Source organism: Dipteris shenzhenensis, chromosome 10 (genome assembly GCF_047967505.1).
Source record: "Dipteris shenzhenensis isolate YYH24624 ecotype China chromosome 10, Dip_SZ_1.0, whole genome shotgun sequence".
Lineage (NCBI taxonomy): Eukaryota > Viridiplantae > Streptophyta > Polypodiopsida > Gleicheniales > Dipteridaceae > Dipteris > Dipteris shenzhenensis.
Window position 1 is genome coordinate 43,091,538 of NC_141605.1, and position 144,179 is coordinate 43,235,716.

Sequence of the window (144,179 nt, forward strand, 5' to 3'; positions counted from 1 at the left end):
TTTTTACTAAAAATGGTTGAATCTACATGACACTATTACAGATTGTTTTTAATTATCTTTTGTATGATTCTTGGCAACTTACAAAGATTAAACTTACTATTGGATAACTCATAAATCCATGCAAGTTAGCAATCATTAAATGAACACCAAAGGGAAAATTCTTGGCAACATACAAAGAGAAAACCTATTATTCGATAAATAATAAATACATGCAAGTTAGCAATCATTCAATAGATACAAAAGGGGAAATGCTACAATGTCTACACCTCGAGGCGATCATTCAAAATTATGTAAGGTAGTATGTGAGTTGAAGGGGTTTCTTTATTTTATAGAGTAAATACATGGCAACAATAGTCCTACCGATGATATAGAAGCTCCTCCTAGCAAAATCCCTCACAAACAGCTATTTGTAGCTCATCGATTTTTATGCTACCGACATGATTTGATCCATTTTGTACACAAAATGATCACATGAATAAAATGTTTAAACTATGGAACTAATAAATTATTGATCACCTTATGACCATGATGATGCTAACTAAATATGGATCACCTTCATATGTCCTTGACCATGTATACACCTCTAGGATGGAGGGAGGAAACCAAGGACCCAAACTCTAAATGAGAAAAATCCATGGTCATAATTAAATATAGAGTTTGATAAGGTCCGGCTCTCATGAAACAAGGATAAGTATAAACTTTCTAAATATCTAGAATTTTGACACTTAAACATGATAAATGTATTCATTCATATCATTCCGATCGTTTTGACTACAAACATGACCATATTTGGAGTCCGATTGACTAAGTTATGACCCAAATAAAATTGGCAAGAGGAGCCTCCCAAGAGGCCGTGATATCGCGGCCTCTAGGGAGAATCCTCCTCCCATTATTTTTTTGCCTTGAAAATGGAAATTGCACAAGAAAAACACATACTTTGACCCCTTTCTTCCACCCCTCCGTCATTGACCCTTGAAAAACATTGCCAAACATTTTCAGAAATTGTTGTTTGTCTATAAGACAATTGATTACTCACACAATATTATGGGTAGGACAACAATCGTAAAAATAAGCAATGCATGCTACTTTTTGAACATAAAACATCACACTGAATGTTAAAATTTATGAAATTCCTCGCTCGAACCGTCGCCTCGCTCGAATTCTGGTAATCCTCTTTCTGATGCTAATCTCTATGTAATGAAGCAAGATGGAAAACAAGTTGTTATAGTCTTGTATGTGGATGATCTTGTCATCACACCATGAGAAGATTATCCAGTAAACACGCCAGCTATTGAGCTATGAATTTGAAATGACAGATTAGGGGCTCATTCACTATTGTTTGGGGATTGGGATCTAGCAAGAGCCATATAAAATATTCATCTCTCAACAAAAGTATGCTCGAGAGATTCTGCAAGCATTCAGCATGACTGAGTGCAAGCATGTGGTCACACCCTTCCCACTGATTCCATGGACACAGACAACAAAAACTTCAAGGGGGGTACTCGTGTTTCCATATAATCTTTGAACTTGCTTCCTTCCTTCGTTCCTCCGTAACTTATTCTTGCATGAATTATGTGCATGTACAGAACTAGAGAAGCTATGCGAGATGGCAGATATAGTATCGCCACGTCCGAATGGAGGACTCATAATCGGTATGATGTGTTTTAAAAGAGGTCCAATCCCCTACAACAACAACGAACCCGCCGTCGTGGTATTCTAACAAATTTTCTTATGTTTGCTAGCATGTGATGTAAGCCCATGCAAGATCAAAGAAAAGGTAGACACCTCAGACTCTTTCATGCCAGACTTTGATCAGGCCAATGCTCCTCAGACCACATCAAGCAGGGGAAAAAATATATGTGACGATATCGCACCTCTGGTACCTTACAATCTTTATAGTTCTGGATGTTGTATTTTTCATGTCCACTCCATTGTGTTGACGGAGTTACTAATGTACTTTGAAACGATCGTCAGAAGAGCGCAAAAGGGGGTTGAAGGGAAGCTGAGCCCTTGAAATTTGGTTGGGCAAACGCATAATTAAGGACGAACCTGAAACGTACACTTCGGTTTGTTTGCATTTTGTTGACACTGTGCAATTGTCTTTAATGACAGCTTCTAATCAGCGTCTCTATTGGCAGGCTCCTCCATTGGAATTGGTAGTAGGGCGCCACAGCCTGCTGTTGCTACTGCGTCTGGAAATGCAGCCGGATGCTCACAAACTACGAGAAGAAGTCCATCGTCAAAGGGTCATGCAACGCAGAAAGGTGACAGAAAATCACTGAAGAGAGCGTTCCAAGACGTAGCAAAGTTTGTATACAAAGAAGGTAAGCCCCGTTCAGTTTTGTTGTAGAAGTTTTCTATCACATTGGTCAACATCTGTAGTGAAAGCAAACTTCATTACCACTCTTTCTGCAACGTATTTTTTTCAAGAATCGCTAGTTACATTCGTACTGCACTACGTATGAAGGGTGTTGTCATACTGTTAACATAATCACATAGATTCTAAGTCGCTTAGTTTCAGCATAGGTTCTTTATTATTATTTATTCATCCACGAAAACATTGTAGTCCATCGGCCATTGGGTCATTGGTAATACAAAGGAGAGTTTTTTTCTGATTGCAGAAATGTTGGCATTCATGTTTGAAGTTTGTGGAGTGCTTTTGTCAGTTGTATTTGGCTTTAATCTTTGTTTCCAAAATTACAGATGTTGTGCTTCATAGTGCACTAGAAGGACATAAATTTCATATTGATGTTGCTGTTTCAAATCTTTCTGAACTTCAAACTCATATGTTGTGTTTCTACAATGTCACATTACTTTGTTTGGGTGTGTTTCTTTACATTATAATAGCAAATGCAATGTGTAGTAGGCGATACTATATTTCTTTTTTGAAAGCGTGTTAAAAATAGTGTTCTCACTATCGTCATTGCCTCAATTTTCAGCAACAAAGTGCTCTTCCAGCAAAATACATTCTGAATATGATGTAACATCAAACACATCACTAAGAGAACGACATAGTGACACACCACCTCTACACATCCCAATTACACTGTAGGACCTATTATGGCCGAGAGTTTCGTTGGGGGGGGAGCTCATTGCCCACACGATCCATTGACATTCTCTCAGAGTTCATACGCCATCTCTTCACTTTAGAGTGCAAGCTATTAGCAAAATATGGAACATTCCATGCCTGCAATCTTAACTATCCTGTCTGCATTCGTGCGGACGTAACTGATTGGCGCAATTGTGACACAATCACTGTGGTTGTACCACATGCATTTATGGAACAGTAAAAGGACTACTTGGAGGTGGACTGCTTCTATCATATTGAGGGAGCCACTGTTGTCCCCAAAGCAACTGGTAAGGGTGGTACAGCGAGTTATTCACTCCATGTTAATGCCACGACTGCTGTCATACGTGGTGAGCCATTTGATGGTACTATTTGCTTTCTACCAAAAACAACCATTGCGTTGTACTTTCCTTGGGCTTCATCGACCATCAAGTCAGCAGGCCTTGGCAACATTTCCACTGTTGCTAGCACAATTTCTTTCGTCGTCATCAAAGTTGACTCTAAAATTGGATTGAATGACCAAGTTATCATTGTGGATCGACCACGCAATGAAGATCGTGCTACGGTGAGTTTACCTAAACTCTGTGTATTTGTAGCATGACTAAGACAGTTCTTGTTCACTAACATTGTTGCACTGAACAGTTGACATTTGTGAACGATTGGAAGAGTGTCCAAGCACAATTGATACAAGAGTTTAATGACCATGGGATAGTGATGCATACTCTTTGAAATGTCTCTTACATGTGTGCACGTGATTCACTATGCGTCTTTGATTTCACAATACTAGGGGATGTTCCAGAGGGTACGCAAAGGGAGGAGTTGAAGCAAGTCTTCATTGATCAAGTATTCGACTTGGGTTATGGAAGAAAGGTAACCAGAAGTTGCAAAGTCTACCGTTTTGCCATACCAGCTTTATGAGACTAAACCAACTTTGTGCTTTGGTAGGTTCATGGTATTCTTCATTTCACAAGGTTGAATAGCCACCTCCTTGACTACACATGCTCCATTTGCTCTAGGAGTAGAGTCAACCGCGATCCTACTAGACCGTACTATTTTACTTGCGACGCACCACACGCAGTTATTGCTATACCATCTTTGAAATGGCAGCTTCTAATGTAGGATGGGTTACAGATCAGTGTGCAGATTGTAGGACATCATGTAGATGATGTTCTTTCCTTGCAAACACCTTTCTTGGCACTCCACAATGACAACATTTTATGAGTTCGCGGAATGCTGTTGGAGCTAAAGCTTGGTCATATAATTGCATTCGATGCAGTGTTTGGTTTGCATAGTATTAGAGTGGCATGAGAGCGGGCAGTTTGTCCTACACATAGAGACATAGTTTATTTTGGTTTGGATAGTGAATGAGTAGTAGGATGGTGACATTATTTCAAGCTTTTTTGTTTGTAAAAGAGGTGCTGCAAACCTCATTTTGGATTGTGAGTCATTTCCATTTATGAAAGAGGTGTTCCATCCCTCATTTTGGATTCTCTTAAATTTTGCTCCATCTTTAAAGAAATCTATGATTTACATGCATCTCCTCTCCACAAGATTTTCAATTAACCTTTCTTTGCTTAAGTGAGACGTGTTCTTTATCCCTTTTTTGGATTTTGCTTAAGTTCTACTCCAACCTAGGAAAAGTATTTGGCTCATACACATTTGTTACATGCATGAACACTAAACAATGTAAGTACATCGTATCATTTGTAATTGAATATTTGCACAAGTAAAGGCATACGGATTTTGAAACTAAGAAGTGAGTCGTTGCGGAAAAGCTTATTCGCAACTCTTTGAGAGCATGACATTGTGAAATTTTCCACTGTTCATAAACAACCATTTCTTCCCACAGTGTCATTATCCACAATCAGATCAGATAACAATGGACCATGTCGCATTGTTGTTGCGTACTGCATTGTCATCTAGGTTGGTTGTTTTCGAAGTGTTATTGTGCTTCTCCAATTCATTCCACATTGCATACAAAGTGTTCGTCCATAATGGAACCACACTCAAACCAGTCTTTCAAGTGGGAATGGAGACTTACAACAGCCACTACCATCACTTACTAATAGATGAAAGCAGAAGTCCTCCAACTATTTTGCCACTATAGCAAAGGAAGAAGAAGAAAGAATATGTTACTTGGAGTAAAGAGGATGAGCAGTCACTAAAAAACATGATGCATTCAAAGAAAGATTCTTCTACCAAGGAAATCACAGAAACTTTTGCATGCAACCAAAGAACTAGCATATATACAGTGCAAGGAATCACAAAGAAAATATATAGAATGCAAAAACAATACCATAAATACGAAAGCACAGTTGGACATTAAAGTAACAAAACTTACATTGAGGATGAAGGCATGAACACATGTATCAAGGAACATCATAGCAGTAGTGACCTTAAAAAACAATCAAGGAAAAGAAAAAGAGGAGATAATTATGCACAAGAAGAATATCAACAAAAAATTAAAGACTCCCCAAAATATGCTTGCATTTGTTGCGGAACGCTTACATTTAACACGTTACTAGACCATTGAAGCACAGCTAATCTCCATTAGAATGCCTTTTTCACACATAAAAGAGCTCTCCCACGCCGGTCAATTCGGAATGCGAGGAAGTATAGTCAATGTATTTGCAGACACTGATAGGGCCCAATGTGTCCTTCCTCGCTTCATAGACAATGCCGCAATAGTGGATGTGTCCATAAAGAGGAAGTTGGAGTACAGACATAGTTACTTAAGCGGTCTTGTAAGACCAACTTTGACGATGCATGCTCTCCAGGAACTTCTACAAACAATGTTGTACAAAGAAGCAACCGTCCAACTCAATGACCTTGGATTGACCACATTGCATCATTGTAATGAGAGCAGAAACACAGTCGCAAGGCATGCAGTCAAAGGTGGAGTCCCTCAGTGATGACGACAATTAAACATACATCTTAGTCCATGGCATTTACATAGGCCAGCATGTTGTGGATTACCAAGATAAAACAATTTGTGCTTGCACCCTCAGAGGGATTCTCCCCATGAAGCATCTTCAAGGACAAGTACTATGAGGAGCTTGCATTCCCTACTCTCTTTCATGGCTTCCCTAGGAAATATGTGATACCAAAAGCAACCTCATACCAGAAGATAACAAAGTGGGAGTTATTGAACAAGGATAGGAGGTTTGCAATGTCTATTCAGAACCTCTTCTTTAAGACTATGAAAATAATGGTGCGACAAGTGACTTCATCGACTTGGGTGAGAATGCACAAAGGGAAACTACGTGGAAAGTAGCAGTTGATAGCAGCACAATCTTTCACAGACACTAACATCAAAAATATTTTGCAATCAAACATTGGCTACATGGATTTTGCATGCCTTGAACATCGATGGACTACAAGAGTAGATTGAAAAAATTTGCAATGCTCCGTCAACTATAACCACCTACGTTCTTCATAATGCTATCTTCTATAGAAAGGCTCTAGGAACCAATTGTACAATGCCTGCACGACTTATGAAAACCTTCCTGTACGCTTGAGTAAAATACAAACGGCGTGCAACTATGAGAATTTATCTGTTTAGACACTATCACAACTGCACGATACTATGTCCACAAATTTAAGACATTGAAAACTCTTTTGCAAAAAGATCCATCCATTCTTGGAAGAGTGGAGGACTACTTCTTTGTCACATAATTCCAAAACAGAGGAAGCCAACATGACCACGGCCTGCTTTGGATTACAAGTGCGCCCACACTTCAAAATGCAACAAGAGATGCCATCACAACGTTCATTGATCAATACATATCGACAAACATATCTTTGTTTGACATCACAGAAAAGGAAATACAAACTCATAGGCACAGGAAAAACCACAACAAAAAAAGGAAGGGTTGTAGCTTCAGCTTCCCAAGACCACCTATGAAAAAAATAGAAATGTTGGAACCGCTAGACCATGATGTTGATAACAGCACACTTGCGTAACACAAAGCTTATCTACAACACAATGGAACAAGCTCGGAACAAGAAAGCACCACAACAATGGACTTCCAAGGTTTCTAAACTATGTAGGCCTAACTGAGGATCATATGTTTTGGCGCGTAGATAAAAAAAATAGAACCAACTATTTTCTTAAAGAGAAATCCAAAAGACATATACACCAACAACTTCAATCCAACACTCTCTAGGTTATGGGAGGCAAACCGCGACATTCAATTTATTTTAAACCCCCATGGAGCGGTAGCGTATTGCACATCGTACATTGCAAAAGAAGACAAGGCCACAACTGAGGCTATGAAAACAACATTAAATGAAGCGATAAAAAACAAAGACGCTGCAAATGAATGTATAGGAAAAGTTGAAAATGCAACACTAAACACACAACACATTAGCACACAACAAGCAGTTTGCCTAGCGAGCTCTTTACCTCTGACGAGTAGCACTCGAGAGTTCATATACATAAACACAAGCAAAGCATAGGAACACACACTGCTACTCAAAAGACGCTACCAACTTGCCCCCAATTGGAAACACTCCATCCCGCTGGCAAAGATGTTTTCTTCGATGACATTATCACGAAGTATCAAAGGCCACAAGAAATAAATGACATTTGCCTAGCAGAATATGCAAGCACATGTAAAAAAATGAGACAACAGAAAGGCAAAAGAAAGAGGCCAAAAGTAATATGATTTAATAACTACAATGAAACAAAGGACCTAGAGAATTACTACAGGGAAATGTGCTTACTGTACTTGCCATTTCAAGGTGAAGAGGGGTTGATGAACAGGCACAACATATCATGGCATGACATATACATCGACAACAAAAAAAACTATAGATAAAAGCATTTCAACACCGCAATAGTACCGCTATATGAACAACGAAAAATATCTTCAGAAAGTAGCATAACGTCAGCTGACAGCGACAAGCAACAAACGCACGAGCAATACGATATAGGTCTAGACATGCAAACTCCAACCAAACGTATAAAGTTCCCTAAGCAACCTATCAAAACATATGACAGGATGTGCAATGAGGAGTACACAAACTATTCAAAAAACTAAATAACAAACAAAGAATCATTATCGATGACGTCATGTGCAAAAAAGGAACGATAACACAATGAGGATACATTTGTTTCTATTGGGTAATGTTGGCACTGGGAAACATTCACACTCATATTGCTTGTGCAAGCATTGCTAAGGCATTACTACCACAACGGAACAACTAACGTCGACAAGGCGAAGGCGCTGCTCTTGGCATACACAAGTAGAGCAACATTCAACATAGGTGGACTGACTATACACTCAGCATTGCATTTGCCACTAATAACTACAACATACACACAGCTTGCGGCAGAGAAACTGCATGAATTATCAATGTTATATGACAATCTAGAATTGCTTGTGATCATTGAGATATCATTGGTAGGGTAGAACACTTTCGCTGCAGCGGATATGCGAATGCTTGAAATTAAGCATAACCACTTAGAACCATTTGGAGGGGTAGATGTCATCCTATGTGGAGACATTTTCCAAGCAAGTCCAATAAAAGACCATTGGATATTCTCATAGAAGTATGACAAAATGTCATGTGCAAAACAAATTTGGGCAGAATGTTTCAGAACTATGAGCTAATACATCCAATGAGGCAAGACAACATTGAATTCTTAGAAATATTGAATAACATTAGAGTCTGCACACATTCTAAAAAACACTCACACATTCTCAACTCAAAGTATGTAAGACAACCACCAGAAAGTGAAAAAATCCCACATCTTTTCTACACAAACGCACAGAAAGACAAACACAACAACTATGTGTTTCAAAAATTAGGTGGAATGCCACATATGCTAACATCAAAGGATAGGAGGCACCATCAATGTAACAAAAAATTACGAATACCAGATGACCCCAAGTTTAGTACAATAGGGCTACACGTCCACCTCAACCTGAAAGTAGGAATGATTGTTGAAATATGCTCGAGGAATCTAGATGTCCAATGACGGTTTAGTAAACGTAGCTGATGGTATATGTCTGGATATTTTTCGATGACCAAAAGGTAGGAAGAAAATCAAGATACGACAACAAAAACTTGTATTGATCAACATAACACACCAACAAATTGGACACCCATACTTCAAATACAAAGGGCATTTCAAATCGGGAAAAACTAGCTCAACACAATAACAAGATCGCAATTCCCAATCCAACCTGCAACTACAAGGACAATTCATAGTTCACAAGGACTATCAATGGACTCCCTAGCATTTGATCCATTGCACATCAAAGCACGGGGACTAGTGTACTTAGCACTCTCAAGAATAAGGGACCCTAGCAACTTCTTCCTATTAAACAATGTTGAAAACAAGCACATAAAGGTGGACGATATTGTCATACAAGAAATCATGGAGTAAAGGGACCTAACAACAACTCCTGAAAATAAAATTATTATCCAATCGTTCAACACAGCACACCTACCCTCACATTAAAAAGACATACTAGCAAGAAGTAACATCATGGCATCAATAATTATATGCCTACAAGAAACACATACACATACAAACCACGACATCGAAATTAAAGGATTCCAATCGGTAGTTAAACACGAAGGACTAGGATTAGCAACTTATTACAAAAAAAACATCAATCTTAAACAGACAATGTACATAGATAAATAGGGGCACAATGCTTACTAACAGTATTTGAAACAACCACCTCAAAAACTTTCAACTTGATTAATATTTACAAACCACCACGAAGCAAAACTAACTCAAAACTAACTCATTAACTCATTCATTAATAGAAATCTTTAAATCAAAATTTGGGCAAAACAAACATAGAACAAGAAACATACACTCTTGGAGACTTCAACATTAACTTCAACGCAAAAACAAAAGACTTAACTGATCTAAAACTGTTCATGGCAAATCATAACATGCACCAGAGAATCAAAACACCAACAACAATATAAATACTGAAAGCAATCAACATACATACGAGACAAACTTTGCGTACTGGACAGATCACTCAATTTTGTACACTATATTTGAAGAAATTCCTTAATTGATCAAAGAGAGAGGGCAAGACCGATGAATAAAATTCGTCCTTGTTTTACCCGTACTTTGGGTGTAAGCCAGCGAGGACACCTGAGAGAGTGATACGGCGTGAGGATAGTACGACGAGTCAGCGAATGTCGTCAAATCTGGCGGCTAATTGCCTCTTTTGGGGAAAACGCCAAATTTGGCAACTCAAAAATTCTTCGCCTCTTCTTCTTCTTCTTCTTCTTCTTCCTCTTCCGTGCCCCTCCCTCTCCGCCATAGCCACGCCTTGCTCCCTCAAATTTCCCCCTCCCTCCCATGGGTGCCTTCACCTCCTCCGTCGCTGCCAAATTCGCCTTCTTCCCCCCCTCCCCCCCTTCCTACCGTATCCTCAAGGACCTCTCCGGTAAATTGTCCCTCTCCGATGTCCCTCCCCGCGACAACGTCGACATCATGTGGCTCCGCACTAAACGCGGCCACGACATCGTCGCCCTCTACGTCAGAAATGCCTCCGCCCGCCTCACCATGCTTTATTCTCACGGCAATGCAGCTGATCTCGGCCAGATGTACGAGCTCTTCGTCGAGCTGAGCGCCCACCTGCGTGTCAATTTGATGGGGTACTTTTGTCTCTTTCTGTACCGAATCTGCAGTTTGTGAAGTTGTGCGTCCGCTGACACAGAAGAAACGTTTTTTTTTCAATTTCCTTCCACCAATTACCTTGAGCCGTTTTGGATCTTTAAAGAGAATTTATACATAAGTGTTTTGTTTTGTAAGGCCCTCCCAACCTAGACTATGTGCCATCGCAATTAGGTCCAAGCAAAGTAGTTTACGTTAGTACCCAGAATACGGCTGCCCTTAGCTTAGGGACACCCTTTGGTGAGTCTAAATACATGGGATCCCTTCTCTTTTAAAGGGATCTGTTCTCTTGAGATGGATTCCTTGGGATATTGTCTGGCCTAACACCTGGATTGGTGGACTCTTGTGCTATGGGACACAAGGGTTGTAATGGACGTTGGCTACACCGAAGTCGGAGGGTGATCCTTTAGATTGGATCTACGACTGGATGGTGGGCTCGCTAGCTCCCCAAATCTATCCTCGCTAACACTTGGTGATTTTGCAGGTCATGCCTTTAGAGTTAGATCTTGGTGCTCTAATTGGTATTAAAGCCACTTCGACATCAAAACTTGAGCGAAATTCCGCATATGTATGAGGATGGGTCTTGTGAAATTTATGAGCCTATTTGGCTTCCTCCCAAATGCTGAACTTTAGGGATATGGGAATGCTTGAGGGGACCAATTCTCCCATATGGAAGGTCAAGCTGTCGAGCCACCTCGTAGGAAGGAAACTCTGAAAGGTGGCAATGCGAACGGACCTCAAGTTGAGGATGCTAAGGATGCTTTGGGGAAGGTGACTATGGTAGTGAGATGAAGTCGAAGAGTGGGAATACAAAGATGCCAAAGTATTACCCACGATCATTGGGACTAGACAATGAGACGGATCTCAAGCCTAGATACAAATGAACTCGAAGAGTGGGAACACAAGATGCCACAGTATTACCCACCATCATTGGGACTAGGGTGGACTCAGTCATTTCACACATCTAGAATGTAGATGCATCAGCCATGGATCATTTTGAAGGTCCTGTATGAGATGAGCAATTCATCAAAGATCATGAGACGAGCAATTCGTTGAAGATCCTATTTGAGTTTCAAAGGGTTGTCAGGCCATGGATCATTCTGAAGGACCTGTATGAGACGAAAAGATCCCATCCCTCTAGAATAATATGTTCACAATAAGGATGGCCTAGGAATTTCAAAGGGTTCGCCACAATGGTGACCATTGGAGAGAGGACCAAGCCACTTACGTTTGTAGATCTTCGGCCCTTATATTGCTACAAGAAGAATCCAGGGAGAAGCTCATGAGAGCAATATCAACAAGGCCTTTTTGGCAAAAGAAAGGACAAGGTTGCACTCGTCAAGGGTAGGTCCAAATATGATTCTAAGGGCGAGAAGTCAGAAGACTGGAGACAAAAAGGAAGAAATATTCCAACCTCACACGCACCAAATTGGAAAGGAGAGAGAGAGATGAGAGAACTGCAAGTGATCTCAGTAAAAACCCCCAAAGCGGTGGCGAAAATCTCTGCTATAGATAGGCCAAAACTGCTCCACACTGAGATGAACAACAAGTGAGGGAGGTGGCCTATAAATAGGCTCCCACCCCCTCATCATCGGTTGGCATATGTGGGCCGACCCACTACCCTACAAGGGCCGACTGCTTCTGCTAGGGGGCCGTTCGCTTCAGCCCTCTATAAGGGTTGGCAAACAGCTCTATAAGGGGCTGGTCCCTTGTCTCAAGGGCCGACTATAGCCGACCAGCCTCCTGTCCCCATATAGGGGCTGCCACGCAGACATATGGAGGGCTACCCCCCCTGCATAGAACCCCACCAATAGGTCTAGGTGGCGGATCAATAGGTCGGCCCACATCAACCTATAAAGGGCTCATAGGGGCTGGTCTCCTCCTTACAGAGTGGCCACCATAGTGGCCCCATTGGGTCCCGAGCCTCCTCCACATGAGCAGATTTGGCTCTATCCTCACAGGGGGCGGGCACACCACAACACAGGCCCTCACTCAACCTCACCTAGCCTCACACTAGGTGGGCACACCCACAAGCAAGGCCCTCTCTCTTAAGAGTGAGTGACATCAGGAGATGTTGACCTTCAACACCCAGGCTGCCATGGAGGTGGAGACTCAAGCCATTAGTCCGTGTTGGAGTAGGAGTTTCCAAGGCTGTGCCCAAAGTGAGACCTTTAACGTTGAGCTTGCCCAAGTGGGCTCTACTTTGCATCTTTTGCTCTATGGGGGAGGATCAACGTCTACTAGACGACTCGTGCTCAAGAAGTCTATGTGCCACTTAAGCCTGCCAAAGGAAGTTTTGGACCAACCTCTCGAGTGGCCTCATAAAGTCCTTGTGGAAACACAAATGTACCAAGCTCTGGCCAAAAGAACCTGGTTCCCTACAATTGCTTGACCTATGATGAAAGCCTAGCAGAGTTCCAATGCAGTAGCTTCTTGCTCACACTCTCTAGGTTTGGGGCTATCTACTGATCCGTCAAAACATCCAATCCCAGCTGGCATCCTAGATTGTGTGCTGTCTTGCCCCACAGTATCCATCTGAAGCTAATATCAAGTGAGTGCTTCCTAGGATGTCGTGAGGAAGCCTACTGATATATTTTAGTTGATCAAGCCAATATCAAGTGAGTGCTTCCTAGGATGTTGTGAGGAAGCCTACTGATATATTTTAGTTGATCTTAGCTCCGAAAGCTCTGCAATAGACCTCTAGGAGGTGCGACACTCTCTTTAGGCTATGAGCCGTGTCCTCCACACACGAGGCCGTGTCATTTGTGAACTCTGAATCCCAAGCACTCGTTGTATAGAGCTGCATACTTTGCTAGTGCGTCCTATATGCTAGGGACCATATCTCAAGACCACGTCTTGGAGAAGGTGACTGCGTCTCCTTATGTCCATTGCTGAGAATATATCCTTCTGGATATTGTGCACACTGCCATTCCTGTCTCAAGAGCAATCGTTGGGGCTGCTGACACACCCAGTTGTGAAAACCGTGCATGTTCCAGCTCACTATTGTCCAACTCATGGGGAGGTTGAGGGGAGGAGAAAAAAGCCCTCCTAGAGCTATATGCTTGCGACAAATGCCTTAAGTGGTTCAGTGGTTTTGAGGGTGAGTAATCCCAATCCGTTTGATGCCTTGGGCATCCACTACTACCACGCCAAATCCAAGGGACCAAGTCAACAACTCGTGGTATGCTACTTCCAAATGAGTAGCCTACAAATGCCAACAATTGCCTTTGTGGAGAGGCTTGGGGGAGGGCACTGGCCACTTTTTGGGAGGCTTGGGGGAGACCACTTTGAGGGCAACCAACAATTGCCTGTGCCAGGCATGTTTGGGAAAAAGTTTAGTCCACATTTTGCCTTTTTCTTATGCATGATCCACATGGCCCGTCCCGTTGCTCCTAGCCGATGCCCCATAAAGGACAGCATCTAGTCCTTGAAAATCCCACTGAAGGTTTGTGGGGACCACACCTCGTCATCTGTAGCCACGAAGATGAAGCCCCAACCTGGGTGAGCTTTGCTGCCCAAAGCCCTCCTTCCTTTTTTTGAGGTGGACACACGATTGAAACCTCCAGACTCTGGGGTAGTTGGGGGAACATCCATGTAATTTCACGGTCCCACCCTCCAAAAATCCTTGTACAAGTGGTGCGCTGCTATGGGGCTCTACATCAGCAAGGATGCTGAGGATGGGGTGCTTTGGGGCACAGCAGTGTTGTGCCTTCCCTCTGAGGTCGAAGATGAGGAGGACCCATTGGAAAAAACCTGGGTGGCAGGAAAGATTGGGAATTGGGAGGGATAGGGGGAGGGACAAGGCTAGAGGGAGGAGGGGGAGGGGGTGAAGGCTAAGGGGTGGAAGGGGGGAGGGAGGTAGAGAGGAGGTTTCGATGGGATCCCAAAAAGGAAGGGGGGGGGGGATTTGGAAAAGGAATGGGAGTCGGAAGAAGGGGAGGTAGAGAAGCTAGAGGAGCAGTGGGAGCTATGAAAGAAGTAATAGATGTGGGCCTCGGCTCACTTGGGGGAGCAGGAGAGGGAGAGGGGATATCATGCTAGAGGAGTTATTGGCTCGTCTAGCGGCCTTGCTAGGATACTGCCGATGAAGAAGACGCCTGTGCCCCTCCTCCCTCTCGGCTCTGCCTTGCCTTCCCCGCTCCACCTCCGCCCCTCGCCTTGCCTTCTCCCGCTCCGCCCCGCGCCGCCTCCCCTTGCTGCTCCCCCACCCCCGCTCCACCCCTCCTTCCGCCTCCTTGCCTCCCATTCCCCTCCTTGCTGCCTCGCACCTCCTCTCACCCTTCTGCCCTCCCACCAGTGCGTCCCCCTCGCCATTCCGCCTCCCCCCCACCTTCTTCTTCTCTTCTTCTCCCGCCTGTCCCACCCTCCTTCCTCTTCTTCATTCCTTCCTCCTCCTCCCCTTGCTCCCTCCTTCTTTCATCCCCTCTACTTTCCCTGCCGCCCTCTCCTTCTCTCTCCTCCGCCTTGCCGTCCTTCTTTCTTTTCCTTTTTTCATTTGCCTCCTTGCAGCGGGAGTCGTGTTTGTTATGGTGGAAGAAAATCTTGGTGGTGACCTTTGGTCTGGCCAGAGGGGCTCTATGGCAGCACCCTTGACTAAGGTTCTTCTTTCCCGAGCCGACAAGCAACAGGTACAGCAGGCAGTTCAGTCCCTCCAGGGCAAGGTGCTTGTGGGCATAATTGTGGGCCTCACGCCTACATGGAGACAGGTATGAGAGTGGATCCAGGCGAGCTTGACATCAGAGGGCGACCACTTCTAGGAGGTCACCATCTATGGACGAGGCGTTTTCCTCATCTAGCTGAGCTCCCTTGACACCGCCTCGACACTTGTGGAGCAGAGCCCATACTCCTTGGCCCGCACCTTGTCTACCTATTTCCTTGGTATCATGGGTTCATAGTGGAGGACATGGATACGACACACCTTGTTCCACGGTTTTCGGTTACACTTTGCTTCCCAAGGCTCCCGAAGGAGTATCGAGCCATCCTCCCTTCCATTGGTCGGGCATTTGGCACAGTGCTTGAGTCCTCGCCAGAGACGACCGCCTCCGTTCTAGCAGATGATGGAGTCCCCAGGATCAGACTGGTGGTGGAGAGCCCGGAGTCCCTCCCAAAGTTGATCCTTCTCGAGATCCTGGAAGGGGGCACACTTCGCCAGAGAGGGAGATCTCCGGGTTACCAGGCCAGTGTCTATGATGCAGACAGATGGGTTACCTCGCCAGAGATTGCCCTCGTTGCCTCCCTCGTGCACCTCCCCCCCTCCTCCACAGAGTAGGTAGAGTTAGTTGGCCCGAGTTCAGCGCCCTCTCAGGCAGGAGCAGCAGGAGTCTTAGACCCCATGGGTTACCCCCTCGGAAGGGAATTGGACACAGGTTAAAAAGAAAAAGCAACCAAGCAAGCAGGCCCACAAACGTTGCAGGCAGAGGGCCAACCGCAGGGAGAGGGACAGGGTTGATCGAGAGGCCTTGAAAGAGGAATAGCAGGAGCCACCACCCCCACCAGCATGGGCCACTGCCCATCCAGCCGATCCTACAGCTTCGGAAGTTCAGCCTCTGTACCCACCCTTGCAGCAACAGAGAGCCCCAGGAGCTCCAGATGCGGCGATGGTAGAAGCCGCAGACGCTAGCTCGATGAGGGCTGTGGAGGAGCCGATTCAGAGCCCCGACGAGCCTGATTAGCAGGGGGGGCTTGAGGTCGCCCTTTTCCCTCCTTCTCCCCCTCCCCCCCCCCCCGAGACCCCTCCTCCTCTTCACTTCCCCCTCCCTCTAGGGTTCCCACCGCCCCCTCCCCCCCCCCCCCGCAGCCCCCCCTTCTATGGTCACTCTCACCACCCGTCCCCCGCCCTTTGTCCCTCGCGTCCCTGTCTCTCCCTCTCCCGCCGCCCCCCTCTCTGCTTCAGTAGCAGCTTCTTCCGCTTCGACACCCCTGCCATCAGGCAAGGGAATGACGATGTCTCCTTTTGCTTCCTCATCGTAGCAGTAGGTCCGCTGAGAGAGGGATCCTGAGGGACGAGGCTCGTCCTCCCAGCCAGCAGCTCCCAACCTCCAGCCTGGGTGTCCCTTACTGTGGGACTTCTGGAGGTTAGGACCCTGAAACTATCTAGAGATTCCGGACTCATACCCTCTACCATTGGAGGTCATGCTCATGGTCCTTCAGCCCTGAAAGGGGGGTTTGATCAGTGCAGTGGGATCTCAGACACACCCCGTTTGGAGATTTCCGTTTGCCTCCATAGGGTTGGAGAAGTGGTCCATGGAGGTGTTTGATGCTATTTTGGGTAATCAGATTATGCCCATGATGGATGAGTGGATGGGACCATAGGGACTAGATCTTTGGTACGCCCATGGTGTGGAGGTGAACTTCTAGCTGAGCTTCACGCATGAGGAGCCGGTGTGTGGTTTGGCGATGGGAGTTATCAGATTGCCGATGGAGGCAAAGGTGGAGCAGGCACACTTCTGGCCTCTCCAGACGTCTCTCCAGACGTGCGCAGAGTTGTTCGGGGTGGAAGCCTCCTTCATGATGAAGTGGGCACGGAAGATCGGTATTGATCCGATATCCACCGTAGTATGACGCCGCACAGACACTGACTACTCGCCCTTCAAACCCGTGGCAAAATTACACAAGACAGTCTTTCTAGGACAGGCACCCACTCACAGGAGAGCCTTGTTCCCGACTCCCCCGTCCTCATGAGCTGGACCATAGTGAGTTGGAACGTACATGGGCTCCATGACCGTGTTCGTAGCCAGCCGCAGTACCTGATGCTTCGGCAGGAGTTGCAGAGGGCAGTGGACATCCTTATGATCTCTGCAGTGGACATCCTAATGATTTAGGAGCACATGTTTTCAGCACTAGACATCAGACGACTCCATCACCTTCTTCCAGGGAGAGGTCCAGAGGAGTGGTCTCCCGCAGTAGGACGGAGCGGAGGGGTCTGCATCTCAGTCTCACAGACTTTGGCTTCAGAGGTCTACGATCAGGGCGAGCTCATTCCAGGACGGGCAGTTTGGATGGGAGTTCGGACGAGAGAGTCTAGGATTGGAATCCTGACCGTGTATGCCCGAGCGTGTAGACAGCACCGCCCGGCCTTTTGGAGGAGGCTGTCAGAGTGTCTTCCGGATGTCGACTCTTGGATTGTTGGAGGAGACTTCAACAACCTAGAGTTTGGGGAAGACAAGCAGGGCGGCGCCTCGTTCTTTGAGATGCCAGCAGTAGAGCGTAGTACCTGGGAGTAGTTCATTTTCATGATCAGTGGCAAAGACCCGTGGAGAGAGCCAGAGTTCAGTAGGACTCCTGGCAGCCTTCTCTTCTTTTTTGGACAGAGGAGACACGATGGATTGCTCGAGAGATTAGACCGCTTCTATGTTGGGGACTGGGCATTACATAGAGGCGGCGCTATCGGGATTCTGGCAGGTACCACGATGTCCAACCACTCTCCAGTGGTACTTCACTTGGATCAGCCCCGCTGAGGTCTCCCCCAGAAGGGGGTCCGCATTCCAGAGGACCTCTTGCAGGACGAGGAGATTCAATAGGTTATGGCAGAGATCTGGGAGAACTCAGAGATGGCACCGAGTGAGGGTTGGGCTGCGTGGGTTGTCGATGCGATTCAAAGGAGCAGTGTGGAGTTGCAGGCTCACGCCCTTGGGTGGAGGACCCTTCAGGAGCGCGAGCGGCGGGCTTTGAGGAGAGACCTCGCCTCCATCAAGAGGCTCAGGGAGCAGGACCCAGTGTCTCAGTGGCTTAGTGACAGATTGGAGAGCGCTCGTCTCGAGCTTCAGGACACGGAGCTGCAGCGGGCTGAGTTATCCTACCATTCCTCTCGGGCCCAATGGGTACAGCAAGGGGACAAGATGACGAAGCAGTTTTTTCAGACCACTGGCCCCTGATCGACCGGCACACAGCTACAGCATCTCGGACTCGCAGGGCATCATGCACACTGACCCGCAATAGATTCTTGACATGACCATCGGATTTTATAGCCAGCTCTTTCAGACAGAGAGGATGACCCCAGCTGGTCTTGTGGCCCGAGAGCTAGTTTGGGATCACGTTCTGACAGTAGTCTCGTGGGACTTACGCAGCAGACTTGAGGAGCCTTTCACAGATGAGGAGCTCTGGGAAGCCCTCAAGGCTCTCTCGACCCAGAAGTGCCTAGGGGAGGATGGCTTGACTCCGGCCTTCTTCCAAAACTTCTGGGAGATTATCTCCACCCCTTTTCGTTTAGCTTGCTAGGAGATTTTCGACACAGGCCTTCTGCATCAGTCCTTGTGCAGGGGGTGGATCTGTTTGATCCCGAAAGGGGGAGATAGGTCAGATATCCGACAGTGGAGACCGATCACTCTGCTCGATACTGCATACACGATCCTTGCCAAGGTCTTGAGTTTGCAGTTACGGCCTCATCTTACCGACATCATCCATGACACACAGACTGGGTTTGTCTAGGAGCACAGCATCCTGGACAATATCTTCACATTCTGGGAGGCAGTGGATTGGTCTAGGGAGGAGTCACAGCCGCTGGCCATCCTTCTCTTGGACTTTGAGAAGGCCTACAACAGGGTGGAGTGGTCTTTCCTAGAGGGCACTATGAGGAGATTGGGTTTCTCAGACAGATGGGCCAGAGGAGTTTCAGCGCTATACGCAGAGAGCTCTAGTGAGATGATTATTGGAGGACACACAAGCGAGGCCTTTCCCCTCTCTCGCTTGGCCCGCCAGGGCTGCCCACTAGCTCCCTTCCTCTTCTTGTTTGTAGCGGAGGCTTTGGGCTACTATTTGAGATCACAGGGGGCGGGTCTCAAAGGGTTGAGGCTCCCAATCAAATAGGAGGAGGAGCTCCTTGACTCGGAGTTAGCAGATGACACAGCCTTGTATGTTGAGGGCACCACAGCGAGTCTAGAGAGAGTCAGAGGCGCCTTGGCTATCTATTGTGAGGCCTCGGGGGCACGGATCAACTGGACGAAATCCATAGGCTTCTTCACGGGCTTTGAGGAGACACAGGAGATCCATGAGTGGGGGAGTGACTTTGGTTTCAGATGGATACCGTGGGGCCAGACAGCGAGATACCTTGGATGCCAGGTGGATATTGACAGCAGATTCCCCGGTTCTCAAGAGTGTTCGGCGCAAGCTTCTCTATTGGAGCTCGGCCAAACTCTCTGCGCCTTAGTGGCAAACCAGGTCCTTCTTGCCACTGCTTGGTATATTGCCTCCGGTTGGTGCTTTCACAGAGGATGCATTGGGCAGCTCCGACGGTTGGTACGGAACTTCCTCTGGGTAGGTTCAGACGGCATGAGGAACACTAGGGCCTGAGTAGCTTGGCAAACGGTGATCATGCCGCCTCACCCCAGGTGCTGAGTCTTGGAAGCTCCTCTTACAGAGAGGGCTTCTGAGGAACATCCCACGCACTGGGGGACAGTGGCAGCCTTCACATAGATGGATCTTCTCAGAGGCCCCCCTTACGGGGAAGGGCTCCCCTCTAATGAGGAGTCTTCACAGGGTTTGGCAGAGACTAGTAGGGGGTCTCATCCGTGCTTCGCCCAGATGTAGAGAGGAGTTTGAGCGCCAGCCCCTTATGTGGCACCCAGAGGTCAGAGATCGGGAGGGACGTATGCTTGGGCAGCGGACTCACATTGCCTGGGCACAGTGGGACACTGGTCCAGTAGGGTCTTTTGGTCGCTGGAGCAGAGTACCTATGGAGGCAGAGGCGAGGCTTGACGCCCTGGCGCATCTGAGAGGGGCAGGGCAACGGATGGGCGAGATCGACTTAACCATTCTCGAGTCTTGGTGGGAAGGACTTCACATTTGGAGAGACAACAGATGGTTGGGGCAATTTTCCCGTACTGGTGTTCCCTTGAGGATTTTGATGCAGCGCGGCAGCACACACCCCGGCTTCTTCCGTGTAGGACGTGGAGGCCTACTTCAGCCCCTCACTGGGAGTGACCCTGAGATGGATGGGAGTCTTGATGGGATACACTGGCAGATGATCAGAGTGGTAGGACGCTTGGGGAAGGAGTGGCACATTGATCCTCCCAGTATCTCAGAGCAGGACGCCTCTAGATGGTGCCTTTGGCTACGGGAGGGTAGACCCCTGAGGGAGGTCCAGTGGGACTCGGGGGAGTGGCTCTGGCTCTCCAGGGGCGGCCTAGCTGAGACGATAGATGAGGCGCCTTTCTTTTCTAACACCACACGGATTGGCAGGAGACTTCAGATGGACTCATCGAGGTGGACTTCCTCGAGGGAGAGACACCGGGTGACCCAGAGAGTGCCCTGGGAGGCTCGCTCTAGGTTTTGGACGCGGTTGTGGTCCAGCTTGCGACCGAGGAAGATTTCATACTTCCTCTGGCTGGCAGCCCACGGAGGCTTGCCCATCGGCCCATGGTTGGAGCAGATGCGAGTGGAGGGGTAGTGCCATTGCTGCTCAGATGGTGTCCTAGAGACTATCCCGCACTGCCTATGGAGCTGTCGTAGCGCAACGAGGATCTGGATGAGTGCCCTCAGGATCATGACACATATGCAGAGTCTCCACAGAGACTACACTTGGGGGATGGTGGTTTGGTTGACAGAGGGAGGACACACGTTTCAGATTGATGAGATCTCCCCAGCCTACCGGATACAGGGTCAGAGCATTCAGAGGATTGCACTCCACGAGGCAGTCCCCCCTGACACCCTAGCTCCTCCTCCTAGGGAGGACAGTGTTAGGGAGGTGGTAGCCAGCATCACGTCTTGGAACATTTGGGTGGCGCGCTGCAGTCTTGTTATGGGAGAGCACCCGGTTCCACCCTCGGCTACCTTGGTTGCCATCTGGCAGGATATCATTTACACTCTACAGTCCACCTGGGAGCGTGGGACTCCAGGCTCCAGGGCGACTATCGAGAGGAGTGCTCGTTTCTGCAAGGCTTGGCCTGCAGGTGTTTTCTACATCTTCACTCCGCAGGGATTTGCTGGCTGTACAGTCCCCCCACTTGGCTGTTAGCCCCAGTTCCAGAGATCCCCTAGGCAGTGAGCTGGGCTTCTCTGGAACAGGCCGGTTTTCTTTCTTTCAGCCTTTTCCGGTTTTTCATACTCAGCACCTTCGGGGCTGTTGTCTTGTATGAAATCTTTCAAGCATTAATAGAAGGTTCCTTTCTTTGAAAAAAAAAAAAGAAAAAAAAGAAAAGAGAAGAAGACGACGACTACTCAACCACAGAGGGGGAGGTAGCTCCGCTTGCCTCCTCCCCCACCAGCGAGTGATCCTGCAATGAGGACATGATCCTGCTTACCTCGGAACCTCCACCCGAACCAACCCTCCTGAGAGAGTCTCCAAAGGATTGCTAGAGGGGGTCCATGACTACCAATCATACTCTTGTCGTCCATGAAAAAGCCCACAAACTGCAAGTCGACTTAGGTACCTCAGGATATGATACCGTGTCTCCACGTCCTCTAATTATGAAGCTATGTTACCAAGCTATAATGAAACTAGGTGAGGTCCCAGGTAGATGGGGAGCTCTGAACAAGTGATTGGGCTGTCCTTGGTGAGGACAATTGAATCAAGAAAACCCACGTCCATGTATGGTCACATCCTGAATGTGATCCCCTTCTAGAGCAAGGCTTGCTAGTACCCAGTCTCAGACTTGGTGTCTAGTGGGAGTCAGATCCACCAATCACACAGTCGCTGCTGCAGGAGGAGCAGAAGGTACTGTTGTAGAGGCTGCTGCACGAGGCGCAGAAGGTACTATTGCAAAGGCTGCTGCAGGGGTGGAAGGGGGCTGCTGCAGGAGGCTGGAGGAGAGTTTTGCACCATCAAGCCATCTTGGCATGGGGGGCTGGCTCCCTTGGATTTTGGTGGGCTGCATGGGGGCTGGAGTTCCTGCAGAGTGACAAGTGGTGCCATGGTTCATGCATGGCCCTCCACATGTCCCCACAGGCTACCATGTGCCATCTCATGGGCTGCCATGTGTCCCATGCCACATGTCATGGTTTCCACATCAACATGTTGCATCATTATGCCACGCCAGCATGCCGCATCCACAGCATGCAGCATGCCATGTCACACTGCCATGCCAGCATGCTATGTGTTAGCTGTAGACTTAAGTTATTTTAACCACTCTTTATTTGCTTGACTAAAAATTCAGTTTGGGTGATCAGTATTACTCCGATTTTACTTCTGTTTTCACCCTTAGGATTCTGATAGCTAGCTCTATTCAAAGGGCTGGTGTATTGTTAGTGTGAGTTTGGTTGGCTTTTTCACGTAACCTATTAGGCCTATTAGTTTGTCGTTTTGTCTCGTATCTCACAGCCCCACACCCAAGGCGACTGCAAGCATTCTCTTTAATTGTTGCTGGGTCGGTTGGTTAGAATTATAGATATAATTCAGCAGTGACCAATGTAATTTAATAAGCTAGTTAGGGGCACTTTTCCCTCTTTAAGAGGTTTTTCCCCCTAACCGCAGTTAGTCCACTAACTATGGTTAGTGACTACTAAGGTTTTGTCACTAGGACAAAACCTTATCTCACTCCTTCAGTTGTATCTCTTACACTCTTCTATTGCAACTAAGCTTTCATGCTCTCAGCTCACTCTCTTGCTCTCTCTCCACTCACACTCACATTTGGTATCAGAGCAGGTTTAAGAGCTCCGTGTTCCCTGCTCCCTTCAGCTCCTGCTCTCAGCCTCGTTGAGCGCCCGCAAGCTCCTGCTCCATTGCCATCGTTGTCCGTATAGATCGTCCGTACAATCTGTACGGACTGATTCCGTACAGTCCCGCATTGTACATGCGCTGCTCGTCCGTACCTGCGCTGCTTGTCCATATTTGCGTTGCCTTCCGTACTATTCCGTACAGCTCGTCGCCGTACAGCTACCCGCGAAGAATTCTCGTAGCACTCCTGTACTGCATTCCGTACAGCTCCTGCAACTAGCCTGTACGTTCGCCGTACATTTGTGACAGCAACGGCGTACACATTGTCCGTATCGCACGTGTGTCTCCGTACGACCGTACAGTCCACAATCGTACAGTCCCGTGACAAAAACCGTACCTGCAGATCCGTACCTGCTACCTCGATCTGTACATTCTGCCATACTGCAAATCCGTACATACTCGCCATCCAGCCTCCTTGGTAGGCATTCTTGCAGTTCTTATGCAACATTTGCATATCTGGTGGTATCTGTGCAGACATTTGCAGTCTTTTGCAGTCATTTGGGTATTTTCGGGTTCGTAGTTGCTTGTGAAGTAGACATTGCAGGCAGATTCAGAGGTTTAGCCTAAAAATTTGGGGCTTCTGCTGAAATTGCAAAATTTGGGGCTTTTTGTGCTTTTGCCCCTTTCTGGTTGCAATTTCAAGCTTGAAATTTGGGGCTTTCAGTTTTGCAGTACAATTTCTTGCAGAAATTTGGGGATTTTGTGATTACACTACAATTTCGCAGCGAAATTTGGGGCTTTTGCAAGCAGAGCGCAATTTTTGCAACATTTGGGGCTTTTGATCAATTTGTCCCTTTCTGGTTGCAATTTCAGGCCTATTTTGGGGCTTTTGTGTTGGGAGAGCAATTTTGGAGATTTCAGTTCATACTGCCTTTCTTGAAGTGTTTTGCAGCACTTTTGGCAGATTCTGGAGAGTTTTTGATGCTTGGACAGATTTCTGACAGTGCAAGTGCAGAAATCTGAGTTGCATTTACAGCCAGTGCTTGGCTGTGTTTTTTTGGGAGTTGTGCATTTCATTCCCAGTAAGGGAATTCAGTTTTGTATCTGCTAAAATCTCTTTCTCAGATATGGCCCAGCAAAATCAGAATGATTTCTAGTTCGGTGGTCTTTCTCAGGAAGACAAGTTGGATGGTACCAACTACTCCCTTTGGAGTTTTATGGTATGCAATATTCTGATTTCTCGTAATTTGTGGGATTATGTGAATGGGGATGAGATCCGACCAGCAGGTATGGCACCTAATACCCCTCCCCAGCAAGGAGGAGGAAGAGGTCGTGCACAGGGTGCAGTTGCAGGACAGGTTGGTGGTGTTGTTGTAGCCACCACTCCAGAGCAGAAGAGATGGGATTCACGGGATGCCTTAGCTTTGTCATGCATCTCTCTTTCAGTGAAAATATTTATCATTCCGCATATCCGGTCGTGTAAGACCTCGAAGGCAGCGTGGGATATCTTAGAAAGCATGTATGCAGCCCGGAATGATGCAAGGGTATCTTTCTTGAAAAGAGAGTTAAGTAATACACATATGGAAGAGGGTGACTCCATGTCAGTCCACCTCACAAAGCTACAGGATCTCAGAGAGCAATTATTGAACATTGATGAGATTATTCCTGATTCAGAGATGATTACCACCACTCTGAATTCTCTTCCCGAGACTTATCTCAGCTTTCATACCTCGCTGAACTTATCAGCTTTCATACCTCGCTGAACTTATCATTGAGGGGGGGTGCAAATCCTCTCACTTTTCATGAGTTGATAGGACTTCTACTTCAGGAAGAGGAGACCAGGAAAAACTTGGCTTCACGTGCAGGTGAACAAGCTATGCTCTCAAAGTTCAAGTCAAAAACAAAGGGACAGGCAAAGACATCAGTAAATCAGCCTTCCAGTGGGTCAGGACAGCCTTCACAAAAGGCTAAGAATGATGCAAGTAAGCCCAAGAAGAAGGGTTTTTGTCATTATTGCAAAAAGCCAGGTCATCACATTGCAGAATGCAGGAAAAGGCTTGCAAAAGAGAAGAAAAACAGCTCCGGTATGGTTGTTTCAGATTCAACTCCTCATGCATCTGACAGTGGGGATGCTGCAGCCAACTTTGTTGGACAGGATTATGCCTTTTTATCTTGCATTTCAGATTCTAGGCTGGCTGCTCCAGATGCTCGGGATAGTACAGCCACTTGTAATGATGATACATATGCCTTTTTGACTTGCAGTTATGATCCTTCCACGGATGCATCAGCTTTCAGTGTCAATGAAACACTGAATACTTGGTATTTTGACAGCGGTGCATCCAAGCATATCACTTCTAGGAAGTGTCTCTTTACTTCCTTGCATCCACCTCCCGTTGGTAAGAAAGTCACTTGTGCCAACAACTCGTCATATTCAATACGTGGTACAGGAGAAGTTGAGCTTACCGCCATTGATGGCTCAGTTTTCAGACTTTCAGATGTCTTGTATGTGCCTGGTATCACCAAGAATCTCCTTTCAGTATCCACTCTTAACAGGGCTGGATTTGAGGTCATCTTTGAGGATGACAAATGTGTTGTCCGGGATAGAGAAAATGATTATGCCTTGAGATTATCTGGTACTTTGCTGTGTGGGCTTTTTCAGCTTGATCTTTTTGAGAAAAGAGCAGTCCATGCTCTTGCAGTTTCTACTCCTACTTGTGCCATGCAGAATGCAGAGTTATGGCATGCCAGATATGGCCACATGCATTACAACAGCTTGATGACACTTCAGAAGTACTCTATGGTTGATGCATTGCCACCTCTTGAGATACCTCCTTCACATGCCTGTGAAGGGTGCATTTTAGGCAAGATGCATAGATTCCCCTTCAAAAAGGATGGTTCAGTTAAAGCTGTCCGAAAATTACAGCTTATACACAGTGATGTCTGTGGTCCCATGAGGACTCCATCATTGGGTGGTCATCTCTACTTTGTTACTTTTATTGATGATTACTCCAATTTCACTTGGGTCTTTGGGCTGAAGCGCAGATTAGAAGTGTTCATGGTGTTTAAACACTTTTCAGCCATGGTTGAAAATGAAACTGGACTCAAGATACAGACATTACGCACAGATAGAGGTGGGGAATACTTGTCTGCAGATTTTGATGCTTTTCTAAAAGGCAAGGGTATTGTGCATCAGATCACAGTGAGGTTTACCCCTTAGCAAAATGGCAAAGCTGAGAGGAAAAATAGAACTCTTATGGAGATGGACAGATGTATGCTGAAAAGCAAACACATGCCTCACAAATTCTGGCTTGAAGGTCTAATGTGTGCAAACTATATCTTAAATCGGTCTCCCACTAAGGCTTTGAAAACAAAAACTCCCTATGAAGTCTGGAATGGGAGAAAGCCTTCAGTGGATCATTTTCGTGTCTTTGGATGCCTTGCATATGCTCATGTGCCAGTTGATTTCGGCATAAGTTGTCAGATAAGGCAATTAAGTGCATTTTTGTTGGGTACAGTGTAGAAAGCAAGGGGTACCGTCTCTACAATCTTGCTACACGCAAGATCATTGTCAGTAGAGATGTGATATTTGCAGAAAATTCAGCTCACACTCAGGTTGAATTGCATATGCCTTCTTCTTTAGAGGATGTTTTTGAGGGGTTGCTACCCATTGCCTTGGGTTCCCGTGCTGATATTTCTGATGCAAATCAAAATTTACAGCCACCTTCCAATGCTCCAGTTCAGCCACAGGATGTCTTGCCACCTCCACAGGCAATGGAATAGGTGGTTCAGCAAGAAATTGCAGACATACATGCAGCAAAAACAGTCCCAAACTGGCTGTTACAGACTCTCAGGGAGAGTAAAATTGATGCTCCATTACTTGGCAGGACTCGCAGTGCAGTAAGGCACATGGAAGGTGCTAATTCAGTGGAATCAGCATATGCAGGTACTCTTCTCGATGATGAGGAGCCTGCAACATTCGAAGAAGCCAAGGACAATGTGCATTGGATGAATGCCATGCACGATGAATTGTAGTCCATTAAGAAAAATCAGACTTGGGATGTCGTAGACTTGCCACCAGGTAAACATGCCATTGGTACACAATGGGTTTTCAAGGTGAAACGGAAGCCAGATGGCTCCATTGACAGATACAAGGCAAGGCTGGTTGCCAAAGGCTATGCTCAGAAAAAGGGCATAGATTATGAGGAGACTTTTGCTCCTACATCCCGGATGACCACCATCCGATCTGTTATTGCAATGACTGCACATTTTGAGTGGAATGTTCATCAGTTGGACATTAAAACAGCCTTCCTAAATGGAGACTTGTTGGAAGAGGTTTATGTTAAACAACCTCCAGGCTTTGAAATTTCAGAAAATGAACTTTAGGTATGCAAGCTAAATAAAGCTTTGTATGGGCTGAAACAGGCCCCTCGTGCATGGTATGCCAAGATTCATGCCTTTTTGACCAGCAAGGGGCTGCACAATAGTCCTACTGAGAGCACCCTCTACATCAAGAAGGATGGGGGGGAAATTTTAGTCATCATTCTTTATGTCGATGACTTACTGCTCACAGGGTCCAATGAAGATAATATTGCAGATTTCAAAGCTGATTTGTAGACCAACTTTGAGATGTCAGATTTGGGGCTGCTTCACTTTTATTTGGCGATCGAGTTCTCTCAAGAGAGATGTGGCACTGTTATGTCTCAGTCCAAGTATGTGCAGAAACTCTTGGACAGATTTAACATGCATGATTGTAAGCCCATAGCCACTCCCATGGAGCCGGGGCTGAAACTCACAATGCATGATGCAGGAGAATCACTTGATGCCACATTTTACAGTCAGGCTGTTGGATGCCTCATTTATCTCTGCAACACTAGACCTGATATTCAGTTTGCAGTATCTCAGGTGAGTAGGTATATGCACAGCCCAAAAACTATGCATTGGCAGGCAGTTAAGCGCATCTTCCGTTATTTGCAGGGCACGAAGTCTTTTGGCTTGTTATTTCCCAGGGGGGGTGACTTGCAGATGCATGCCTACAGTGATTCATATTGGGCTGGTGATTATGACACTAGGCAGTCCACTAGTGGCAATTGTTTCTTTCTGGGTAAAGCTTGCATTTCCTGGTTGAGCAAGAAACAATCTACAGTGGCTACCTCATCATGTGAAGCTGAGTACAGGGCAGCTTTCACAGCAACAGTTGAATGTGTCTGGCTGCGTCGTCTATTTGCTAATCTTCATCTGTCATTGGAGGGTCCTTCTCCAATTCTCACTGATAGTCAGAGTGCCATTGCAGTGTCAAAGAATCTAGTGTTTCATGCTCGCACGAAGCACATTGAGGTTCACTATCACTACGTCAGAGAGAAGTTGCATGCAGGAGAGATCGGTATGATCTTTGTGTCCACACATGACAATGTTGCAGATATTTTCACCAAAGCACTTCCACATGAAAAGTTTGAGGCATTTCGTAGTGCCCTGAACTTATATCCGTTTGGTGATTAATCATCCTTGTACATGACATTGGCACTACAGGGGGGTGTTAGAATTATAGATATAATTCAGCAGTGACCAATGTAATTTAATAAGCTAGTTAGGGGCACTTTTCCCTCTTTAAGAGGTTTTTCCCCCTAACCGCAGTTAGTCCACTAACTATGGTTAGTGACTACTAAGGTTTTGTCACTAGGACAAAACCTTATCTCACTCCTTCAGTTGTATCTCTTACACTCTTCTATCGCAACTAAGCTTTCAAGCTTTCAAGCTCTCAGCTCACTCTCTTGCTCTCTCTCCACTCACACTCACACGGTTTGCATTCTATGCATTTGATTGGTCCCATGTTTGGGTACTTGGGTGGGGTATGGTCTTTAAGTTTTTCATAAAGATATCTGCTCATACCCCTTTCAATGTAGGTCCATCCTCAAATGCTAACCCTAGCCAACTAGTACCTAACTGATTATAGGCATGCTTTTGGCAAACATCCTAATTTAAAGAATTTGAAATTAAAAATAAATAAATATATGCAATAATTGAATTTATCAAGCAAGTGGAAATGTGTTTTGTGAAGAGAAGGAAAAAAAACGGAAAGAGAAGGAAGGAGGTAAAAAAGAAAGAAATGAGAGGCTGAGACTGAAGAGGCAGGGGAGGAGGGAGAGAAGGAAAGAAGGCACAGGGAAGGGAGTGGCTGCATGGATACCCGTGCGTGGGACCGTTTAGGCCAGCATCCCCAATGCCAGCCTCCGCGTCTAAAACGTGCACCACTTCTGCCCTAACACCTTGCTGCTTGTAATGGCAGTTCCAAGAAAGGAGTCGCTTAACCTACGCTTCTACACAGGTCTCATTGAGGCTAAGGGGGTTGGTAAACACACGGCAGGAGGCTGGAAAGTGTAGCAGGCTGCAGAGGCATGGAGGGGCAGATGTTAACAGCCCGAAGCAACCCAAGACTGCCCGCAATGGGTGGGTCTTCTTCTAGGTATGACAGTACCTCACACCCCCGGCTGGCTATTTTCTGCAAATCATGTGAACATGGTTATTTAAAGTTTCAGAGGTTACCTCTTATCATGGCTGATTACCGTGCATGCTATCTTCAGTGTTTGTCATAGTAGCTAGTCCCTACTATGCGTGATGGAGTTAATGGTTTTCAATCTTATGAGTGACTATCGTGAGATTGAATCTGCACTATGTTGTGTTTTTAGAGGATGAGTTTGGGAATGTTCCTGGATTCATCTAGGTATATGCTATCTTCAGTGTTTGTCACCTTCAGTGTGATTTTTGTCATCTTTAGTATGCTATCTTTACAGCTTAGAGGTTACCTCTTATCATGGCTGATCACCATGCATGCTATCTTCAGTGTTTGTCACCTTCAGTGTGATTTTGGTAATCTTTAGTATGGCTTTACCATCTTTAGCATGGTCTATTCCTTACCGTCTTGTTTTATGCCATCTATAGTATGGTGATGGATCTTTAGTATCCATGACAGGATGTTGGAAGCTATTGCATAGGGTGGACTTCGCGCCAGGACTATTTTCTACCAGGTCACTCTCCACCTGATATTGAATTATCAACATGCCGTATGAGACTGATGATGGTTCACACATCCATAAGGGTTTCCTAACACTCGTTGGGTATACATTGCCCAGGATTTCAATGCAGATGTGGAGGTAGCCAGATATGATTGGTGGAGTTCATCAAGAACATGTGAGCCCGATTCTTGCCACGATAGGATATGAGCAGTTTCAAGCCTAATTTATGAGGTTACCGAGGTGCCCACAAGCTTGGTCAACTACTATGCAAACTGATACATGCAAGGGCCATACGGTTGTAGACAATAGATGAAGATAGAGTCGCCATGGTTTTTGATCCAAAGGACTACAACACAATGTATAAACTTGTGCATAATTTGTTAAGATGGCATATATAAATTTGTAAGATCATGAGCAACATGGAGCTAGAGGCGCCTTTAGAAAAGGGTAACATGACTCTACGTGCCAAGGGGTTCCAAGCTCAAGTCACAACAAGAAGCATTGTGCTCAACTTCTTCCTTCAGATAGCACAACCAGCACAGCCTGATGTCCAGTAGGATCTTTAGCTCAAGTGGGTAGGCTATGCAGTCAGGACAGCAGCAAAAACTCAGCAGAAAAGAGGGCAGTCAGGCGCCCATTCAGTCTGGCACTTTTTCCATCACGACCCCATTTTCTACACAGTGTTGTTTTCAATGACAATAGACGTAGACTTAGCAAATCAATTTTCTATCAGCGCAGACTTTCAGTATGGTTTAGTTTGGTTTATTTTTGTACTGACCCATGATCTCTTTACTGAATGTGAAATAGACTTTGTTCATGTGTTTTGTTGAAAAAAGATGTGCTGAATGCAGGTACTGGCGCTTGATTTTGCAGGTATGATTACAGTGGCTATGGGCAATCCACAGGGAAGGTCAGCACACCCCTCAACCCCCCTTGATCCCTTCCTTCCCCCCTTCTGCCCTCTCAACCCCCGTCATGTGTGCCTGAATTACCTCAATTTTAGCTCTGGGTTCTAAGTTATTTCACTTCTCTCTGATAATGGTTCTGATTTGATTTTCTTATCATCACAAATAGCCGAGTGAATACGACACATATGCAGATATCGATGCTGCATATGAATGCCTGGGGCGTGATTATGGCATTAGCCAGGAGGACATCATTCTATATGGACAATCTGTTGGCAGTGGGCCAACATTAGAATTGGCCACTCGTTTGCCTCATCTACGTGCTGTAGTACTGCATAGTCCTATACTATCAGGGTTACGAGTTATGTATCCTGTGAAGCACACTTATTGGTTTGACATATACAAGGTAAACATATTCGTCTGACAGTTTCAGCTGTGCATATGCAAGCAAAAGTTATGCATATTTGGTTAAATAAAGCACATTTCTCTTTTTATATATGCAACATCATTCAATCGTCAGTTGATGTTTTTTTGTGTGTTGTGGCTCTTTCACTCTGCAGAATATTGATAAGATTGGGAAAGTCAATTGTCCGGTTCTTGTTATACATGTGAGTCTCTATTACTTTGTTTTTGTGCTTTTTTCCAACAGTATAAGTTATTGAAGTAACAAATTTCTGTGTTTTGTCTTTGGGGTTTTTCCATGGAGTTAAAGATGTGAGTGCATGGATAGCAGGTTTGCAATTATATTTCTTTACTTGTCTTGGGAGAATGGCTGTCAAAACCCAGCCATTGCAACGAACAAATTCAGTGAAAACAGACATACATATCAAATCCGAGAGGAATACTGGAATACAGGAGGACCTTGCACTAGGAATGAATTCGGTTGCATAGGCATCTATTGCAGCCATTACAGCTCAATGGTCATGACTGGATTGATGAATGTGAGAAAGGATTACAGTTTTAGAGAGAGGCCATCTCATCGGTGAAGATTGTGGAGGTAGAGGGATAGGTGGAGAAGGAGAGGTCAAGATCAAGGTTGAGGTGGTGGAAGGACGAGTGGTGAATCGTTGGTCACACATGGAGTTCTGTGGGGACACATAGACCTAGAGTTTGGCCACATGTCAACACTGGGAGCAGTGGATGTGGAGGTTCCCATGCCTCCGCCTCATAGCCATGCAAGCCTTCCACACAATCCAAAAAGAACCGGCTGGATAGCTGAGGGCTTCAATCAACCCATATATTTAAGGATCATCAGTGTAACATGCAACGGTTAATGATTGTGTAATCACAAATAAACCTTTAGTGAGTCGTCTTTACTTATGCACCACAGAGAGGGGAGAGAGAAAGAAAGAAAGAAAGTTTATTATAAGTCTTTGGAAGATCAGAGGGTCCAAGAAACTGATACAATGAGCTGAGGGGTTGAACCACTAAGCAGGCATCAACACCATGACGAATACAAAAGAAAACCCAGAATCGTGATCATAAGGGCATCGATACATAGGGAGAAAACTCTCTGAGCTCATGGAGTAGTTGGCAGGGGCGTCAGCTCTAGGAAGGGGACGTCAATGTGTGAGGCTGTTGTGGTGGCATAAAACCTGTGCTGGAGCGCTGGCAACTATCGACATGTGTAGTCCGCTGTGCTCCCTGGCTATAGCTTTATGGCGAACTAGTCCCACTGTCACTCCTGTGGGTCGTCCCTCCAGTTTGATGAGCATGTGTGCTTCAATCTGTTCTCAAGTTTGACGTATCTTTGGCTTTGGCTCAGGTACTCGTGGTGGCCATCTCTGTAAGGCCTGCTGGTCGGTGCTGTCTGGCAGGAAAAACTCTGTGATCATGCTCTGAGTGGACTCTAGCTATGTGTTGTGATCTCCCCTAAGTGCTTTGAGCAATCACTCCTTGTGTCGGATGGCCCCATGGATGTCTAGGTAGGACGAGACTAGATGGTCTAAAACCATCCCTAAAAAGGCAATGATAGGGGACCTTTGATCTCAGAGTACACAGTACATCTGAATGTGTAGTGCTCCTTTGACTCAATCTCCTGGTGATTGCATAAGGTGTAGATGGGACCCTCTCTGGGTATGCTGCCCGTCTGACCACTCTCAATACGGGGGTGGTGTGATAAGGTGCAGAACTGCTTGATCGATATCCTCAGGGAGTGGGGGAGGTGTATCCTGGTGGATCGAGGAAGCACTCTGCTGAAATCCGTAACCTGTAGAAGTTGAGCTTCACAAGGAGGTCACGAGGTGTGTGTAATCGTAAGAAATCCTCTTGGATGACCTAGTTTACCTCGTGATATGTGAGCGGGTGGAGGGGGCCTCAACGTTGTACTGGAGTGAAGGTAGCTTGTCTATGTGTAGCCCTAGGCTCCCAAACCAGCTGCATGTACGTGCATACCAACACCTCTAGTCACCCTTTGCCACTAGTGCCATGGAGGAGGATAAAGCCAACCAAGGATGTCTAATGTGCATTGAGCTGTAGTAGGGATGCCCCGAACTCAGCCAAGACTATTTGATGTGGGACTGAAGGCTTAGTGCGAATCATCCGTGAAAGCATAAGAATCTGAAGCCTCTCAATTCGAGCCCAATCTGTCTCTGATAGGTCAGCCCCCCATCAAGGGCTTCCATACATATTTGCTGGTTGGACCAAAGAATCAAAGAGGAGTCTTGGTCCGAGTGTCTTGGAAGTGAGAGTGAAAGCAATGTCGCCCTGCTCACTCGGGCCTGTAATGCTGGTCACATCGTAAAGATCGGGCTGGAGAAAACGACCCTGAGGTATGTGTAGGATGCAACTACCTCCTAGGTATGTGTAGCTATGTCAAAACCCTGTTGTTCTGGTGCGTGTAGGTGCTCCACAAAACATGATCTGGTTGGAGGGAATTGGAGCTGGTCCTTCGAACTGGCACAGAATAGGGCGGGAGCTTAGGCTAGAGGGAGGTTGGTATTGACTTGGAACAAGAAGTAGGCTTGAATGACCGATTGACCAGCCAGGGTTGACCGACTTGCTGGTTCAGGCAACTGATGGAGCTTGATTCAACCCTAACAATTCAGTTTTTTCAAAAATAGAATGCAAGGGCATGTAAAAATATACATGCATAGTCAAGGTGTAAATAAATTCAAGGGCATTCAAATGTACATGCATAGATTACTAATCAAGGTATAAACAATGGAAATATTAAGAGCTCAGCTGTATCTCAAGTCACAAAAAGGGATCTTAAGTCATAGCTTAAGTTACTTGCCAAAAAATCCTTCAAAGTGTTGGGAACCGTGCAAATGAGCATTTGAGCGCTCTCCCATTGACATACATTCACCTTGATGCAGCCACTCCTAATAACACTTCTTGAGCTAAAATCCTATCGTTTAAGGTTGAGGAAAAAGTGAGGAAAAACACCCAAAACCATTTGCACTAGCGATTTGATGCCCTAGTTCCTATCCATGAGTCCCATACAACTACTAGAGTGCATATTTAGCACACTAGAGTGCACCCATTCCCATATTTGTCTGGTCCAGTCAACTGACCTGACTTGGCCAACCTTTATTGCTGACCTTGGGCGACCCACTTGGCCGTTGGAAGGCTCGTTAGGTGCCTTTTGGCCTAGACTAGTTCTCCAGTGGGTACTAGAGGATTTTCATTGAACCTTGGGCTCGGAGAGGGGCTCACAATGAAGCCATGGCATACGACAAAAAGCCTACTGTAGGGATTTATTGATGTACAATATGCACTTGATGGTGAGTCGAATGTGTCACAATGCACCTGAGTGCAGGGGTGCATGTTGCATTCCCTCCTCCTTAACCTCGATCGCGGAACAACTTTGTATTGAACTCCTAGATGCGGGGTCCTGACCTATGTTTGCTGTGGCTCAATGACTTCTGTGTCGTCAATCACTTTGGGCAATTGTTTGTATCTTCAACTTCTGGAGACATCGTTGATCCTCTTAATGGTAGGGAATGGTTCAAAAATCTTGAAAGAGAGCTTGGAGCATCGCTTGCTGACCCGCTTCAATCTCTGCTTGATGATATGTAAATGAACACATTAACCTTCTTTGAATGTGACGTTTCTTTGGGACTTCCTTGCCTGGCGGGTGTACGCTTCTTGTGCCTTGGCTAGGCGATCCTTGACTGACTCTATAATCTCTGTGCCTTCAACGGATGGAGAAATCACTCTAGTTAAGAGAGATGAGAACGGCTTGCCGAATGCAACTTCTTACGGTGTGCGACCAATACTTGATAAATGAGTATCATTTATGGCCTGCACTAGCAAATATATTGTTCCCACTTGGGCTGTGTATCCTGACAAGAACTGTTTGCCTGTTTGTTTGTAGGTTGTGCTAAAATTATCTAACGAGGCTTGCTGAAAACGAGATGTAAATTTGGTGTCCCTATTTGATATAATGGTCCAAGGTAAACCGGCAATGGTGTACTAGTATTGGATGAGCATGCACGCTACATGTTCTATGTTGGCCGTCTGCTTACAAGGAACGATCAACAATAGTTAAGCATTGCATATTTCGTGTACCTATTGATGCGGGAATCCCATGAAGTCATGGCTATGTCCGATAAAGGGACCTTCGGGAATAGGCAACGGCTTTGAGTAAACTAGCCGCCTTCTGTTGGGAAGCCTTTACTTTTGGTCGTATGCGACAGCTTTAAACCTAGCTGTAAGCATCCTTTTCCAATAAAATAGGTGCTCTAACTTCTTCAATGTATTGTTGATGCAACGATGGCCACCTACAAGGGAGTCATGGGCATCATGAAGAAGTTCATGGCTTTTTTTTTTGAGCACACAAAGCCTGTTTTTGTAGAAGAGCCACCCACCCTGTGCCAAATAGTGGTTAGGATCTAGACTGGTGGCCAAATAAAATTGAGTGCCAAAGTTTGTAGAGTTTGCATACAATGCCTTCATACTGTCAAGGTTCTTTCCTTGTATTTCTAGCACAAGTGTGCCCTGAAGTGTCTAGATGGGGGTCTTCTGACTAAGACAGGTTGTTCCTTCCAGGGGCATACTCAATCATGCCCCCAAATGGCTGCAATATCTGACTCCATCGTGCTTGCCGATCACTCTACTGTTGTAAACTAGGTATTGTCTAAAGCCACTTAAGTGCTTGGTGATCAGTCTTAAGTGTAAAAGTCCGACTGTGTAGGAAAGGCTTCGAATGCTTCAATGCCTAAGTTACCCCAAGTAACTCTTTGTCATGTACTGATTAGTTCTTCTCGGTGGCGTTCAACTTATGACTGCAATAAGCCGTGGGTCTTGTACTGCCCCAATGGCTTGGGTGTCGTCCCACGATGCTAATACTGGTACTATGGTAGCCAACCGCTGTAAGTTGTGGAAGGCTTGTAAGGCCGGACCGGTAATTGAAATCTTCTTTCACCCCTTCCAATAAATCCGTGAGAGCTGCTGTGTATGTGGAGAACCTGTTCATGCACACACTACTCTACACTAGCCGAAAATATGAGAGTATCATCGAGAAAGATGAATAGGCACATTCCTTTATATCACGCAAACACACTCAGCATCATTTTGTTGAACGTTGGCGGTGCATTCTTGAGTCTGAATGGCATGACCACAGACTCATAATGAGCTCGTTCTGTTCTGAACGCCGTTTTTGGAATGTTGGTGTCACCTGGTGGTAGCAACTTTTTAGTCAATTAAAAAAAAATACTTGCCACCATTGAGTCTCTCCAAACGTACTCAATGCGAGGCATGGAAAACTTATCGCTCATTGTTAACTTATTGAGTGTCCTAGTCCTTTTTTTGAACGAAAAGTACTCAGGGCTAAAAATGGCGAAGATCACGGTCTGCATGCAGTAATTGCGACAACTGCTACTCCAATTCTCCCTCCAGAAACTTGAAAAGTCAGTAGACAAACTTACTGGGTGGAGTGGAACCTGGAATCAAGTCAATACAATGATCCTCAGCTCTATTGGGCGGAAGCTGCCATGGAAGATGATCTCAGAGCATAATATTGTGGAATTCGGTGAGTAGATCACCCAGGTGATGGAACTAGCTGAACTGCAGCCTACTGGTAGCGGACATAGATAAGTGCACACACTGTGCCCTTGTAGATGGCACGACGAGCTTGGATATGTGAAATCAATGGGATCCTTGGAATGCTCGTATGTAAATGCCTAAAAAACATGTCGCAACAAAGCAAAGGTGTAATGATAAAATCCCGTTGAAATGAGGCCTTTTGAATGAAATTGAGAATTGAGTGGCCTTGTGTGCCTAAACCTGTTGTGAACCCACCCACGGCGAGCTGATGAGGTACGAGATTGGAGCCCATCTTCTTGGCCAGCTGCGGAGACATGGCATCTTTGGAACTCTCCATACCAAAAAGGACAATCAATTGCTGCCCTTTAGTTGTACTATATGTGTAACCGGCCTTCAGTTTCCTAAAGGGAAGTAGACCATAACTTGCATTGCATATTCATTATTCACAGCCACATTGTAATTTGCATTATTTCCAACCACTTAACTTTAACAATACCACTTAGAAACAATTTGAGGAATAACTGAATGGAGGCTAGAGTGCCCCTGCTCAATGAAACCAACATTGGCCCCAAACTCTTGGCGCCCCTTCCGGTATTTATTTATTTCTTTAAGAATGAGATTTGGTACATACAACAAGGGCTCACCCTTGTGCTCTACCCCACGGGCTATTTCCATTGTCCAAACCAAACTCTGGTACAACTTGCATTCCATCCTAGTGCACACACTAGTACCCAAGTGCCAAGGCAAGGCTAAGGCATTCACCATTGTCCATGACCAACTGTAAAGGTGTCCAAGCATTCCACAAAGACTGTAATCAACTGTTAGTGACAAGGCATCCATACACTTCCCAATGATCAAGCAGCCCCAAGGCATCCAAATGCAATACACTACCCCTCTGGCACTCTCCCAGGCACACCCTCTGTAATTGAGTGTCTACTTAAGCCTGTAGGGTCCAGAGGAAGCTCCAAACAACAAATGCAATCAACGAAAAAGGGATAGTGACAAGAGAACTCAAACCAGCTTCAAATAACTTCAACCCAGCTCCAGATCAGCTCCAAGGAACTCCAATCCAATCCAGAAAACCTCCATGGGCAACATATCGAGTGTGGAGGCTAGTAGGAGGAAATGGCAGCTTGGAGAGGGGAAGGAAGAGAGATAACGGGCTGGAATCAGAGAGAGACAGAGCAGGAGGATCACGGGCAGGAGAGAGGAGCTGAGCAGGCTGTACAGTAGGAAAAAGGGGGTGCATAACAGCTTTGAAGGAATCTCGGGAAGCGCGCCAACAGAAGAAAACAGCCGTACAGCCAGCAAAATCACCCGTACCAGCAGGAAAATTGTCCGTACAGTCTGCCTTGGATCCCGTACAGCAGCGCTGAAAAGACCGTACAGCAGGTACATACACTTTAAATGCAGTTCATGCAGTCTGTACAGCCGTACGGGCTGCCTCGAGATGCGTGCAGGCAAAAAATGCAAGGAGTCAAGTCTTGGAATGTGTCCTTGGAATTCGTACGGCGTGCTTGCTTCAACTTGGGATTTGTGAAAAATGAACCACCAAAAGAAAACCGTACAATAGCCTTGGAAGGAGAGGAAGAGGGTAGGTATGCATGAGGGGCTGCCTCGTGGCCCCCTCATTAATGCTCTAACCCACACAAACCAATGAAACATTGACTAACTTTGGCTTAGGGGGCTAGCCCAGGGGAAGTGACACTTCCCAGAAGTCTCTAGGTGCACACACTAGGTCTACTTGCTAGGGGCAAGGCAAGGTTTAGAGGGGTCTTAAAGTTAGGCCCAAGGACACCAATGTTTCATTGGTTAGAAGGGTTAGGACTTAAGTGTGAGGGGCAAACCACGGTTCATATCTTCACATCCCTGTGACAATATGCCTTGATAAGATCCTTCTTTAGGCCTTTGAGGTTGCCCTCCTTACCTTCGAACACCATTGAAGGTATTGGGTTCAAAGAAAGCAAGGGCTGAATTTGTAGCTAAAGTTGGAGGAGCTGGAGCGGCCATCGTAGAAGTGACGGTTGAAGCCGGTAGGCAATGTTCTCTGCTAACCACTTTGGACAATCCTTCCCGTGTCTTGCAATTTGATGGCAAAAGAAACAACGGTGTTCGGATTGGTACTGTTTCTGTCCGTTGCATAGTTGCCAGACGTTTGGAAACGTTTGGAAATTTTTCCAAACGTGTTTCGACCCGAAATTTTCCCCAGGGGTATATTTTACCAAAAAATATATGCCTACTATATAAATACACATTCCTAGGACCTAAAATGCATGATTTCATGCACTAATGGCACCCAAAACACCGAGGAACATAGAGCAACAATTATGAACTGGAATTGTGAGCCCAGGAATTTGAAAAGCAACAATTATGAACTGGAAAGCAAGTTTGGTAACTGCCAACAATGTGTAACATCATACATGTAACAAGATACTACCTTGATTCCTACTTACAAGTTACATATACACATGACAATATAGAACTTAGAAGGTTCAAGGTGAAACTTGAAAGCCTAAAAGCAATTTAGTAAAACATAATTCAAGTTTGAGTCAAAACAACTTATATAAAAGTTTGAAAACAAGCCAAACTCCAATGCCCGTAGCTCAAGGCTAAAGCCATGAGTCATGGGTCATGACTTATTAAAGTTTTAAGTTTGAAATACCAAGTTCAAGCATTGATAAAATGACCACAATAGTTATAGAACTTCAGAGTTTCAACTTGCTACTCACTAAACTCTAGAGGCTACACTTAAGCTACATCTACATTGAACATTCTATGATCTAAATCTAAGTCTATGTAGCTGCTAGCACTAAGTGTAGATTCTAGGTCTGCACTCCATGATGCCTCAGGTGTCTGTAGCAATGTCTTCAACAGCCTCCTCGTCATCCACCTCGTCCTCCGATGAAGCCTTGCTTTCGCTGGAACCATCCTCATCACTGCCATTAGGAGCTGCAGCCCCACTCCCTCCAACCCCACCTTCTGAAGTTGCAGCCCCACTCTGTACCCTGTTGCGTGCTCTTGTGTGTGGGCCATGCTGCAATATCTCCTCGTACAACTGGGCATAGATGTCCAGCTCCTCTTGTGGAATGTCAGGTATAGTGGGGGCCTTGTTTATGTCCGCCGTATCAGGATCAACCTACAAATGCAAGCGTCCGGAGGTGATTTTTGATGAAAAGTTAACCCAAGACTGATTACTCATTGCTTAAAATACAAAATTAAGAATATAACAAATTGCATGCAGCATACTACATACCTGCATTGGCTCTTTCAAGCCTTTAAACTTGCTCAAGAGACGCAAGTTGCTACCTGCATTGGCTCTTTCAAGCCTTTAAACTTGCTCAAGAGACGCAAGTTGCTATTAGCAAAAACTAGCCTTTCCAATTGAGCTGAGGAAAGGCGGTTTCTCTTTTTGGTGTGAAACAATGCCCACGTACTCCAATTTCTCTCACAAGCTGCAGCAGTGCAATCTTGTGAAAGAACCCTCATAGCAATACACCTCAAATAGGAGTCGATCCTCCATACTTCTCTCACCAAGACACAGGATGAAGCTGCGTGTCTCGAACCCTCGCAGTGGCTCTCCCAAAAGTCAAGCTAGAATTGCGAAACACGAACAACTCATCCTCTAGTTTCCTGACAAGCTCAGTGTTCCCCTTAGAAATAAGATCTATGTAGGTATTAAAACCTGAATTCAGCTCCTCATCAATGTATGGCTCCTCAGACCTCCACAATGGATGCAATACATTGGCAACTGCATGTATTGGTTTGTGAAACCAATTCCACCTGCTCTCCCAAATGTCTCTAATCTGCTCAATCCTGAAATATTCAGATTTGACAAGCCCAAATGGTCATGAGTCATTCTATGATTCTAGAATCTGAATTCTGAGTTCTAAGACCTGACAAGTTATATCATAGGGCAGAAAATAAAGTTTGTAGCTGAAGGTTGGAGCCTAAGAGAGAAGACATTCCACACTTACCTTTCAGGGGATAAGGTCTTGTTGTTGTTGATGCTTCTCCCAATTCTGTCCATGAATTCATACATACAAGCCCAAAGTTGAGCCCTCTCGATCTGTCAATCGAAGGACACAAAAACTTGGCTTCAAAGCAACCACAAGTGCAGCAGCATCATCCCAAAAGCTCTGTCCCATCACTATGCGTGTAAATGCAAGAGCCTTGGGTTTATCATGATCCTCCCAAGCCATCCACTCTCTAGATACAACAGTGCAGAGCAAGCCATCATGCACTCTAATCAGCCTCTCTAATACAATGCACATATAGGCAAAGCGTGTTTGTGGAGGCTTCAATAACTCAAGGTCACTGTTAGCTCTATACATAGCCAACACCTTAGGCTTCTTTGTGACAACTCGGACCAAGGCACGAGCTGTGTCCATAAGCCCTGTCACCCAATCCAACTTACCCACATCCTCAATCAGCAAATCCAAGCAATGGGCTGCACATGGGCTCCATACGATATGTGGGAACTCCTCTGCAATCATTCTGCCCATTGACACACAATTACTTGCATTATCTGTTATTACTTGTATCACATTATTCTCGCCAACATCCAAGATTGCCTGCTTTATGTGACGGAAGATAAACTCCCCCGTGATACTTACACCTGGCCCTGAAGCATCAACATCACGCAAGAAAGTAGTGCCCTTGCAGCATGACACCAAGATGTTAATAACATGTCTCTTCCTCACATCACTCCACCCATCAGATAGGATGCTGCAACCATACTTTGCCCAAGCCTCCTTTATGGGCTGCAATTCTGCATGCTCAAGATCTACCTCCTCCTTCAATTCCTCAGTGCGCAAGGCCTCGCACGTAGGGCCCTCCCACTCCTCACCAATGCAAGAGATGGCTCTCACCATGCGCCTCCATTGTGGAGTTTTGGCAACATGAAAAGGCAAATTGCATTGATAAAATGTCATCCGTATCTCCCGACGAGCTTGCTTCTTGTAGACACCTCTCATTGACTTCTTAATGTTCAGCTGTCCAATTTTTCCTCCTACAAGATGTGCTGGTTGTGCATCAGTACCCTGAACAGCACCCTGAAAAGAGGAGCTTCCATGCTCCTGCCTTGCCCTCTTCTGAGTACCACCTACTGCTTCAATTTCTTCTCTTGAGCTTCATTGGCATGGACTGCAGCTTGAAGTTTAAAGCTATGTGCCACTTCTGGTGGCACTTGCTTGCAAACTTCAACTCCCTTTGCTTTTGTACCTCCCAAATGTGCCTTGATACGCTGCACACCTCCACCAAATTCCAGCCCACAATAGTTGCAAACCATGCGCTTTATCCCTGAAGTGCCACAGGAGCCCACAACAGTCACGTGGCTCCAAGTTGCATCACGTTGTCTGCCCATTGCACAAGGGGAAGAGACTCTGAGAGCGAGAGCGAGAGCGAGAGAGAGAGAGAGAGAGAGAGAGAGAGAGAGAGAGAGAGAGAGAACAAGAGCTCTCAGCTAGCACAGACAAGTCCTCGAAAAATGGTCGTACAATTGCCCATACGGTAAACGTACGGCCTGTATTTGGCTGCAATCAATGAGCCCCGAAATAGATTAGCTGCTACCATAAGCAACCTGCAAAGCATGAATGAGAGGAGTCAAGGCGGCGTGCTTGCGTAGGCTGTACGGACGTACGGACGGGGGATATCCAACAACGCTTGATGGCAACACCTGCTTCGATTGTTTTGATGCAAATAGGGCCGAAATATGACCTTAGGGCCTTTTGCCCCAAAAACCACAATTAAAAAACACATTTTTTATTTCCAAACGTTTGGCAACATTTCAAAAAATAAAAAACGCGTTTTGTTGCAACTTTGGTCCGTTGGGTTGTAGGGAACCTCCCATAATGCCCTCCTTGCTCTCTTTTCTAGGGTCTTCTGTCTTGTGCACACTAGGGACAGGCAGACAGATGATGGGCTAGAGTGCTTCCGTGGGAACATGGGTTACTAGGACTTCTTTTTCGCTTTTCTTGATGAGCGCTCTTCCCGGAAGCTATATAGGGAGAGCTAGGGCCATAGGTGCACACACCAGCCACCACTGAGGGAGCAGAGCATGAGCTACTATAGCAACTGTTCACCAGGTGGTATGGAATGCCAATGACTTGCAGTTTCCATGAGCCTCTCTAGCCTGGAATTTGTGGGGCTGATCGAGTTAGGATCAACATGGTTGGATTGCGAGTTTGTTAGAAATCGACCAACAGAGGGTACGCACAACGGAAGACTGATAGAATAGCATAGAAGCTCACAAAGTGTGTGTGTGGAGGGGAATCACAAACTTCTTAAACTTATGGGCATCAAATAGATGTGTAGACTCATCAATAGACAATGAACCAGCCAGATATAGAAGCTACTAAAACAATATATTTCCGTCCAAAACTATGGACACAACAAAAGAGAGAGAGATCCAAAGGCCCACTGGAGTGTGGTTCTTTGATCTTACCACAAGGTACTTCTACTATCTGCCGGATATCTCTAGACATGAGCCCGTGTGCTCCACCTCAAGCGTATGTAGACTCTCCGTCCAGATCTCAGCTTCTTGCTGCCCTTGTAGACAGCCAAGTCCCAGCCTTGAGGAGAGCTCAGTCTGCAGCCTCTATTGCACTCTTCTGCCTCCTGGAAATAGGCCTGAAGATGTGTGCACTACTGCTCCTGCTGCTCACAAAACTGCTGGTGTGCTGGATGAATTGTGAGGCACAATGGCCCCTGTATATAGCCCCCAAGGGGCTGGAAATACCACCGACCAGCATCGTCATTCTGGCTGACTTTCTGCCCCCCCCCCCTCCCTTGGCCGACTTTATGCAGGAAGCCCTATATAAGGGCCCTTTGCTGGCCCTCTTGTACTGCTGCCAGGCCCCAAGGGCAGCCCCAATTAGGCCCCACCCTTGGGCGCATCTATGGCCAGGTGGTTGGCCCACCATAGCCTCTACCTCTGCCCCTTTGCTGCGCCTCTTTGCAGGGTCTCCTTCGCGCCATAGAACTGCTCTCCCAACAGCCGTACGGCCTGCGTATCTCTGCTGATGTCGTCGCCACATGGCAGCCCTGTTTCTCCTGCGCAATCAGGTCCTCTTTCCATGTGGACAGCCTCTGGATCTTCTTTTGGCAGATCTGCCCTCCAAGAAGCCCTTCCATTGCCAGCTATCTCTTCATATGTGCTGCCCACATGTAAAACAAAGGAGAACGTGCCTTTTTTTTTCCCCCCTCTCTATGGAAATTACTGCAAACACTCTTTCTTGTTCTCTCTCTCTCTCTCTCCCTCTCTCTACAAACACACTACGGCCCAGGTCAATCGTCGGGCTGGACCCCACCGAAGGTTTTCATTCATGAAGAGAGAATCTCAGTACATAGTTCAGCGTACATGGAGATGTCACTAAGAACAGCTCTTCGATTACCACATTAGCTTTGCCTTTTGTGTTACCCTCTGAATCTGAGTTGGAATCCTTCTTGTTTTGCTGGTCCACCTTCTTCTTTGTGCAATCCTTCGCAAAATTGCCTGGCGTGTCACAATAGAAGCACTTCTTCTTCTGCTTGCTCTTCTGGGAAGTGCCCTCGTCATCAGAGTCATCCTTCTTGGACTTGCCACCATTAGGCTTGCCCTTTCCTTAGCCTCCTTAGCCAGCGTAATTCTTTTCCAGTCGTCGTCGTTCAACCAGCATTTTCATTTTGGCCAACTTTCTGCCCCCCCCCCTCTGGCTGACTTTATGCAGGCAGCCCTATATAAGGGCCCTTTGCTGGCCGTCTTGTACTGCTGCCAGGTCCCAAGGGCAGCCCCCATTGGGCTCCACCCTTGCGCACATCTATGGACAGGTGGCTGGCCCACCATAGCCTCCACCCCTGCCCCTTTGCTGCGCCTCTTTGCAGGGTCTCCTTTATCTTCTGCTGATGTCATCGCCACGTGGCAGCCCTGTTTCTCCCGCACAATCAGGTCCTCTCTCCGTGTGGACAGCCTCTGGATCTTCTTCTGCAAGATCTGCCCTCCAGGAAGCCCTCCCATTACCAGGTATCTCTTCATATGTGCTGCCCACATTGCTGTCCATGTGGCAGCCCCTTCTTTTGGCTCTTTTCTCTGGGCAAATGCCCTAGGTCTCCCTCCCCCATGCTCTCCTCATATGGGGGCTTATAGATGGGGAGGTGACCTTTCCAACAGAGTTGCTTGCACATGATTTTGGTGTTCTTGGCCATGCTTTCGATAGGGTTAAATCCTTTGAGTGCGTGATGGATGGTATCAGAGCAACCCTATCGTAGATGATTTCGATCGTGGTTGAATTGGTCACGAGGTATGCTGGAGTGGTGAAATACAGGTATGTTTCACAAATTTTGATTGCTTCTCTGGCTAGTCGGTGGAAGGGTAGTTATGGATGCAAGTTGAGGCTAGGAGGATGTAGATAGGCATGGAAGTAGCAAGTGAAGGTATGTATGAAGTAGGAACGATTCACTGTCATTTCCTCTTTGTGGGTTTCCACCTCTATGCCTAGGAAGGATTTTTGCTGGGGCACATAGGAGCTTTCCAGCTCATACGCATGGGGCTGGATTGACTGTAAAGGAGGCTGCTTATTGCGCTCTCTATCTTTAACTCACTTCACAGCATCAATTTAACAATCTATCACGGGGCAGGCACATAAATTTCCTCCCAACCAACCTCGGTGGTAGCAAAAACTCAGAACCGCCAACTACATGAGGGCTTCAGCTTGCAGATTCCACCAAGCCCCAATTCCCTAGATGGATCTAGTATGCCACATGTCTACATTTGAGGGCATCTCCTCAACGCATCATTTACCCCTCTCTTGGGTTATCATTGAAATCATTAGCCCCTGGGCACATTTAATGCATTTAGACCCCTTAGCCTTAGATCCACCTAGTCTTGTGCCATGTCACCCTCACCAAGGACCTTGACCTTGATTCCTTTTTGATCATTTACGTGAAATCCAAACAGATATAATACAAACATTGATCCTTTAAAGGAAAATGTCGACTGACCCTTCCGAGCTCATGTTGCCTCAACTTGAGGGTAACATTCCTTCCCTCTTCAGGCATCAACGTCCTTGATGATAAAGTTTGGGAACACTCTCCGTAACTGGTATACGGATTCCCAGGTTGCTTCTGATAGAGGTAAACCATGCCATGCAACCAACACCGTGGGTATCTTCTGATTGCATACTTGCATTGTTCCTCGGTCCAGAATTCTTGTTGGTTTGCGTCCTGTATTATCCTCTATCTTTTGAAACAAAACAACACCCTCGATTAGTGAGTCACCTATATGCAAAAATTTCTTTAAAGGAGAAACATGAAACACTGGGTGCACCTTACAACCCTGTGGTAATTCTAATTTATAGGCTACCTTGCCTATTCTTTTTAGAATTAACTATGGCCCACAATATTGGGGTGATAACTTAGCACACTCTCCTGCAGTCAAAGACTTGAGAGTGTGAAGGAACTCTAAGACAAACTTTTTCTTCTTACTTAAATTCTCTAACGGATCGGTTTTCATCCGGTTTTCATCCGGTTTTCATCCGCCTTAGCTCTATCCATAGCTTGGCGGATGTTAGCTCTCGCAAGTGCTAGCATCTCCCGCATCTGAACCCCAAAGTTCGCGGCACTAGGTATTTTCTGAGGTACTCCAACTGTAGTTGGGTTTGCTGGTCTATAACCATAGTTCAGCTCAAACGGACTGAACCCTGTAGAGGAATGCTTTCTATCATTGTAGGCAAATTCTAACAATGGCAACCATTTTTCCCACGTTTGTTGCCTCAATGAAACGTATGCTCTAAGCATATCCTCTAAAATTTGGTTGATTCTTTCTGTCTGGCCATCCATTTCTGGACGATCCCCACTACTCATTTCCAACTCAGTCCTTAGTATCTCAAACACTGCAGTCCAAAAATGAGTCCAAAAATGACTGGTAAATTTGACATCCCTTTCTGACACTATGGATTTGGGTAATCCATGCAAACAAAAAATATGTTTAATAAACAAATCTGTCACTTGCGGGGCACTAACAGACTCTCTAGTTGGAATGAAGTGAGCCATCTTGGTAAGACGATCAACTATCACAAGGATAGAATAATATCCACCTTGTGTCGTAGGCAGACCTATAATAAAGTCCATGGAAATGCTCTCCCACCTACCTAGTGGTATTTCCAAAGGTTGTAAAAGTCCGGGTGGATTCACCCGCTCTGCCTTACTTACTTGACACGAAAAACGTCGTGTCGCATATTCATGAATATCTTTTTTTATTTTCGGCCAAAAGAAATCTCGCTTCACGAGATCATACGTTTTCTCGACTCCTGGATGTCCTGCACATGGGCTATTATGGCATTGTTGAATGACTCTCTGCCTGAGATCATTCTGATTAGGTAGTGCCATTTCTTTTTAGCATACCATCTCTTATGGTATATCTTGCATAAGTTTGGTTTTTTTTGGATGCCAGGTCACCCTTTTTCCCGGGTTTGAATACATGAGCCTTAGGCCAAAGGCTCTGGACGAACTCGTCCACCTTTTGAGTTTCTCTAATCTTGGTCATTAGAGCACTTTCTAATACCGTGAAACTCATATTATGCATAATGCGTGACAACGCATTAGCAACTTTATTATCCTTCCCTCTTTGGTACCGAATCGTCAAGTTAAACTCCTGCATGAGTTCTGCCCACCTAGCTTGGCGGCCTCTCAAGTCAGGTTGTTTACAAAAATGTTTCAGAGTATCATGATCAACATCAACATAAAACTCTGATCCATATAAATAATGTCTCCATGTTCTCAGAGCATGGATAATAGCATACAACTCTAATTCATGAGTTGGCCAATTTCGTGGAGAGGGAGAAAGCTTCTTGCTTTCAAAGGCTACTGGCCTTCCCTCTTGGAGGAGAACTGCTCCTACCACAATGCCACTTGCATCGGTTTCAAGGAAAAACGATTTTTGGGGATCAACTATTTTTAACACCGGTCCTGAGACTACAGCTTGTTTTATGGTGTTAAAACTCTCGTGTTGATTCTGTCCCCATATAAAAGGTACTTTATCTGAGGTCAGATCAGTCAATGGTGATACTATTTCGGAATATCCTTTGATATGGCTTCGATAAAATTGGACAAATCCCAAGAATGATCACAAAGCGGTCAAATTTTGAGGGATAGGCCAAGTCAGTATTGCAGCCACTTTCTTTGGATCCATTTCTATCCCTTCAGGAGTAATAATGAATCCTAAATATTCAAGTCTTACCATACATAGTACTGTTTTCTTTTTATTTACATAAAGACTGGCTTTCCTCAAAGTATTGAACACTATTCTTAAGTGTTCATAATGCTCAGCAATATTTTTACTGAACACAAGAATATCGTTAATAAAATGTACTACAAACTTCCCGATATACGGACGTAGTAAATCGGTCAAAATTTCTACAAATTTTTTAGCTATTGGGGTGCGTAAGATATTTCACTATAGCTGATCATCTCTTGGAAAAAGTTTTAAAGAATTTGCATGTCCGCTAAGGTGATAGAAAAATATACCTTTATAAGACTAGAATATATCCAACCATACAAATTCAGAATTTCGTTGTTCTAAAGCCCAAATTTCTACATAATTTTTAGTTGTTGGGGCTTCTCCACCCACGATGCTCATAATGGGGCCATAGCATACAACAAAAAGCCTATTGTAGGAATGTACTGATGTACAATATGCACTTGATGGTGTGTATAGTGTGTCACAATGCACCTTAGTTTAAGGTGCATGTCACAACAGGCCAATAACATCAAAATTTTGACTATCCAAACGAGCTTTAAATTTGGCCAACCACATCGGGCCAGGCAGACACAACACACAGAGTAGCGCATAATAGTCACAAAAAATCCAGGCACCTGTGAGTAGTTACATCCCACAAGTGAAGTTGTAGTTGACATTGCCAATGTCGCAGTGAGTTCATGCCATACAACAGCCGCCGCTGTGGAACTCCCAGTGCATAGTCCCGTCTCCAATTCACAAGCTTTTTACCTGCTCTGATACCATGTAAGCAACCCAGAGTGAGCTACGTGTCAATACTGGAGCACCAAGTATGGAGGGCTCTACACCTCTGCCCCATAGCCGTGCAAGCTTTCTTCACACCCCAAAAAGAGCAGGTTGGGATTAGAGGAGGGGCTTAAGTCAACTCATATATTCAAAGATCAATTTACAGCTTTGCATATGCACACTTCTTCAAGAACTGTCAACTGTTGCACATTACTGAAAATGGAGGGGCCTCTTTGTTGTGAGGCCTGCTACCTTTAGTGCTTGAGGTTTATTACAAGAGTCGCAGATGAGGCTTTGATACCATGTCTGTGGCAAAAAACAAACACGAACTCTTTCCAAAACACACCCAATATACTCTATAAATGAACCTACAGTAACACATATATGTAGGAGATATAACAATAGAAAGAACTTTATAAAATATCGAGTCTATTGATGTGGGAAAACAATAGCTCAAGGACAAAACCTCCAACCGGGTTCTAGGTAAAACATAGCTAGGAGTGGTTGACAGAATTCTGAGGGAAGTGAAAGGCCATTGCTGCTTGTGTATGCTTCTGCTTGCCTTGGTGAAGAGTGCTTCAGCTGGATGCACATATTGAGGCAAAAGCCTGTGGAATTAGAATATCTGACCATGTACTTCTAGCTCAAGTTCTAGCTTCTAGCACCATGTTAGAACACACAACAGAAAATGAAGTGCCCACGAGATGACACCTGAGAAACTATAGAACTCAGGATTCTACCACCAATCTTCCACAAAGACATTGAAATAATCGCTTTCCACATCAGTCTTCTCAGTATCTTAACTAAAAAACGTTAGATCTAGTTAGAAATCACTGTATAAATTTCAAACAACATTCAAACATTGGCACACTCCAATCAATGTCCAAACAGCCTCAAACTGTCATAAAGTCAAATAGATGTTGCTAGAAGAAGCCAAAGAGTGAGAAGCTTGCATAGGTGCTTTCAGGTCACAAAATAGGTGAATTGAAACTCAGGATAGGTGAATTGGGAAGTCAAAAGAAGCGAATCTCGAACCTTGAACGAGTGAACTTGGGACTGGAACCCAGAGCAAGTGAAGTCGGAATCCAAATCCGGAAGAGGTGAATCCAGATTAAGAACTTAGAATAGGTAAATATATATCAAGAATTTGGAACCCGAAATAGATGGTCTCGGAAGCCGGGAGATGGAATATGTTAGTTTGGAACCTAGAACAAGGATTCAGCACTTGAAAGAAGTGGATCCAGAACCGAGAAGCTGAAATAGGTGGATAGTAACTCCGGAATCTGGAACAAGCGCAGCACATGAACAAGATTGAGAGATGGTTATAGCTGAGAAATAAAAGTGCCTTAGTTCTCACGAAGAGCATATAAGAATGGAAAACGAAATCAGTTTTACTCTATAATTGGAAAGCAACTGTAAGCTTTAAAAAGTTTTTTGTTTTTCAACTACTTCATGTGCTTTTGATAAGTAATCTAGCCTAAGGTATAAATAGATAGTTCAACTAAATAGCTTTTAACTTTCACATTTAATATTGACCTTGAAACCTCTCTATACCATGCATGCATTATTAATACATTATGGGCCTACCATAAATATCTACCCTTGGCTTTCTATGATCATAACACACACTAGACTTCTCATAACTAAAACCAATGGTTAGGGTTCGTCGTGAGTGGTCTTGTAAGAAATGCAATAGGCTCAAAGATGATTGGTTCCAAAGATTACATCCACCTTACTATTAACTCTTATGTAAGTCTTGTTCTGTCCTCATGAAAATCCAACATTATAGTATGAAGGTACTAGGAATTGAGGGTGTAAGAAACCTATAGGTGAGCACGGAAACTCAGTGGATGTCGGTGCATCCTAGTCTCATGAGGCCCGATAAATAATGTCAAGTCATGTGGACTTGGACAACCCTGCGGATTGTGTACTAACTTCATATATATAGCGGGGTGATCCCATGCACTGGCTCCCTACGGTTCACCCAAATTGTTCGCTTCACGAACAATGGGATTTTGCTTGCGGTTCAAAGAGGGTCTATAGAGCCCTTAAGCCTTGCAAGTTGCCTCCCTTATAGAAAACTGATATATCCCATGTACATGTGTATGTATTACTGAATGCGTGTTGGACTAGCTTGCACACGTGGTGTATTTGAAGCTGGAGTATTGGTTGGGGGCCCCAACAAGCTTTCTCGCATCCAACGCCTGGCGTTTAATTCTCCGAAAGCGCTTCACATTCTCTTAGGGCCTTCGCCCGAGAGGTGGCTGAAAGATGTCTTGCTTTAAGCGGGAGTCCCAATATGACGGATATATTACAAATCACATGCGTGAATATTTTGTGTGAGTTTCCTATCACAAGACTTTATATATTCCATCAAATCCAATGCATTCGTTATTTAAAGTTTCTGTGATCACTTTCCATGGTTTATACACCATGAGTGTGCGACTTTCACAAAGAGGGTATGTCATGTGCATGGTGTACCTAGGGTTGGGTAGCAGGCGTGGGTTACGGGATAGCATAGGGCTGGATGGCTATTTTTAGCCGAGATTGCTATATATAGAGATTGATTCATATATAGTGCTCGCTTTATATGGAGGAAGCTATTCATAGCATTGTGCTATCTATAGCGGGTTTCCTTCTATATAGAGGGAGGGCCAGTGCTATTGTGTAGATCAGTTGAGTGCTCCTCAACTGATGGATGGGGCTTAAACCCAGGCCGGGACTTTGGCCTTCTACATGGCGGATCATAGGTGGTGTATCGAAGGTCCTCTGGACGGGCTCAGGTGGTATGGGACACCTGGGTTAGATACGGGCCTATGGATGAGTCGAGCTGTAGCCCACGTGCTCGGGGGTGGTCGGGAGGATCGAGGCACCTGCGCTATGATTCTGGTTGTATCGAGGACGAGATTCTAGGTCAGTGATAGGGTCAGATCTTGCAGGGTCGTGTCATATGGTATCAGAGCCGTCCTATCACAATTGAATTCAACGCGAGGTATGCAGAAAAGATGTCTTCCAGGTACGCTTTTTGAGATTGCTTTTGCAAATCTGAATTTTCGCTCTGTATGGGCTGAATCGTTGGCTGATGATGTGCGCTCATGATTGGGAGAGTTGTGGAAGAAATAGAAGTCCATAGGCTGTGTGCTCTCTCTCGGTTGCTACGTGTTTGGAAATCGTGATTCCCTGAGAAGGGTAGGCGATGAGAAGACTTGATGCTTTCAGCAAGAGATATGAGGATGGATCGTTTCTGACCTATAACTACCCACGCTTAGGTTGTTGATGTGGTTGGCTGTGTGGGGACACGTGACAGTAGGCTGGTTAGGGAAATAATTCGCTCTAGGTTCTCAAGGATGAGATTCCTACCCTAGAGACCTAGATTTGCTGCAGTTGAGAAGTAGGAGGAAAGAGAGAGCATTCATAAGCCTAGAAAGCGGCTTGTCTAGGAGATACGGGCATAGAGACAAGGGTGATATGATTTGGGGCAGGCGCTTGGCTTTGGGAAGGAGCGTATGGCCTGATCTTAGCGCGTTTTAGCTATTTTTGGTTGGCTGGAGAAAAACGGGACAGGATCTATTAAAAGCGAGACTGTTTTTTGGTTAAAAAGCAGGTTGCTTTTTTGTTTTTCTCTAGCAAGGAAAGCACTTGCTCTAAATCTAGCGCGTTTCGGCTATTTTTGGCTGGCTGGAGAAAAGCGGGACCAGATCTATTAAAAACAAGACTGTTTTTTGGTTAAAAAGCAGGTTGCTTTTTTGTTTTTCTCTAGCAAGGAAAGCAGTTGCTCTAAATCAAGCACCCACCCTAAATTCGCCTAGCTTTTGATGGCCCTTCCTGGCTGTTTATATACCCGGGATTTCTATCTCTTTCTCACTTCAGCACTTCAGCGTGTGAAGGCGAATTTCCCACCCTCTTTCTGTCTGAGATCAGCCTATCAGATTCTGCCATCTTTCTTACCGTCCTTTACTCGCCTTCTTCCTTGATTCCACACAGCCCCAGATTCTCTTTTTGTTAGTGTGAAGAGCACGCGTTTGGACGTAGTTGTTTTTCTTCTAGTCCCTCTCCCATGTGAGATATTTTCCAGCCATGGAAGGACAAAGTGTGTAATGAAACACCTACATTGGATTACTGTTTTATTGAGATGGAGGATGAGGCTACATCGGAGATTAATCCTTGTAGACCTCATGACCTGCTACGAGAGATGGATTCCTTGATGGATGAACTCTAGGCAGCTCTTCACTACTATAAAACCCCTCAGTACCAAAAATATATTGAAGAAGGCTCATGCTGTTCTAAATGTAGACAGCTTGTTTTAGAGTCTTTATACCGCTTCCGAGTTATTGAGAAGCGATGAAGAGGTTGAAATCCTCAATTTTGACCAACACCTAACTATTTTTGGGCTCGATTGGATCTTTTGAACCACATTTGGTTCAAGAAGCTCCCCAATTTTGTATGAATTATGTTCTAAATTGTCTTGTTACCAAATTGACAGAGTTTTGGTTAATTTGGTTATGATTTGTAACTAGTGGCATCTATAATTTGATGGGTTTTTTTTCAAATTATATAACGTGTACTTTTGTTTCATATATCTTGAAGTTTTTTGGATATATGGTACATTGAGGATGCCTAAGACTTTGTTATATCTTAAACTGGACTTAACTAAGACAATTGGATTTCCCTTTCTTGAATCTTGGTGCGTAGATTCCTGTTTGGTTTCTATTTGAAGTTTTGATCTCGATGTGATTGTGAGTTATGGCGTTTCTTCGAGTTACTGTTTGGACATATGAAGGTTCTTATTGATTAGACCAGGATGAGTCTTGTTGGATACCTTCTTTGAATCATGTCCAAAGGCGGGGTCATTCTGATTCTCACTCTTTTAGCCCGAGGTCATGCATAGTCAAGATTCAAGAGTTGTTAGGGATACTACCTATTGGGTTTTCTTCTTTGACCTATTGGTTGGGGTATTGTAACACAAGGGGGTGATATAATCACATTAAGAAAAGGATTGAGAACGGATTTGCCACCCTGACTCAATCTGGGATCATTTGAGTTGAAGAGGGATTGGCTACCTGATTTACTCATATTGTCCACCGAGTTTTTTATTTGCAGTATACTTTGGTGGTATGGGACACTAAGGTATGTTACATTTAAGATTCTCTGATGTGGTGGTATAATCCAGCGTGAAATAATACCCAAGGACCTCTAGGGTGAAGTACAAGTAGGCTGAACTAAATTGGGGGCAACCTGATTAGATTTTTTTTTTTCAAACGAGGGCTGACTAAGATTCTTTACCGTGAGAGAAGCCATGTATTTTTTGGGTTCAACCCTAGAGCTCCATAGTCTAGACACAATCTCAAGGAGGGTTACCGCATATCTTCTGATGATGGTATGTCAGTGCCTTGTTTGGAACTTGATGTTCCTAGATAAGAGATCCTAAGAACTGGATGATCCTGTGATCGGAGCGGTTGATTGTGCACAAGTTTATACAGAATATTCGGTAGTGGATCTTATTTTAAGAGATTTCGGTTTGTATGTTTCCGTAGTCTTTGGATCACATAGGATGCTATTCCTATGATGGTTGACTATATACATGTCTAGAATAGTACCATTGACTGGATATAGCCAACTGAATTTTTACTGATTATCCTCATGTAGGGGCATTTCGAGGATAGATCAAGGGGACCATATCTTTGGTTAGGATTTTGCTATTGATACTTCCATGAAGATTCTTCCATCATGAGTTATGAACGGATACCTAGTTGTTCTGCGATGGAAAGTCTGCCATGTATTTCAACCCAAGAATTTGAATTACAAGGGTATTTTGTTGAGGGATTTTCCGAATACTAAGTAATTCAAGAATTAGGGTTGATAGAAATTGCAACCCAAAAATTGGCCTCGAGGTGTTCAATTAATGGGGGTTGTTCGAACAATGATTCCTCGATCTCAACCTAAGATTTTGAGTTCAAGGATACTCAATAGATAAGGTTGATAGAATCATTTACCTTCAGGTACGGATTTTACCATGCTTGTGTACGGATATGTCAATGGAATTAACTCTGTCGATTCAGGCGTTATTGGATTTCTTGAGGAGAATACTCGATGATACGTAACCTTGTTTAGACTGAGAGATTTACTTTCCTTGGGTTGGTTATCAAAGATTGTGGCTTTCGCCTTAGATTCTCTTTGATTGGAATCTCATGGAAAGTATAGCACACTCAAACTGATAGTCAGAGTATAGTTATTGGCATGGACTCATCTTCACAGAGAGTTTTCGGACTTTCTGGTGAACTCAGGAGTGAGTTCTTAGAGGAAGGGGAGTATGTCATGTGCATGGTGTACCTAGGGTTGGATAGCAGGTTAACGTGGGTTACGGGATAGCATAGGGCTGGATGGCTATTTTTAGCCGAGATCACTATATATAGAGATTGATTCATATATAGTGCTCACTTTATATGGAGGGAGCTATTCATAGCATTGTGCTATCTATAGCGAGTTTCCTTCTATATAGAGGGAGGGCCAGTGCTATTGTGTAGATCAGTTGAGTGCTCCTCAACTGATGGATGGGGCTTGGACCCAGGCTGGGACTCTCGCCTTCTACATGGCGGTGGCGGATCATAGGTGGTGTATCGAAGGTCCTCTAGACAGGCTCAGGTTGTATGGGACGCCTGGGTTAGATACGGGCCTATGGATGAGTCGAGCTGTAGCCCACGTGCTCGGGGGTGGTCGGGAGGATCGAGGAACCTGCGCTATGATTCTGGTTGTATCGAGGACGAGATTCTAGGTCAGTGAGAGGGTCAGATCTTGCGGGGTCGTGTCAGGGTAAGCCACAGCTCACACCGTGTTAGTGTGTATAAAACCGGCCTGTAGCAAGCTAAAGGGCAGTAATCAATAACTAACTTGATATCCACATTAATCACAGCCACAGTGCATCACTTTCAGCCACTTCCATTTGTTAAATACCGCTGGGAAATAAATTTTGAGACTCTGGAAGGGAGGCTAGAGTGCCCTTGCTCATAAACCATACATAAGAGCCGTAGATTGGCCCCAAATGCTTTGGTGCCCCTTTTGGTATTTATTTATTTCTTCTGGCAATGGAATATGCTTTTACAACAAGGGCTCACCCTTGCACTTTAGACGTCCAAATCCAAGCACAAACTAGCACCCAATTGCCAAGGTAAGGCTAAGGCATCCCCCAGTGTCTGTGACCAATTGAAAGCCGACAATGCATTCCACAAGGCATCAGCTGGCTAAAGAGTGTTTGGCAGTCCCATAGACCAATGTCCAGCCTCTCAGGGAAACAATGCAACAACACAAACCCCGGAATGCACAAGTGACCTTAAGGCAGGATGAAATTCCCACCACTGTCCCTCTGGCACCAATCTAAGCACACCCTCTGTGTCTGGAATTGGCCAGAGGAAGAATTTGAACCACAATAAAGCAACAATGAACTTAAAAAATGACCAAAAGAATCCAAATGAAGGTCATAATGACTGCACTTGCTGTCCATGGAAGAGGGCGATCTCTGGTCTCGCACCTATCCTCAGTCTAGGTCCCCAGCAGTGCACAAATAACCTTTAGTCGCAAAGGAGTCTAGAAACAGCAGCGAGCCAGCTCTAGATGGAAATGGACCAGCTCCTAGGGACTCAATTCCAAGCTGGAACACCTTCGGGAGGCAACAGATCTACAAAGCAAGAGTCCAGCAGGAGAAAGCAGCAAGATTTAAAATATTTGATAAGTGCTTTTCCGTCTCTATAGACAGCCCATTTCCCTTCTTTGCGAGCGTCCTTCACTTTTTTCATTTCTACGGACTTCATCTTGAGCTGAATTAGGGTGAGCTCCTCTGATATCCATACCTTGGTGCCTCTCAACTTATTTATTTACATGAGAATCTTGATTTTTGCTTTCTTGTCATTGAGTACCACTTTAGCTTGTGTCCCAATAGGAGCCACAATGGTTATATCCTTTAGGTCCCATTCAATCTGAGGGGTTGCTGCTATGATATTGTCAATTTTTTCTGCTAGGCTCCCTTCATGCCAATCTTCAGGTAACCCTCCAATGCGTAGACATCGAGCATTAGCCGCCCTCTTTTCTTGTTCTTGCAACTCTCCATACACTTCACTTTTGTTGATTTTGCTGTCCATTGTTGCTGATATTTCCTCTTTGATCGATTTGACCTCATTGGTAACCATGTCATGGACTTTGGTTACTAACTGTGGTGCAAGTTCTGCTTCCATATGTATTTGTAGTACTTCCTGTATGATGTCTTGTTTGCCATTGTTCTCACTTTTTTGCCGAGAGCTGCAACCATAAGTCTAAGCTCCCTTACTTCCTGCTGTAGAAAATATATCTGCTCCTGTGGGTATGAGCCTACCCTCCGCTTGTAATGCAATGTGTATGGGCTGGGTGTTGCTGCGATGTCGGAGTAGGAGGGTTTTCTGATAGGCATTGAAACAAAGGTCTTCACCTTTGGGGGCTCCATGATGGCCTGTGAATAACTGGGGGCCCTCTTGCTATCTTTAACACCCTAGACTGAGCCCAGGGCTCAGGTCAGCCTGGGGGCTAAAGATAGGTTGCTTTTGTACTTCTCGTAGGCTGATGATGTGCGAAAAGAAGGCTGCCCCCTCCTACGTGACATGGGTTTGGGACGAGTTGCTGTTGCTGACGCTTCTACTGCTGCTGATGCAAGCTGGTACTGCGGGCTGCTAGGCGGGAGCGGGAGAGGAGACGGGAGGAGCTAGACGCTAGCTAGGCACTAGGCGGGAGGGGAGGCGTAGGTGTAGGCAAGCGACGGCGGGAGGGGAGGCGCCGGCGCAGGCCGGAGGGGAGGCGTGGGTGCAGGCCGACGACGATAGGAGAAAGAGAGAGAGAGAAAGAGAGAGAGAGAGAGAGAGAGAGAGAGAGAGAGAGAGAGAGAGAGAGAGAGGTAGAAGTAGAAGTAGGATTTATTATCGTCCTCGGGGGGCCAAAAATGACCCATGGGACCTAATCCTCAGTACAAAAAATCTCCTCCGATGTGGAGGGGTCAAGAGTTTTCAAGTTCTTGACGGTACGAAAAAAGATGAGTGACAAAAGACCCCAACGCTGCCGGAGAGGCAGTGGAGAAAACTAATGAGAGCTGTGTGGTGTCTACCAGAGAGAGAGAGAGAGAAAATAAAGAAAGAAAGATATATTAATGTCTGCAAGAGGCCTTGCGGACCTATGAGACAAAGTGCGAATCCAAGAAGTACCTCATACAAGCCACTGAGGGCTGAAAGCTGAAGCAAAGGGTTCACTAAGACCCTTGCTAAGAACTAAAGCTGAAAAACTGACTGAAAACAAAAGATAAAACACTAACATGCTCATGCTCAGCTAGTGAACAAAATACTAGAGTAGCAAACTAACAGGAGCGTGTCAGGCACTCATGGCTAGCACTCCTAGTATGTGCTCATGTTCCATATATCCAGGTAACCTGGTGGCACTTTGATGAGATGTGAGAAGATCTTGTATTTGTGTTGGTCGAGCTGTCTCGCGATGTGGGGGAGGGCGTGGTCTCCTCGATCTTTGGATCCGGTGTGCTATGTCAAGGGTGATGCCTCCTCTCTGGCGGTCGCCTCTAAGAAGGGATGAGATAGACCGGACCTCGATCATGCATACTCTGGGCTCTATCCGCATCGCACGTGGAGTGTGTGACCCTCATGCACCCCTACCGCTGATCCATGATGCTCTCATCTCATCAAGCTCCTCTCCCTTGGCTACGCTGGCAGCTGACTCAGATGCATAGAAATCTGTGACACAAGTTTGTGATCTGTCGATGGTGACCTGATCGGCCCATGCTGCTCTCTGGCTTGTCGCATCAGTGTGTCTCTCTGTTAGCGCATCTCAAGCAGGTAGAGCCCAACACAGACTTGATCGTGAAAATGTATCAATCGTGTGAGTGGGCCAAAGCCCTGTCCCTCCTGAAAGAGGCAATGGTATCGTCCTCGAATCTCATAGTAGATTGGGCAAACACATAGAAAGTGTTCCTCTGTCTCGATCTCCCCCAACTGGCATAGTGTGCAAGTCCTTTGCTCTATAGGTATGCCTGTAGCTCTCCTTACCTCGATCTGTAGCTGATGTGATGAGACTCGTAGCTGACCAATGGCGATCCTCAGTGCATGTGAAACTCTCCTTTCCTCAAGATATTGAGGTCTGATGACAAGATCGTGCTCTGAGATCCTCAGGAAGTGATCACGGCAGAAATGGATCTTGGTGGAGAGCTCCTCTCTCCCCCAAGCCCTAGATGTATGGAGTTGGAGGAGGTCCACGCGTATGATACGGTTGATCTCATCTCGTGGGATCATCTCAGGTGGTGCGTCAAGGCTGTACTGAAAGGGAGGAAGTCTGTCCATTTGAATGCCGTGGCTATCAAACCATGTGGATACCCGTGCATACCATGCTGTATCGACACCACTGTCCGCTAGTCGCTTGGAGGACTCTAATGCTAGTCTCAGTAGTCTCCATTGGGTAAAAGGACCAAACTCTGTGGAGAAACGTCACCGTCTGGAAGATGGCATCAACTTGGAGGGGGGTCATGGCGAACTCTGCCTGTATAATCTGATGAGGGACTAAGGGTTTACTCTGAATCATCCTGGATCCCATGGTCACCTGCAATCTCTCAAATCTCTTTCATTTCGTCTCTGAAAAGTCACTCCCCTAGAAAGGTGCTACGTACATGGCAGTCGGTCTCACCAGTGTATCAAAGAGCCAGCCCAGTCACATACAGGTGGCAGGATGTTAAACACACCGAGATATCCGTGCCAATTGAATAAAGTTTGAGGCTGAAGGAGGGCAGAAACAGTTGTCAGGGGGGAATGACAACGGCTGGCTCATCAACTATCTCAAGATGGAGCTTATGATGCGACAGTATCACGTACAGTTCTTTTGTATAATAAAATATATAAATCACTTGGAAAAGAAGAAAATGTGCTACTAGTGTCCATTGAAAAGTGAGAAAGGTGTCGGCATGTCCTTTGCCATCAATAGATCTTCAAAGCCATCCTCATATCTAGCCAATTCTGTCACTACTTTGGCTAGGTGTTAGTAGTAAAAACTCATCCCTTTTCTCTTACACATACTACCCTAGTCTACTGCCCTTATATCCTCCTCATATGGGGGCTCATAGGTAGGGCATAACATGTGGTCCTCTAGATCCTAAGGTCTACCTACCATTCTTGCCACAATAACAGCCTAGTTCTAATGCTCAAGTGATAGTTAAAATATCTTTTTGATATCCAACCCTATTGATGTAACGTAACATATGTAAAGATATGTAAAGATATGTGCAGTCTGGTGGTTCTTAGACATATGTAGCATCAACAACCTGCCTGTATAGGGGCCCATCTACTGCAAGGCTATCTCACTTTTTTGATAGTTCATCAAATGAATACATTGGTGAAGTCATTGTTTTTAATCTTTCGTTCTTTTAAGGATTTCTTTTGCATAGTTTGTTTGGGTTAGAAACATTTTGTCGTGGTCTCTGAAGACCTCGTATATCCAAATAATAATGCAATCCAAACCCAAGGTTTTGTCTTTCGCTTGATTCTTAAGTATCTCATTGTTTCCTAATATGATTTAATCATTTTTGTTAAATCCATTCTGTTAGAAATATTAATATAGGCAAATGAACTTCAGTATAGTAAGATGGGCTTTTGTCAAATATAGTTCTTCGAAATGTTAAGGCATCTTATGACAAGCGGTGCTTCCTTTAATCCATGTAAATCCATTCTCAGCGCACAGACCTTGTTCTTATTGCCTTGTTCATACCCTTTCCCTCTTCCTTTTCACCCCTCTTCTCTTCCCAACAACTAATTAATGGGGATTTCCCATTTTCAATGTATGGGGGGACATACAGCCTTCAACCTCAAACCCATGAGGCTGATTTATGAAATACTCCATCTTTTAAATCAATAATCAATTTGACTGTATTGTGCTTGGCTACAAAAAGGTTTTATTATAGTTTGTCTTTTTTCTAGCATAAGTCTTACATTCATGTTAATATAGTCCTTTAATGCCAAATATGGGTGTAGAGGTTTCATGCCTTTCTTTTGGGCATATTTCTTGCAAACCATTTGAGCTTATAGTTTTAAATATTTACACTTGGTAGAAAGGGGTGCACAATTTGATTGTATACTGTTTTTCAAGGTTTCGTCATAGTCTATGCCTTGTTTCTAGCATAAGTCTTTGTTACCCATATTGCATAGTTTCACTTTAATATAGTAGATCCTTTCATTGCCAATAAAGGTTTCATCATCGTTTGTTACCCATATTGCATAGTTTCACTTTAATATAGTATATCCTTTCATTGCCAATAAAGGTTTCATCATCGTTTATGCCTTTCTTTTGGAAAGCTTGCTCTCGAGACGTCACGCATGAAAATATTCCTTCTATAACAACAATTCAACATGCTCATGAAATGTGCCACGCAATGCAATAACACACATGATTCATTTTTGAGATGGTACATATTGGCCGAGAAGCCTCTTTTTGCAAGTGTGTATGACTTAAAGTTTTTTATAATGTGTCTCTTCAGTGCAAGAGCAATAAGAGACAAATCCTATGTATTGAACCTGTCAAACACTCTTTGCTCATCTGTGAGAGAAGAAGGAAAAAACCCTGTAGAAGAAGCATGACTATTTGCCATGCTGACAATAGTTTCATCAAGAGGCCTCAAAACCAATATCCCACAAATCCTTGTCAACCAAAATGTTCTCTTACATGAAAAATAAAGTCTTGGGCTGTGTGCCCTCTTGAAAAATAGCCTCCTCTGGGTTGGAAACTGAGATGGACTGCTTATTTACTGCATATACACAGTAATAATGTTGAAATTGGCATAAAATTCAAAAGTTTCTATGCAGGAGGATAGTGTTGAAATTTCAAGTTGCCCAATGTGCACGAAAACAGCTCTGCATGCTCAAATGCAGCGATAGCTCTGCAATGCACAGACAATTTGCTAAAATCTTCAATCAAAATGTGCTGTAGGAAGCATAAAAAAAGTCACAAAAGGCGTACTCATTTGTTGCCAATGAAAGTTTTACTGGGTGGTAGATCTACTAGCTCTCAAGCCTTGTATGATTACTAACTTGCTCTTCTTTTATGGCTTCTTAGCCCGTGGGATTATCTCTGGCCTTTTCATAGGCAAATGTTTGACATCACACCACAACTAAGGTTGAGCTTGTCAAGAGGTTGTCTTGCCACTATTAGAACTCCTAAGTTTTACCTCATTTTGTCCTGCCAACACATCACACAATTTAGGTTGAACTTGTCAAGAGATTGTCTTGCCGTAGTAGACCTCCTAAGTGTTGGGGTAAAGGCACATTGCCACCCCTTTATTAAAGATATGACACCTATGACTGTCTTAAGACAGTCATAGGGTAAAAACCTAATCCTAATAAAACATAAGAGTTTGTGGTGTGGCTCATCACTTCACACCCGCATCTTGAGTGTCACTCTCTCTCTCTCTCTCTCACCTTCTCTCCGTTGCTCTTCTCCCTCTGTCCTTCCCCTTCAACTGGTATCAGAGCCTCTCTTCCCCCTCTACCCCTGCCTACCATACCCTCTACCTCCCTCGGGACTTGTGCCCCCTTGACATAGAGCAAGCAGCTAGTGCTGCAGCGCGGCACAGCTAGCGGGGCGACGAGGCAACAGCGCGGGCAGCGTGCAGGCAGCATCGCGGGTAGCGTGCAGGCAGGGCATGGGCGTAGGCATCGCGTGCGTGGGCGCAGGGAGCGCGCGGGCATCAGCTGGGCTTCGAGCCCATTCGCCGTACAGTTGCGTACGGACGTACGGTCGTCCGTACAGCCGTACTGTTGACCGTACTGTACGGACCGCCGTACAGACTGCGACAGTAAGGTGTCCTCTTTCGATTGGGAGCAGCGTTAGGGATCTGCGTCAAGGAAGGCTTGTTTTTCGAAATTTTTTTTTTGGGTACCCTGCACAAGTACACAGGTACAGCAGGTACTACAGTGCTGCCAGTACAAAGGTACAAAAGTACAGCAGGTACATCAGTTTTTTTTCTGGGAGAAAAAGAGAAGGAGAGAGAGCACTCTGCTCTTCATTCAGGATTATTTTTCAGTTCTCAAAACTGTGTTTTTTCTGAAAGTACAGCAAGTACCTTCGTCTCCCTCGTGCTTGAGGTGATCAGAACCACAGTGTGTGGTTGATTGCACAGTTATCTTGTTTTGGGAAGGTAATGCCTTGATTTTGCAGAGGACTTTTATGCCTTTGCTGAGTGCAAATCTCAGCTTTTGGGTGACATTTTCAAAGGGCTTTTGCCTGGAAGCTTATGCAGTGTATGCCTTGAGACAGTGTGGAGCCAAGGAGCCCACATTAGTCTTGTTTCCGCAGTGTACTCAGTGACATTTCTTGCAGGTCACATTTTGTGTACCACACTTTTTTTTGAAAATCTCAGTTGAGCCACGCTTGGCCAGGGCGCATCGAGTTTACTCGGTCCCTAACTGTCCATCGTTGACAGTGCTCAAAAGATTTTCTCTTCAGTGTCTGTACGTTGGGATCTGTGTTGTTATTGTGTACACAGGGCTGTTTATGCATTGCATTGTCAGGTGAAAGTGCCAGGAGAGCGCTACATTTTGTATGCTACCTCAGTGTTGAGGTGTTCTTCACTTGGTACAGGTTTCAAATCAAGGGGCTTTTGCCTAGACTTTAATTGAGAGCACTTGGGTTACTGTCAGAGACCTTCAGATGCCTTTTATCCCCTTGGCAGAAGGGTGATTGCTTGGGATTTGTCCCATTTTCTGTTGCAGGTTTGTGACAGGCTGAAGAGTCTGGAACTTTTTTTTGGTGAACAAAACAGTGTATGACAAGTGGTTTATGCATATAAAATCAGTGCAATACCTCATCTGAGGTGGGAGAAGTGATCAGAACAGCAGTGTTTTGTGCTTTGTCAGCTGATGATGCACTGTTAAAGCACTTGTGGAACAGCGGCAGCATTCTGAAATTACTGTTTTATGCCTATTTGAGCACGGTACAGTGTGTCAGAAGGTACAGTAACTGGAGGGAAATTTTTTTTTTTTTCTGTTTTGCTGCAGATTTCTTGACAGTAAAAACAGCACTATTGTGAGTGCTCCTGGCTCTTGATAGAGCAGTTTTTTTTTCTGAGAAATCAGAATTCTATTCAGTCTTTTTTTGACTTACAGGGAGTCAGGTACTTTCCTTATCTGATATGGCATCAGGGGGAAGTGAATCATCAATTCTGAACATAAAGAAATTGGAAGGAGCACACAATTATGCATTATGGGCAGAACAATGTTTGAATGTACTTCTGTTAAAGAAGATTTCTAAGCCCATAAGGGTGAAGGGTGTCAAGCCATCTGACATGGCAGATGATGAATGGGAAGAGCTTGATTTGTTCGCAAGGGCAGCTATCATGCTTACTATTTCTGATACTCTTGTGTTCAATGTTCAGGCTGAAAAGACCTCTTATGGCCTATGGCAGAGGCTAGCAGAGTTGTATGCCCAAAAGAGTTCAGCCAGTAAGGTTTATTGGTTGAAGAAGCTGGTTGATGACAGTGGTTACCACACCACATTTGGGGATTCCAAATGGGTGATTACTGATGGCCAGGTTGTAGTGGCTGAGGGTTATAAGAGTGATACCTTGTACCCTCTTTATGTTTCCAGTGTGGGTAATCATGTTGTTGCCATAACCGAGCTGCCAAAGGCTTCATTGTGGCATAGCCGGTTGGGACACATGTCTGTTAAAGGAATGCAAGAACTGTCAGGTTATCTGCCGTCTCTTTCATTTTCAGATTTGCCTACTTGTGATCATTGCATATTTGGTAAGCATTCTATGACTCCTCATAAGAGGAGAACTCCCCAAAATAGAGCACCGCTTGATCTAGTGCACACTGATTTGTGTGAGATGCCACAGCTATCACTAGGGGGTGCAAAGTATTTCATTACTTTTATTGATGATGCCACACGTAAAGTGTGGGTCTATTTCTTGAAGCATAAGAGCGATGCCTTAGATGCTTTCAGGAAGTTTGTCGCTCAGGTTGAGAATCGGACAGGTCGTAGGCTGAAATGCCTCAGATCCGATAATGGGGGTGAGTATGTGTCACATGCTTTTGTACAGTTTTGTGAAGCTAAGGGCATTAAACAGGAACTCACAGCCCCTCATAATGCATCTCAAAATGGTGTAAGTGAGCGGATGAATCGAACTATTCAGGAGAAGGTTCGATGTATGTTGTCTTATGCTGCATTACCCCATGGCTTTTGGGCAGAAGCCGTGCAAACAGTAGTTCACATTATTAACAGGTCGCCAAACAAGGCTTTGGAGTTGAAAGTGCCAGAGGAGGTGTGGTCTGGCAAGCCACCTTCATATAAGCACTTACGTGTGTTTGGCTGCGAGTGCTTTGCTTATATACGCAAAGAACTGCGCACCAAACTGGAGCCAAAGTCTTTCAGATGCATCTTCATGGGTTATGGTGACGAAGGTGAAATGGGGTACAGGTTATGGGATCCCGTTAAACGGAAGATTATACGCAGCAATGATGTCATCTTTAAAGAGGATAGTGTACACAAGGAACTCGTGCAACCTGTGGAATACAGGAGGGTTATTTATGATGATGATGGACAGCAAAGAATGCCCTTTTATATGCAGCAGCAGGCTGCTGCAGATAACCCTGTTCAAGAGGGTATACAGGCTGAAAATCAGCCAGATAATTTTGCCAATGATGCACCACTGGATATGCCAGCAGATGGGGCTGTAGAACAGCCAGATATGGTGGTACAGCCACCCGTCATGCATGACGAACAGGCTGGACAGCAGCCTAATCCGGAACATTTTGTTAGGAGGAGCACCCGTGTACAACGGCCTCCTGCCAGGTTTGTTCCAGGAGCCAATAATGTGGCTGATTTTTTCATGCTGACAGATTGTGGTGAGCCTCCCAGCTTCAAGGAAGCTATGGGAAGAACAGAGAAAAGGAAGTGGGAGAAAGCCATGCAGTCAGAAATGGACTCCCTACTTCAAAATGATACATGGGACTTGGTGCAGCTACCTGCAGGCAGAAAGGTTTTGCCATGCAAGTGGGTTTACAAAGTCAAAGTGGATTCCAATGCTTTACCGAGGTATAAGGCCAGATTGGTTGCCAAGGGATTTAAGCAGGAGAAGGGCATTGACTTTGATGAGATTTTTTCCCCTGTAGTCAAGATGACTACTTTGAGAGCAGTGTTAGCTCTTGTTGCTCATGAGGACATGGATTTATGTCAGATGGATGTGAAGACTGCTTTTCTTCACGGAGATCTCCATGATGAGATCTACATGAGTCAGCCAGAGGGATATGCTGTTAAAGGGAAAGAGCAGCTTGTGTGTAAGCTCAAGAGGAGCTTGTATGGACTCAAGCAGGCGCCAAGAGAATGGTACAAGAAGTTTGATGCCTTCATGCAGTCCCAAGGGTATCATAGGTGTGAGACCGATCATTGCTTGTACACCAAATGGACAAAGGATGGCAGTTTGATGCTACTCATTCTATATGTGGATGACATGCTTATTGCCAGTAAATCTCAGCATGAGATTAGTGCTTTAAAGAAACAACTGCATAAGTCTTTTGACATGAAAGACTTGGGTGATGCAAACCATATTCTTGGCATGCGGATTACTCGTGACAGGTCCAAGGGACTTTTGTTTCTGTCACAGAAGGAGTACATTGACAAAGTACTGCAGAGGTTTAAAATGGAGGGGGGGAAGTCTATTAGTACCCCGTTGCCTCCACATTTAAAACTCAGCAGTAAGGACAGCCCCAGATCAGATGATGATAAGGCTGAAATGGTCAAAGTTCCGTATGCATCTGCAGTTGGTTCTTTGATGTATGCCATGGTTGCCACTCGTCCGGATATTGCTTTTGCGGTGGGAGTCATCAGCAGGTATATGGCAAATCCAGGCAAGCGGCACTGGGAAGCAGTGAAAGGTGTCTTGAGGTATCTCAAGGGTACCAAAGACTTGTGCATATGCTATGGTAGGCAGGATGCATTGGTGCATGGTTTTACAGATTCAGACTATGCAGGGAATGCATATAACCGGAAGTCTACTACCGGTTATATTTTCACATTTGCAGGAGGTGCTATATCATGGGTGTCTCGGTTGCAGAAATGCGTTGCACTATCAACTACTGAAGCTGAATATGTTGCAGCCACTGAGGCTTGCAAGGAAGCAATATGGCTTACTCGGCTGGTGGGAGATTTGGGCATTACAGGAGATATGCCAGTTTTGCATTGTGATAGTCAGAGTGCTATCATGTTAGCAAAGAATCCGGTCTTTCATCAAAAGACCAAGCACATAGATGTGAAATATCATTTCATCAAGGAGGTACTGGAAGACAAGCGACTTGAGCTTGTGAAAGTGCATACTGATGATAATCCTGCAGATTTGCTCACTAAGAGCTTGCCTACAGAGCGGTTTGCACATTGCCGCCACATCATGGGATTGGATGAGACCATTCTTATTTTATGGTCTTGTATACAGTAACTGTATATTGCTGTAATTTTTATTCTTTTCTCCCCTTTAGGCACATTGGCCTTTAGGTGGGAGGTTGTTGGGGTAAAGGCACATTGCCACCCCTTTATTAAAGAAATGACACCTATGACTGTCTTAAGACAGTCATAGGGTAAAAACCTAATCCTAATAAAACATAAGAGTTTGTGGTGTGGCTCATCACTTCACACCCGCATCTTGAGTGTCACTCTCTCTCTCTCTCTCACCTTCTCTCCGTTGCTCTTCTCCCTCTATCCTTCCCCTTCACTAAGTTTGGCCTCACTTTGTCCTGCCAAGTTTCCTCCTAAAGTCGGGCCTGGAGATTGCAGCAGAGCTGGAGCAGGAGCCAGCAGCAAGAACCTGCAGAAAGGGACTTACGAAGGCCTGACCAGATCAGCAGAAGCACCAACTGGGTCGGCGGAGTCGATGGCTGATTGGCTGATTTACAGACTGGCTGGCCAGTCTGCTGATCAGCTTGTCCAGTCTGGAGGGCCTAAAGCCCTATAAATAGGCCCATTCGTGGGCACAACTATCAGTTCAGATTGGAGGTGCTTTCACCTGATCTGGAGCGATTTGGTGTGCACCTACAGCTAGTAGGGGAGCACATGTTTGCTGGAAGGTGCTGTGCAAGGAACACACTATAGATGGTGACGGAAGCTCACCGAGGAGCGCACAACCTGATTAGTGCAAGGACGGAAGTAGGAGCAGTACTTGTGCTCACCATAGAGCATCCAGGGTAGTGGATTGCTGCATATTTTGGGATCTCTGGTGGATCTCTGTAAGGAGCATTTGGCTCAGTTTTGTGCAATTTACTCGGAGATACTGTGGATTGTTCTAATGTTGTCTACTCTTCTGAATTCGATGCTTATGAGTTTTCGCTTATGGACATAGAAAGTTTAAAGTTTGAATCAAAGCATTCCCTTCTCTTCTCTCGAGATTCTTCCAGTGCATATGCCATATCCATTTGTATTTCCGCTGCATGGAGAAGCTTGACAAGTGTATAAGTTTTTCTAACATGGTATTAGAGCCGAACTGCCTGGTGTGCTTAGAATAGAGATTTGAGAGATGGGCTTGAGAAGAGGGTGAGATCTGTACCTGTGAGTTTTAGTCCAAAGGGAATTCACATGTACCAACCTTCTTGTCACACCTCTACTGATCAAAAGTGCCATTCTCTTTCAGTTGTCTAAGTCGATCTCTTACCAATGCGTACACCTAGCTAGCTTCAGAAAAGAAGATGCTGATGCCTTGGCAATGACCGTTGGGACAATGGTGGATATAGTGCTTCTGCACATTCAACTGGCGGAGACTACACTTAAGGCATGCATGATCCTGACAGACTTTTATGAATACCGGTTGCGTCATAATGCTCCAAAATCAGCAGTTCGTGCTGATGATGGAAGAAGGTTGTCATGTGCACGCTAGGGACAGGCAGGCGGATGACGTGCTAGAGTGCTATCCATGGGAACATGGGTCAGCAGGATTGTTTTTTCGCTTTTCTTGGTGCTTGTGTGCTTTTCTTGGCTTTTGTTGGCGACGAGCACTCTTCACTGAGGTTATATAGGGAGTGCTAGGGCCATAGTTGCACAGCGCATGCATTCACCAGGCGGTATGGGACGCCAAGGGTGAGGTTTGGCTTGCAGGGCTGGCAGTTTCCACGAGGCTCGCAAGCCTGGTGTCACGATCTGTGACGTATTCCTTTCTGTTTCTAGACTTATGGATGGTTTGATGAATGGACACTTGTGGAAGGGTATGCCCTTTCGACGGGACACTTCTTAATGAGGCACAACCCTTCACAAGAGACATTCTAATGAAGAGACATTCCTATTGTAATGTACCCTCTCATCAAGGGTCACACCCTTCACAAGGGGTACACACCTCTTCATGCACATACCCTTTGGAGTACACACCTTTTCATGTGTGACTCTTCACTCTCTATATAAGAGAGGCCAAATTGTATGGATGACAATCACATCCACCCTACAGACATTCAAGCAATACAGTTATTCCTTGTTCTCTGCTATCTCAGTCTCCTTTCTGTTCCTTAGCACAGTTCTAAATATAGTAAATCTAGGATTTCTTACAGTGGTATCAGAGCAAAATTCGCTCCTGCCTGTAGGAAATGCCCCCCACCTTCTAGCGCTGATTTGATACATTTTTGCCGCTAGAAGGACACCCGTGCACATTGTGCATGGAAGAGATGGAGAGGATGAGTGTAAAATTTTTTAACGCCTACCCGGCCTAAAGTCATCCTGGCCTCTCCATCTCCCTCACATCACAAGTTGATGTGAATGGACACGACCAAAATCGTGTCCTTTCAGGTGCTTGGGCTGTCCCAAAACCAAGGGACGCACCTTTTCCACCATGGGACACACCTTTTGGTGACGAGTCTCGACTCCTCACTCATGGGACATACCCCATCGTGGGCAAAGGGACATACCTATTCATGCAGGGTCGCACCCCTTTTAACAATAGGGACATATCCCCTCATGAACAGGTGCACCTATTCCAAGGGTCACACCCCTTCGAATAGGCACACCTCCTAGGCCCCAAGTACCTACAAAAGGGTACCTAGAGGGGTAAAAAGGGACAAAAAATTAAACCCATCCCCTACCCCTAGGTTTACCCTAGCTACCCTAGGGTTAAACTAAACCCCCATTTAAATTTTTGGGGCAAATAACCCTTTAGGCAGCCAAAGCGAAAAGTCGCAGCCTCTCTTTCAACCCAAAAAAAAAAAAACTGTACGGACTTCCGTACCCTCCTGCGCCATCTTTCCGTACTTTCCTGCGCAGCCAGCCTGCACCGTACGGAATTCCTGGCACCAGCCCTGCGCAACACCAGCCCTGCACCGTACGGATCTTGAGCAAATCCTTGCGCAACCAGCCGTACAGCCCTGCGCCATCTTTCCGTACCCCGCCTGTGCAGTCATTCCGTACAACCCTGCGCGTACCTTCGCTGCCCTGCCGTACAGCCTGCGCAAGCCAGCTGTACAGCCGTACAGCCGTACAGCCGTCCAGCCTGCGCTGTCAGTTCCTGGTTTGCCATTCCCTGCGCTGCCAGTCCCTGTTTCGCTGCCAGTCCCTGACTACTGCCAGCCCTTGCCTCGCCATTTTCACTGACAGTCCACTCCCTATTTGCAGCCCTGGATACCACTTTTCCTGACAGTCTGCTGCCCTCTCCTTGTTTCGCCATTTTCACCCTGCCAATTCAGCACCAGTTGGCACTATTCGCGCGATGAAGACAGCCCGTTGACAGCCCGGACCAGACAAGCCTCGAGCACTCCTCGCAAAACACTGCAACATGGACCTCCGGACAACGATTTGCAGCCTTCTTCTACGCAATCACTTGGCAGATTAAAGTATTGCCAGGTGGAGTCTTTCCAATCTGCTTTTTAAGGATTCTTTTTAACAAGTTACAGCAAATGAAAGAATCCACATTAAAGCATGGAAACCCCTGGTAATTCACCCGGCCATTCAAGGACACCTCAGGCACCTGCTACTACACAATATCGTGTTCAAATTGCACAGCCAGCCCATTTTGGAGCCTTTGCATCTTGGGTCTTCTTTGTCACGTGCCCTCCGAGTGACTTGGATCACATCCTCTACCTTCTGCGTGAGGCACCTCAGTTACATTATTTCCTCAGCACAGTACAGGTTGTGTTACACGAGACACGAAGATATCCGGAACACGATATTCCTCAGGAGTTTGCTGTTCATTTTTGGAGAGAGTTTTACCCTTCACCTTCGGCATCCCCAGGGTACTCTCCACCTCCTTCAGCTCCCCGATATCCTCCTCTACAGGGTGTACCTTCTCCAAGTCAGTATTTACATCCTGAAGGCACTCCCTCCCCTGGATATCCTCCTCTTCCGACAGCAGCTCCTTACCCTTTTTCAGATCCGTGGACTCTGCTCCCTACCCCTGTCTTATCACGAGCAGTAACACCATTTTCAGAATCTCCAGTGTTACCTCCGACAGGACCTCCCTTACCAGATTTCCACGGGTGGTTCCATCCTGCCTCGCCTGCCCCCTCCAATATGAGCAACCTCAGGGAGCAGCCCGAATCCTCTTTCAGGGATGGTACAAACTAGAGCGCAAGTTCGCGCTTTTCTTCCAGGGATTTCCGACATGTCGCACCGCTCGCGTGAAGCCTCTCCCGAGATTAAAGAATCAAGTCCCAAAAAGACCCCTGAAGGCAACGTCCAAAGTGAATCTCTATTGCAACTTCAAATATCTCAGCTTCAGGACAGCATCTCCGACCTGGTTCAAAAAGTTCAACAACTCCAAGATTCTCGAAGTCCAGCACATACAGAGGACGACGTGACGCAACCCGACGACGATGCGGACTCTTTCCCACCAGAGGTAGAAAACACTGAACTGCGTACTCTCTACCGATTACTTCAAGCTTCCAAAACAAAACGACTTGACGTCAAACTTCCGGAAGCCTACACTGGTCAACGCAATCGCCGAACAGTTGACCAATGGCTCGCTAAAATGCGCATGTATTTTGACACTGTTGACCTCACGGAAGGCAAAAAGATCGCCTTGGCAGCCTCCCTCCTGAAGGATACAGCATTTCTATGGTGGCAAAGACGCTTAAAGGACGGAAAAAGTGTGTTAACTTGGGAACGTTTTGAACACGTGCTCCGTAAGCAGTTTGTACCTGCCAATGCGGACTTCCAAGCACGATCAAAACTTCGACAGTTGGAGCAAACGGGTTCCCTGTCTTCTTATATCTCTCAGTTCACCACATTGGTGCTGGAGATTGATGGTTTAACTGAGGATGATCGCCTTCATGCTTTCATCTCAGGCCTAAATCCCTCGTTACGCATTGATGTTCTTAAAGCAAACATCACCACCACAGATGGCGCTATTGCTTATGCAGAGCGCATTACAGATTTCCTAAACACAGGGAAGCAGAGTGCTAATCGCACACAGAACTCTCCTATGGCCAAAGGTGCTCGCCCTCAAGATAACACCAGGTTTCGCAAGAACTTCGGTAATCAAGGTCAGCGACAGTCTCAAGATCCCCAGAAGCCTCAGAAATCATTTGCTGGATTCCAACAGAAGCACTCCCCCAAGGATCGTGTTTTTTCTTCTTCACAAAGTCATTACCGACAGCCCCAACATAAAGGTACGGTCACTGACAAGAAGAACAACTCCAGCTCAAAAGGACTTTGTACCATCTGTACCGGCGACCATAGATGGTTCGATTGTCCCAAGCGACCAAAGCAAAATTCTAATATGGAACCTAGCACTTCCCCAAAAGAAGATGCTACCTCAGCACAAGACAAGAAAGGCAAAGCTGTTCGAATGGCAAATACCATCCACCTGAGCCTTGCCAGCAACCCGGAACCTTCCCTGGCTACTCAAGTACTTTGTGTTCAAGGATCGATTCGTGGAACAACGGTCACCATCCTCATCGACAGTGGCTGTTCTCATACTTTCCTAGCCAGTTTTGTGGTCGATAAACTTCGGTTGACCACTAGTCCTAGTCTCGTGGACTATCAGATTGAACTCGCAAATGGAACAACTTTCTTGTGCAACACCAGGATCAAAAACTTGTCTTTTCGCATCCAACATTATACGGACAAGTTGAACTTCGACATCATGCCTCTTTCTCGGTACGATGTCATACTCGGACAACAGTGGCTATACGATTATGATCCATCAATCAGCTTTCGCAGCCATACTATCCAGTTTGTCCACCAGGGAAAACTTATTGAGCTAACTGGTTCTAGGGATTCTCCTTCAACCCCAGTTGCCTCTGCCCTACAAGTAAAGAAGTGGGTTCGTAAACGCCAAGCAAAGACTTCACTTCTGTTGGTTACGGCAGTAGAGGAGACACCAACAAACGATCCTCCTGAATACCTCAACCAACCTTTTTTCCAGCCCTACCTGGATCTTTTTCCACAGGAATTGCCAAAGCAGTTACCACCTCGACGACCAGTGGATCACCCAATCGAACTTATTCCCGGCAGTAATCCACTGTCGAAACCTCCTTATCGGGTTTCTCACACTCAAAATGAAGAAATCCAAAGACAGGTCACCGAGCTACTCGACAAAGGTCACATTCGGCCCAGTCGCAGTCCTTTCGGATCTCCTGTATTACTTGTGGAAAAAAAGAACAAGTCTATGCGCCTCTGCATCGACTACCGAGCCCTCAACAAGCTCACTATCAAAAACAAGTATCCATTGCCTCGCATTGATGACCTTTTCGATCAACTTCTACATGCAACACACTTCTCCAAGATTGATCTTCGTTCAGGTTATCATCAAATTCGTATACGAGAAGGCGATGAGTACAAGACAGCTTTTCGAACAAAGTATGGACACTATGAATGTTTGGTCATGCCTTTTGGGTTAAACAATGCCCCGGCCACATTCATGACATTAATGAACGACATCTTCAGGCCTTTCCTCGATAAGTTCGTCATCGTTTACCTCGATGACATCCTCGTTTTCAGCAGATCCCTACTTAAGCATAAACAACATCTTCACCAAGTTTTTGAAGTTCTCTGCGCAAATTCTCTCTACATCAACATTGAGAAGAGTGAGTTCTTCAAGACCCAACTCGAATATTTGGGACATGTTATTTCAGCTCAAGGTATCTCTGTGGATCCCAAGAAGGTCGAGGTAATCCGAAACTGGCCTACTCCTAAGAATGTTCATGATGTCCGCTCTTTTCTCGGATTGGCAAACTTATACCATACAAAGGTCTATCAGTTTTCCGAAATCGCAGCTCCTATGTCCGAATTATTGAAAAGCACAGCAATTTTTCAATGGCTTTCCGAAACCGAGTATAGTTTCCAACAACTCAAGCAAGCACTCACTACCACACCAGTTATGGCTATTGCTGACCCAACTCTTCCATTTGAGGTCATGACCGACGCTTCCGACATCGCTACAGGAGCAGTCTTGATGCAAGAAGGCAGAGTTATTGCTTTTGACAGCCATAAACATTCTGATATCCAAACCCGATATCCAGTCTATGATAAGGAGTTTCTTGCTGTTGTACATGCTTATCGCTCTTGGAAACATTATCTCATGGGAGCCGACTCTGTGGTCAAGACAGACCATCACTCTTTAAAGTATATCTTTACTCAGCCAGTCATGAACGCTCGAGATCTGGACGACTCCGACGCTACTTGGCAGTCTGATGAAGACTTACAGCAGTACCCTGATCTTTTACAGCAGTATTTTCAGAATCTACCATGATATTTTCTACATCAGTTCATTATCTCCACCAGGGTCTTCTTTTGAGTGGGAGGGGATGTCACGATCTGTGACGTATTCCTTTCTGTTTCTAGACTTATGGATGGTTTGATGAATGGACACTTGTGGAAGGGTATGCCCTTTCGACGGGACACTTCTTAATGAGGCACAACCCTTCACAAGAGACATTCTAATGAAGAGACATTCCTATTGTAATGTACCCTCTCATCAAGGGTCACACCCTTCACAAGGGGTACACACCTCTTCATGCACATACCCTTTGGAGTACACACCTTTTCATGTGTGACTCTTCACTCTCTATATAAGAGAGGCCAAATTGTATGGATGACAATCACATCCACCCTACAGACATTCAAGCAATACAGTTATTCCTTGTTCTCTGCTATCTCAGTCTCCTTTCTGTTCCTTAGCACAGTTCTAAATATAGTAAATCTAGGATTTCTTACACCTGGGCTCGGTGGGGCTGATCGAGTCTGGATCAGCATGATTGGGTGGCAAGTTTAATCTGATCCAGACCCTATTCTTTGAATCTTGGAAATTGGATTGTGAAATCTGGACAGAGGTTTTGGAATTATTATGGTTCATGATGACCTGTGATGTGGTTTCCGAAATTCTAGAAGCTGTTAATTATAATTTGTACAGGTTGGTCAGTATGTAGTCAAAGGTATCATAGATCATAGTTTGGGATCTTAACAGCCTTGAGGACGTATTCTGATTGTTTGTGCACACGAGGGGCATGTCTGCTATCCAAGTGTTTCCCACAAGGCAAAAATGTTTCCGTGGAAACGTACTTCAGATGTTTTACATCCAGAAATATAACCAATTTAGAACTCAAAAATAATTACAAACAAAGGTTGATTTGTGACTCGTCATGTTTTGGTTGCTTGGATATGTTTATAATTATGAAGGAAAGTATTCCAAAGGTGTGAAACTCCCAAAATCAAGTCGTTTCACAGTATGGCTTTAAATGACGTGTGATAGATTCTGATTGGTTGGAAGAATTACTTGCAGTATATATTGCTCTTTCAACACCTTATCAGTCATGTTGGTTGGAAGAATTTCTGGCAACTTACTCTTATATATTGCTATATTCAACACTGTATCAGTCATGTATGCTTTCAGAGGTAATAGAAGGACCATAAAAACCGGCTCTATTATATGGTTCTAAGTGCTAGGAATGAGTTAGAGACTAGAGTATCAATGCTTAGGAAGTCTTAGGTCCATCTGTAAGGAAAGGGTCTTGTACACCTCTAAATTTGGACTGCCTCCACAGCATATCTTGTGAGAAGAAAGTTATGAACAACTGTACCTTGAAACACAATCAATGATGCATTTTGATTAGTTGTGTAGAGTTCTAATATTTGAAGAAGATAAGTTTGATTTTTACAAGCACACCGCCAAAATTCATATTATTGTCTCTGTTGGCAGGGTACTGCAGATGAAGTCGTCGATTGTTCTCACGGAAGGGAACTCTGGAACTCGAGTAAAGAAAAATATGAGCCTCTTTGGGTAAAAGGAGGTGGACACTGTAATCTGGAAGTATACCCTGAGTATCTGCGTCACCTAAGGAAGTTTATATCATTGATGGAGAAATCTTCTCCTCATAGAAATGGATTGAGGCTAAGTAATGAGCATTCAGAGCAGTCTAGAAAAAGTGTGGACAGATGAGAGCAGTGAAGGCAGAATTGAACATTGATGGAAAGGCAATTTGTATCATGTATTGTAGCTTGGAGTCGTATCCTGTATGTACAAGACCTTCAGTGTATTTGAAGGGGATTTAGAAAGGGACTTGGATAGTTCTCACCACCATCGTGCATGACTGTGGTTGTGACATACCAGTTGGGAGGGGAATATGTAATGTAGAAACTCCTGAGTGCTTTATCACACTGATTGAGAATAGACATCATTTGTTTTGACAAGAAGATGGAGACCAGAGGAAAAGGCGTGTGGTTGTGCTAAAGCTTCAAGCCTTGCCATTTATCTTAGTAGAGTCACTCACCTCTGATCTGGGAATGGATGTACACATGCAGCGTAGCAAACCTCTTTTTCATGTAAAGGTTTTGATGTCTCTACATCTATCTGGCCAAAATTTGTGTATCCGTATCCTGTTAATTGCAAGCTCAAGCTTTGAAGTTTGTAAAGGGCCTTTTGGCCAATATATTTTTGTTCTCTGCGATGCAGAGGGGTTTCAAGAATTTTATTGCTCTAGATGTGAAACTACAGAACTGTGTTTAGGCGCATCCAATAGCAAAAATGCTTCCCCTTATTTAATGCAACCCCTTCCTTCTCTCCATACCCCTCAGTAAACAAAGAATTGGCATCCCTCCCGTGTGCGCCCTGTCCCCCCCTTGTTTCAGACTTCCTTTTAGGTCCCCTCCTTCCATTGATACATCCTCCCCTCCCCCAATGATTAATATTTACAGTCTCCCTTTTCACCCTCGACTGATTAATATAGGCCATTAGAAATTACAAATCTCACATATTTTCCCCTTGTCATAGCCGGTGCTTGAGACATCTATTGTCATGTCATTGTCGGAAAATGTGATCAAACACTAGGTGCAGGTGAAAATTATTTACTGGAGGGTATTGATCTCGAAAGATACCTGAGGTGCAACATTCAACCAGTATTGCTAGAAGAAAAAACTATGTTGATAACTACTGAGAAAGACATCTGCATGTGTGATACCACCAGTGGGCAAGGAGGGGCCATGCATATAGCCCCCCTGTTGGTCAGTAGATTGATTGACCGACGTGTTGGGTGATGGAACCCGACCAAGAGGGCTTGGGTTTCGTTCCCTCTATTTGACTAGTTAGGTTAGGCTTACCTGACCTGATTGGGTGGCCAAACCTGGCCCCCAACCCCGACTAGTGAGGTGACCAAATGTGGCCCTATCCAGCCTCCAAATCTAGCCTGGCAAAGCTTGAACTTTAGTAGGTAGCCAGCCTCCAAATCCATCTTGGTGAAACTTGAACTTCAGCAGGAAACCTTGGTGTAAGTGCCCTAGTTGGTCTCCCTCCTAATTGTGTATATACATTGAGAAAGGATGCGTATTCTATGTCTCTCTTTGGGTGGGCACACCCACAAAGCCTCCCTCACTCATTGTTGTGCATGCAAGAGATGACTAATTATAACACCCCCTCTCCGCTCCTAGATGTTGAGTCAACCCCCCACGAGCTGGAATGCTGATCGAGTAGCTATTGTGGTAGAGGCTTGTTAGACAGTGCGTTGTCCTTTGTTGAATAGAAGGCTAGTAAGATATTGCCATCAAGGATCTTTTCACAAATAAAGTGTTACTGTATCTCAATGTGCTTGTTCGAGCATGGAACACCAGATTCCTCGCAGTTGCTATATAACTTTGATTGTCACGCTTGACGATGTTTCGATCTCTCTGGAAGGCCAGAAAAGAGAGAAGGTGGAGTGGATACCACATGACGGTGTCTCCCCCCCAAGGACGGGGGTGGAGAATAGCTTGAAAATGGCAATATGGAATTGCAATGGCACCCTTTGGTATGACCCAGGAGGTTTCTCAGAAACATACACTGTCAGAGATGAGATTTTCTACATCGAAACACATGAGAGCCTAGAGAGAGGATTGCCCATAGCGACAGGATAAGCCTGGGAGTCAGTCCATAGGAAGGAGATGAGAGAACGGGGTACACGGGTTTGGGGGGGTGACCACTCATATTTGGAGAGGAGCACATTCAACACGTGGGTACGAATCCAGCCGCCAGATACACGATCGATCTTCATTGCGGTGTGCTATTTCCCTTGGCTAGGCTTACTATCTGTCACTTGTTCACTACACCACATAATGTATGGGTTGTACTTCGTCGGCTCCACAATCGAAAAGCACAAGATCACGAGGGCCTACGGACTGAGCATTTCGCACATGGGAAGGAGGTCTTAGCTCCGGGTCTTGCACAGATGTTCAACCATGCGGTATGCCGCGGCTTACCATTGGCTTGGAGCACCACGACTACGTACGGATACTCAAAGCAGGAGACCCCATGGATATTCGGAACTATCGCACCGTCATGATCAGCCACACACTTGCCAAGATTTATGGATTGATACTAGAGAGAGAGATCAGCAATCATATAGACGCAGGAGGGTAGTGGGCATTAGGGTAGGCAGGATTCACGAGGCATCACTACTCTAGATACATCTTCACCCCTTGAGGGCTATCATTGAGGAGGTGAAATCCAAATACCAGAAAGTCTACACATGCTTTGCTTTGTAGACTTTCGGAAGTCCTTCGACACTGTCCCACGATCTTGCATGATTTGTAGACTACAGATGCAGATTCTACTAATCTAGGGTGTGATGAGCCTATATGAGACAGTTAGAGGTAGAGACAATGCCCCGGGTGGATCTATCAGATTGGGTCGAGAGCACGATTGGGGTGAAGCAGGGTTGCCCCCTCTCACCGACTCTCTTCGGACCTTATATTGATGAGATCACATCCTTCATAGATTGCCTAGGGGGCGAGGGATGGGCGACCTCATGATACAGAATTGCTATACGTTGATGACATAGTTCTTATATCATCCTCAACAAAAGGGCTGCAGAGACATCTGGAGGCCTAAGAGGTGTGCAGTAGAGAGAGAGACCTAATAGTCAACGTTGGGAAGGCGAAGGTTATGTTCTTCAACACCTCACGTGTAGTGCTCCGTCGACTTAGCTTCACTTCACCTATCGCGGGGCGAGCCAGTGGAGATAGTGTAGTCCTACACCTATTAGGGGGCAGTTTTCATAGGACCCATTTTTACGATGCAGCCCAGTCACGACTCACGTGGGCATAGTGCTTTGGCTCGACTAGAGCGATAGTGCTTCTAGGCGCACTTCTAGGATTCACTGGGGAAGGGCTGGCTTTTAGATATGATAGTGCGATCGACTTCCATGTATGCTGCACCCTTTTGGGGATGTGATCTTCTGAGGACAGACTGGAAGAAATTTGAGAGGTCATAGGTGATTATGGGGTCCAGGATGATTTGGTGTAAGACCTTAGTCCCGCATGAGATAGTGCAGGCAGAGTTTACCATGACACCCCTTCAGGTTGATGCCATCTTTCAGATAGTGACTTTCATCCAAAGAGTTTGGGACTTCTGCTGGAGACTTTCGAGGCTGGCCCTAGAGTCATCCAGACGATTAGCAGAGGACGGTGCTGACACATGGTATGCATGCATATCCACATGGCTTGCCAGACACGGTATCTAGACGGATAGGCTCCCCTCCTTTCAGTACAGCATGGACGTGCCTCCTTAGTCGAGCCCTTGAGATGAGATCAACCGTAACATACGGTTAGATCTCCTCCAACTCCATACATCTTGGACTTGGGAGGGAGGGAACCAGGATCTCCCCACCAAGGCCCAATTCAATTGCGACCACTTCCTATGAGTATCCGGAGGAGGGATTCATCATCAGACCCGAGTATCTCGAGTACAGAGGAGTCTCACATGCACTGAGGATTGCCATTGGATAGATGCGGGCTTTGTCCCATCAATTGAGAATTGAGGCGGGAGAGCCGCAAGTATACCCAGAGAGCAGTGGATCTACACGCTAAGGGTGGTTGAGATAGAGGAGCACCTTCTTTGTGTTTGCCTAGCCTACTATGAGATCCGAGGGCGCTACCACTGTCTCTACCTGTAAGAGAGTGGCTTCAGTTCACTATCACCAACTGATCCATTTCCATGACTAGGTTTTCATTAGCCTTTATTTGATGGAGATGCGTCAGCACACTAGGAGACGCTATTGTGACAGATCAGAGAGTAGCAGGAGGAGGGTAGACCACATGACATAGAGGTTGATCGGGCACAGCGACATGTCACAGATTTCTACACATTCGAGTCAGCCCCAGGACAACAAGATGAACCAGTGCAAGCCCTCAGTCCCACATGAGATAGTGCAGCCAGAGTTCGCCATGACACCCCTTTAGGTTGATACCATCTTTTAGATAGTGACTTTCATCCACAGAGTTTGGGACTTACCTCAATGGAGGCTTTTGAGGCTGGCCTTGGAGTCATCCAGATGACTAATAGAGGACGGTGCTGACACATGGTATGCATGCATATCCACATGGCCGGCCAGACATGGTATCTAGGTGGATAGGCTCCCTCCCTTTCAGTACAGCATGGACGCACCTCTTGAGTCATTCCTTGGAGATGAGATCAATCGTATCATACAGTTAGATTTCCTCTAGCTCCATACATCTCGGACTTTGGGGGCGGACCAGGAGATCCCCACCAAGGCCCAGTTCTACTGTGACCACTTCCTAAGAGTATCAGAGGAGGGATTCATCATCAGACCTCAGTATCTTGAGGATAGAGGAGTCTCACATGCACTGAGGATTTCCATTGGACAGATATAGGTTTCGTCCCATTAGTTGAGGATTGAGACAGAGAGAGCCGCATGTATAACCATAGAGCAACAAATCTGCACGCTATGTATGCTAGGGGTTTGAGAAAGAGGAGCATTTTCTTTATGTTTGCCTAGCTTGCTACAAGACTCGAGGGTGCTACCACTGTCTCTACCTAGGGGGGAGTGGCTTCGACCCTCTATCTCACGACTGATCCATTTCCATGATCGGGTCTGCATTGGAATTCAATCTAATGGAGATGCACAGGTACTGGGAGACACAACCGCGACAGATCAGAGAGTAGCAAGAGGGTGGTAGACCACAGGGGACAGAGGCTCACTGGGCACATCGACACATCACAGACTTCTACACATTTGAGTCATCCCCAGGGCATAGTGGAATGGAGGAGGAGCTAGCTGACACGAGGGTAGCTTGGATCAACAGAGAGAGCCGACACTATGCCATCAAGAGAGGGACGCAAAGGCCACGTGCGAGACAGAGAGTGCCCATAGCACATTCTATTGAGGTCCAACTTATCGCAGCGTTCCTCAGGGGGGATCGGCAGAGAGGAGGGGTAACTCTGGACATAGCCCAAAGAGTTCAGAGATCGAGGAGACCACGTCGTGTGCGAAGCTTACACACCTCATGTACTGAGAGAGAATGAAATCCCATTGATGGTCCAAATAATACCTTGGAGGAATGCTTCTCCCTTTGCCATCTAGAATGACCTTGAGCCTTCCCTCTTTGCGAACTGGAATTGTGGAACTATTGCTGACTAACACGTCACTTGAATTTAATCGAAAGTCTTGGAACTTTACCCAAGATGGAGTCATGTCCCTAGAGGCACCACTATCAAGTATCCACTCCCTTGTCTCACCAACCTGGAGGGCAACCCCTCTCCTCTTGAAAAAGATGAAGAATCCCATGACCTGCACATGAACAAAGAGGGAGTAACAATTGTGGCTAAGGAATCAATACCCTTGCCTGGATTTCTCTGAGGACACTTCCTTTAGTAGTGATCCTTCTGGCCAAATGGTTGCATGTATGTTCCACGTTCAAGGGCTATTTTTGTGCAGTAGTCTTTTCCCCTTAGGATGTGGATGAAGAAGAGTTCCATATACTCATGCCTTCTTTTTCCTTTGTTTTGCAGGGCATCTAAAGCCTCCACACCTCCATCTTGTGGAGGGCTATGGAAGCATTCTTGCTGATCAAGAACCATGGGAAAAATCTATTTTCACATGAGAGTGTTCAACCTCCCATTGGTGATAAGAAAAGATTAGAAAGATGAATATTGGGATGATAAATGGGACAATAGCATTTTGTAGCTACTCTTATTTCAATACGCCTATACCACCAATGAATGAATTGAACCATCAAGCTCATCTTTGTTCTACCACCCCCATGTTGTGTCACTCTCTTATACACAGACGCTGCTTGCTTGTGAATTCTTTCCATGCCCTGAGTGGACCACACTCCAATGCTTCCATAATGCCATGCCATGTATGGTGCATGAGCATATTAAATGTGCCATAAACAAAAAAAAAATAAAATCCATATGATATCATACATAAATTTAATAGTCTTGATATCAATAGGTAGATTCCACTCTACGTGGTAGCTTTCATCAACCTCAACTTCAAGTAGCTCATCACTATTGTGACATTTGGGCTATCCATTTTTTTAAAGAACCACTTCAAAATTGAATGAGACTCGTTTAGCACTTTGTAAAACCAACTTACATTTTATTTCAAACTATTCTAAGAAAATTTCCATTAACAAATCCAAATTCAAATATCCAAATTCTCATAGTTAGTGTACTACATATATGACGAGGCTCATTGATTAAATCATGTATGCCCAAATTGTGAGCATGTCAAACCTTGCCATCTTTTGTTTTTGAAACTAGAGGCGTTAAATTTTACTCTCATAGCAGGCATGCTAGCTCTTAAATATGAGTGGATATGCCTTTATACTTGTGCATGAAATATGCATGAAATATTATAGAATTCCTATGCATTATTTGCATTGACTTATTAACACTGTATTAGAGAATTTGGGAATCTCCCAAGTCCCACTTTCAAGTTAAGGGCTAATATTTAACCATGTGGCCAAAACTTGAACCCTTATTTGAAAGTGGGGATTCCCTAACATGGTGTTAAGGATGGATTCCACTTTCAAGTAAAGGGTCCAGATTTGATCATGTGGATAAATCTTAACCATATTGGGAAGTCCCAAACTATTTGAAAAGTCCCAAATTTCCTAATATAGTGTTTATTCCACAACTTTGTTTATTGACTCAGATGCTATCTCTAGTTTTATGCTTTTGAATTTGGTAAATTTTTTATAGAAAATCTTAACATTTTTTTTTGTAAAGAATTTCTTGATAGCACCAGAGTGTTCATCATGGATGGAAATGAGTTTTAAAATAGCCTTGCAAGCTCTCACTCAATGCTTCCAATGATCACTTTTCTTGGATAGGGCCAATCCATGATTAGGTGTAGCCGTTTGGTTCAGGGAATATAATGCATATGGATAACTTGCTCGATTTCTAACTTATGCTTTTCTCAATGAAATTTGACAAAATTGGTGTCTAAACTAATTTAATCATTTTTAGCTTGAATTTGAGATCAAAACATTATACAATTAGGATATTGAATGAGATTATAAAACTATTAAAAATAATGTAATGCCTATGAAGCATGCATCTTCGACTGTATATGATAGCTAAAAATATTTTAAAAACTTCAAATAATGTTCTACATTTATATGGAACCGAGTGTTCATTTGAAAGTGCACTATTTAAAATTCCCACAAACCAAAGGAGGTAGTCAATTGAGAGCTTTTGCTATGGTTTAGGGGGTGTCCTACTATACTGCAATCATATGCATACATATGAGGGCAAGCTTAATAATTTTTTATAATTTGGTTGGAAAGGAAGTTTTTTTGGAAAAATACACCACACTTATGGAATGATGGTCTTAAAACTTTTATAATTAGTGATATTTATAGCTTAATTCACTTACAAGTGAATACATTATAAAAACTCAATTGATACATGTGCAATACTCTTTAATTAAATCCAATATTATCTATCATTTTTGCATTGGTTCCTTTTCAAGTCATTACCTCGCACTGAGGCTCATAACTAGGCCAAATGTGGTTCCATTTCTTAATCCACACCATCAAACCCACTAGCGAGCCATCTTTCCTTTTGCCTTTTCGCCATTTTGGGCCTCTTTGCACTTGTTTAGGGGGCATGACTCGGTGACATGTATAATTGGAGGTGGTAAAACACAGCTACTAGTTTTTTCCAAATTTGACCTCTTTGAGTTTTGCATTCCAAATTTCACTTCTTCTATGTTGCTAAATACTAAATAAAGTACGTAGTGTACACTTGGCCTATGCAGAATATTCTTTTGACATTTTATTACCTACCACTTTCAAGCTTGTTTCTTTTTGAAAACTATTTTATCTCGGTGTATCTATCTTGGGTTCTTGCCATCCAGACATCTCTCTATGTGCTCCTTAGGCTCTCTTGGAATGTGCACAAGTTTTGATTCCTATCACAAACCTTCAAGCGAGTCCTTGCTTCTCCTCACAAGCTAGCTTGTTTAATGTAAACCATTTCTCATTTATTGGTTTACTTTCTTTATTTAAAGTAAGAAATCACATGGTGCAATGCAATTTGTCATGAGTTATAAGAAAAGAGTAAGAGAACAAGAGAGAGGCTACGAGAGAGAAAAATTGATAACCCTTATCAAGGTACGAGGAGGAGATTGATGACCATGGAAACCAATGACATAATATCCAATCGATAATGGAAGATACTTTTGCAATCAATGAGGGAGAGACAATACTAGGAAAAATACCTCCTTGTTGAGTAGCTAGCCTAGGATTACATAGTAGATGCACCCATTTGAGTAGTGTCATCAGAAGAACACGAATTGTGGTTTCAAAACTAGTGGAAGCATTTGAGGCATTAACATTAGGTCATTTGAGAAACTACTAGGCTTGTCCTAAAAAACTTTAACTTGCACCTAAGGATTCATCAAATGTCCACTCTTCCAATGCCTTGGGCATTGCACACCCAAGAGATCATACTCCCTAACTTGAGAGATGGACTTGACAATGTGAAAGGCATGCGTAATTAGATGAGCTAGTTGCAAAGAGGATGACATTAACAGTGTTCTTTTTCTCTAAACAAACATAAAATGGCTCGAACACACAAAGTCAAGATATTATCCATTAGAGGACCAATGCGATTCCAGCAATTGTTCATTAAGTGGAAGTGATGCGACCCAATGTGAGAAGCCTATGGACATCAAATCAACGGAAGAAAAATAACAAATATCCTAAGTGAGAAAGTCATCTCTGCAGTGACATTGTTTTGGCACAATAACTTGTAAGTTGTGGAGGAGACACATGTAAGAAAGACGTCTATAAGGTGTGGAGGGGATACAAACAACACGAGGGACACATCATGCACATTCTTAATGCAATGCAAGTTAGTAGTTGAACTTCTAGTGATGTTAGCAGTAGCAGCAGATACTATATTTTCTCCTCATAAATGATTATGCTGGTTAATTTTCATTTGCGTCTTATGATTTTTTTAGGGAGGGGGAAGAGAGAGAGAGAGAGAGAGAGAGAGAGAGAGAGAGAGAGAGAGAGAGAGAGAGAGAGATGCAATATTCTTTTGGAAGAGACCATCGTGCTGCTGAAGCTACCTGGTTGAGCATTGTGAGAAGTTGTTTTAGTAATATTGAGCCATTTCTAGCACTTTTACATTTTTTCATATTTTAGCAATACCTATCACTTTTTAGCACTTTCTTCCACTTTTTAGCACCTCATTCCACTTGCTAGCACTTTTTAAGACTCCTGTCTTTTGAAATTAGAGAGAGAGAGAGAGAGAGAGAGAGAGAGAGAGAGAGAGAGAGAGAGAATTATTTTGCAAGAAAATGTCATGTAGTTTAAATAATAATCATGACTATGTTGGTTGAAGTCACCATGCTGCTGGTTCCACCTTGCAGACACCATGTTTCTACATAGGTCGCCAATGTACTCTATAATTTGATGGATGAGCAAATAGATGTGTACCTAATATTTAAGACTTACAACCCATAACATAAGGATCGAGAAAAGGAGCTTTGAGCATTGCAAAACTTGGTATGAGAAGTGACTCAAAGACAAGAATGTGTCTTATTACTACAAAACACACATAGTCTTTGACCTAAACATGCACATGCCAAGCCTTGAATGACCAGAGATGTGGTGTTACTAAAGTGTTGCTTCATGGAGATAGATGCCCATGTCTCATAGGTGAATGTCCTATCTGTCGACCACTTGGATCCTCATCGTGTGTTGCAAGGGGAAGTAAATTTAGTACACTAAGTTCTGTGTGGGGCCACGGTGTGGTGTGAAGGATGGTTCAAAGCAAAAGAACTTCATCTACACAAATAAATTTAAGAAAGAAAAGCATGTTATTGTAAAATATAGGAGATTTGAAACGATTGATGTTGTAGGATTTGAAACGATTGATGTTGTAGGATCAAACAAGAAGAGATGGCTATTGTCATACAAGACCACTCAAAACATAGGAGCTTATCGACTACATAGTGAAATCCATCCCAAAATATGTTTCACAATTTCATAGCACGCTAGGAAGGTAAGCAATTCAGTAAGTGCCTCAAGTGCCAATTTCCCCAAGCACACAATTATCTCGGATATTGATTTGCTGAAAATGAAATACAAAGTGCACACTGGTACAACAAGTAGATAATGATTTTGCTGCATATCACCTATAACCATCTACCACATTCTTTGACTGATACTAGTCTTCTAGTAGACTCAAAGAAGTTTAGGAAAGTACATTGCACATATCATTTCTCGATTTTGGATGACAAAGAACATGTCATTTTGTTTATCTAGCATGCTTTTCTATTCTATTGGGATTGATTTAATCCCCAAGTAAAGGAAACAATTTAAAAAAATGTTACGTGTGGTCAGATGGTTCCTCGTCACAATTCAAATCAACATGTGGATTCTATTTTTGTTGCAAGGTTTAAATCCCTCATGGGGTCTAAAGATGCTGCGGAATTTCTTATGATCTAGCCTAGGGCATGACAAGTGTGGTACCATTATTAAGCAAGCTCTTTATCAACATCAATTTCATTAAGCAAGCTCGTTATCGGCATCATCTAACATGCTCTCAAGATATGTTGAAGAATGCCCATGATTCAACAACATGGTTGGCATCTAACCTCTCCATAGGGGCACAATTGACATATAATAAATAGAGCCTCAACAATAGCTTAGTGTGTAGAGTCTTCCATGAGGTGAAGGTGGATGAAATAGAAAGGAAGAATAGATATGCTTGCAACACCATTGATGGGACACAAAGCTAGTGCATGCATCATGGCCCATAGCTTGGGGAGGAATTTGATGGCCTCATTGATGCACTAGATGAGGGGGATGACTTTGTAGTTATCGCTGATTTTGAGGAGAATGAGAAATATGACCCATAATTTGTGTTGTAGTGTGCCAAACCAAACATAAGGTGAAAGAAGCATTTAAGGATTATTGGGGACCAACCTATGAGAAGTGGGAAGTACAAGTTGGAGGTATTTGGTAGTTGAAGACATCCAAGAAAGGCCATAGATATGGAGTCTTCAATGAGAAGCCACCGATGTTTGTCTACTCTCGTCTAGTTAGAGCTATCAATTTCAAATACAAGTTGTGCCTAGACAAAAGAAGGGTAAAATGCTCTTCAAAATAGATGCATACACTCACTTGCACATCATGGGGTGTTTTATAGGCATCAACAATAGAGATAACAAGCTGTTAAATGTCTAAGAACCACCGGGTTGGGTGCCATCTAACTAAGGCCATAGCAAGATGCAAAGTAGTCATCGAAATGTTGCCCCATACTCTTATGTCAAAGTTCCATCACAATTCAATGTCCTGGGCTATAAGGAAAAATACCAAGTCTATCATCAAAGCTCTACCCTCAAGCGAGTTTTGTCAGGCCTCAAATTTGAAGGGTAGCTGTCATCCTTCTAGTTAATATGTTTTCGATCATTTTTGAAGGGAACTACAAGAGATTTTTTCCAATTCGGCACTTCCTTTTGTTTTTCAAGCTTCATTTCTCTCTTGCCCTTCTCAGGAAGAATAAAATCCCCCTTGATGGATATTGCAACCTTCCAATATAGGAATTGATGTTACAAAATAGTTTTGTAACATTAAAGATTATTGTATAGAGAGAATTGAATTTAGTCTACAACCTACAAGCCACATCTCACAATTGAAATTCAAAATCCAATCAATAAGCAATTAGCCACTGCCTAGATGAACACAATAAATACGAATGTGAGAAATTCAATTATAACCAATCATCATGATATAGGTATTATGATTGAACGTTGATGCATCATAAAATAAACAACACCAAGATGGTAATTGAAATGTACCTTGATACATAATAAAACAAACATAAAGATGGTGATTGAAATGTACTTTGATACATCATTTAAAAAACATCAAGATGGTAATTAAAATGAAAGTCTCAAGCCACATGCCAAGAGTGAGATAGGACTGAGCAAACAACCTTACTATGCCTGTTGTTTCATTTTCCCCTTCTTATTGGGGGAAGATCCACAACTTGGCTCCCTTGACTGTGCTCCACCATCATTGCTAATCTATGCAAGGGGAAATTCTTTCATGAGGTCCTGTTTCTTCCATGGACGTTTTAAGAAACTAGCTTGCAACTAGAATTTGGGTACTTTGAGCACTTCCTCAACCATATTTGTGTAGGACTCCCATAGACAAGGTATCCCTCCTTCGTGTTCACTTCTCTCAGATTTGTTGTCAAATACTAATGGAGAGAGTAGTGGACGCATTGGATGTTGTGATTGCAAGACTGACTAGATCAGTGGACCCACTGGTCTTTTGCAAAAGATTTCTATTGTTTTTGTTGAAATAACCATCAATAACAATGCAAATGATTGTAGTGATTCTCCCTTATTAGAAAGACTCTGTCAATGAAATTTTATAAAATTTCATTGAAAGCAATTAAAGCCTCTAATGTTTCCAACAACTCATGGACTAAAAAAAAACAACACTACTCAAAATGAATTATGAAGGGGCTTTTTCTTCAAAGTTACATCATAACATTTTAGATATCATCATTGTCACTATTGCATTGTTACAAAGGCTATATCACCCCAATCTTCATGAAAGTTGCTTGGACAGATAAGAAACCATCACAAATGTATCAAAATTATTGTCCTCTAGAGATAGTGATAGGGCAAGTGATCTAATATATTTTAGTATTGAGAGAAGGATGAAAGAAGGACTCTTTTTCATGAATAAGAAAGTATAATGCCTAAATGTCCATCCTATTTCTTTCTTTCTCAAAGAATCCCATCTCGTAGCTCAATCTAGGCTCAAAACACCTTGCATTATTCATCGTTTGTATAGCCACATTGATTGGAAGATAGTCCTCAATTTCTTGATGGCTAAAGATTTAAAACCAGAAGAAAATTCGAGATGAGGGAGGAAGTGATGAGATTTAAAAGAGAAGTGCCCAAAGTGGAACAAGAAGATGGCAGGGTATAGCTTGTTCAAACATCTTAAATTTTAGAAAGAATGAAAATGAAATGGGAGGGAAACATAGTAGAGAAGGGAAGTGATAAAAGTTTCATGTAAAGTTCCATCCCATGATGGGAAGGATCTCGGGGGGGTCACTCATCATATGTAACCCTATCACGTGAGTTCAACAGAAGGATATTTTTTATTTCTAAAATTTACAGAAATAAATATACATAAGGGACTATTTAAAATAGTTTTGGGAAAATTTTACAGATTTGTATAGAAAAGGGGTACATTTTATTAACAAAATCTTTTACAGATAAGGGATTTTAAATATAGGCCTTGAACGCACGTGATATAGAGGGTTTATACATAGTGACCCCCCCGAGGGAAGGATAGAGAAATAAGCTTCCCACTCAAAAGAAATGAAGAGATTTGAAAATAGGATTCAAGTAGGAAATGATTTGGCTTTAGTCCAAATGGTGCAAGTTTGGTTACAATTAAAAAATATGAGTGCTTACATCAAACTTTTGTTTGTTGAATTAAAAAATAGGAAAATTAGGCGACTTTGAATATTATAGTGTCCTCCACTAGCCAATATTATACTCATTTTATTCACCTATTCCTTCCATGTTGCTAGTTGAAGGGCTCTCTTGGGAAGCCAGCTTTTGAGTCAAAATGAACCTTTGTATTTCATTTCCTCTACTTTAGTTGTTACAAGTACCCTTGGGCATGCTCCACCTATTTTCTTAACCATATGGGTGCTTTTCATTCAACATTTGTCTATTGTTTGTTTGATGACTTCAATAACATGTTGATGGATCATTAAAGGTTTTGGCATATCCTTCTTTTCTTTGGGCATTACATGGTCTTTTTTTCTCTAGAAACGATGGCCATTTCGTGCAAATGCTTATTCATAACCTTTTTTTTCACTATATTTACCCTATGCAACAATTCTTGCATTAAGTTCATAAGACATTTGTAATGCCATGGAAAACATGTCACTAGTTTGGTAGCATAATAGGACATAAAAGTGTCCTTTTGAGATTTTGGCAAAAAAATCACAAGTTGTTGTAGATGTGTTTTTTGGTGATTTCCTCTCTTGAGCTTAAGGTAGACTCATAGGACTCTTATCTAAAAACATAAGTAGCACAAGAAACTATTACATGTGATTACAAAATGCTCACAAATGTATGGTAACACAGTCTTTTGCCCAAACAATACTTTGATTTGAAACTTTATCTAGTATGCCTAAAAATAAAATTGATTTCAACAAGCTAGCATTTTTTACAAAGTGTTTATAAAGTATATCAAACACCTAAGAGTGACAAAAATTTGTTTATAAATCATTTTGGCAAGATTATTTTATCAACTAACAAGAATGGTTAGCCTAGCAAGTTGCATTTCATAAATAAACATCTTTATATACTACACATAATAGCCACAAAGCATCATATCTTAACTATAACAATATTATATCATAAGGGAAAGTCACCACATCATAGTAAAGGCTAAAACTTGAAGAGATTAAGTGCTCCTACTATCAACTACCAAAAGAGGTTTTGCATTAAATCCCACTTTTATAGTTTTGAATTATCACGTATATAAGTGTTCTACATATAACCATTTTAAATTGGTATCACTTATTCATGATTGAATGAACTCTATAAGTATAATTTTAAATGTGTGAAGGTTCTCATGATATCCTTGAACCCTTATATCTTGAATTTGGCGTGAATTACAGCACAAGGAACAATCAATATACGATTTGAATTTGGTGTTCTTCATGACATTAAGTCCCCTAAAAACTCACACTACCCTATTGAAGACATATACTAAGTATGGAGCTTGTTAGACATGTCAAAGAATTTGTAAAAGATCTAATTTTCCCTTGCCATTAGCACTTACTTAAATTACATTTAAGGCCATAGATAATAATGAATATGACTATCTAGCTCCGAGGAAATATAAACATATGTGTTATAGTTATCCTTAGACTCTAGGACTTACAAACTCTAAGAAAACTCATTCTAAGTAAGAAGTATGGCCATTTTATCTAAAACTTGAGAAAACAGCTTGAAATGTCGGTGTTAGGTTGACCTTAGAACTTTAGGTAGAACTCAAAGTAATAGATGCAAGTTCCAATCCATAATAATTCCAAGTTTTTTTCAAGATATAAGCTATTATGTAAAATAATCAAAACCCCAAAATACCTTATTGATGCTTTTGAATAATTCTAGGAAGTTGCTAAATTGACAGGACATAAAAGTGTCCTAGGACATTTTTATGTCCTTCTCCCAAACTAGTGTTAAGATGTTAACCTTGTTTGGTGTATACATTGGAGTGTGTGCGAGGAGCGAGTATTTTGAGTGAGTTTTGGTTGGCAATCAACATGTTTTGTTCCATTTATTCTACTTATGACACATCTCTCTCTCTCTCTCTCTCTTTCTCTCTCTATGTGTGTGTGTGTGTGTGTGTGTGTCTTATCAACACGTTAGCATCCCCCTCTCTATGACATCTCTCTCTTCGTGCTCTCTCTCTCTCTCTCTCACACACACACACACACACACACACACACACACACACACAAAAACACACACAAGAAATATTCTTTTTGTCTCTTTTCTCTCTTCATCCTCCTTGTCCTCATTGCAACCCTCTATCTCTGTCTATGTCTAACTCTTCACATCTCGCTCTACCCCCTCTCTCATGCACGCACTGCTGTGTGTGTGTGTCTCATTTGTCTCTTCGTCCTATGTATGGACCCTCTATCTTTGTCTATGTCTAGCTCTGTCACATCTCTCTCTCTACCCCCTCTCTCGGGCATGCATTGCAGTCCCCCCCTCTCTCTCTCTCTAATATAACTTCTCTTTTTTCCCCACCATTTTGGATAAATTTTTAGCCCAAAAGGGCTTTTAGAGGAGAGCTAGCATGTAATAAATCCCACTAGAGACATAATTTCATGAAACTAACAAGAGAAATGAGTTCATTTGATGTGTTCCGATCGTTTTGATACCAAACATGACTAAATTTGGATATTTCTAGCAAAAGTTGTGCTATAAATATCCAAATTTAGTCATGTTTGGTATCAAAACGATCGGAACACATTAAATGAGACCATTTCTCTTGTTAGTTTCATGAAATTCTGTCTCTAGAGGGATTCTGTGCATGCTAGCTCTCCTCTAAGATTAAATATGTCCTTTAGTTGAATTCACGTGATAGTCACATGTATTATTGAGTGACCCCATGAGGGTTAGAGACTTTGGCCTTACATTTTGGAAGCAAAGTTGTAAGTTACATCAAGGGATCATAGCAAATATTTCTTAAACATGAAGTTGCTAGGTCTAAAAAATGAGGTGCCTAGTAATAAAGGGAAAGAAGTGGACATGGGAATAACTCATGTTCCTCATCCTTGATGGCATACTAGCATCCTCATCGTTTATGGTCATTCTATCAATTGGCTATGGAGGATGAATGGTTACATAAACATTAAGATGGTACTATGCCAATTAGGTCTTGTGACCTATATTAATATCATAGGTTGATGTTACAAGTAGACTTGGGGCTCACTCATTTATCGATGCCATGACATCTATTTTTGTATTTACCCATTCACAAAAGTTGTGGTTTTATATCCTAAGATTGTTTGCATGATTAGGTTCAAATAGAGATAAATATCATCCCCCCTCTCCATTGGATGAGGGAGAATTCGGATGCCTTCTTTGGAATAATAAACCAAGACATTTCCTTTTGAGAAACATGTGCAACTCCAATTGTTCAAGCTAGATATTCTTGGTTAAGGTTAAGGAACTAGGTAAAGTGGGAAATAAGTTTTAGCTCCAAATCTATCTTGCTTAATATTATTTTATTAAATTTATTGGAACATATCTTTGTTTGGTAAGAAGAAAAGAAAGAATGGCTCTGGAACCACAAATCTTTGTTAGTAGCATAAATGAAAACCAATTATCCACTGAGAGGATTCAAAAGGTGATGGAGGAGAATGACATATATGATGATATTAAAGGCCACCTTATTGGGACATTACTAAAGAAAGAATCCAAAGGGATGCTAAAAGAAGGCTATTTAGAGAAAAGTTAAATAAAGTCGAGGAGAGAGATATATGCCAACATCTCAAAGGCTTTGAAATCTAGGACTTTGAAATGAAAATAATTTTAGGGGAGGACATTGAACTTTGAAGCATGGGTAGAACATTTGGCATATTATTTTACAATATGACAAACCAGTGAATTAATGAAACCTAAAGTAGCAAAGCCACATTTGATAAGTGAAGACAAGGTTTGGAGGGAAATCCTTTGCCGCTCTAGGGGATTTTTGAATATGAATTGACTTGGGAGGACTTGACATAATTAATCTTGGAATGCTTAAGATAGAAGGTGTACAAAGTAGAAAATATGAATTTCTTTTTCAACTTAAGGCAAAGAGCTTTAGTACTATAACCAATTTTCTAGCCTCAAGAAATATGTCCTTGAGTTAATTGAGGCACAAAGGATTCTCAAATTCATTGAAGGGTTAATATTTTGGATCAAGGGCAATAAACCATTTATGATTTATAATGCCCTAGTTTGTGCCAAGAATAGATGAGGGGAGAAAGGGACCCACATGCCCTTGCAAGAAGGACTTGGAAAAAATAAGAAAACTCAAATTCTAGTAGATAAGTGAAGCTAACCAATGCTCTAACCACCTCCAATTGTTTGATGCAATAGTTACTCCAAGAATAATTAGACGAATTTGTTTTAGATTCTTTGATGATATCTTAGTATACAGAAAATGAGAAGGACCATGAGGAACATCTAAGGAACATCCTTGATGCTACCTTGATGTTTTGAGGAGAAATAAATTTTATGCCACAAAATGTAAGTGCTCATTCTGTATAGAGAAAAGAGAATATTTGGGACATAGTGTGCCCAAACATGGAATCACTACTACACACGGATCCTATTGCAACGTTTACGTACCGACGTTTAGCGCCCGCTTAGCATTAATCGTCGGTATGAAAAGCGGGTTTCGTAAATCGTCGCTATATAGCGACTGTTCCTGAAAGTCGCTATATAGCGACTTTTACAAAAGTCGCTATATCGCGACACTGATACAAAATATTATAGCGATGTTTTTACAAAGCGGTTTTTTTTTTTTAATAGGCCTTAAAAGTTAGTTTTTTCCAATGACAAATTTTTTTAAATTTTCATACATGTTTAAGCTCATAGAGAATAAAAAAATGAGAGCATGTACATCAAGCCTTTGAAGCTCATATATTCATGTCCAAGTTTGAGATGAGAAAAATTCAAATAAGAGCATTTACATCAACTGTTTCATCTTGAGCCAAGTCTAAGGCGCCAAGCAAGTCTATCTCCAACTCTATACCGAGTTGATCTCCTATATCATCATCGTACTCTAGCATCGTATATTCACCTAAAAGTATTTGATCATCTTCTTCAATAAAGCTTAAGTGTGGTGATTGATCTTGATGATTGTTGTCTTCTTCGTCAATATCATGATCTCCATCCTCCTCCCGTGCGATGTCATTATGCGCATCTTCCTCTTGGCTCATATGGTGATCTACATCTTCTTCGCTAGATTCATCAATTGGATCCGGCATTGGTAGTGGTATCTCCATATCCACATCTCGATCTTCAAAAATTTGCTTACTTTGTGGTGCAACTTGGATCACGTACCACCATCTTGGATCAGAATGATCCGGATGAAAAACCACCTATATTGAAGATGGGTGCCAAATGTCGTCAATTATATATATATCAATGGACTTTAAAAACGAAAGCTTCGACTAATTAAATCATTAGAATGCACCTGCTCACAGTGCTCGGGAAGAACAAAAGTATCACTTTCATCGGTCCAATGTTTGGTGGAGTCTATTGCAAAGAGACCGCTACTATCTTTTCTCACTGTCGCATGGGGACCGTTGTAAGTAGTTCTAAACCATTTTACATCAAGAATGAAAATAGTAAATCGTCTGAAATCAATTTCATAGATGTCGCGTATGGTTCCACAATAATCTAACTGTGAGGAGAGAAGATTGGTATCCAAAGCACTTGCTCTGCTATCTTGTGTGAAGTTAGCCATGACTCCACAATCATACGTAACTCTCTTTGAATTGATGCGTTCCACGCGAAAATGTCATCCATATGACCATAATGCACTGTACTTTTTGTACTGTAAAAGAGCATCATTAAAACAATGAAGATGCACCTATTTTATAGCATATATTGCCAACAAAAATTACTTAATTACGTCAAGAGATAAGAAACTTACATGCACCATACATCCAGATGATAACTCCCGCTCGCGCTCGTTTATTGTCTCTCCATCACATTCGGCTTTACGTAGAGCCAGTTGTAGCCAATCAAGTGACATGTGAGTAGGGAGAAGAGCCAGATCTCGTGGATATGGTTGTGATCGCCTGTACATTACTCTGAATCTCGTCCTTGCATTTATTCTTTCTGCTTTGGCCACTTCATATCTCTCAATCCACTTCTGCATCTCAGGGCTATTGAGGATACAAAACTTATTGAATTTCTCCATTTGCTCTTCGCTCATCTTTCTTTCAATCCCGTTTCCTTGGGGAACCTCACCAATGATGCGATCATCATCCTTGTTGTGCCAAGCTTGTGATATATCAGGATCCGTGGATGCAAGAAACTCTGTGATATATACTAATGACTCTTGCACAAGCCATCCCTCTGCCATGCTTGCTTTCGGTCTTGCTCTTTGTCTTACAAACCCCTTTAAAGTTTTCATAAACCGCTCGAGAAAAAACATCCATCGATTATGAACGGTACCTGCTATAGCCACCTCATCAACTATGTGCACAAGCAAGTGGACTTGAGTTGTCATAATACTTGAGGGAAAGTTCTTCTCAAGCAAGCATATGGCTTCGATGGATTCCACCCTAGCCTTCTCGATGCTCGATATAGAGATCTCTTTTTGAGATATCCACCTATTTCACATGTCCATGCATATGTAAGATATTTGAGATATCCACCTATTTCACATGTCCATTAAGAAAATACATAATGCGATTTGATAGTAAGCATACCTCACAATACCACAGATCTTGAATATAGCATTTCTAACATCTTCTTGTAAGCACCCTTTTATTGTAATTGGGAGGATGAACTATCAAAGCAACAATGAAGTCATGTCAACAATATAACATAATAATAATTACGCTAACGCATCACTATTATCGTTACACTAATTCTACTTAGAATACCTGTAAGACCTTGTGCCAATCATGGGACTTGAGGCCACTAAGCTTATTGTCCTTTGAAAATGCTCCTTTCAAGCAACGCATGTACCCTGTTGGTGTTTGAAAAGAGGCAATGTCTGCCTTGACCGCTGCCTCCTCCCTCGTAGAGAGGATCCACGTTACTTTCGGGAGGACAACTTTTCCCGAAGCATGCACTTGGGGCCACAAACGAGACATCCTATTCATAGCACACAAGTCTTCTCGCACTCCTCTCGAGTCCTTGGAACCAACCAAGTGTGCCCAAATAGTAGCCCCCACATTCTTGAAGATATGCATGGAATCCAAGAGATGATTGATTTGTAACTGACCCCAATAAGGAAGCTCGTGAAAGATTGATAGCCTCTTCATACTAGGAGGAGGTTCCTCTCCATTCGCCCTCCAAGCTTGAATCCAATCACTTGCCTTCAAATATGATGGTGGTGGATCAAGCTGACCTCCACGTGCGAGATGGTCGAGCGGAAGGTATCGAGCATGACCTTCATAAACATTTTTCCTCATATGTTTGGAGTAGCGTGCAAGCGATTTCAGAGCCGGTCCACAAACAGGACAAGCATGGTACCCACTTGTAACAAGTCCTGCACGCGTGCATGAATGTGTTAGTACAAGACATGCGTGCAAAAGAGAGTAAAAAAAGCATAATCCCTCATTGTACATGTAAAGACACAACCATGTACCTGCGCACTCTCCATATCCTGGGTAGTCATGCATGGTCCACATCAAGATACCCCTGACTAAAATATCATTGGTATGTCTAGGAGCTCTAGAAATATCAAAGACCTGCACTCCTCTCCATAATATCTGTAACTCCTCTATCAAAGGTGCCATGTACACGGCCATGTTTTTTGCCTTGTACTTTCCTGGCACAAGTAGTGCAAGCATGAGGTGTCCCTTTTTTATTGTTAGCCATGGTGGGATATTGTAATTCACCACGACTATGGGCCATGTCGACCAAGATGTCGGGCGTAACCCAGAAGGATTCACGCCGTCCATGGCTAGCTTAAGATGTAAGTTGCGTGGCTCCCTCGCAAAGTCCGGCCACTGATTATCTATGTGCTTCCAAGCTGCACAATCTGCGAGAATCCTCAATGTGTGATCAGTGGACCGATGAGATGCATGCCATGTCATCAACTCCGCTATGGATTTGCATCGAAACATGTGTTGTATTCTTGCAATGATGGGAAAGTGTCTTAAGACCTTTACCGGTATCTGCTCACCCTGCAAGTCATCTCTATATTGTTGTTCCCCAGACTTTGGACAACTAGCCAAATCTCCATGCTCACGACGAAAGAGAATACAATCATTACGGCAAGCATGGATGGTATCATAATCCATACCCACTGTTGTTAGCATCTTTTTCGCTTCATCTCTTGATGCAGGCATGGTATTTGTTGGTGCAGGCAACATCTTCTGGAGCAACCTATGACAAAGACACTATCCAAATGATGATTCTCAAAACAAACAATATCCAAATAATGAGTCAAATTAATGCAAGGGCTAACCTCATTAAGGCCGAGACACTTGTATCCGACCGCCCATACTGTACTTGTAGATTCAAGATTGAGAGACAAGCACATAGTTTAGACATCCTAGCACCCTCGTACAATTGTGTTGATTGCAACTCTCGCATTTTGACCTCAGACTCTGACATCACGTGTACGTGGGATGTAGTGCCCCTAAAAATGGAATCCATCATGTCGACCATACCCTCGTCATCATCTGGGAGACTATAGTCTTGTTGAAAGTGAGAAGGTATATGTGTACCCTCGTCACCCTCCTCATCCTGTTTTAAGATTTCGTGTAAATATAAGATCTTCTATTTCCTGGTATACAATAAGATTGCGAACTTAAATACTTTGGCTTACCGATGATCCATCAACATGTGCAACACCAATGGGCATTCGCAAGTGGCGCATGATAATACGACGTTGATGTCGTACTTCTCGCTTGTAATGAGTGCAATGATAGTATAACCTCTCCATAAGCCACTTCGTGCTCCCGGGCGTTGGCGCATCATCGGACGAGCTTCCACTCGTCCCTTCCATCTACACTTATAAAATCACAACATAAGCATGAAGAGGAGATATTGACAATTATAAAATAGCATGTTTGAGCTTCTCTTGAGGCCACATTAAAAAAGTGACAGTAAGCGTCGCTATATAGCGACGCTCTGTTCCGTCGCTATATAGCGACGCTTTTAATTAAAAATGTCGCTATATAGCAACGATTATTCGTCGCTATATAGCGAGGCTGTGGGTTAAAACCCGAAACGCTAAACACGTGGCGTTTTCTTCAAACTATTCCCTAATCTCTCAAGTAAGCAACCCAAAATCTCCTCCCACCTATTTTCGATGACCTCCTACCTATTCCAAGCAACCTCCCACTCTATTTTCCACTCCTCACCCTTCTCCTACCTCTTGTACTCCCTCTCTATCCTTTTCCCTCTTTGGTTTCTTGAAAGAAAGTTCTTCAAGAGGTGAGTTTGTTTCAACAATGTAGGTTGTTTGTTTGTTAGCTTTAGTTTTGTGAGTGTTTCTTCTTGTATTGCTAAACCTGTAAACTAGTTTTCATGCTTGTTTTAAAAGGATTGAAACAAAAAACGAGATTTCAAGAAAGAAAGAAAACTCACCTCTTTTTTCTGTATTTCTCTTCCTTCTCTTTCTCCTTGTCTCCTCAATCTCCTCCTTTCCTTGTCTCCTCAATCTCCTCCCTTCAAGAAGTTGCTTTTGTAATCTCCTCTTTCCACTAACATCTTATTTGAAAAAATGGGTTGTTTTCTCTCTTTTGTAGGGCCAGTCCACTACACTGAGCGGGACATACTTTTTCAGGTAAGTGCTTCCTCTAGCTGTAGTGATGGGCGTAGGAACCCTCTCTTCCCCTCCCACTCTTTCCTTCTTCCCCCTTCTCTTATTCTCCTTTTTCCCCCTTCTCTTTTTTCCCTCTTCTCTTATTCTCTCTTTCCCCCTTCTCTCTTTCCCCCTCATCTCTTTTCCCTTCTCTCTTTCCTTTCCCTCTTATTCTCTATTTCCTTTCCCTCTTATTCTCTTATGCTTATGCTTCTCTCATTCCCCCTTCTCTCTTTCCCACTTCTCTATTTCCCCCTTCTCTCATTCGCATAAGCTCATGCTCATGCATGAGCATAAGCATAAGCTTATGCTTATGCTAATGCTTAAGCATAAGCATAAGCTCATGCTTGTGCTCATGCATGAGCATGAGCTTATGCTTAAGTTTCCCCCTTCTTTATGCTTCTATTTCCGCATGAGCGTAAGCATGAGCTTATGCTTATGCTTATGCTTAAGCATAAGCATAAGCATAAGATTATGCTTATGCTCATGCATGAGCATGAGCTTATGCTTAAGTTTCCGCATGAGAAGGAGCTTATGCTTATGCTCATGCATGAGCATGAGCTTATGCTTAAGTTTCCACATAAGCTCATGCTTATGCGTGAGCTTATGCAGAAATAGAGAATGAGAGAAGCTTATGCTTCTCTCATTCTCTATTTCCACATAAGCTCCTTCTCTTTTTCCGCATGAGCATAAGCATGAGCTTATGCTTCAGCATAAGCATAAGCATAAGCTCATGCATGAGCATGAGCTTATGCTTAAGTTTCCGCATAAGCTTATGCTTATGCATGAGCTTATGCGGAAATAGAGAATGAGATAAGCTTATGCTTCTCTCATTCTCTATTTCCGCATAAGCTCCTGCTCTTTTTCCGCATGAGCATAAGCATGAGCTTATGCTTATGCATAAGCATAAGCATAAGCTCATGCTTATTTATGCTCATGCATGAGCATGAGCTTATGCTTAAGTTTCCGCATAAGCTTATGCGGAAATAGAGAATGAGATAAGCTTATGCGGAAACTCATTCTCTATTTCCGCATAAGCTCCTTCTCTTTTTTTGCATGAGCATAAGCATGAGCTTATGCTTATGCCTATGCTTATGCATAAGCATAAGCTCATGCTTATGATCATGCATGAGCATGAGCTTATGCATAAGTTTCCCCCTTCTCTCTTTCCCCCTTCTCTTCTCTCATTCCCCCTTCTCTATTTCCCCCTTCTCTCATTCGCATAAGCTCATGCTCATGCGGAAATAGAGAATGAGAGAAGCATATGCTCATGCTTATGATTCTCTCATTCTCTATTTCCGCATAAGCTCCTTCTCTTTTTCTGCATGAGCATAAGCATGAGCTTATGCTTATGCTTATGCTTAAGCATAAGCATAAGCATAAGCATAAGCTTATGCTTATGCTCATGCATGAGCATGAGCTTATGCTTAGGTTTCCACATAAGCTCATGCTTATGCATGAGCTTATGCGGAAATAGAGAATGAGAGAAGCTTATGTGGAAACCTAAGCATAAGCATAAGCTTATGCTTATGCTAATGCTTAAGCATAAGCATAAGCTCATGCTTGTGCTCATGCATGAGCATGAGCTTATGCTTAAGTTTCCCCCTTCTTTATGCTTCTATTTCCACATGAGCATAAGCATGAGCTTATGCTTATGCTTATGCTTAAGCATAAGCATAAGCATAAGATTATGCTTATGCTCATGCATGAGCATGAGCTTATGCTTAAGTTTCCGCATGAGAAGGAGCTTATGCTTATGCTCATGCATGAGCATGAGCTTATGCTTAAGTTTCCACATAAGCTCATGCTTATGCGTGAGCTTATGCAGAAATAGAGAATGAGAGAAGCTTATGCTTCTCTCATTCTCTATTTCCACATAAGCTCCTTCTCTTTTTCCGCATGAGCATAAGCATGAGCTTATGCTTCAGCATAAGCATAAGCATAAGCTCATGCATGAGCATGAGCTTATGCTTAAGTTTCCGCATAAGCTTATGCTTATGCATGAGCTTATGCGGAAATAGAGAATGAGATAAGCTTATGCTTCTCTCATTCTCTATTTCCACATAAGCTCCTGCTCTTTTTCCGCATGAGCATAAGCATGAGCTTATGCTTATGCTTATGCTTATGCATAAGCATAAGCATAAGCTCATGCTTATTTATGCTCATGCATGAGCATGAGCTTATGCTTAAGTTTCCGCATAAGCTTATGCGGAAATAGAGAATGAGATAAGCTTATGCGGAAACTCATTCTCTATTTCCGCATAAGCTCCTTCTCTTTTTCCGCATGAGCATAAGCATGAGCTTATGCTTATGCCTATGCTTATGCATAAGCATAAGCTCATGCTTATGCTCATGCATGAGCATGAGCTTATGCATAAGTTTCCCCCTTCTCTCTTTCCCCCTTCTCTTCTCTCATTCCCCCTTCTCTATTTCCCCCTTCTCTCATTCGCATAAGCTCATGCTCATGCGGAAATAGAGAATGAGAGAAGCATATGCTCATGCTTATGATTCTCTCATTCTCTATTTCCGCATAAGCTCCTTCTCTTTTTCCGCATGAGCATAAGCATGAGATTATGCTTATGCTTATGCTTAAGCATAAGCATAAGCATAAGCATAAGCATAAGCATAAGCTTATGCTTATGCTCATGCATGAGCATGAGCTTATGCTTAGGTTTCCACATAAGCTCATGCTTATGCATGAGCTTATGCGGAAATAGAGAATGAGAGAAGCTTATGTGGAAACTCATTCTCTATTTCCGCATAAGCTCCTTCTCTTTTTCCGCATGAGCATAAGCATGAGCTTATGCTTATGCTCATGCATGAGCATGAGCTTATGCTTAAGTTTCCGCTTATGCGGAAATAGAGAATGAGAGAAGCTTATGCGGAAACTCATTCTCTATTTCCGCATAAGCTCCTTCTCTATTTCCGATGCTTATGCTTAAGCATAAGCATAAGCATAAGCTCATGCTTATGCTCATGCATGAGCATGAGCTTATGCTTAAGTTTTCGCATAAGCTCATGCTTATGCATGAGCTCATGCTTATGCATGAGCTTATGCGGAAATAGAGAATGAGAGAAGCTTATGCGGAAACTCATTCTCTATTTCTGCATAAACTCCTTCTTTATTTTTGATGCTTATGCTTAAGCATAAGCATAAGCATAAGCTCATGCTTATGCTCATGCATGAGCATGAGCTTATGCTTAAGTTTCCGCATAAGCTTATGCTTATGCATGAGCTTATGTGGAAATAGAGAATGAGAGAAGCTTATGCGGAAACTCATTCTCTATTTCCGCATAAGCTCCTTCTCTATTTCCGATGCTTATGCTTAAGCATAAGCATAAGCATAAGCATAAGCTCATGCTTATGCTCATGCATGAGCATGAGCTTATGCTTACGTTTCCGCATAAGCTCATGCTTATGCATGAGCTTATGCGGAAATAGAGAATGAGAGAAGCTTATGCGGAAACTCGTTCTCTATTTCCGCATAAGCTCCTTCTCTATTTCCGATGCTTATGCTTAAGCATAAGCATAAGCATAAGCTCATGCGTATGCTCATGCATGAGCATGAGCTTATTCTTAAGTTGCATGTGTCACGCTCCTGAGAGCATCGCACAAACCATGGCCTGCATCGCTCAAATGACCTCTGCCCAATCTTGAACTTCGGGTGCGCCTCTACAAACTGAGTGTACAACTCAGTCTGGGTACACTCCAAAAAACATGCACCATGCTCAATGTACACACCGTGTGACACCCTCTTCTGCAATGCCTTCTTGAACACCGGGGATGCTCTGCAATGCTCCTCCCAAAACTATTGTATGAAGGACCTAGTGGAATCATCCAACAATCGATCGCTGTGAGGTGCACGACCACTCGAAGCCCAAAGAGCATCAGTCTCACTATCCTCTAGACTCTGCCTCCTAATGATGCCTGCTCACAATGTGCACAGTGCAATCTGAAGAAGACGTGAAGCGGTACGCACATGGCCTATCATATGAGGTCTACTAATGGCAGCCACAATAGCACGATGTGCTGCCAAGGCATCACTGGAGTTCCTATGCTTAATAGAAGCATATGAACGTCGAACACTACTAAGTACCTCGCTAGATACAACCCTATCTCTACGTGCACCAAGACCAGCAAGCCTCCTACACTCTACCAAGTCAGGGTGATCAATAAGGGACGTGAGAAGAGAAGACTGCGAAGCTGGCGTGAGGTCACAAAAAAGATACTGCACAATCTTGCTAGTACGACGACGGATAGTGGACTTCGGCAAGTCACATCGTGAAGCAACACTGCTGCTGCAAGGTGGGGCAAGGGGATCAATGGGAGATGGTAGGGTGGACGGGGGAAGGGAGGCGCCAAGGGGAGCGAGGGGAGGGGGAGGGGGAGGGGGAGGGGGGAGGGTGGAGGGGGAAGAGGTAGAGGTGGAGGCCAAAATGTAGGTGGCTAGGGGAAGGGCGGAGGCTAGAGGTAGGGGAGCGGATGAGGATGGGGGGACAATGGAGGTGGGGGTGGGGGTGGGGGTGGAGGTGGGGGTGGAGGTGGGATGTAGAGGTAGAGGTGGAGGTGGATCAGTGGTGGCTCAAGCTCTAGAGGCTCTCTTGCGCTCACGAGCCTTCCGCTTGTGCTCCTCGTCAATGAGATTTGGGGGGGGGTTCCTACATCTTTCACGTCTACTAGCTCTACGGCTTTGAGAACCCATTCTCAATGAAAGTAGGATGGAAGGTGTGACAAAGTGATGAGGAGGCAAGAATGGCTAAGAATGGGTGAAATGAACCAAAACGTGGTGTCTTATAGAGAGCCTCAACTCATCCACTAGATTGCTCTTAGATTGCTCTTCATTATTATTGGTGGAGAGGTGCTAAGATTGAAACTAATTGGCTAAGTTTTGGTGCTAAGATTGAAACTAATTGGCTAAGTTTTGTACCTTCAAATACCTCGATCGAGGTATGCTATGCCCAGATCATAGAATACTTCGATCGAGGTATTCAATGCATTAGGCATGTATAAACCTCGGTCGAGTGATGTCACATCTCCTTGATGACATGGCACCACGTGGTCTAACAACGTGGCATGGTTTTGATGACTCAGCCTTCCGCATGGGCAACATGCACACTCCAAAGGCTTGCCACTAGGGTCGGTGATGCTCCTAGCCTACCTCACCAAGCCTAATACCAAGCCTACCTTGTCTTGCTATTAGGCTTGGGTGGCCCTTTTTCCCCCACAAAAGGGAGATTTCACTCTTGGAGGCCATATCGTATGTTTCCCTTACTCAAATTTGACCAAAATTTTTTCCTCTTATTCATCATGCAGAGGACTAAAAATATTGACATTTTTGAAATGTTTGGTCATGTTTGAGAATTACTAGATTTATTTGTAATATTCTTTGTTGATCCTCTTAGGAGTAAAAGTAAAAATTAAACTTCAATCTTCCTAAATCTAACCGTTGGATTTGGGATTTGATGACTCAACCACACACCCTTATGTGCCAACTAACCTTCCACCGAATTGGATTTGCCTAATTATTCAAAATACTAAAAAAATGTGGTGTGCTACTAAAATGCATGTATTTTATGACTTTATTTAATATAAATAATTATTTATAATTAGATAAATCATTCAAAAAATTACCAATAAATCAAGTTAAGCTCTACATAATGCAAAGAGACCACTTACAAAGTTTCAATAACATTTAATCTAAAATGAGTGAGAAATTTAGAATTTAATATGACACTCTCTGTTCGTGATAAACGTGTGACCACCCTGGAACCATGCCGTGTGACACAAAGAAATTTTTTGTGTGTGCATTGAATTTTCGATCAAACTATACGATTGTGTGCACAATAGCTAGTGTGATGTTGTGTCAGAAGACTTCAAAGACTAGATCCATAGGGAAGTAGGTGAGATTTGCATTTTTGTGTGCTAAAAAGCTTGTTTTTCCACCTCCTAAGGATTGGGGAGTGAACAAAAAGTGGACACCCTTAGCTTGCTACTTCCCTCAATAGCATGTCATTTTAAAGTATTTAGATTTTTAGAGTTGCAATTAGATTAAAACACAAAAGGTCATTCTATTTATGTAAACATAGCATACAATGTCTCGAAAGAAATACATTTCATGCCTTTCAGTCATTGCTTTCTCTTTTGCTTTACTATTCATCAAGATTTTGGGTGGCATCCTCCAATAAGCATTTGATTATCGCAAATTTGACACTTCATTTTCATACCCTTGATATATAAATTTGATTGAATCATGTGACACTTAAAGCAACACTAGAATATTGTGAGGGACGAAGCAACGAAAGTTCTAGAGAGCAAACTCTAAGAAAGTATGGAAGATGCTATCAATAACTTTCATCTCATCTACCCCTCAAGGTATTGCTCGATTTTTTCCTTTTATCTATGCACCCACTTGCAAATGAATATAAATGCATAGCCATACTTATATAGTAGCTCATTTATTTGATCAAAATTAATGTTCTTGCACAAGTTGGGCTGATTTGAAGAAATTATAGAATTTATTAAGTTTTTGTTTCTTTTGATAGTCTAAGATCAAAAAATAGATACTTCTTTTTATATCAAGTTATTAAAAGTTAGTCAAAAACCAATTCTTATATATAGATGTTGAAAATTTTATTCCACTTTTAAAATATAGGTAGAATTCAGCTCTTGCTACATGGAATCTTCAAAGTGGGTAACACACAAAAGTTCTCAGATAATACATAATCGTGGGAGAGTGTCACATCATTAGAGTTGTCACGAGATACATTAGCCATTCTTAAAGTTCTTCCAAAACACCCTTCTAAATATTGTGTCTACCTAGGCCATCAACTTTTTCTTCCAAAGAAGGCATTTCAACAACCTATCCTTGCATGCACACAAAAAGAACATATTAGAAGCTATCACTTATTCAAGGATGTGTAAAGCTCTATATTTATGTGCAAAATGTTTGTCACGTAAGAACTAATGGATAGGTCAATAATTTGTAAAGAATCCATAAAATAGTTACCTTACCCTCAAGGATTTGTAGAGTTTAGGGATAGAGTGTTTGTCAAAAGATTGTTAGTAGATTAAGTATATCTAAAGACTCCATAAAGAATTCGCCACTCCCTCAAGAGTATATTCTTATCATCTAGATTGATCAAGCTAGTTAACTAGAAAAGATGGCTAGCAAGGGTTATGATGCACACCATGGTGGAGGGGCACTAGTCAATGCTAAGGAGTTGTCATGGAAAACCATGATGTACCCTACTAAATGCTATAGACAAAAATGTGCACAAGCAAATGGTCTTGGAGAAACAAGTGTAGACAAACACCACTAGTAATGATGATGGAAATTCAATGAAAATTTTCTATGCTTTTTTCTACACCCATTGGTATTTTTATCATTTTTTGATGCCCATTTACTTTTCCTAGATACATATTGAAAATAAGCATCGCGACAATAACTCCTGTGTTTTCATAGTGGTCCTATTTTTTGCTCACTTTTAAACATCCTATGAGAGGAAGAAAATGGAATAATTTTACACTCTCCAAGTACTTGAATAATCTAAGGGATTAAAAAATCTATAAGGCAAAAGTTTGAACTACCCAGTTTTTTATAATAAAATAATCCATCAACATTTACACGCTTAAATAATTCTTTAGAAATAGGACAATTATGATCTGATTTAGGACTACATATGCACATCTCATGAGCCACATAGTGGATATAGCATCCAATATAGATTAAGAAATGAAGAAAGCATCAATAGCATATCCATAGGAGCTAATATAACATCCAATATATAGATAAGAAATGAAGGAAGCATCCATATTGCTCATTTTCATCTATGGTGGCTTCTTGATCCACACACTCAATGGTGGGATCTCAAGTGCTAAGATAAAATCTTAAACATTTAAAGCAATTTTTTTGCATATTGATTAAGGACTTATCCTAGTAGTACAAATAACAATGGACTCATATAAACTAGGAAAATTAAGCAATTAGCATTTCCAACTCTAAGTTCAATAGCTTACATGAGCCACAAACACAACCTAGACTCATGAGGTTAAGCACAAAGTCCTAAACATTTAGAACACATATTGGATATATGCTAGTTTATAATATTTGCATATATGTTTGTGGGGATATAAGGGGGGATACAAATACCATGATTATACAAAAGATGCTTAAAGACATAAAGAGAAAAATAAGAGTATACTAAAGGGATATGTGCTAGTTTATATGTTTTGTGTATCTATCTGTGGAGATAAAAATGTCAACCCTTGAATTCATTATCTGATTTTGTTTCTATGATGTGACCAATTTATACGCCAAGGGGTCTACTAAGGAATATGTAAGATAGCATGTACAATCATCAAAAGGGTTATTTTAATTAAATGATTTACATATTTTGTATAAAATTCTCCTTATAAAGCATTTTAAAATAGACTAATTAAAATTCTATGAAGGATTATGATGAATTCCTATATACAAGAAGGGTGTTTCCATTGGCGCCTTGAACGCACATGCTATGTAGGGTTTTTACATAGTGAATCCACTAGGCTCCGTAGCCCTTATTTCATTCCTATTTAGGCCCCTTGAATGCACGTGCTATATAGGGTTTCTACACAATGTATCCCATGGGGTTCTTTCTATATAGTCTTTTATACTAATCACATAATTTCCAAACAATTATTCATGTTACAAAGTGTTGGATACTTGAATTAGATCAAATTCCAAACATCTAATCAAATAATATGAGTTCTTATTTAGATGAGATTGTGGATTTTCTTCCTCGGGGGGGGAGGGGGCACTATGTAAAAATACCGTATAGCACGTGCAATCAAGAGGTATTTAAAAGAAGCCCTACCTATGGATTTTTATAAGCTATCTACACCCCTTCTATAAATTTTCAAATGATTAAAAACCCTTTTGTATAATCACCCCTTATGTATGTATATTTTTTTTAACTCCATAAAAATATAAAACCTCTTTCGTTGATCACGTGTGCTATCTTACATATTTCTTACTGACCCCCCAAGGTTTTCTTCCTATGAAGACAATATTCTCATCTACATTCTCCATTGAAATAATGTTGTAGCTTGTTTACTACACTAGGATTCACATACCTTTCGCTTTTGCCCACTTTTAGAAGTCATATTATGTGATATATTGAGCTATATGTTAGCATACATCCCCCATTTAGTCAAATGAAATAAATATACAAGACACCTAGTTTTGTTAGAAGATTGTAATAGATATGTCTTGTTTCTAAATAAGGGATTGCAATTCTACAATAGTACATGGCATATACTAACACATGAGAATAATAATTTTCTTAAAATTAGCTTAGCCAATACTAGGATATGGATTGTAAAAGTCTTTGGAATATAAATTGTCACAAATTTCGTTAGAGAATGCGCAAAGACTTTATCATATGTTGTGAATTTTTAATGGAATTTTATTTTGGTACTTGGGTGTGTCTCATCATTAAAGTTCAAAAATATTATTTCAAGAATATGGCTTCATGATATGGTGCAACGTGCCAAAATGTAAATACATAAATGTGGGATGCAAATCGACATTGTTGATGTACGACTCTGTAAGCGTTAAAAGAGAATGAAAGGTGATATGATCTTATTCTGGTTGACACCTTTGTATTTTTTAATGCCTTTAAAAGAGTTTGAATGAAAATAGTATGTAGTTTTAAACTAGCGTGTGTGATCATAGTAACATCAACTTGTCTAACAAAATCTAGACAAGCATGAGTAGATGCTTCATATATAGTTGTAGAGAAAGCTATATCAAATAGCTATGAACAAGGCTATGATTAAAAAGATAAATAGTATATTCATGTAGTAGGTGCCCAACATGTTCTGCACATGTTCACAAACCAAATAAAACTTGTGAAGAAGACAATTATAGAATCATGTAAATGTATAAAATATGGTTGCTTTAAACATGATTCCCCAAATATATGTGCTTGAAATGTGTTTCAATGTTAATCTTATGGTTATCCCATGAAGCTATCCAAGAGAAAGGTGGAGTCAATATGCATCAATTGAGCTACAACATGCATGTAGGATATTGTATTATAATCATAACATTATTACATTGAGATCCCAAGGTGGTTGTATTGGGAAAGAAAATTATTTGGTTTGGATGTTGGGAAACCTTGTAAGAAAAGACAAACCTACCATTTACTTTCAATGACTCACACACACACACACACATGTGCATGAGCGCACACCCACACGTACACACACACATACACACACACTTCATATATCCAAATGCTAAAAGTCAAGTACTCTTAATATTTGAATAAGAGGAGCACTCTTTTGAATCTTTGAGTACATTCATTTAGATGCTTTAAGTAATGAGTCTCTCTCTCTCTCTCTCTCTCTTTCTCTCTCTATCACACACACACACAAGTAGGCATGCACACATGCACGCACACACACACACACACACACTTCATATATCCAAATGCTAAAAGTCAAGTTCTCTTAATATTTGAATAAGAGGAGCACTCTTCTAAATCTTTGAGTACATTCATTTAGATGCTTTAAGTAATGAGTGTTTCTCTTAGCCAAAATCTCACTACAACTAGGGATTTTGCGAGAGACTTTGAGCAAATGTGCATCAAATGGACCTTCATAGAAGTGGAGACAAGTTGTAATTATGGAAAACTCTAAAAGTTCCATGAATTTTATTTCATTGCAAAGACTAGTTCCATTGCATAATTAACAAATATGTACGGGGACTCACTAGCTTATCTTTATTCACATATATTTATACTAGGTTATCTTTGTCCTCTTAGCAATTGTATGAAGGGGAACATACTAATTCATCTTTATTCTCTTAGCATCTATAGTACACAAAGCCCATGAATGCATTTGTCCCTATTAACCTATGTTTAGGCTTTGTTCCAAGGACAAGTGAACCTCTTTTAAGTTTTCCAACCAAAATGAGAGGTGTGTGCAAATTGATAGATTTAAACTTGCAACCTCTTTACTTTACCACTAACAAAGCCCAAGGCATGTGCACCTCGAGCAAGGTATCAACCGAACTAGAGACAACTCTTAAAGTGCCAAAGCAGATTCTATATCAAAAAGATTACCCCCAACGACAATCCCCACTATTTTTTAAAGGTCCTTAACAAACACCTATACTACACCCATGATCCCCTCCTCCCTGAAACAAACGCTCACTGCACCAAGAAATACAATCTGATTTCTAATGGCCAACAGGTCACTAGATATTAAGGGCATTTTACTTGTTTCCCCAACAATCCCATTCTCTAATTGGCACCTAAGTGGAATTCGAACTTGGGGCCTACCTTATGGATGGTACCCTCGAGTGATGGTGCAGTGCCCAAATAAACAATGAATCTAGTCCATTAATTTACTATAGAGCAGGCAAACCGAATGCACTTCAAATCTCTTGGCAAGCTTTGCACGAATAGGCAGCCATTAATGTAGCACTTTCCAAGCTATAAAGCTTAACTTACCCACATAACAACCCTGGCAAATTTCCTTGAACCTCTTCCGCCACCAACTAGCAAATCGATGTATCTTAGGAAAATCTTTGCCAAGTGATCTAAACAATGCAGCACTAAAGCATACCTATATAAAGAGTGGTAAACTATGTAAATTAGTCTTATTAGATTGGAAGGGGCAAAAGCCCTCTTACAATGGCATCGTAATGCATGCCTTCGAGTTTCTAGAATAATTTGCACTCATTCGACCTACCCCTTTCTTACATAGAATTAACAATTTTTGTTAAGTAAGGAGACATACACAATTTTGGGGATAGAATTGATATTTTATGGGGATTGGATGAAGGTGAAGAGGTTTTCCACTATATCATGTAAACAAATATCATGTATAAGGGAAATGCTCCAAGCGAGGGAATTTTTCATAAGATGATGATATGCAATAACAAGCAGCCATTTTTTGGGAAAATGGTTGGCCTAAGGCCTTCCCCCACGTTAAGAACCTATGGGAATCTTTTCCCCTCGTGATGGTGACCTACCAAGGCGGATAGTAACCTCACTAATTTTAGTTTTCTCAGGTCACAAACACCTTTTTACTTACTATCTCAGGTTGTGTAGGGACACTTTCCCAAGGCGACCCTAGGATCTAGATGGTATAGGGAAAGGGAGGGGGGATGCCTTTCCCCCTCATAAAATGGCAAGTGGGCGACAACCCGAGAGCCATTTTATGAAGAGGAAAGGTCTTTCTCGTGGGTCAAAGGCATTGGGAGCTTACCATGTGTCATATATGAATTCGGGCAACTTCACGATTACCATTCGTAAAAAGATTTAATAGAATGTCTCAAATCTTCTTACGCGCAGCATTTCTCCCTTAGACTAATTGGTATAAAATGAAATTTCATGTGGTCTTTGTGGCTTATTTGGAATTTTTCATAGTCAAGGCTAGTTGGGATGGAAATGATCATAGATTCTGATTTGTGTTTTTTGGTTATACGTTGCAGGCGGCCCCGCAGTTTGCTCCCGAGTCTTTGGCATGTAAAAGCTGCATACAACCACTTTGTTGTAATTCGGGCTTAGAAAAACATATTTAATCTTCGGACAACACCGACGGTAAAGATAGGTCTGAACTAATTGCGGTTTGCTCTGTTAGAGCGACTGTAAGAAGATACGACGTAGCTGATTATGTCACCTTCAATCAGCGTCTATTCATCCTAGCTGATTCCAATATGCGGTATAAGAGATTGGCCATCAGCTGCACTAGTGTGCAGTAATACTTAGCTCACTATCTAAATTTTATTCTAGGAGAGACGACATAGACTGTTCATCCTTCACTTATGCTACGCAGCTGAACCTTTCAGTGTGGACATTGACTATATAGCTTTACGATTGCAGCAAAACTCAAGATTTATGCTAAGCAGATTCGCTGCAATGTAGCTGAGTGCTTCGCCACCTCTCACCATCAGTCTGCTCGTCAACATCTCTCTGTGTTGCATGCATCTTGAGATCGTGAGAGCTTCAACACCTGTTGCTAATCATCTTCATGCGCAGCAGCAAGCTGTTGCTCGTCTTTCCTAGACCTACTGTTCTCACAGTAACTTCTCGTTCCACCTCTCTCCTCATGTTCCAGCTGGCTGCAACTAACTAGGCACGCATTTCACACTCCATCACCGTCGATAAACAGTTTCAACTCCTCTTTTTCACTAGCTATGATTTTTTCTCGTCTTTTTTCCCTTCCATTTCTTCCTTCCTCTCCACATTTTTTATCACCGCACCACCGACCACCGACCACCACACTATCGCCCTCGCTTTCAATTCCCTTCACACTTCCATCTCACAGATTCTCTCGTCAGAATTTGTATTTGATCCTTCACGTTATGCTTCCAACCTCAACGTAAAGAATATTTCATTGTAGGCGCCGCATTACCCACAGCCGATCACCTTCCTTTCGCCGCCCATCGCTGTAATTCCGATGCTAGCTTTATCCACGTCTACCAACACTCAATTTGCGTTTTCTCAACATCCAGTACGTCTCCTGTGCTCCTCCTCAAACATTCCTTTCTTCAACGACACTTATATTGTTGTTGCAGTCTCTGGTCTTGTTCCGGTGCATTTCTTAACCTCTAAGTTTTCGAATTTTGCGCACTGCGCTCCATCTTGACTGTCTGCCTTTGCTTTTGGGATCCCCACTTTCACGCTTTGATTGTGAAACCCTTAGGCGGACTGCTCAACTACCACACACCCAAGCTTCCTTCAAGCCGTCCTTTATCACTCTCTTCTTACCATCTCTGCATGCCCGAAGTATTGCAACGGTCCAGTCCCTCCACCTCTGTGTCCAGACAATGTTTATCTTTGAATGTTCGTTGTAGGTAGCGGTCACCTGAGAATTAGTGGATCGAGCAATCGTACTACAGTCTTGAGTCTGCGCCCTCTTCTCTGAGTTGTCTTAAGTATATGGGTCTTCTTAGTAGTCCAAGAATTCCTTCCAGCCCACATTTTTGTGATAACATCTCGAGGCCTTCTTTCAGTGTTCACTCAGCCAGAAGCAGCATGGCGGACATTTGGGAAACCTGCAATATACACTCTGAGGGCAGTTTGGTCGACTCCCAGGCCAGTCTCGCTTCAAACACCAGCGATAAATTGAGCCTTCAGTCACACGGAAGCACCAAGTCCGAAGCCAATATTCCGTCTCAGGTTAGCATCGCATCGCAAGACAGTCTGCACTCCGAACTCAGCCTGTTTTCCCAAAGCAGCTTGGGGTTCCTTCCTTCCCTTGTAAATCTCACTTCCGAGATAGGGGGAGGCATCGCTGATTATCGTTGTATTGCAACGTTAAAGGGCCATGATCGAAACGTCTCCTCGCTCGCTCTGGCCGCTGATCAGCTGTATATTGGTGCTGGCTCTCAGAATATCCGGGTCTATTTGACGTCAAATCTTGTGCAGCATTGCAATTTCGGCTCCGGGGATGGCGCTGTAAAAGCTCTAGTCGTAGCTGGAGATAGAATTTTCAGTGCACATCAAGATCATAAAGTCCGTGTTTGGAAAAAGAACAATAAGCATTCCGCCGGCCACGAGCTCATAACAACGATGCCTACCATGAAAGACTACGTTATGACGTTCATTTCTCCAAAAAACTATGTGCAAATCCGACGCCATCATAAAAGACTATGGATTGAGCATGTTGATACGATCTCGGTTTTGGCGATTGCTCGAAACAATCTTCTGTATTCTGCATCGTGGGATAGGACCATCAAAGTGTGGAGACTGTCTGATTACAAGTGCTTGGAATCTTTCAAAGCTCACGACGATGCTATCAATGCCCTCGTGGTCTCTGAAGAAGGATTCGTCTACAGTGGTTCAGCAGACGGGAAGATGAGGGTATGGATGAAACAAGCGGGTGAGAAGAATCACTCTCCCGTAGCCACCCTGGAAACTCACAAATCTGCCGTAAACGCTCTTGCAATCAGCCCAGACGGATCAACCCTATACTCCGGAGCGTGTGATACGGCTATCATTGTTTGGGAGAGGGAAGATAGCGCCCAACACATTTGTGCAGCGGGCGTTTTGAGGGGGCACAGGCATGCAGTTCTGTGTCTGGCCGCTGTGGACAACAAAGTTTGCAGCGGATCTGCTGATAAGACGATAAGAGTGTGGAGGAGAGAGGTTGGAAGGTTGCACTCGTGTGTGGCTGTGCTTCAGGGGCACAGAGGGCCTGTGAAGTGCTTGACCGTAACAATGGACGAGCTGAAGATGGAGTGCCTAGTGTATAGTGGAAGCTTAGATCATGATATCAGAGTATGGAGCGTCTATGGAAAGGAGGAGTCCTCTAAAGAAATCGTGGGTGAGGACGAAAAGAATCAGCAACCGACTCTGCGATTACTGCAGTGATTCAGATTTGAGCTACGATTTAGAAATCGTAGTTTGAGATTCTGTAGTCTACCAGTATTGTGAGGGCTTTATCTTCAACGTTTGCATGCATAACCTATTAACGCCTTTGAATTGTTCGGGGTGTATTCTTCTACATCAATGTGTTCTCACTTACATGAAATTTCATCACTTTGTACATGAAAGATATCTCAATGTCATTTTGCAAATACAAGTTGGATGTCATTTAATCTTCAACGTCTAAATGCATAACGTCGTATTAACACCTTTGAATTATTATTCTACATCAACTCAATTACACCAAATTCATCACTTTATATATAGCCATAAGCCACAAAGATGCCTCAATGTCATTTTGCAAATACAAGTTCTTGTTCCACCAAAATTTCAATTTAACATTTTTAATGTAGATAGGGGAGGTATCAACACTTAGAAAAACTATGAGCTGTCTCTCATGAGGCAACAACCCTTGCAATCTTAAGGATGTGAGTACTATTCAAATGATACCAATCCAAAAATATAAGTTTTAAGTTGGTTAGCGATGTGGCCATCTCTTTAGAGGCATGCCCTCGCCATTTGTGTGCTTCACACATACATTCACATAAGAAATAATGACAATGCTTTTGTCATTACCCACCTTCAAATGCTAATGAATTCTCTCTTGAATGTATGTGTGGGGTTGGTATGAGAGCCTATGTTAATGCACCCTCTCTTGAGCAAACTAGTCTCATGGGTTCCTTTTCTTGCAATGTCCTTGCTATTGAGAATGTAAATTGCACTATGTGCAGAATTTGGAGCAATGTGTATACAAGAGTGTACTAGAGATGGGCATATCTACATTGTAAGATATGCAAGAATGTAGAATCTTGGGCAATGTGTATACAAAAGTGTAGGATCTTGAAATTTTGATGGCTCTCCTCTAGACCATCTCCTCTCCCCACAACTCCTAACACTTCTCTGAACATGGGATAAAAGCTTATGGTGCTCCTTCCCTTATCCTCACTCTATCTTCTTACATAGTTAAGGGTTGGCAGTGTGTGAAATTTTAAGCCATAGTTTCTTGCTATTCATGTTCCATCAATGCTTCTATGGATCTTCTTTTGCTAAGAAGACTTATTCAAAAAGACCTCAAATTGGATTTATGGAGCTCTAAAATATGGGAAGTTGGATTTCTTTAGTTCTTACTAGTATGGGAGAGTGTGAATTTTTTGTAGCTTCTAGTTTCTATCAATTTCATAATTATTCTACCACTTTGATATTATCATGTCAAGTTGCTATTAAGTTTCCATCATTCTAGCCCTCTTTGTACCATTTTTGTCATATATTAAGCTATCGGCCATGAGATTATTTTTGTATTCGAGACCTAAGAAAGAAAGAAATTTTATTAACTTCGTTGAAAGATCAAAGGGTCTAAGAGATTTAAGAAGAGCTAAATATAATGGAAGATAAGGGGTGGGGCCATCAAAGCAAGCATCGACTCTAAAGGGTGATGTCTTAAGCGAGAATATCAAGAGAGATAAATAGATTACATTGTCTATGTGGGAGACTTCACAAATGCCTTTCTATGTGAGAAGGGAGATTCCCATTAGTGTGCCAATATGGCATCTAGCCATTTGAGTGACAAAACCTGTGCATGTCTCTAGGAGACCACCTACATCGGCTAGCTGAGTATAGAAGAGATGATCTCTATATAAAGTGGTTCTGGCTCTAGTGAGGGGATGGCACCGTCAAGGAAATCAATAATAGAGCATTGCTAATGCTAAATCTGATTAGTTTGTCTAGAACTCTCTCTCCTCCTTTTCAATCTTTATGAGATGGATTGTTGTCTAGTAAGCACCACTAAATTTTTTGTATCCCTAATTTGAATGGTAAAGAAGGGATATCTACAATCCTCATGTATGAGTCAACTCAAGGGCGAGTTTTAATAGGACAAAGTCCCTAACATTAGCTATCACACACCCTAAATCTTAAACACTTTTTTTAGTAACATTTTAAGTTAATTGTAACTGAAACTTTCTAAGTGGTCCATTCCAAATATTCTACATGTAAATTGTATGCAAGAACAATTCATATTCATAATTTTCATGCTTCTCTTTTATAATCATTGTATATTGCTTTTGCAAAATGAAACCATGTACTCACAAAGAATAACATAGGTGAATATATGCATGTCCATATCAAAGAAACTAGTAATAGAGTATTCAACCATCTATTCCCTCACTTCCAAGTCATATATGAATACGTCAATTCATTGTTTTAGGAGAAACAACTCCCATGATTTTAAAGACATGACCTACTAATAGATAAATTTATTCATATCCCCAAACATATATGTAATATCAAATTCCCATTCACTATGTTAAGGCAAGTAGCTCTCCGTAATTCTAATGTTGATTTTGGCGTATCACGTTAAATTGTGGTAGAGCTTAGATTAACTACAAACATTCATGTAGTGAAAGAGATCATTTTTCTTTGATTTTGTGAATGGTGATGGCCATAAACTCTAGTCATCGTGAAACCTTATAAGATATAGAAAACATTATTTCCCATGCTCCCTATAGCATGCAAACATTAGTCTGATCTTATCTTGCTTATACAAAGCCAAAATGTTACTTGTAACCATCTCAATAATTGAGATCCAAATATTGCTTGCTATCTAGTTGTAAATGCTAGTGTCCTTCTAAAACAATTGACCTTAAAGAATATGGCCCTGACTTTGTGTTTATATGAATTGGACATGATCACTCCAAGTCCTAAATGAATCTTCTTGCCTCCCAACTACCCCTTAGTTTGCTAATTGGGGTATATAGTTCTCCTAAGAAATTATTCATCCAAGAACATCCTTCCCTCAAGATAGCAAGTGTGCTATCTTGTCTCACTCCCTTACCTGTAGGTTGTTTCTTACCCATAGTTGAAACGTCCTTATCAAATGGGTTCATGGCGTGCATGGTGGCTCTCAGATGAATATATAGAGGATTGTGCAAGGATCACACCTATCCTTTCTTGGTGTTGTAACCTTGGACATCGGCCCTTAACAAAATACATAGTTCTTTTAACAGTCACAATGCATGGAGGATCTCTCATCAGCACAATGATCTTCTTGCTTTTCCTCATCATGCCCTTCTTTTAACTCGCCCTCCTGCGCATTGGTGCACGATGGGTTCACTCTATAGAAAATATTAGCATTCAAGGGTACCTTAGAAATCCTTTATCTATGAATTTTGAGAAATAAAATGGCCCCTTTTTCTTAACAAATTTATACCTTTTTTTGAAATCCATTTTAAAAACCCTTATGTAATTATATTTCTATCAAAAATTTGAATTTAATAATACCTCCTATTGAACTAACATGATAATCACATATTATTTAGTGAAACCCCCAACCATTGATGGTACTACAGAAGCTTGCCATGATTGCATGTTTCCATAGTGGCTACTTCTTGCATGGAGTATGTTTGCTCAACTCATTGCAGGGTCCATTTTTCGCCCATAAAAGCCCCTTAGTACCTTAGACATTACTAAGACACTTTAGTTTTAATAAAAAATATTAATCACCATGCATCCCCCCCTCCCAAAAATGTTAACTTTTCCTCTCTCTTTTCCTTTTTTTTGCCTTAGAATTTTGTGTGGTAGGTTAGATTCCGGTCTTCTTCTTTAAAATTTCTCACTTCTATGCTTATCTACATATTACACTTATTGGTTAGTGGACACTCTAACTTTGCTCCTTAATTTTCAAGGTCACTTCTTGCATCTTGTCTAGCATGTCCTTTGATATTTCTAGTTTTCTCACTAGATCACAACATGCTAAGGGTGAAAAACAATCATGTCCATAGAGTTCTTTAAAATGGTGGTATTTGGATGGAATCCTAGGAAGTACTACTGTAAGAATATTCTCCTAGATGCAAGTACTCATCCCATGGGCTTCTCTTTATGTGCAACACATCCTAATCATTATATCTACAAGAAGTCATTTACCCTTTTCCTTTGGCCATCCAACTTAGAGTGGTATGCAGAGCTCAAATTTTAGTTGTGTCTCAACAACATGAAATAAAGCTTGCCAAAATAGCTTCTTTGGAAGATTGTGTAATCTAGATATTTATTTGATGAATACATGGACTATATCTATAGAGGTATCATTACTCTTTACTTAGAATAAAGAGTAATGATACCTTGGTCAGTTTATAAGAATCACAAACATGGAATCATGTCTTGACCTTAATTCAGGTAAGACAGCCATGATATCCATGGTTATGCATTCCCATTTCATGCTGGGGATGTAAGTTTTCCTAAGACCCTTATATGTTCATGCTTAACATCATAACAATCTAAACATTTAAGCACATGATCTCATACCCTTATTCATTCCCATCCAATAAAATATTTCTTAATAGCTCCATATTTTTTCTAAAATGTTGAAAAATGGGTGGATCATGCAATTCATGATGGTCTCTTAAAGAGGTATGTTGTGAATACAAACCTATTCCTTAAAAAATATTAACCCATCTTGCTCTTGATAATGTCTCAGCTTCAGATCCATGAGTTTCTATTTCCTTAAGATAGGTTCATCCCTTATTTTAGTCTTGATCTCCCAAAGATCTAAGCATTTTCAATCATTGAGATAGCATAGAATTGGGGGTTTCAACTAAGAGCATTAGTTACTACATTATCTCATCCAAGTTCGTATTTGATATCAAAATTGTACTCGTGAATGGTCACATTCCACCTTTCTACCTAGAATTCAAATCGAGATAAGTGAATATCCATTTTAAGATTTGATGATCTGTCACTAAATTAAATTACTTCCGTAGCAAATAATTTTCCAGATTTAAACCATGTACAAATGGAAGCAACTTTAGATCATGGGTTGGATAGTTCCTCTCTTCTTCTTTTAATTTTATGGACTCATAGGCTACTACTGATTGTTCTTGGCTACAAAGAGCTCCAATAGCTACTCCATTGATATTTATGGTCATAAAGAATTCTTGATCAAATAGCTTAAGTACAGGGGTTGTAGTCAGTGCATCCTTAAGGGTCTAGAATCTTTCTTCCAACTCACTGGTCCACTGGATCTTAGTGACTTATTTTAGATGACCAAACATGTGCTAGGAAATCTAGCAAGGACTCGGATGAATTTTTATAAACTCTAGCAGTCTTTGGTGTAGGCCAATTCCTCATAGCCTCAATTTATTGGGCTCCATCTTGATTCACTACAAGGCATAGGCCATTTTTCGACGGAAATACCGACGCTTTTTACATTAAAATTTTTTTTTTCACGGGCGCAAACGTCGCTATAAGTGTCGCTAAAAGCGTCGAAAAAGGACCGTCGCTATAAAGCGTCGCTATATAGCGACACTGGCAAACGTCGCTATATAGCGACGATGAAACATCGCTATATAGCGACACTGTTAATCGTTGCTATATAGCGACACTGGTAAACGTCGCTATATAGCGACGATTAACAGAAGTAAAAAAAAAGGGTTAGTGGGGCTAAACAGGGCTTCCTTTTGGCCCTGTTTAGCCCCACTAATCCTTTTTTTTTTTGGTAATTACAAAAGAAAGTTTTTTATAACAAAATTTCCCTTGCTTGCAGGGTGATACAAAATTGTTCTTGTGAAATGATGAGTAACAAATGCATATACATGTCGGACATATACAACAGTGTTTGTAACAAAATTACCCTGTCGAAAGGGCGATACAAAATTGCTCAAACGAGTGGATATACAAAATGCTACTACCACTACTCATCTGAATCCGAATCATCTTCGTCTTGTTGGCTTGTTCCTTGGTCCTCGACACCTGCGTCTTCTCCCTCGTCCTCGCCACCTGCGTCCGATCCTTGGCCCTGTTGATCGCTCGCCTCCGATGATGGGACGCTTGAGCTTTGACCCTAAGAGAACCATATAAATCGAAAATTAGATTGGAGCTTAAATTAAAAAGTGAGATTACAAGTAGGAGTAAACTTATACCGTGCGAGCAGCCACCTCAGCCCAATCGACTGTCGCTCCCATTGCCTCTTGCTCAATGAACCATGGCTTTGTTCCTATCCGAAATGCGCGCCGTGTCTCTGCATCTGTAGGAAGACGACCCATCGCAGCTTGCTGTGGATCCAATTTATGAGAGTTAGAGTTAGCTAAAGTGCATGTAATATGTAAGTAAAACAAATAGAACAATACATTAAATGGGAAGAAGTAGACTTACCACGGTTGCCTTGAACGCATACCGTCCGCCTGCACCAAAGTGCGAAGTACCTATGACGTCCAGCCGTCTCTTCGTAGCCCTCCTCTGACCCTCGAACATTTCGGGATGGTCCCTATGTTGCTTCTTGAAGTACTTTCAATCAGCTTTGTCTGCCCAGCTGGGTTTAGCCAACCCCTTTGTAATGGAAGTACGCAAGGTTGATCTACGATGCTTCAGGACCAAACCCATGCGCTCTCGCATATAATCGTCATTAAACTCCACATTTGGCGGATTAGGGTATCTTTGTTTTAACTCATCGATCACCGCCTGCTTCTTTTGGGCATCTTGATACCACCAATCGGTATTTATGCCGCTCTTAAAGTGATGACTCATCAACCTCCTCATGGCGGCCATCACTGCTTTGCCCTTTTTATCTTCTATTATCTCTCCGGCAGATGTGATTTGATAGGAGAGATCCTCTGATGAGTAAGGGGGACTGACGGTAGCAGAGTCTGAAGGAGTGGAAGCTGCGCGAGCGCTTTCGGAGCGAGGAGTAGCAGTGGGAGTAGGAGAGGGAAAGGGACCTGACTGATACTGTGTCTCCGGACCAAGTGGAGACCTAAAGGAGCGTGAGTGTGCTGACGCATCTACATCTCCCGAGTCAGCACAACATGAGCCGCCCGTCCTACTCTTCCTTCCCTTGCGAGAGGCATGCGTAGGTGATGATCCCGCGGTCGAAGGGGCATGAGGAGATGGATGGGCAGTACGTCCACCCGTCGGTGTAGGGGAAGGAATTGCGGAGGTCCTCTAAGAGAGCAGAGAGAAGAATCTCGCTGCCTCCTCATCACTCATTTGCGCTACAAACTCGTCGGGACTCCCGACAAAGCCATGCACGGCTGGCAAAGGAGTTCCCCGAGGGGTAGTCGCAGTGCTACGTGGAAGAGGGGTCGTCGGACCAGGGGCAGTCGTAGTGCTAGGTCCGAGAGGAGTCGGGACCAGGGGTAGTCCTCGGGGTAGTCGCCTGAGAGGAATCAAAGTCCTCTGGAGCATATAGATCGTGAGCTCTCCTCCTACGAGGCTATCCGTACTCGTCGGATGAGCGACGTGATCCCATGTCTAACATAGACACAAACACGAAAACAGAAAACAAAAAAACAAACATAAGCATTCTCATAGGCATAGGCATAGGCAAGAAGAAAGAAGAGGGAAAGGAAAGAAGAGGGAAAGCAAAGAGGGAAAGAAGATGGAAAGGAAAGAAAAGAATGAGAATGAGGAAATAGAGAATGAGAGAAGGGGGAAATAGAGAAGGGGAAAGAGATGAGGGGGAATGAGAGAAGCATAAGCATAAGCTTATGTGGAAATAGAGAATGAGCTTATGCAGAGATAGAGAAGGAGAGAAGCATAACCTTATGCTTATGCTTCTCTCATTCTCTATTATGCTTCTCTCCTTCTCTATTTCCGCATAAGCATAAGCATGAGCTTATGCGGAAATAGAGAAGGAGAGAAGGGGGAAATGAGAGAAGGGGGAAATAGAGTGGGAAATAGAGAATGAGCTTATGCTTCTCTCATTCTCTATTTCCGCATAAGCTCATGCATAAGCATAAGCTTATGCGGAAACTTAAGCATAAACTCATGCTCATGCATGAGCATACGCATGAGCTTATGCCTATGCTTATGCTTAAGCATAAGCATCGGAAATAGAGGAGGAGCTTATGCGGAAATAGAGAATGAGTTTCCGCATAAGCTTCTCTCATTCTCTATGGAATCCATGTGGATTTTCGATTGATGTATGACGTATTCCGTTCCCTTGATGGTCATAGGGGAGTGGTTCCTACTAGCCCTCGTGACTTCATTCATTCCATATTGTGTACACGAGATGGTGATGCTTTATTCCACTCCCTTGATTGTGTGGAAGGCACGTGTACTTTGTGTGGTGACTTTGCTAGAGTGCCACGAGTTGCACTAGATACTTGTGATGTGCAGATGGTTCGTTGGCAACAGTATGAGTACAGTACCTTGACATTAGATGGTGGTGCACAGTTGAGGAGGTTACAGCTTGTGGGGAAGGAGACACCACGTGTTGTATTCATGACAGTTTTTGAGGGAAGCTGTACCGCTACATACACCACTCGCACACTGCGAAATGGGAGGATCGTCAGTTCCATGCATATTTGAGGACATTTCCTACAGGGGTGGTTGTCTCAGTGGTGGACTTTGCGGAGAATTACACCTTTGCACCACAACATGAGATCCAATCGGAGTATTATTTCTCAGAACAGGTGACGTGTGATTGAGTATATTGATTTTTTCCCCACCTCATTATATTGAATTATTTCAATAGTCATATTTTTTTTCAATGCCATATTGCAGGTTACTATATTTGTGCACATTAGCTATCGTCATGCACAGGCTCATGTGGATGGCATTGATAGCACCATGGACTCACGCGTCATTGTGTGAGAGTATCACTTCTACATTAGTGATGATCGATCGCATGATGCCCATTTTGTGCAGCATTGCTTCACTTTGCATGATAGTTTCTTGAGGGATCATGGTGTCACATGGCAGCGGCGCTGGATCTGGTCAGACGACTGCAGTAGTCAGTTCAAATCCGCTAGACAGTTTTATTGGTTCTGCAGATGGCACCGTGAGACAGGCATTCCGATCACATGGAGCTACTTCGAGATAGGGCACGGTAAGGGAGAGCACGATGGTGCAGGTGCTTGCGTGAAGCGTGCTTTGCGTCGATACCAGTTGCGTCACAGTGTCGATCGCTTCAAGGATGCACATGATGTGGTGCGGTGGTCAGCCAGCACTTATCCACTAGTGCTATCTCCTCGTTTCAATCGCATGACGATAGGGTGGTGAGCCGGTATTTTTGGTGCATGGACATTGGGAGTCTTGATCGGTCTAGCCTTTTGATTGTCGTTTTGTGCCTGGCACTCTTGATTTCCATTCCATCAGGAGCATAGGTGAGTCTCACCCCACGATCTTTTCTCGACGGTTTGCATGTTTTTGCTCTGCATGCATTGATGATGATTGGGGAGCGTGCTCCATGATACCATGGGCCGATCCATGGGTACGGCGAGTGCTTTCTCCCTTCCAGCCTTGGGAGGAGGTACATGATGATCAGGATGCGGGATTCAGTTCCTCTAGAGATTATGACCAGCTTACAGATATTTTGCGTATTGGTGATATCTTCGCGGTTATTGCTTCGGAGGGTAATGAGGAGGGTGTGGATTATTACTTGTTGCGATGCTCTATGCTGAAGAGTGTGCTGAATGAGGATACAGTGGATGGGCATGGGATGCACTTCAATGCTCATAGCATGATCGTAGGTGGCCACTATTTTTAGCAGATACAGAGGCGTGGTCGCTATATTGAGTTCCGGGAGTACATGGCGGATCAAGAGGCATACATGTATTCTCATCTTGTTGTTGGGATCAAGATTACTTTGAGTCGTGTTCGCACTCGCAAGGCGACGTCCACTCCACGATGGCGCCTTGCAGTGGTGGATCACGAGAGCATACTTGCAACTATTGGCATGAGAGCTGATCCTGAGGAGTAGCACATTACATATCATATTTTTTAGGATCATCAGTTGATCAGATTGATTTTTATTGGGTATCACTAGTTGATTACACATTTTTGTATTCGATATGTATAGGCTCATTGTGTGACCGTACCCTTGTAATTTTCATGGACTCATATTTTGTATTTCACTCTAATGGCTGTATACACGTTCATACACATCATTGTATTAGATTCTATTTTATACATGATGTCCGATGTCTTCTCAATGGGATTTGTTATGTTTGTAAAACAAAAAATTGTTTATTAGTAGTAATGTTGTAATTTGTTTTGTGCTTTAGGACATTTTAAAAACGTGACTAAGAAAATTCACGCATGTACTAACGAAATACGCGTGTGGACTTATCTGTTGGGGATGAAACTTCGCACGACTCTTAGGCCACCCTAGACATACATCCACTCGAGATTTGGTCTGAACTGATTTGGTATGCGCCACGTGGAAGGTACAATGCGTACATTTTTACAATCCCTACTAGCACGACTGTGGCAAAGCTATGGCGCACGTACTAACGAAATACGCGTGTGGACTTATCTGTTGGGAATGAAACTTCGCATGACTCTTAGGCCACCCTAGACATACATCCATGCAAGATTTGGTCTCGAACTGATTTGGTATGCGCCACGTGGAAGGTATAATGCGTACATTTTTACAATCCCTACTAGCACGACTACGTGTAAAAAATGGCGCACATACTAATGAAATATGCATGTGGACTTATCTATTGGAGATTAAACTTGGCACGGCTCTTAGGCTACCATAGATGTACATCCACGCAAGATTTGGTGCCCAACTGATTTGGTACGCGCCATGTGGAAGGTATAATGCGTACATTTTTACAATCCCTACTAGCACGACTACGTATGAAATATGCACGTACTCATGAAATACACACGTGGACTTATCTGTTGGGGATGAAACTTCACACAGCTCTTAGACTACCCTAGATGTACATCCACGCAAGATTTGGTCTCGATTTGATTTGGTTATGCGCCACGTGGAAGGTATAATGCGTACATTTTTACAATCCCTACTAGCACGATTACGTGTGAAAAATGGCGCACGTACTAACGAAATATGCATGTGGACTCATCTATTGGAGATTAAAATTTGCACGGCTCTTAGGCTACCGTAGACGTACATCCATGCAAGATTTGGTGCCCAACAGATTTGGTATGCGCCACGTGGAAGGTATAATGCGTACATTTTTACAATCCCTACTAGCACGACTACGTATGAAAAATGGCGCACGTACTAATGAAATACGCACGTGGACTTATCTGTTGGGGATGAAACTTCACACGGCTCTTAGACTACCCTAGACGTACATCCACACAAGATTTGGTCTCGAACTGATTTGGTATGCACCACGTGGAAGGTATAATGCGTACATTTTTACAATCCCTACTAGCACGACTACGTGTGAAAAATGGTGCACGTACTAATGAAATATGCATGTGGACTTATTTGTTGGAGATTAAACTTTGCATGGCTCTTAGGCTACCGTAGACGTACATCCACGCAAGATTTGGTGCCCAACTGATTTGGTATGCGCCACGTGGAAGGTATAATATGTACATTTTTACAATCCCTACTAGCATGACTACGTATGAAAAATGGCGCACGTACTAATGAAATACGCACGTGGACTTATCTGTTGGGGATGAAACTTCACACGGCTCTTAGACTACCCTAGACGTACATCCACGCAAGATTTGGTCTCGAACTGATTTGGTATGCACCACGTGGAAGGTATAATGCATACATTTTTACAATCCCTACTAGCATGACTATGTGTGAAAAATGGCGCACGTACTAATGAAATATGCATGTGGAATTATCTGTTGGAGATTAAACTTTGCACGGCTCTTAGGCTACCGTAGACGTACATCCATGCAAGATTTGGTGCCCAACTGATTTGGTATGCACCACGTCGAAGGTATAATGCGTACATTTTTACAATCCCTACTAGCATGACTACGTATGAAAAATGGCGCACGTACTAATGAAATACGCACGTGGACTTATCTGTTGGGGATGAAACTTCACACGGCTCTTAGACTACCCTAGACGTACATCCACGCAAGATTTGGTCTCGAACTGATTTGGTATGTGCCACGTGGAAGGTATAATGCGTACATTTTTACAATTCCTACTAGCACGACTAAACCCTAAACCCTAAACCCTGAACTTTAAATCCTAAACTTTGTTGGGGATGAAACTTCACACGGCTCTTAGGCTACCCTAGACGTACATCCACGCAAGATTTGGTCTCCAACTGATTTGGTTTGTGCCACGTGGAAGGTATAATGCATACATTTTTACAATCCCTACTAGCATGACTAAACCCTAAACCCTAAACCCTAAACCCTAAATCCTAAACCCTATTGGGGATGAAACTTCACACGGCTCTTAGGATACCCTAGATGTACGTCCACGCAAGATTTGGTCTCCAACAGATTTGGTTTGTGCCACGTAGAAGGTATAATGGCTACATTCTTACAATCCCTACTAGCACGACTAAGCCCTAAACCCTAAACCCTGAACCCTAAATCCCAAACCCTGTTGGGGATGAAACTTCACACAGCTCTTAGGCTCCCTAGACGTACATCCACACAAGATTTGGTCTCCAACTGATTTGGTTTGCGCCACGTAGAAGGTATAATGCGTACATTTTTACAATCCCTACTAGCACGACTAAACCCTAAACCCTAAACCTTGAACCACAAATCCTAAACCCTGTTGGGGATGAAACTTCACAAGGCTCTTAGGCTACCCTAGACGTATATCCACGCAAGATTTGGTCTCCAACTAATTTGGTTTGCGCCACGTAGAAGGTATAATGTGTAAATTTTTACAATTCCTACTAGCACGACTAAACCCTAAACCCTAAACCCTGAACCCTAAATCCTAAACCTTGTTGGGGATGAAACTTCACACGGCTCTTAGGCTACCCTAGACGTACATCCACGCAAGATTTGGTCTCCAACTAATTTGGTATGCGCCACGTAGAAGGTATAATGCATACATTTGTACAATTCCTACTAGCACGACTAAACCCTAAACCCTAAATCCTAAACCCTGTTGGGGATGAAACTTCACACGGCTCTTAGGCTACCCTAGACGTACATCCATGCAAGATTTGGTCTCCAACTGATTTGGTATGCGCCACGTGGAAGGTATAATGCATACATTTTTGCAAGCACCTTTTCAATGCTTAATGTTTACAATTACGACACACGGCATTATTTTTAAAATACATTATGTATTAGATGTGTGAATTGAGATATCTGAAATTCAAAATCATACTCTTAATTTTAAATACGCACATGGGGATGAAACTTCACACGGCTCTTAGGTTTAGTGTAATAATTGCAAGCATTGATATATACGAAATTCAATATGATATTCAAAATGATAAAGTTTATACTTGAACACTTTTTCAATGCTTAATGTTTACAATTACTTCACATGGCATTCTTTTTTAAATACCTTATGTATTAGATGTGTGAATTGAGATTTTCGAAATTCAAAATCATACTCCTAATTTTAAATGTTTATGTTAGATTTGAACAAACTATAAACTGAGATAAACAAAGTGTGAAGAACATCATGAAAGTACGAAAATTCTCATACATCATAAAAGTAAGAACAATATCATGAAAGTACCAAAATGAATCTGTACATCATCATCATCATCATGCAGAAGTGCATCCCTAAACAAGAAATGTGTGAAGCCTAAACAATCATCCTGAATTAGAATCTGATAACTCCACATATGATCCTCTAGTCATCCTCTGACATGGCTCCTGTATGACCCGCTGCCCAACCATCCGCTATGTGCCCTCAGGCAAAGCCGGATCAGATGGGCCAGCCTCATCACCTACATGAGATGGGCCAGCCTCATCCTGATGAAGAGGAGGGCATGCTGCACGAGCCACCACTGCCATCTCTGCCTCCCTCACCTCCTCTATGTATGCGCGTCTCAGCTCCCATAGTCATGCATCTGCGAATACTCGTGCCTCAAATCCAGTGCGAGTAATCGTCTCTACATGTAGAAGATGCTGGTCTCAGGCCTCGCCCAAGCTGCTGCTCCACCCACTGCTGCAATGATGTCTGCAGCTCTGCCTCTCGCTCAATACGGCGTGCCTCCTTTGCTCGTGCCTCGTCACCTGGCATGAAATCACCATGTGAAAAGCATCGTGGAATGCACGCTGCAACCACCGATGTATCAACACCCTCCTGCATCAGCAATGCTCTCTGTGCCTCCTCCCTGTAGTGCTCTATCAAGACCACGCAGGCGAATGGATCAATGGCCTGACGATGACCAGGATACAGATCATCCATGCCTAGTCCTCTGTATGTGGCCACATCAATGTCAGCAAACCATACAAGGCACACTGATCGTGCCACCATGTGGCGGGTCATGCAATGGAGATGTGCGATGTGGCCGCACCCTAGTCCAAACCACCCTACAGTGTCAAACTCCTCATGGCAAAGGATGCAAGTGGCAGTAGGAAGCCTGGCTATGACTGCTGCATCTATGGGTGTCCTAGTCGGCACATCTACAGGAGTGGGGTATAGGGCCACGCTGGGGTCGATCCTATGGCGAGATGGATCACGACTAATATGCCTCAACTGCAAAATATAGTGCTCCGCATGATGGTATGCTATGCGTGTCCGAATCCTCTGCTCCTCCAAATCTGCCTCTAACAGTCGTACATGAGACTCCATATCCTGACGCAATAGATGTGCCTGCAATGCAAACATGTCGCGTACATGGTGAGAATTAACCAAAAAACTTCAGTTCAAAACACGCTACAAAAAAATAAACTAACATAATCAAAATAACTAACCTCGTCCCTAGACTCAGCCAACAATGCCTCCAGCTCTGCAATCCGTGCGTCTCGAGCCTCCAACTCGTGCTAAGGCGGTGTAGATGTGGGAGGTGGTGTAGATGTGGGAGGCTCCATCGATGATCGAGGTGGGGGAGGTGGAATCGAAAGTGATCTCGATAGGGCAAAGACCATGTGCTGCAAGGATGATGCCACTAAATGAACATCCCCCCTAATCCGTCCTCCAACAGCTCGCAATGCTGGTGCAGGGATGGTGTGCAACTCTAGTGCCTCGCGTCGATGCAGTCTGACGCTCGTGACGCCCCATCCTACCATGTCCCGCCACTCCTGATCCTGGACGGGTACTAAGGTAGTCTACCCGATGACCAAGCACAAACTCAGCGTATAGCTGCATGGCAAATGACCTGGCTATCTGATGGTTGTGAGGCAATCGACCACCATTCGCAGCGAGATATCTCGGATAAATGTGTGCTGCTATGATGGGGTGCCTACAATGTAAAATATGCAAGGGGAGCCCTAATCGTGGTCGCATCGCCTCAGTGTGACCATCCCAAAACATATCCTCTAAGGCCTGCCTGTGATGTGACTCATGCTCAAACAACTGTCGAATGGCTCTCCAATCCAAGCCATCACCAGTGATCTCTGCCTCAGCGTGTGCCTGAAAGCTATCCACAACGTCCTCAACTGTGTCCAATCGACCCAGAGCCTCAATAACTGAATCTAGACTCGCAACCAAGTGAGGGGGTGCCCTTGCATCCTGCAGTGCCCTCATCTCAGCTCTCAGAATCTCTATCTGCATACGAATAGTGGTGCCAGAACCTGTGCGCTGGCTAGCGCATGCGCAAAAATAATACATGGAAATTAATATTCTATTTGGGTAATGAAAATAATATTCTATTCAATATGACTTATAATCTATTTACGTAATGAAAACTATTTGTACGTACTCCTTGATGAGGTAGGATGTCGTTGGGATCATCCTATGCACCTACCAGTAGATGGGCCAAATGTGTGGCTCAATATTATGTTTATCAAACTCAATATTATAAAAACTTCTTAATTTTGATTAAATTTTTTTCAAACTCTAGTTGTTGCATTTTTAAACTTAGATGTCTCAAATATTTTTTCCTTATATGTTTCCCTTTTTTTACTTTTTATCCAATATGAAACTTTTCCACATGTGGTGTAAGGACCACATTGTCCACTTATGGCCCCTATACTAAGGACAGATAGTGGAGAGGTTTGGTTAATAAGACCTTCTTTGAATGCTTTACTGCCTTGGGTTTGCAATAGATATGGAGGAGATAGAAGGATACCTAATACATTACTTTGAACGATACACAAGCAAGGCGCATCTAGTATTTCTTGGACTACACATTAAAAAAGAGAGCGGGTTGACACTACAGACCTTTTAAAGTGAGAACTTTGAGAAAATAATTAGGCCTTTTCAATATTATCTATTTTGGTTGGGCAATCCACCTCAACTAGTGGCCATTCCTATAGATCATCACTTGGTTCCCATGCCTGGGGAGAGAGGAGACCTTTGGACAATCATTTACGTATGTGTTTTCGATGCGCTGGTGCATTTAGAAGATCTAATTAGCCATACGCTTATGCATCTAACCACTCTAGTGTTGGGGTCTTTGCCCATGTGGTGTGGTGTTTTAGGGATAATGCCCATGTGGTGTTTTATACAGCCTACTTACTCTACCTAAATTATGAAACAACTCTTAACCAACTATATAATCTATAATATTCCAGCTACCTTAAACTCTTATTTTCTTTTTTTAAAAAAGATGATTTTGAAGACTAAAATTTAAACGTTTTTTTATTTAAATAAAAATAGCACCAATTTCAAAAATAACATAAAACCTACTTTAATCTCTCTTTTTTTAAATAGATGAATTTAGAAAATAAAATATATACATTTTCACATTTTAAATAAAAAATTACGTAATTAAAAAACATATATTTGAAAAAACTTTAAAATGCATTTGAAATTTTGAAATATTTTATAATTAGATTACATATTCTTATAAACTAAAATAATATAAAAGCTACTTTAAACTCTTATTTTCTTGTTCTTAATACATGATTTCTAAAAACAAAATTTAAACGTTATATTAAATTCAAAACTTCAGTAATTTGTAAACTTCAGTTATAAATTTTTTTAATAGATTATTTTAAAAAACAAATTATATACTTTTTGACATTTAAATAAAAACTTCACTAATTTTTTTAAAAAAAAGATCATTTTAAAAAATAAAATTTAAAGGTTTTTTTATTTAAATATAAATAACACTAATAAAAAAATATCTTTAATCTCTTTTTTTTAAAAGATGATTTCAAAAAACAAAATATATACAGTATCACATTTTAAATAAAAAATTACATAATTCCAAAAATAATTTAAAAAAACTTTAAAATGCATTTCAAATTTAGAAATATTTTATAATTATTCCGATAAACTTAAATTTAAACGTTTCTTTTTTTAATAAAAATAGCACTAATTTAAAAAATAACTTTAATCTCTTTTTTTTAAAAGATGATTTTAAAAACAAAATATTTACATTTTCACATTTTAAATAAAAAATTACGTAATTCTAAAAATAATTTAAAAAAACTTTAAAATGCATTTCAAATTTAGAAATATTTTATAATTATTCCTATAAACTAAGATTTAAACGTTTTTTTATTTAAATAAAAATAGATCTAATTTAAAAAATAACTTTAATCTCTTTTTTTCCAAAGATGATTTTTAAAAACCAAATTTTTACATTTTCACATTTTAAATAAAAATGTCGTAATTCAAAAAAAAAAGTTTAAAATGCATTTGAAATTTAGAAATATTTTATAATTATTCCTATGAACTAAAATTTAAACGTTTTTTTATTTAAATAAAAATAGCTCTAATTTAAAAAATAACTTTAATCTCTTTTTTTTCAAAGATGATTTTAAAAAACAGAATTTTTACATTTTCACATTTTGAATAAAAAATATCGTAATTCAAAAATTTAAAAAAACTTTAAAATGCATTTCAAATTTAGAAATATTTTATAATTATTCCTGTGAACTAAAATTTAAACGTTTTTTTATTTAAATAAAAATAGATCTAATTTAAAAAATAACTTTAATCTCTTTTTTTTCAAAGATGATTTTAAAAAACAAAATTTTTACATTTTCACATTTTAAATAAAAAATGTCGTAATTCAAAAATTTTTAAAAAAAATTAAAATGCATTTGAAATTTAGAAATATTTTATAATTATTCCTATGAAACGTTTTTTATTTAAATAAAAATAGCTCTAATTTAAAAAATAACTTTAATCTCTTTTTTTTCAAAGATGATTTTAAAAAACAAAATTTTTACATTTTCACATTTTAAATAAAAAATGTCGTAATTCAAAAATTTCAAAAAAACTTTAGAATGCATTTGAAATTTAGAAATTTTTTATAATTATTCCTATAAACTAAAATTTAAATAAAATTTAGCAAAAAAAAATGCTACATAAAAAAAACCCTACCTGGACTCTCCCGCTCCGTCCATCTCCGTCGCTGTCCGTCGGTCGCTCTCCGTCGCTGCCGCAATTTCGTCGACGTCCTGCAAATCCGAAATCGGTCGATGAGGAGGAGCTCGATCGAGGTATGAAGAATGAGGGGGGTCGCTCTCCTTTTATAAGAAAATTTAGGGTTTCCCTACCTCAATCGAGGTATTTCACATGCAACATACATATCGCTCCATCATACCTCGATCGAGGTATAGACATGCCACGATACCTCGATCGAGGTATTTTGACATGCCCATCCATATTGGTACATCTACCTCGATCGAGGTATAGACATGCCATGATACCTCGATCGAGGTATGTCAATAACAGCCGGATGCCACATGTCTCGATTGACGTATTTGACATGCGGCCAAGTCATCGGTCTAGCATACCTCGACCAAGGTATGTCAGCTGCCATGTCGGATGGCACATACCTCGATCGAGGTATAGTTGGACATGCCACACTACCTTGATCGAGGTGTAGCTGGATTGCCACGATACCTCGAACGAGGTATATGTGGCATGTATAGGTGGCATGCCAGCAAACCTCGATCGAGGTATAGGCTCAGTCCGGTGAAAAAAACCTAGCACCTCGATCGAGGTATGGGCTTGGCTCGGTTGTCCTCGTGTGTGATTTTCATTAGAGATAATACCTCGATCGAGGTATTGTAGACCGAAGCAATGTTGAGAGTTCACGCTCAACATCATGTGATCATGTGTGCATAGCACCATCACGTGATCATATGTGCATAGCACTAACCTTATAGAGTGCTATAAAGGAAAGGGTTAGATCCCCTAACCCTAACCCTAAAAGGGTTTGTATATATTCTATTTTTTCAACTAATTCTAGTGTGTACAGTTAGTCATTTGTGGTGTGCTCTCTAGCTGTGCCCTCTCTCCTTATCTCCACTCTTCTCCTCTCCCCTCTTCATATTTTGTCATGGTATCAGAGCTCCCTTGTCTTCCGCTGAGACATTGAGTTTCTTGAGAGTGTGAGAGAGATTGTGAGATTGAGAGTTCTCTTGAGTGATTGTGAGATTTTTTCCCTTCACTTCCGTTGAGAGAATTTCCGTCTATTGAAAGAAATTTCCGTCATTGTTCTTGAGAGAATTCCTTGATTGAAAGCAAGAGAGATTGTGAGTGATCTCTGCAAGAGAATCATGTGAAAGAGTTCTTCGAGTGTATCCTTATGAGAGATAGATAAGGAGAACATAGAGAAAATAGACATCCTATTGTTTGAGAGCAAGAGCCGAAGCTCTACTGGTTTTGAGAGAAAAGAGAGAGATTCCGTTCATTGCATTCTTGTGAGAAAAAAGATATCTGTAGAAGTCCTATAGAGAGAGAAGGAGCCTCTTCGACTACAATTCTGTTACTCCATTTCTGCGACTCAGTTTAGCATCAAGGCTCAATGACCTCTTGGCTGCAACGATGGCTCTTCAAAGAAAAATTGCTCCAATTGCCTCGCATTATCTTCTAAGGCAACATATCCCGTAGGGTGACCTTCATCAACGTCCACGGGCCTCCAAGCAATGCTTCAACTCCGACTGCAAAGATCCAAAGCCCACGCTCTCAGCAAACTTCGATGCCAGCGACTCCTAAGCTCCTTCCACGCCCGCCTTCAACAACGGCAACGCGCGCCTTCAACAACGGCAACGAACGGTCGCAGTCCAAGCTCCTTCCACACAGCTCCTACGCGCCTCCAAACGACCAGCTTCGAAAGTTCGCCTCCTTCAGCGACGCCTCAGCCGTCTCACCTGCAATGACTACGATGCTTAGCTCCAACGGCTTCTAGCTTGGCTCCACTTTCGGCACCAGCCCCTGCGCATTCTGCTGAATCGCCAGCTCCGATAGGCCCAGCCAGCCACTTTCTGTGGCGCCATAGCCTTCAACCACAGGCGATGCAACGCACAACAGGGTGAAGTGCCAAGCTTCTGCTTATAGCGCCAACCTGCAACGACCGACGGCCTCTCGCGGACGATCGACTAACTTCGACGAACTCAGGCACACGGGCCACTCTATCATCTGCACGCCCATCGCCTCCTAAGGCTTTTTCGACTGCTTTACAACGAGCCGCTCTCATCGAACAACAGCCACGACTACAAGCGCGCCATCCACAGAGGTTCATAGAGGAGCTAGAGCTCTAGATCTAGCGACGGCTCTCCATGCGACAACCTAGCGCCTCTCCAAATGGAACTGCACGGATAAACGGGTCTTCGAAGCCCATGCTGCTACAACAACTCGACCAAGCACACAGGCTTTCCAACAGACGCCGCGACGGAATCGACATCTTCGACGAAATCTCCAAAAGATTCCGGTGGCTCTCCATGCAACACGTGGCAGATAGGACCTAACCAGGCTAAGGTTTTGTCAACCCCTAGTTAGGTGGTTTGGTCACAATTGTGCCACGTGGCAACGTAATCTTATCTGCCACATCATCACCTTATCCAGTGCCACGTCACCTACCACATCATCAGTGACACGTCATCAGCCATGTCACTTGCCACATCATCAGTGACACATCATCTGCCACATCATCTGGCCATGTCATCTGTGCCACATCATCTGCCACGTCATCTGCCACATCACTTGTGCCACGTCATCTGTGCCACATCATCATTGCCACGTCATCAGGCCACGTCATCAGTGACACCTCAGCACTGCCACCTCAGCAGTCTAGTCAGCACTGACCCCTGCAGGCACAGTCCCTTGCCAGGCACACTGTGCACACACTGCATGTGCACACTCCTGCCACCTCAGCACAGAGCTTCACTGGCACACCTCTTGCTAAGCACAGTGCCACATCATCACTGCATGTGACTCACAGTGACACATCATCATTGAGCACCATTTGCACTCCTTTTGCCCCTCCACCTAGATCAAGTCATATCTCTTGATCCAGGAAGAATTTGAGGGTGCTCCAAAAAGGAAAGTCGCTCGATTTTTCGTGCTCTACGCGCTCGTTACATCACGCGCACATTTTGGCACAAGTTACACTCACATTTGAGCCTCGCCGACAAAACCACTTCCTTCACGCACATTTGCCTCTACATCGACGCATCTGACCCAGCACTTAAAAAGAACAAAAGAAAAGGAATTATTTGCTGCTCTTTCATCGATCGACGGTTGGTTTAGATCTAGATCAGAGTAGACTAGATCGCCATAGAGGGGACGCTTTGAATTCCCCAAGTTGCCAATCTAAGCCATGCCCGAAATTCCCGACTAGTACCTACTCGGAGTCAGTCCATATGCTCACATCCGATTTCACATCATTACATTACCTGAAACCTTACATTCATCAGTTCAGTGAGCAGACTTCAGAGTTCAGAGGCATTGCAGATTGATTCAGTGGGCAGATAGCACTTGATTTCACACACACATGCCACCATTGTAAAGCCTATTTGGCTATCTCACGGCATCGTGCACATCATTTTTCAGCCTTGTAAAGCCTCTTGGCTATTCCCGGCATCATTGCCACAAGCCTTGTAACACAGGTCAGATCTTATTTACTGCAGTTCTATCTTCACCGACGGTACAGAGATTTCACTTGGCATCTTCAGTGTATTTGCAGTTGATTCATACAGAGTTTTTTTTCAGGACACTTTTGAGTACATTGTTTGCACCATGTCGACTAGCAACCTCAATCTGGAGGCATCTGCTAAGTTAGACAACTCCAATTACGGTACGTGGAAATACCGAATGGAGACCATTCTTGTGCTTCAGGACAAATGGGAGTATGTCGATGGATCCATACCTAGACCATTGGCAGATCCAGCCACCAGTAGCTCTACTCCATCTGATGTCACAGCACCAGCAACGGGATCTACATCGGGATCTACATCTACACAAACAGTTTCCGCACCAGTAGCAGATCCTGCCATTGCCCGAGCTCAAGCAGAATGGGATAAGAAAGACAAGTATGCCTATCACCTGATTAAGCAGAATGTGCAAGATGTCATGCTAGGACAGCTCAACACAGTCAAGACATCAAAAGAAGCATGGGATATGTTCGCAGCTCTCTACGAGTCCAAGAACACATCCAGGATTCTCACCTTGAGAAACCAGATCAACCAGAGTTTCCGCAACAGCAGTGAAACCGGTCATGCTTATGTACTCCGCATCAAAGACTACAACAATCAACTTGCAGCAGCAGGAGAGACTATGAATCCCGCAGAAATGGTTCAAGTAATCCTGAATGGACTAGGAGAAGGATATGAGAATCTGGTCCAGAGTATTGCCATCCAACGGCAAATTCCAACACTTGAAGAACTTCAGTCAGTTCTACTTGGTGAAGAACTCAGGACTCAGGCCATTCAAGCACGTAAAGGTCATTCTAATGATCAAGCATTCACCGCTTCAGACAGAAGCAGAGGCAAAGGCAGAAACAGAGGTAGATCATATCAGAAAAGTGGTCATCAGAATCAACATCAGCATCAGCAGCATCCTCAGCAACATCAAAGAGGAAATCATTCCAACCGAGGAAGATTCCAAGGACGAGGGAATGCATCCACCAATGTGTCAAACATTCAATGCAACTATTGTCACAAGTTTGGACACTATGAAAGAGATTGCCGCAAGAAGCAGTATGACCAAGGCGGTCAATCCAGAGGAAATTCCCGAGGAAGAGGAAATCATCGTGGTGGACATTCTAGTCACAGTCATTTTGCAAATGAACATGGAAATATGTTTCTTGCAAGTGAGGAATTGCATCAGACTGATACAATGCACCTAGACACCGATTTCAATCCCAAAGAAGATTTCAGTTATCAAGTCGACCAAGTGGAACAGGATCCTTGGTACATCGACAGCGGTGCATCATCTCATATGACAAATCATCAGGAATGGTTCACAGAAATGAAGCCATTAGAAGGTCAAAAGAATGTCATCTACACAGCAGACAATACACCGAATCCGGTTCAAGGGACAGGTGTTATCCCTATGAACAATTTCACTGGTACAAAAGGATTAGTCAAAGATGTGCTCTATGTTCCGAAGCTCAGCAAGAACCTTTTGTCAGTAGGTCAAATGACGGAACACAACTACAAAGTCATCTTCGACGGTGATGAATGCACTATCAGAGACAAATCCAAAAGAGGAGGATTACCAAAAAGCGAGCGAAGAAAAGCGAGCAGCCCCAAATAAGCGAGCAAGATTAAATAGGTTTCAAGCGAGCGAGAACCTCATCCAGCATCTTATTCCTCTCAATATCATTGGAACAATTGATGTGATCATAAGCAAATTAAACATATTCCAACAATGAAGGCATGCCTGAAACTCACAATTAACTTCTCTTTCATCCCCATACTATCAATTTGAGTCGTTGTGGAGAGGTAGAGACACAACAATACATAAAATTTGCGATAAAAAAAGCAGACACTACTCAGATTGAACATCCACACAGCAAGATAATGATAGATCACAATGTAGAATATATGACTGAAAATATGTAAACATGATCATGTGCTACATATACATATCATGTCTTTTATGCTTGCTCTATGCTTGCAGAAGATCATCCATACATTCGATCCAAAAACATGGAAACAGAACTAACTATGTCAAAAGAAAAAAAACACATTTTCATCATAAGGATTAATTTTGCTTAGTGAAAATACCTATGTAATCTGGACAATACCATGCTTTAAAAAACTTAGGGAGCCAAAAAAGGATTTTAGCCCTCCATATTTCTATTATGACCAATGTCTGAATGATAGTTCTATCGGAACTAGAAATGAATGCATCTAACCACTATGTTGAGTGCTCATCCAGTATCCTATAGACTATTATGTTAAAGTCAATACGTGACCACAAACTCAAGCATAAGAGGAGCATGATTCAAGTGAAATAATTGGCAAAGACACTCGGTAACTAGTATCCTACTGCATCTAACGAAAAATATGCACCAGGCATTAACAAGCTTTTATTTCCACCCGTATAAGCAAACTCGTATCTTGTAGTATGAAAAACTTTAAGGAAAACATTTCACTTAATGCATCAGTTAAGCCAGTGACTACTCATCATGCACAATCAAACGATCATAAAGGAAAGTCTAGTCAAGCAAGTTGAAGCAAAAAACCAAATATCTATTCGGATCTATGCCGTGGTGTATCCGCCAACCATGAGTAGCAAAAGAACCTATGAAAAATGCAAAATAGGGATTATGCCACTCTACCATGATCACTTCCATGCTACAAATAAGGGAATACATAGTCATTTTAGGGTACTTTTAGGGTTCATTCCCAACCACTAAAATGCTATCTATTTGTATTCATAAAATCTTTATGAACATTATCATGTTCAATATAAGGATAGGAGCCAGCTCAATGGGTAGTCTTAAACAAATATAAATACTATTCAAATTTTAACCTTAAGCAAAAGCTTTTTTTTAAACACAAAGTAAAACTTGATTATACATATAGATGGGAATCAGGTCACCATTGTAAGTATGTATTTAGTAATTAAGTTGAAAATATTCCCTTAGAAAAATAGCTCAATCAACATTAGTACCCATATTATATATCCAAAATTTACAAGATCTCATTCATACAATTAGATTGTTTTCATCACTTGTCATCAGTACTAACCTCAATTGGCATTATGTATTTGGGTCAAAATAGTTTTTAGTATAGGATATAATGGAGCAATACATTTATGTAATATCTAGTGATCATAGTTTCTAATATAGGATAAAATGGAGCATAGAGTAATGTTATCATTCAAAAATGATAATATACCTTCCTTGACCATATACAAGTATCATGCATTCATAAAAAAAGTTAGTCATAAACTGCAATATAATGTGCCCATAATGCATGTACATTAAATCTTCACATGTTAGAATGTGAGAAAGGGAATAATTTAACTATGAAATCAGGGATCAATGTAGGAAATGGTCTTCTATGCACACATATATGCTAAGGGTCCATCTAATACAATATTGGAAATTGATGCGAGTATAAGTGTATGCATCCATCGGTGATGTATATGAGTGTATGCATCCATTTGTGATGTATATTGTTGTACTAATCCATGGTGCTTTACGGCTTGAGTTGTTTGTAGCGCAATTAATCACAACAATTTTGTATTTTTTAAAAGAAAAATGCCATAAACATTTCATGCTGCAAAATACACACAAAAAAATGGCATTTGTAGCATTAATCCAAGCATTTCCTACAAGCAATCTCCATCCCTCCCTTTCTTGCTTACTCTTTCAGCCACCTCCACCCTCTTGTTGCCCTTCAAGACTGCCTCTTGCCTCCTCGCCTCCTTGCTTCCTCACCTCCTCACCTCCTTGCTTCTTTGCCTTCTCACCTCCTTGCATCATGCTTGTTGCTGGCAATTCCAAGGCTGTCCCTCCCCTCATTGGCCAGCTCCTCTACTCCTCACGTCATCCTTCTCCTCATTTTGGTGTCTCTAATGAATAGCTTGGGGGTCTTGTTTTTGGAGGGGGGAAGCATAAGAATGGCAACACCTTAATGCGCTGTCATTTTTCGTGCTTTTGCCACCCAAAAACAAGACCTGCAAAGCCCTTGCTTAAGCTTGAATGAGCCTCTTGATTTTGGGTGTGTTAAGCCATTTTTTACCATTATACCCCCAAAATCAAGAGGCTCATTCAAGCTTAAGCAAGGGCTTTGCAAGCATTGCAAGTCCAGTAAATGAAATCAATCAGATTAGGAATTGGCAAACTCAATTTGGGAATGGTCAGAAATACTTTGTCTTTGAATAATGCCTTGGATCATGGGATGGGGTCCCATGAACCTGCTGCCTATGACGACGAATGGTACTGCCCTCGACTAAAGGTGACGTGTGTAGTAGTAAAAGGATAGCCCTCATGGAATCTCTAAGGGGTCTTGATTTTGGCCATGATTTGCACATTCTAGCACTTGAGCCATATATCAATTTCCAACACTTGAGGCATATAGTGGCTTTGCCCATGCAATGTTTCCAGCTGCAATCCAAGCCTCAAGCAATCTCATATTCTGTATCCACAGACATCATGAGGGGTAGAGCCTCTTTTTGGTAGTCTCACTAGCAATATGTATTGAAAAAAAAATCTATTCAATTATTATATTCTTCCTTGCTATATGAATGCTCTTAATGCATCCAAATTGTAGAACTACTTCAATACTACTTCTTAGTTATATTGTATAATAACCTCCATATGTATGCTCGTGAGACAACAAAAAAGAGACCTGGCAACCCAAAAATGATAGTGCATTGATGCGCTGCCATTTTTGGGCTACTAGGCCTCTTTTTTAATGTTTCCTGAACATAAGAACAAGCACTTGTGTTCCTTACCTTTCTTTCCAATGGGGGTTTTGATTTTGGGGATGTATGCCAAAAATTGATAAACAACATTATTTGATGCATATAGTTTTATTAAATTGATAAAATGGGCATGAAAACATCTAAATTGGCTCTTGCCATTTGATTTGATGTATGACATGACCCCATTTGGATTTGTAATTCCAAAGATATGGGGTCTTACTTTTAGGGCTTGAATGCCTAAAATAGGCAGCGTGCCAATGCACTGCCTATTTCATACATTTAGGCCTCAAAAGTAGGACCCCATGTAGGACCAAATGAGGTCCTACTTTTGAGGCCTAAATGCATGAAATAGGCAGCACATTGACAAGCTACCTATTTCAGGAATTTAGGTCCTAAAAGTAAGACCCCGTATCTTTGGACTTACAAATCCCAATGGGATCATGTCCTATATCAAATCGAACGGCAAGAGCCAATTTAGATGGTTTTCATGCCTGATTTCTCCATCAATCAAAACTGTATGCATAAATATATACATCAATATATGCATCAATATATGCATCAATATATACATATGTATGTATGTATATATATATATATATATATATATATATATATATATATATATAGATACATACATACATACATACATACATGTGTGTGTGTACACACACACACACACACACACACACACACACACACACACACACATATATACACATATAGATATATATGTATGTATATACATACATATATACATACTTACATACATACAACAAAATGGGGGTCTTGATTTTGAGGGGGGTATGCCAAAAATTGATAAACAACATTATTTGATGAATATAGTTTTAGTTGATGGAGAAAATGGACATGAAAACCATCTAAATTGGATCTTGCCATTCAATTTGATATATGACATGAACCCATTCGGATATGCAAGTCCAAAGATATGGGGTGCTACTTTTAGGGTCTGAATGCCTAAAATAGGCAACGCGTTAACGTGCTGCCTATTTCATGCATTTAGGCCTCAAAAGCAGGACCCCATTGGCAATACAATGGGGTCCTACATTTGAGGCCTAAATGCATGAAATAGGCAGCACGTTTGTTGCCAATGGGGTCCTACTTTTGAGGCCTAAATGCATGAAATAGGCAGCGCGTTAACGTGCTGCCTATTTCAAGCATTCAGGCCTTAAAAGTAGGACCCCATATCTTTGGACTTACAAATCAAAATGGGGTCATGTCATATATCAAATCAAATGGCAAGAGCCAATTTAGATGATTTTCATGTCCATTTTCTCCATATATCAAAATTGAATGCATCAATATATACATCAATATATACAAATATGCATCAACATATACATACATACATACATATATATATATATGTATGTATGTATGTATGTATGTATGTATGTATGTACATGCATATATATACATACATACATACATACAAACATCAAAAGTAAGACCCCATTGGTTTCCCATGTCATGCATTTTGTTGTCTCTTGAGCATAACAACAAGCACTTGTGTTCTTTACCTTTCTTTGCAATGGGGGTCTTGATTTTGGGGGGGAATGCCAAAAATTTATCAACAACATTATTTGATGAATATAGTTTTAGTTGATGGAGAAAATGGACATGAAAACCATCTAAATTGGATCTTGCCGTTTGATTTGATATATGACATGACCCCATTTGGATATGTAAGTCCAAAGATACGGGGTGCTACTTTTAGGGCATGGATGCCTAAAATAGGCAGCGCATTAACACGCTGCCTATTTTAGGCATCCAGGCCCTAAAAGTAGGACCCCGTATCTTTGGACTTACAAACCAAATGGGATCATGTTATATATCAAATTGAGTGACAAGAACCAATTTAGATGGTTTTCATGTCCATTTTCTCCATATATCAAAATTGTATGCATCAACATATACATATATGCATCAACATATACATATACATACATACATATATATATATATATATATATATATATATATATACATACATACACACACACACACACACACACACACACATATATACACATATAGATATATATGTATGTACATACATACATATATACATACTTACATACATACAGCAAAATTAGGACCCCGTTGGTTACCTATTTCATGCATTTTGTTGTTTCATGAGCATAAGAACAAGCACTTGTGTTCCTTACCTTTCTTTGCAATGGGGGTCTTGATTTTGGGGGGGTATGCCAAAAATTGATAAACAACATTATTTGATGAATATAGTTTTAGTTTATGGAGACAATGGACATGAAAACCATCTAAATTGGATCTTGCCGTTCGATTTGATATATGACATGACCCCATTCGGATATGCAAGTCCAAAGATACGGGGTCCTACTTTTAGG

General features: G+C 42.8%; 2 protein-coding genes and 1 long non-coding RNA gene across 4 annotated transcripts; 2 read left to right on the plus strand and 1 right to left on the minus strand.

Annotated features, from left to right (window-relative positions):
* Nucleotides 1-10,343: 10,343 nt before the first annotated feature.
* LOC147897862 (uncharacterized) lies at nucleotides 10,344-77,071 on the plus strand. Its single transcript, XM_087380945.1, has 5 exons — nucleotides 10,344-10,702; nucleotides 31,194-31,230; nucleotides 31,395-31,631; nucleotides 31,786-31,833; nucleotides 76,360-77,071. Exons 1-5 carry the CDS (start codon nucleotides 10,404-10,406, stop codon nucleotides 76,597-76,599), a joined length of 861 nt encoding a protein of 286 aa, XP_087237071.1. The 5' UTR covers nucleotides 10,344-10,403; the 3' UTR covers nucleotides 76,600-77,071.
* Nucleotides 77,072-114,026: 36,955 nt separating this feature from the next.
* Nucleotides 114,027-115,364, plus strand: LOC147897863 (protein JINGUBANG-like). The gene has a single exon (XM_087380137.1). It carries the CDS (start codon nucleotides 114,027-114,029, stop codon nucleotides 115,362-115,364), a length of 1,338 nt encoding a protein of 445 aa, XP_087236263.1.
* A 5,660-nt stretch (nucleotides 115,365-121,024) lies between these two features.
* On the minus strand, nucleotides 121,025-121,461 carry LOC147897864 (uncharacterized). Of its 2 annotated transcripts, none has more exons than XR_015541642.1 (2): nucleotides 121,343-121,461; nucleotides 121,025-121,248 (listed from the first exon to the last, which is right to left on the minus strand). It is a non-coding gene; the product is annotated as an uncharacterized LOC147897864 (long non-coding RNA). The 2 variants fall into 2 exon arrangements; XR_015541643.1 differs by having other exon boundaries at nucleotides 121,328-121,426.
* Nucleotides 121,462-144,179: the final 22,718 nt, after the last annotated feature.

Coding starts and splice junctions, on each gene's coding strand:
- LOC147897863 (XM_087380137.1), top strand. CDS start 114,027: ATGGCGGACATTTGGGAAACCTGCAATATACACTCTGAGGGCAGTTTG.
- LOC147897862 (XM_087380945.1), top strand. CDS start 10,404: ATGGGTGCCTTCACCTCCTCCGTCGCTGCCAAATTCGCCTTCTTCCCC. Junction 31,231..31,394: donor ATGGGCAATCCACAGGGAAG/GTCAGCACACCC, acceptor CATCACAAATAG/CCGAGTGAATACGACACATA. Junction 31,632..31,785: donor ATTGGTTTGACATATACAAG/GTAAACATATTC, acceptor TTCACTCTGCAG/AATATTGATAAGATTGGGAA.